At 46.0% G+C, this 144,179-nt stretch overlaps 1 protein-coding gene across 5 annotated transcripts; it reads left to right on the top strand.

Moving 5' to 3' along the window:
• Window positions 1-36,054: 36,054 nt before the first annotated feature.
• CXXC5 (CXXC finger protein 5) lies at window positions 36,055-113,193 on the top strand. 5 transcript variants are annotated; one of them, XM_035103422.2, is made up of 5 exons: window positions 36,055-37,028; window positions 79,812-79,910; window positions 96,201-96,330; window positions 101,960-102,914; window positions 112,247-113,193. In XM_035103422.2, the coding sequence occupies exons 4-5, from the start codon at window positions 102,135-102,137 to the stop codon at window positions 112,289-112,291; spliced, it is 825 nt and encodes a 274-aa protein (XP_034959313.1). In that variant the 5' UTR covers window positions 36,055-37,028; window positions 79,812-79,910; window positions 96,201-96,330; window positions 101,960-102,134; the 3' UTR covers window positions 112,292-113,193. The 5 variants fall into 5 exon arrangements, with proteins under 5 accessions (XP_034959313.1, XP_060134125.1, XP_060134124.1 ...); XM_060278141.1 differs by lacking the exon at window positions 36,055-37,028 and adding an exon at window positions 37,295-37,395; XM_060278139.1 differs by lacking the exon at window positions 36,055-37,028 and adding an exon at window positions 37,409-37,542.
• The last annotated feature ends 30,986 nt before the right edge of the window (window positions 113,194-144,179 follow it).

The raw sequence follows: 144,179 nt of genomic DNA, 5'->3' as shown, positions 1-144,179 counted from the left end.
AAACTGTTTAGAGGATTTTCTTACAATCAAGCAGTATATAAATTTGGTTAAACCTGCGAGATCACCTTATCACACACGTGTCAACTCAACTACTTTGATCAGTGGAATTGGCACTGCTACAGGGGCCACGTAATAACTGTTCCACATTTGTTAGAACTAATTGTTTAGTGCCGCAGCATCTGCACTTGGGAACTCCCTGCCTATTGAGATCAAGAAGGCACCTTCACTGTACTCTTTTCCGTGATTGCTAAAATCATTCCTGTTTCGAGAAGCTTATCCAGATGCTTAGGGAGCTGGGTATGTTTAGCCTGGAGAAGAGAAGGTTAAGGGGTGATATGATAGCCATGTTCAAATATATAAAAGGATGTCATATAGAAGAGGGAGAAAGGTTGTTTTCTGCTGCTCCAGAGAAGCGGACACGGAGCAATGGATTCAAACTACAAGAAAGAAGATTCCACCTAAACATTAGGAAGAACTTCCTGACAGTAAGAGCTGTTCGGCAGTGGAATTTGCTACCAAGGAGTGTGGTGGAGTCTCCTTCTTTGGAGGTCTTTAAGCAGAGGCTTGACAGGCCTATGTCAAGAATGCTTTGATGGTGTTTCCTGCTCGACAGGGGGTTGGACTGGATGGCCCTTGTGGTCTCTTCCAACTCTATGATTCTATGATTCTATGGTAACTTTAATCTGTTTTAGTATTTCAACTTTTGTATGTTTTAAGGGTTGTGACTTTTTCTCAATTTTATTGTTTTATCTCTTCATAAAAAACTTGAAATCGGTTTACAATCAAGCAGTGTATAATTTTTATGAAATAAATACAATAAAAATTAGATAAGAACCCTCTTCAATCAACTTATCCTACGGCTACCTACCTGTAAATAAAAATTATGTCGCCACATGGCTGATTGGAGCAACTTATCCAAGGCACCCAGAGGCCCTGCTGCAGACCCTAATATCCCATGAAGAATGTCTGGTGTTGGGATCAGTGAGACGGCATTTTGGATGGCTGTGCCTAAAGGATGGCTTTCCTTTCATTTTATTTATTACATTTCTCTTCCACCTTTCCTCCAAGGAGCTCAAAGTGGCACACATGGTTCTCCCCTTATTAACTTCGCAACAACCACCCTGTGACAGCCCTAAGGTCACCCAATGAGCTTCAGGAAGGCTTTTTGGGTCTCAAATAGTCTTTAACCCTGCGGAAAGCGCGATTGCTTTCAATGGGTGCTTTTAGTGCTGACTGCTATGTTCTAACTCTTTCACTTTCTCGTAATTGAACTTGTTTTATTTTTTTACTTTTCATGGTTTTTAATTCTCACTGGACTCTTTCTGCAGAAAGGTGAAATAGACATAGTATAAATAACCTTTCTCACAGAGGTTTGCCACTTTACGAAACTAAAAATAGCGTAAGCAAAACGTATCTTTCAGAATCAGAAACAAAACCGAGCAGACATAGGGGGTTGCACTGACTCACCACAAGGGTCAAAGGCCCATGATCACAGGAGCAGAAGGCATGGTTGCATTCTCCAGCAACCACAACTTTAAAGTGCCAGGAAATGGTGATTTCTATGCAACAAAAGGATTGTAAGTACTTGCTGGTTACATAATAATAAACTCCTCTTTAACCAGGCCTTTGATTGATTGACATCCGATGCCCCTTTAAAATGTGTTGTGGAAGGGGGGGGGGAAATTATTGGGTTGCCTTTGTTTTTATTATGTGTTTTGTGTTTTCCATATTGTAATTTTATGTTGTGAACTGTCCTGAAATCTACGGGTACAGGGTGGTATACAAATTTAATAAATAATAATAAATAATAAAACAATGGGGCTATGTTGAGGTTGGGAAGTTCTCCCAGAAGTTGTGAATAATTGTCAACTTAAATCCAAGTAACTGGTGGGATGTGGCGTGGGGGTCCCATTTTATTTTCTATTTTTTGGTTTTGTGCCACATGTTGCATGAAACACCCCAATTAATTTTTTTTTAAAAAAGCGGCCTTAGTGAGCTGCAATTTTGAGCTGTGGTGAGGGAAGGGCGATTGGCCTTTTCCATACTGGCTGGGGTTGGGTGTTGTCCCATCCCCCCCCTTAAAATCCCACCGCTGCATTTTTCCTTGTGGGAATGGCAAATGTGCACTTAAAGAGGTTTAGCACTCGCTCTAGTCTAAATCAAAGCCTTTGGAGGCTGTTTCTTTCCTTTTTTTAATGTAAGGTGATTTGACACTTGCCCTTTAGAGGAGACAAGCAGCGGACGCTTTGGTACCTGTTTGTGCCCAGTGGAAGCCAGAAGCGGAAATGTGCTTGGGGGCGGGGTGGGAAAAAAGAGAGAAAGGGATTAAAAGCAAAGAACCTCCCTGGCTTTTATTTTCACTCCCTCTTCTTATTTTCTTTTTACACTTAAAATGCATGATAATCGGTCCTTGGGTGTGGAATGCCAAGGTGGTTTCCGTGGCATTTAGAGAAAAATGTTTTGCAACCAGCCACCTACACCCCACCTCTCCTCCGGGGGCCTCTTCTGGGGGGAGGGAGGGGGGAGGAGGCCTTTTCCTTCGCCTACGCCGCGCGAGACGCCTTTTATCTGCTTTCCTCTTTGGCAATCGGTAAGCAAGGCAGCTCAGCTGACCGGCCCTGGCGGCGAAGCATCCTGCGAAGCAAGCGCTGAATTAAGGAGCAATCAGGCAAGGATTATGGCAGAGCCCCACTAATAAAGCGAGCGGCGTCTTTCCGCTCCTGCCACAACAACAAGCGCAGCAGTGTCAATCAACGGGCCCAGAAGCCGCCCCGACAGCGCGTCCCTGGCGAGGCTGCGGCAGCCGAGCCTCGACAGCTAATGCGCCGCTTCCCCACCCCCCCTCCTGCGCCGTCGCGAATGGCTCTGTGGGTTTAGGGGGCCAAAAAGCGAGCCTAGAGGATCGCGTCTCTTTTTAAAGGGCAGGTCGCAAAAAAGGGGAAACGCGCCCCGGCATCCGCGCCAAGGCATTTCCTCGGAAGCAAAGCCGTCTGAATTCAAGGGGACCTCTTCCCGAGTTCGCATGTTTAGGATCGCAGCACGAGCTTTAACAAAAGTGTGTAGCTCGAACTTCCTAACGGTGCTTACTCTCAAGGAAGCGCCCCGCCCCCCGGCTATCCTCTAATACCACCGTGCGCTGCAGAGAACCGCCTTACTCGAAAGGAAGCCCCTCTCTGCGTTTCAGCAAGGGGCAGCATCTGCTCGCGCGGGTGCCCCGACGCCCTGCTCGGCTCATTGCCTCCTTCGGCGCGAGGAAAGCCGAGCAGAGCCGTCGAGAGCGCAGCTGCCGCCCCAAGCACAGCCGGAGGCCGATGCCTTCGGAAGCGTCGCCACTTATACCCGAGGAAACGCATACCGGGCTGCTTGTCTTGATATTCTCCCCCACCCCACCCCCTCCAGTTTGAGGAGCCAGTCAGTCAGAGCCTGCCAGCGGCCAGCCGCCTTCCTGCTTTCCATCCCGGTGACCTCCTTCCCCGTCGGGTGGAGTTCCGCCCGCCCGACTTGGGAGCAGCTCTCCAGCCCGGCCCTCCCCGACCTTCCTGGCCAGAGGGAGCAACTCCTTCGCACGCACTGGGACGCTAGACCGCGACGGCAGCGCCCGGCGGCAGAGAGCGCCTCCGTCTGCGCCAACGCTCCGACCCGCGGCTCTTTTGGGGTCGGATGGTGGCCTTAGACGCGGCGCCTCTCAATGCACGTGCTTTTGAGAACGTGAACCAAAATTACATCCCAGCCCCCTCCGCACCCGCCCATCGGAAGCGAAGGGGCGGGCAGCGTGCACGTGTGAGTGCGCCACAGCTGCAAAGTCCACTCGGGTTTCCGCGTGTTTTAAGCTCTCCTGAACGGCCTCCATTATGAGAGTAGCACGGAAGAGGGAAGGGAAGGGCCGTCTTTGCGCCCCCTCATCGCCGCCCTCTAACTTTTCGCGGCTTCCAGCAGCGCCCGGGGGAGGCTGAAGTATTATTTCCAAGAAGCCAAGCGCGAGTAGAGGAAGGGATGCGGGGGAAAGACTGAAACAGGAGGAGATTAGATTAAAATCTCTCCATGTGCGTGTGTGTGACTGCTTGCTGGTGTTGCTGCGTTATTTCCCCAGCCCTGAGCCTAGTCTGAGCAGCTCGATCGATTCTCATTGATTGTCCCTGACGAGCTGCTCCACTTTCCAGCCAATGTCAGCCTGTCTGCATTCGGGAAAGAGAGAAATTAAGGAAAATCTCTGCCGCCCTGGCGGTGTCGTTTCCACACACTTCAGCTGGCAGGCTGCCAGGTGCTAGGCTGCAGCCAAGAGCTGGACCGAACTCTCCTGAGCCGGGGATCCGGATTCGCAGGGGATGGGGAGGGGGAATCATGAGAGAGAGAAGCAGCAGAAGTCAGCGAGGAGTTTCCCTGGGGTGGCTCCTCTTTCGGCAGGGCCACGAGGAGAAAAGAGCACACAGCACGCTGCTTTAGGCTGGACGCTGACAATATAGAGGTTTTATTTCCAATAAGAAGGGGTGCAGATTTTACTGAATGCAAAATAAGTAGTAAATAAAGGCTAGAGCTGACCTGCAGGGGGCAGTGTGCACACCTATCCCACTTATCTCTTGAGAAACAAGGAGGTGGGGTGTTACTTCAAAATTCCCCCAAACCTGCTCCATCAGAGGTGATCGTGGAACAGAGGAAACACTTATGTTCTGTAGCAGAGGAAGCCACAGCAAAACCTCTCATTGTTCTTTGCATGCCTCCCAGATTTAGAGATAGTTTTTGCAAAATGTGAGCGCAGGTGATATTTCTGAAAGTGATCTCTCTTGACAAGATGTTAGATGTCGCTGAACAAATTCAGGCCATTGACCATGCGAGAGGGTCTCCATTCAAGTGCCTTGAGAGAGTGCAGTAGAGACAGCACAAGGCTGTACAGCCAGTTCAGTTTGTATGGAGACCTCTGCAGTGATGCTTTTGAAGGCAGCAGCGACTCCTGTTTGCTGAATGTATGGGAGCTGCCTCCTCTGTACATGGGTCTGCCATATACTGAGCATCTGCCTCTGCGTTTCCTATGCTGGCTGGTTTTAGACAGAGGACATTCCCTACCTGGAGTTCTGACCACAGAACTGCAGCCCTTCCCGTGGGAAGACTATAAAGGGCCATTGTTCCAGCGGCCTACTCCTTGACCACAAGATTTCCATGGTATGTCAGGCACACAGAAACAAGTGCAACCTGAATTCCCACAGATTTATTGGCGTGATTCCAGAGGCAAACTGGTATCTCCCTTTCTCAGAGCTTTGGACTCTGATAAATATATCAGCTATCTATAATTGGTTTGTGTCACACAATGACCTGTTGACTCCGTGCAAAGCATCATCGCAGCCCCCCAGGGCTACCCTGACTGTAGTATCTCACCTGATCCCTCCCACAAGGCCAGACAGTTTGCAATCCAATTATGTTAGCTCACTCCCCTTTCAAGCCAGCTGCCCTTTGTCTGAAGAGTACTCAACTGGCTCCCCAGCTATGTAAAACCACTGTGACCATTTTTTGATGAAGTGTCTGAAGACACTGTGTACTGAGTCAGGGCACAGGCAGGCCCATCTTGGCCAGAACCATCTACAGTACACCAACTTGCAGCAGCTCTCTGAGGTTATTGGTACATTTTTCAAAGTATAGCACAAGTCAATAGATCACTCTTATTTGAGCAAACTAATGTTTAACATAAGGACCCAGGTGGCGCTGTGGGTTAAACCACAGAGTCTAGGGCTTGCTGATCAGAAGGTCACCGGTTCAAATCCCTGCAACGGGGTGAGCTCCCGTTGCTCGGTCCCAGCTCCTGCCCACCTAGCAGTTTGAAAGCACATAAAAGTGCAAGTAGATAAATAGGGACCGCTCCGGCGGGAAGGTAAACGGCGTTTCCGTGCGCTGCTCTGGTACGCCAGAAGCAGCTTTGTCATGCTGGCCACATGACCCGGAAGCTGTCTGCGGACAAACGCCAGCTCCCTCGGCCTGAAAGCGAGATGAGCACCGCAACCCCAGAGTCGGACACGACTGGACCTGATGGTCAGGGGCCCCTTTACCTTTAATGTTTAACATATCAGAAACCTCACCATCTAATTATGTTGAAGTCGTGTTTGGGTGCAGCTATTTGAAATTGCGACAACATACAGGTGACAATTGAGCTCCAGGCTGAAGGAATTTGTTCCACTTAGGAAGTGGCAGAAAAGATGCTGGCCAGGTTCAAGCCGGAGCCCTCACCCTTTTAATAACTCTCAGGTAGAGGCCTGCTGCTGAATGTCAGAATAGACAAATATTGAGCTGTGTGGATCAACTGTCTTGACTCCGCGCAAAGCAGCTCTCTGTATTCATAGAAACGGATGGTCCTGCTGATGGCACATTGCATGTGAACAGCCAAGTGGTCTTCAAACAAAGAGCAGCAGGCTTGAAAGGGGAACAGGCTAACCTAATTGGACTGCAAAGTGTCTGGCCTCCTGGGAGGTTCATGTTACACCTCTCTGAGCAAGGAGCTCAACATTTTAGCAGGAAAATAGGGGGGAATCACAGCACAAGCCAAGATGATCCAGTCAAGGTTGCTTTTCAGGCTTTAGCTTGAGCTGAGAGAGAGCATGATTGTTAGAGCTATAATGGGGATTCCGGAATTATGAGAAGGAAAGGGCAAGAAGACAAATGAGAATACATTTTGGGAGGAGTGGGTGTGAGTTTTACAGCATTTTCCCAAATTGTTCATGGTATTCCTATACTTGGAATAGTCTTTACAAGAACCTTGCATTGGCTCCAAAATTAGAAACAACAAGCAAAACTGATAGTTGGTAAGCCAAGAACAAATCTTGGCTTCAGATCTTATGGTTTGTTTTAGCAAAACAAACCATGACCCTCAATTCAGATGCAACACTAAGTCAACCCTTGCTGTTTATTGCCTCCCCCCTTGCTTGTGAGGAGCTTGCCCCATAGTAGAAGCAGTCTGAGCATTCATGGTAAACCATTAGCCATGACTTGCCATGAAATGTGAATACAGCTGAGTTCATGGCTAAACTGAGAACACCCTAGTTCACAGCTCATGGAATTAACTGCCATGGTACAGTACTGCTTCTCTTTGTGAAGATGTGTGTGGTTTTTCACAAGATTGTAGTCCAAATTAGAAAATATTTGAAAAACTTGAAAACAAGCTGTCTTTATCCTGTGCTGTTTTTCAAAGCTGTTAAAATATATAAATGTTTTTTGTAACTATGCACCCCTTTCCTGGTGCCATTAGGACTTGCTCGTCAGGCTCGTTGTGTTAAGGTATCTTTATGTGTGTGCTATTTTATATTTTTATGTTATAAACTGCCCTGTGGTCTTTGGGTGAAGGGTGATATCAAAATTTAATAGATAATAATAAGAAATAAATAATCTGCTGGGGGGTCTCCACTCTACATCTCAGCAGTTCATGAAACCTGGCTAGCCTGGCTGTGAACCACTTTGAAGGCAATGCTTACAGAAAGTGGTAGACAAATAATAATAATAATAATAATAATAATAATAATAATAATAAATTTATACCCCACCCATCTGGCTGAGTTTCCCCAGCCACTCTGGGCAGCTCCCAATCGCATATTAAAACAATACAGCATTAAATATTAAAAACTTCCCTAAACAGGGCTGCCTTCAGATGTCTTTAAAAATGGGATAGTTGCTTATTTCCTTGACATCTGATGGGAGGATGTTCCACAGGACGGGTGCCACTACCGAGAAGACTCCTGTCTGGTTCCCTGTAACCTCACTCCTTGCAATGAGGGAACCGCCAGAAGGCCCTTGGCGCTGGACCTCAGTGTCCGGGCAGAACGATGGGGGTGGAGACACTCCTTCAGGTATACTGGGCCAAGGCCATTTAGGGCTTTAAAGGTCAGCACCAACGCTTTGAATTGTGCTCAGAAATGTACTGGGAGCCAATGCAGTTCACTCAAGACTGGTGTTATGTGGTCCTGGCAGCCACTCCCAGTCACCAATCTAGCTGCCGCATTCTGGATTAATTGCCGTTTCTGGGTCACCTTCAGAGGTAGCCCCACGTAGAGCGCATTGCAGTACTCCAAGTGGGAGATAACTAGAGCATGCACCCGTGAGACAGTCTGCAGGCAGGTAGGGTCTCAGCCTGCGTTCCAGATGGAGCTGATAAACAGCTGCCCTGGACACAGAATTAACCTGCACCTCCAAGGACAGCTGTGAGTCCAAAATGACTCCCAGGCTGCACACCTGGTCCTTCAGGGGCACAGTCAGTCCATTCAGGACCAGGGAGTCCTCCACACCTGCCCACCTCCTGTCCCCGAAAAACAGTACTTCTGTCTTATCAGGATTCAACCTCAATCTGTTAGCCGCCATCCATCCTCCAACCGCCTCCAGGACCTTCACTGCCTTCACTGGTTCTGATTTAAAAGAGAGGTAGAGCTGGGTATCATCTGCATACTGATGAACACCCAGCCAACAACCCCAGATGATCTCTCCCAGTGGCTTCATATACTGTAGCTATTAAAAAGCATGGGGGAGAGGACGGAACCTTGAGGCACCCTACAAGTGAGAGCCCAGGGGTCTGAACACTCATCCCCAAGCACCACTTTCTGGACACGGCCCCGGAGAAAGGAGTGGAACCACTGTATAACTTCCCCCAGCTCCTAGCCCCTCTAAATGGTCCAGAAGGATGTTATGGTCAATGGTGTCAAAGGCCACTGAGAGATCCAGCAGAACTAGGAAACAGCTCTCACCTTTGTCCATAGCCCACCGGAGATCATCGACCAGTGTGACCAAGGCAGTTTCAGTCCCATGGTGAGGCCTGAATCCCGATTGGAAGGGATCCAAATGGTTCCCATCCTCCAGGCGTGCTTGGAGTTGTTCAGCAACCACCCACTCAATCACCTTGCCCAAGAATAGGAGATTTGAGACTGGGCGATAGTTGGCCATATTGGCCGCATCTAAAGATTTGTTTTAAGAAGCAGTTTAATGACCGCCTCTTTCAGTGGGCCTGGGAAGGCTCCCTCACAGAGGGAAGCATTTACCACCCCACAGAGCCCATCGCCAAGCCCTTCCCGGTTTGCTTTTATAAGCCAGGATGGGCAAGGGTCAAGGAGACAGGTGGTCTGTTTCACTCGTCCAAGCAGCCTGTCCACATCCTCGGAGGTAACAGTTTGAAATTTATCCCATGTAACATGACTAGACAGGACTCTATCACTCTTCCGCCCTGGCCCTGCTCCCATGGTGAAATCTACCCTCTTCCGAATCTGAGCGACTTTATCTGCAAAAAAACTTTGCAAAAGCATTGCAGGAGATCTTGGGGTCCCTACCAGGCCCCAGTGATGAAGGTGGTTCTGATAGGTTGCGAACCACCTGAAAGAGTGACTATGACTACGTGATGAAATCTAGAACCTCTTCCTTTGAAAAGCTCATTTGGCCACATCTCTCTCTCTCTGCTACCTGCTGTTTGATGAAGACATTTTTATTCTCCCAGGCATCTGATCTCTTGGACTGGTGTTTTAATTGACTGACCTATTGCTTTTCAATTGCTTACATGCTGTATCTGGCTCAGTTTCATTGCATTGTTTATTTTTATTATTTATTTGTAGTTTTTATTTATTTCTTACATTACTGTACTACCCATCAACCATTTACTAAGCCCTTGGGCCACCCACAAACTTACTTAAACATAAAAAAGGTAAAGGTAAAGGACCCATGACAATTAAGTCCAGTCACAGACGACTCTGAGCATGCCTAAGCCACTTCCGGGGCAACGGAACACCAAAACCAGAGCAGCGCACGGAAACACTGTACTTAAACATACGCACATACAAATACAACCCAGAAATAAAAAACCATTAAAAATCAACCACACACGGTACAAACAGGCAGAGAAATCATTTTGAAATTGTGGTCAATCAGCTTGAGCATAGTAACCTACTGTGGCAGGGCAAGATAATTATTTTCTTAACTAATAAATAAAATGATAAGAGATGGCTGTGTCTTGCCTTGCTATAGGTTCATTTAGCCCAGCGTTCCATCAGTGGCGCAGCCTAGTGCCTCTTGAAGCTCATAAGCAGAGAGCATAAGGTCCCAACATGGTCATGGTGAGCTGGTTCAGAGGTCTGGTTGTAGGGGATGTTTTCTTGACTCAGATCACTTCCTTTTGAGGTTTAGCTTGATGGTGGTAAGCAGAGATGGCGAACTTGATAGAAGCTAATCAGGGGGCTTTGTGAGAACTCTTTGAGAATAATAATAAAGTTCCTTCCAGTAGCACCTTAGAGACCAACCAGGTTTCTGTATCTGAAGTATCTGAAGAAGTGTGCATGCACACGGAAGCTCATACCTATGATAAACTTAGTTGGTCCCTAAGGTGCTACTGGAAGGATTTTTTAAATGTTGTTTTGACTACGCAAGACCAACACGGCTTGTTGTTTAGTCGTTTAGTCGTGTCCAACTCTTCGTGACCCCATGGACCAGAGCACTCCAGGCACTCCTGTCTTGCACTGCCTCCCGCAGTTTGGTCAAACTCATGTTGGTGGCTTTGAGAACACTGTCCAACCATCTCGTCCTCTTTCGCCCCCTTCTCCTAGTGCCCTCAATCTTTCCCAACATCAGGGTCTTTCCCAACACGGCTACCTACCTGTAACTAGAACCTTTGAGAATATTTTCAGATGGTTGTTGGAAAAGTATAATGTGAGGTGTACCCTACCCCCCATATGCTTAACCTTTGACCCTTGTGGCTCACAACATCAAGCAGGACTGATTGACCACCTAGGTCCAGGAGACAGGGAATGTCTCTTTACAAGATGAAACTGTCCTGAAAGGAGGTGGCTGTGGAACTGCTCTGAAAAAGTTCACTGTGGACCTGCAGACCCGCAACAGGAGTCGGGCAGTCACAAATATTCTTTCTTTGTGAGGTTTCTCAGGTGTGTGGTGGTTGCTGTCTAACTCTAAGCATTCTGGGGTTAGGCTGATCATTCAGTTCAGCCTCAGGTGATTCCAGACTACAACCCGTCCGTGCTGCTACTGTGAACAACTGTCCTTGCTCTGTGGGCTCTTCAAGTTGAAACCAGGACAGGACAGAAGGTCCCGCAGGGGAGAACGTGGCCTCCCTGAGTGATGTCTCCTTTTCCTCTGGCTCTCCTCCAAGCTTGAGGGTGTGGTGGTAAAGGCATGAAAACATGGCACAAAACAACCTTTTAAACAGAATAGCTGAACAATTTCAATCGTTGTGGATCATTCTAAGAAATGCAACTTTAAAAATGGTGCAAGCAGAGCTTGCTTTCCTCGTTCCTGTCTCTCTCCCTTCCCCTTTTCCTTGTGTGCCATATCTTCTGTATTATAAGCCTGAGAGCCATAGGCACCAATTCTATAGGGCTGGTGTGTTTTCAGCCCATAGCTGCCAAGTCTCCCATTTTTCGCAGGAAACCCCCATATTTAAACCCATTTCCCGCTGTTATCCTGAATTGAAAAAAATCCTGTAAATCGCCTGGATTTAGAAAGCAGCTCCTACCGGCCAATTTCCGGTGCCGCTCTGCCCATGTCTGGGCACCGGAAATCGGGCAGCGCCGGCACCGGAAGTCGCTTCTATGCATGTCTGGACATGCGTAGAAGTGACTTCCGGTGCTGCACCGCTGCTGATCCCTTATTTTTTAATCTGGGAGTTGACGGCTATGCTTCAGCCCCCCCACCCCAGACTGTTGCAATGGGGCTAAGCATCCCCAAACCTGAGGAGCCGGGCCTCACAATGCACATCACAACACATGTGACATCACACCTGCATGTCAAGCATGTGACATCACACACGCGACACCCCCCCCATGTTGGGTGGGACTCGGCACCTCTGCTGAGAGCAGGGTCCTGCCTACTACTGATTTTTGTAAAATGATCTGAGAGTCTTTTCAGCTAAAGAGGATGAAATGCTTCAAAAAATTTAAAGCTTTTCAAAATTTATATGAATAAAGTGAAAAAGAAGGGAGAGAAAGTGGAGATTTAGCAGTTTGCCAACTCGGTTATAATATTGTACCAATCAAGGTCTCTCTGTTGACCTCTATTCTATTAGTTTTTAATAGGGAAATTGACTTAAATATGGTTTTTCGGGGTTTAGCAATTATCACACAAAGGGGATATTGTGTGGAAGCAAAAAAAAAAGAACAAAAAAAATCAAATATTTTCATTATTTCCACCTAAGAGATTTTATTTTTAAACATTTTTTTAACATATTTAGGAAATGGGGAACTGATGGCAAGATTTGACTAGATTTGACCCAACGAAATTTCCAGCTGTGTCTTTGTAAAGGTAAAGGGGCCCCTGACCGTTAGGTCCATTCACGGACGACTCTGGGGTTGCGCGCTCATCTCGCGTTATTGGCCAAGGGAGCTGGCGTACAGCTTCCGGGTCATGTGGCCAGCATGGCAAAGCCGCTTCTGGCGAACCAGAGCAGCACATGGAAACACCATTTATTTATTTACTTGCACTTTGACGTGCTTTTGAACTGCTAGGTGGGCAGGAGCTGGGACCGAACAACGGGAGCTCACCCTGTCGCGGGGATTCGATCCACTGACCTTCTGATTGGCAAGCCCTAGGCTCAGTGGCTTAGATCACAGCGCCACCCACGCCCATGTCTGTACCTTGACCTTAAAAAGCATAACCACAAAGTAATATAGTTAGTACCTTGCCCAATGTAGACAGAACCGAATTCAAAAAATGGTCACAATTAGCACTGGCATTATAACAAAGCAAGAGTTGAGGCACAAAACTCCCTCACAGTAGAGGGATTTTGGAAGAAAAGGTCTGTCTAGAATCCTATTTTTCCACAGTGCCAGCCAGATGCTTCTGTAGGTCATTCATTGCGAGAAGAAGGCAATAAATTGCCATTGCTTGCTCTTTAAAAAAAAAATTGTTCAAGAAATTTTATATACCACTTGATTTTGGTAAATCTTCTAAGCAGTTTATAAGAAAAAATAACATCATAAATAAGAAAGAGGTAAAGACAATGAAGAGTATTTAAAGATAATAAAAATTTACAGTAAAATATATTAAAACACATCAACATCTCCTTTTTGTCTCCTAGTGATTGGTATCAGTAAGCTGGCATCGTGAGTTATAGCTGCATATAGACCAGTGGTTCCCAACAGGTGGTCCGCGGACCCCCAGGGGTCCGCGAGCTATGCCAGAGGGGTCCACAAGATGCTATTAGAATAAAAAATATATTAAATATATTTTGTATGATAACAGATTTTTTGTTTTGGCCGCTTCCTGCATGAGCAGAGTCTAGCGCAGAGTCTGTTTTGCAAAGAGGCAGCGCGCGCATTCTACTAATGCTCACCTCCCCAAGATGCTTTGCGCGTGTTGGCTTCATTTGTGCGCTACTGCGCAGGTACCCTGTCTTCTCCATTCCCCTCCCTCCTCCCTGGCGCGCGCTGCCTCTTTGCAAAACAGTAGTGTTTGTAAACAAAGCAAGCATTTTCTTCCATGTGTTTCATGAAAAACAAATATAGGAATCGGCTCGACATGCGGTCGGATTTCAGAGTGAAAGTTTAAAGTTTGGAACCTAATATTTCAGAAATAATGGACTCAAAGGACAGATTTAACTCATCTCATTAAGAACTGAAAATTAAAACTAACTGTATACTGATGGAGTACTCTGTTGTAACTGTAAAAAACGTATAAATATAAAATATAAAAAGACTCTTAATTTGGCTCTCACTTTTTAATTTTAGGATTAAGAATTAATGGGGGTCCTTGTCACAATAGCGGCTCGATGAGGGGTCCTCGAGAAAATTTTGTTGGGAACCCCTGATATAGACCATCCCTATGGATATGTCTAATTCTCTCTTTCTTTTCTTGGAAGAAAACTTTATTGATCATCTTAATAACAACATAACTTTACGGCCAGGGTCTCTCCTTTTTGGCTTTGTACAAGGCTGACAGAGAAACATTTGCTACTTTGACAACCTTGAAACAAACTCCTGGAATGTCACCAACAGCATGCATGACCTTTCTAACCAAAGGCAGCAACCAGAACTTCAGCGTTCTCCTCAATGAAGTTCAAACAACCATCATTAGGAACCAATGCTGTTTTTTTTGTTTTGTTTTTTTTTGCCATTCTTGGTCAGCTGAACTCGGACATTCTTCCTGATGGCAGAATTTGGCTGCTTAGCCTCCATGCCAACTTTTCCCAGGACAATTCATTTGGCATGGGAAGCTCCCCCCAAAGGGTTGGCTTTCAAAACAGTGCCCAGGTGGGACTTCTTGTATTGTTTGTCTTGCCACTTCTGATCACGATGGTGACTGTGCAACACTTGCCCAATGTGCTGTGCGAGGATCCCAGGGAGGAAAGAACGTCTTCTGATCTTGATCATTATCACATCCTGTGGCAGTGAATTCCATGCTTAGTTATGCTTTTTTTTTTGTCTGTCCAGAATCTGCTGCCAATCAGTGTCATTGGGTGACCCAAGTTCGAGTAGGAGGGGACAAAACTCTCTCCACACCAGGAGTTGCCAACCTACTTCTGTCCCACTACCTAATCTTAAAGGTAAAGGTAAAGGGACCCCTGACCATTAGGTCCAGTCGTGACCAACTCTGGGGTTGCGCGCTCATCTTGCATTATTGGCCGAGGGAGCCGGCATATAGCTTCCAGGTCATGTAGCCAGCATGACAAAGCAGCTTCTGGCAAACCAGAGCAGCACATGGAAACGCCGTTTACCTTCCCGCTATAGCGGTTCCTATTTATCTACTTGCATTTTTTATGTGCTTTCGAACTGCTAGGTTGGCAGGAGCTGGGACCAAGCCACGGGAGCTCACCCCGTCACAGGGATTCGAACCGCCGACCTTCTGATCAGCAAGCCCTAGGCTCAGTGGTTTAGCCCACAGCGCCACCTGGGTCCCTAATCTTATGTGGCCCATAACACAGTTCCCTCACTGTGAGAAGTGAAATTACAGTGGTACCTCGGTTTATGAACACAATTGGTTCTGGAAGTCTGTTCATAAACTGAAGCGCTCATAAACTGAAGCGAACTTTCCCATTGAAAGTAATGGAAAGTGGATTAATCTGTTCCAGATGGGTCCGCGGAGTACTCAACCTGAAGCGTACTTAACCCGAAGCATGGGTGTAATTGGTTCCAGAAGTCTGTTCATAAACTGAAGCATTCAATAAACTGAAGCAAACTTTCCAATTGAAAGCAATGGAAAGTGAATGAATCCGTTCCAGATGGGTCCGCGGCGTTCGTAAACTGAAAATTTGTAAACCGAGGTGTTCATAAACCAAGGTTCCACTGTACAGGGAACCAGGCAGAGGGCCTTCTTGGCAGTGAAATGCCCTCCCACCAGATGTTAAGGAGATAAAGAACTACATAACTTTTAGAAGACATCTGGAGGCAGCCTTGTATTGGGAGGTTTTTAATGTTTGATGTTTTATTATGTTTTTATATGTGTTGGAAGTCACCCAGCAACAGGAGCAGAGTATAAATAATAAATTTATTATTATTATTATTAGGGCACATTGCAATCCCAGCGTCCCCACACTGCAACGACAAGGCAGGAGCCAGAAAATGGATTGGACCTACTTCCTTTCTTTGCTACAAGTGAAGGTGATATGCAGCCTTCATCTCCTTGAGATTTTTGCCGCTTTTGGCTTTCCACGTGAAATAGATATTTAGTCCTGGGAAGCAGTGATGGAGCGGATCTAAATAGTGTCTGCGTTGCGTGTGCAGAGCACAGATGGAGCTTGCTGCGGCACCGACGCAAGGGCGCACTCACATGTCCCAGTCCAGGAGAGAGGGCGTCAGCATTGCCCCCCATTCTCCTCTCTCTGCTGGAGCTGCTGTGAGGAAGGAGGAGCTTCCTCGCACCCCACAGCCTCTCTACTCCCCTGGGTCAGGCTTGACCTGGGGACGGAGAAGCCACGGGTGAGCGCACTGCAGCCACTCTCCTTCTTGACCTGGTTCGCGGCCCCCAGATTGTGCATGCGGGGCCACAGCCCCCGTGGTCCCCCCCCTACTACGCCACTGCTGGGCAGGCAGACATGACTGTGTATCTTACAAACATGCTTTCTAGTGAACGGTGGCGTTCAGAATGTTGACCTTACAACGTGTTCTCTCATAGAGGCTGCACATGTCCCTCTTCCAACATGGGTAAAACCTTGTGGCACCAATCTCTTCATTTGACACAGTGAGCTCCCCAGTGCTGATATTGTTGAGGCGTGTGTTTGAGGTTGGGCTTTATAAGTCTTTGGGTTTAAGATGGGCCAGCCTATGAAAATACGGTAGCTCATGCTCAGAGTTACAGCCCCTTTTTCGGCACATGAGGAGGCTCCATGCGGATAGCGTGCCAGTCCCAATGAAGCCAAGCTCTTTATGAATGGGATCTGACACCTTCTCAAAATCTCTGTTAGGGAATCTTGTCATATTATATTATATTACTGAGCTGTGGTCCAGGAAGGGTCCATAGCTCAGTGGTACAGTATATGCAGATGATCCAGGGTTCAAACTGGCATTTCCAGTCTGCAGATGGTGTAAAGACCTCAGTGTGAGATCCTGCACAACCACTGCCAGTCAGAGTTGACAGTATGGGACTAGATAGGCAAATAACCTTGACCCAATATAAGGCAGCTTCTCATGTGCTCTGATCCTGGAATAGAGGACAGGATGCAGAATAACTTGGACACTGTTCAGTGCTCCTTCTCTGCCTCTCTATAGCCCACAAAGGCCTTGGGCTCCATTAATCTCTAGCTCTGTGCGCAGATTTTGTTTGTTTGATTTGTATGCCGCCTTTCATCTGAAGATTGCAGGGCAGTTCAGAACATAAAAATACATAATAAAACAAAACCAAAAGCATTATTATTTAATAACAATAAAGGCCACCATCACAGTGCTCTCCAGCTCAGGCAGTCCTCGACAGAGGATAGGATCTCAGCCAAAAGGACATTCAGGCTGATAGATCATGATTAGAAGGGAAAAGCTGACAAGCACCCAAACAAGGAATGGACCAGATGTCCAGTGTCTGCTTTATGTAATGATTAGGAAAAACTAAGCTAAGCTAAGCTAAGCTGATTGTGTAGTGCCAGGTTTGGTGACTGCTCCCTCTGCAAGGGGATCGCCCACAAAAATGAAGGGGAGGCTCCACACAGTCATGACGTCATACTTGTGTCGTTTGCTGGTGTTTTCCAAAGCAGAGAACCTTCTCCCATCTGAACCAGTGTAAAGCAGGGAAGGGCATGTAGGGAGGCTGAGATAGAATCATAGAATCATAGAGTTGGAAGAGACCACAAGGGCCATCCAGTCCAACCCCCTGCCAAGCAGGAAACACCATCAAAGCATTCTTGACATATGCCTGTCAAGCCTCTGCTTAAAGACCTCCAAAGAAGGAGACTCCACCACACTCCTTGGTAGCAAATTCCACTGCCGAACAGCTCTTACTGTCAGGAAGTTCTTCCTAATGTTTAGGTGGAATCTTCTTTCTTGTAGCTTGAATCCATTGCTCCATGTCTGCTTCTCTGGAGGAGCAGAAAACAACCTTTCTCCCTCCTCTATATGGCATCCTTTTATATATTTGAACATGGCTGTCATATCACCCCTTAACCTTCTCTTCTCCAGGCTAAACATACCCAGCTCCCTAAGCCGTTCCTCGGATCTTCCTGCTCCTGCTCCGGCAGCCCCATCCTTGCTCCTTCACCTTTTTCCCCTGCTGGAGTTTGCATCTGGTTTGCATCTGCAATTAATCCAGAATGCGGCAGCTAGACTGGTGACTGGGAGTGGCCGCCGGGACCACATAACACTGGTCCTGAGAGATCTACATTGGCTCCTGGTATGTTTCCGAGCACAATTCAAAGTGTTGGTACTGACCTTTAAAGCCCTAAATGGCGTCGGCCCAGTATACCTGAAGGAGCGTCTCCACCCCCATCGTTCAGCCCGGACACTGAGATCCAGTGCCAGGGGCCTTCTGGGAGTTCCCTCATTGCGAGAAGTGAGGTTTCAGGGAACCAGACAGAGGGCCTTCTCAGTAGGGGCACCTGCCCATTGGAACACCCTTCCAACAGATGTCAAGGAAATAAGCAGCTATCCTATTTTTAAAAGACATCTGAAGGCAGCCCTGATTAGGGAAGTTGCTTTATATTTGCTCAGGGATGCCCTGTGGTCTAAATCGCAATCTGATGTCATCACAGCTTTTAGAGACTAATATGATGACATTGGATTTCCACCTAAAATATAGATTCAGTATGCCAAGGTGAAAAAAGGTAGCATTGTGCTTCTGGGCCTAGAAAAACCGTGTTCCTCAAAAAAACCCCACGGTGGCTTATTTTCAGGGGATGTATTATTTTTTAATTACATGTCCAGCCTTGTCTCTTCCTTGAGATCCAGTGCCAGGGGCCTTCTGGGAGTTCCCTCATTGCGAGAAGTGAGGTTTCAGGGAACCAGACAGAGGGCCTTCTCAGTAGGGGCACCTGCCCATTGGAACACCCTTCCAACAGATGTCAAGGAAATAAGCAGCTATCCTATTTTTAAAAGACATCTGAAGGCAGCCCTGATTAGGGAAGTTGCTTTATATTTGCTCAGGGATGCCCTGTGGTCTAAATCGCAATCTGATGTCATCACAGCTTTTAGAGACTAATATGATGACATTGGATTTCCACCTAAAATATAGATTCAGTATGCCAAGGTGAAAAAAGGTAGCATTGTGCTTCTGGGCCTAGAAAAACCGTGTTCCTCAAAAAAAACCCACGGTGGCTTATTTTCAGGGGATGTATTATTTTTTAATTACATGTCCAGCCTTGTCTCTTCCTTGGCGCCCTCCAGAACTGCGCCTATCACTACGTCTTATTTTCGGGGAATGGCTTATATTGCGCAAATGCTTAGAAATCCTGCTACAGCTTATTTTATGGGTATGTCTTATTTTCGGAGAAACAGGGAAGTTGCAGTAGAGGGCTTTTGCCAATTCCAGCTCTAGTTTATACTTGGGTCATTTAATCCTGATTAGCTCCTCTTCCATTGCCCTCCTCTTCCCCTCCTCTGATTTGTCTTTCTTTCTTTTTAAAATTAGATTGTGAGTGAGCAGAGATTAACGGTCCTTCCTTTTATTTGATGAAAAGTGTTCGGATTTTAGAACTGTTGTAATGATGATGACGATAATTTCAAAATGATTTTTGCAATCATTTTAAAAAATGAGATGGATATGAACTCTCCTGGCCAAATATCATTTTCCATTCTGTAATAAGTACGCCAAAGAATTGATGCTTTTGAATTATGGTGCTGGAGGAGACTCTTGAGAGTCCCATGGACTGCAAGAAGATCAAACCTATCCATTCTGAAGGAAATCAGCCCTGAGTGCTCACTGGAAGGACAGATCGTGAAGCTGAGGCTCCAATACTTTGGCCACCTCATGAGAAGAGAAGACTCCCTGGAAAAGACCCTGATGTTGGGAAAGATTGAGGGCACTAGGAGAAGGCGATGGCAGAGGACGAGATGGTTGAACAGTGTTCTTGAAGCTACGAACATGAGTCTGACCAAACTGCGGGAGGCAGTGGAAGACAGGAGTGCCTGGCGTGCTCTGGTCCATGGGGTCACGAAGAGTCGGACACGACTAATTTTATGAGGGCTGATGAACCTGACATAATCGTTTGTAGTGGAATTTGCTTTGCAGAATCAACCCTACCGTTCAGGCTGTAGGTCTTCGCAGGAGCACTCCTGCCCTTGATGGTGGCACAGCTGGGGCTCAATCGCCCAGATTGTGGGACTAGGAGAAGCCCAAATCACCACAGGTTTTGGCCCACCTGGTTGGGGCAGGTATAAACGATGCAGAGAGCCTGGAACATAGTTGCCAAGTTTACCCTTTTCTCGCGAGGAAGCCTATTCAGCATAAGAGCCCTCATAAAATTGACGTGTGTTAACACACATGGGGGAGACAGTGGGAAGAGATTCTGAAGGCCAAATCTTGGTATGAACCAACTCTTTCTGCGCTAAGCTCTTTCTTCCTGAGAAATACCAATGAGATCTTCCTACAGTTTGGTTTTGGAAACCATATATGGTTCAATTATGCCCATGTTACTATTGAACCCTTCTTTGCAGTGATGGAAGAGGTGTTTGGTGGTTTTGCTTAAGTATTTAAGACACTAGTCCTTTGTACTGCCGACTTTATTTCATTCCTTAGTTTCAAACTTCCCTTCTGAGAAACTGTGGTAACCGAGCAGCCCTGGAGGTATTTGATGATCACAAAACTCACTAGAACATTCCAATCCACTTCAGGCTGCAGAACCAGCATTGACTTAGGTGATGGATTGTCCTCAGATAATGGCAGTGGGGGTGGGCAGACAGTTTTCTGTGCTGGCAAGATTAGATCTATCAGCCATTCCAATAACATTGATCCCCAGCACAGCTGATTCAGCTCCTTGTAATTTGGATGTGTGCGATAGTTACTGTACCAATAGCTACTATTGGTCTCAACCAACTCAGTGTCTCTCAGGTATGTGTTATAGGAAGTTGACTAAGTATGATGAACTCTGATGTGGAGGATGCTTATAGATGGATTCCTGGTCCACAGACAGATCCATTTTTCTACTATTAATTCCTTAAATTAAATGAACCAGTTCCCAGCATTTCATCACACTCTAATGTCTCATGTTACCATAACCAAGAGACCAAGACACTGAATCTAGGTTGACTGACGGACTGAATTTACTTATATGCCACCTTTCCACAATAAAATTTCTGGTACTGGCCTTGCTGCATTCCAAGGAGCCTGGCTTAAATATATTTCAGATGATAGGGCTAGATGACATACAGCTGGCTTCTACACCTCTCCTCCAAAGGATGCTGATAGCAGCAAAAGGCAACGTTGGAGAGGTCAATGATAGTAAGCCTCTTCTCTAGCCTCCTGGAAATACCAGCTGCTGCTGCTGCTGCTGCAGCAGCAGGTCTTAATGCTTATTGTTGACTAGTATCATTAAGCCCGTTAAATAAATGGGCGCTAGAACATATGTGGTGAAACATTTGTAAGAACAGACTTGTTATAGTGCATAAAAAAGTGGACAACCATGCAGTTGATTTGTATCTTATCGTATTTATTTTTTAGAATTGTTAAAGAAGAATAATTTGAAGATTTTTTTTGATGTAATAAAAACAATTAAGGTACGGTAAATGTTGCTTAAGTGCAAACCTTTTCAAACAATTGTAAATAAGCAAAATCAGTAGTTTTTTAAATTTTTGTTTTTGTTTTTTTGGGGGGTGGGGGGTTATGTTGAATTTCTATAATGGCATATTTTAATTTGAATTATAAGATGTAGAAATGTGGCTGTTTAAATGAAGTGGGTTGATAGGTCCTTATTTATATGTTTTTAGTGCTGTGAACTTCATTGGTGCTCTGAAGTAGCCACCTGACTGTTTTTGCACCATTTCACCGATACCCTTTCTTCTTTCTAAGTTGGTTTAGACATCCATCTGAGTTGCTTGACAATTTTTGAGGTGGATATAACAAATTGTGATGCTAGTGGAAATTGGCAGGAAGCTTGTTTTCCCTCTTCTGACTTCCTCTTTAACCCCTCCCCCGCATCCAACATTCTCTCGTGAGTTCCATTGACGGAATCAGACATTCCAAAATCAGTGGAGGTTGTAAGTGGAAAATTGTCTCTGCCAAGCTGACCTTCACCCCCAACAATGCAATTGTCTGCTTACTGAGCTCTCAGTATGTACCTTTTTAGCAGCTTACCTGGTGTCTAAAAGGTAAAGGTAAATAGACCCCTGACCATTAGGTCCAGTCGTGACCGACTCTGGGGTTGCGACGCTCATCTTGCATTATTGGCCAAGGGAGCCGGCGTACAGCTTCCGGGTCATGTGGCCAGCATCACTAAGCCGCTTCTGGTGAACCAGAGCAGCACACGGAAACGCCGTTTACCTTCCCTCTGTAGTGGTACCTATTTATCTACTTGCACTTTGATGTGCTTTCGAACTGCTAGGTTGGCAGGAGCTGGGACCGAGCAGGGTAGTCTCGAGCAGGTCGGGCGCCTTGGCGCAGAGATCGCTCCGGCCCCCCCGCCCTTGCAGTGCGCAGCATGGCTTCTGTGCGGCTTCACCGCGCAGCGCCCTACCTGCCAGCCCGGTGCCCTGGCGCCCTGCGCCCCGGGACTATACCTAGAGCCGGCCCTGGGACCGAGCAACGGGAGCTCACCCCGTCACGGGGATCTGAACCACCGACCTTCTGATCGGCAACCCCTAGGCTCTGTGGTTTAACCCACAGCGCCACCCGCATCCCCCTGGTGTCTGGTATGTCCCTTATTGCCGTATTATAGTTTATTATCTATCATAGGGAGTGGGTTAACATGCTCCTCTCAAAATTAATGTTGATGTTTGTGCTCAGTGGTTCAAAGCCACATCTTTGGCAAGCAACCATATAAACAGTCACACAGACACACCAGTGCCCTATCTCTTCTGACGCAGCTATCACAATATGTAATTGTGCAGTGTGAATTTTCTCACTTGAACAGTAGTTTGGAATGTGGGTTGTGAAACTCAGGAGGGAAATTCACATTACATAGTGAATTTGACTAGCTGTTACAGGAAAGACATGGGTGTACCATTTTCAAAAGGCGCCTTGGTTCATCTGGTTCAATCTTCATTCTTCAAATCTGGATTCTTGTCAACATTAGTTTTGTTATGTTGGTACTTGCTCCAGGATTTGATCACTGCACCTGTTATTTATATTGTGGGTTCCTGATCTGGCAGGGGCAACAAGGCATGTAAATAATAAAATTGTTGTTGTTGTTGTTGTTGTTGTTGTTGTTGTTATCATTATCATCATCTCAAGTCTTTCCATCTCAGTTTTTGCTATCCAATTGAACATGTGTGGGTGTAATTATTTCAAGCTGTCAGGTGTCATTCACATTGTCATTGGAAGCTTTGGTTTGGTGCTTGGCTGAATACCTGATTTACACCGTTACCTTCCCAGCTACAACTTACATTTGCAATGTGATCCTTCAAGTCAAGTCAAGTCAATGTTTATTACAGCAAACAGCCAGCATATTAAACCAGAAATTCTGCATAATTCTCTACATGAACAATAAAAGCAACTGATATGGGGTTTTAACGATCAGTATACAATACTTAAAATACAGGTCCTTCAAAGGCTGCTCATTGCCTTCCAAGTTGTACTCCCATGTTGCAGTCTCCATGCAAAATAATTGATGGGTTGCAGGACATCCTACAGGCTCCTTTGATCAGGCCTGGGGAAACCCTGCCAATTCTGCCTTTGACAATGTTGCTTTCTGAAATTAACTATGGCATTACAAAAAGTACAAGATATATTGGTGTTTTTGTATTTTGGTCAATGGGCATTGAGCTTTTCATTCATGTTGCCATTTGTTCATTTCATTATTCATTAGAATGTTTTAAAATCTTCACAAGTCAATCACCAATGCAATTCTGGGCTGCATCAATAGGAGTATAGCATCTAGATCAAGGGAAGTAATAGTACCACTGTATTCTGCTCTGGTCAGACCTCACCTGGAGTACTGTGTCCAGTTCTGGGCACCACAGTTCAAGAAGGATACAGACAAGCTGGAATGTGTCCAGAAGAGGCAACCAAAATGGTCAAAGGCCTGGAAACGATGCCTTATGAGGAACGGCTTAGGGAGCTGGGTATGTTTAGCCTGGAGAAGAGAAGGTTAAGGGGTGATATGATAGCCATGTTCAAATATATAAAAGGATGTCATATAGAGGAGGGAGAAAGATTGTTTTCTGCTGCTCCAGAGAAGCAGACACGGAGCAATGGATGGATTCAAACTACAAGAAAGAAGATTCCACCTAAACATTAGGAAGAACTTCCTGACAGTAAGAGCTGTTCGGCAGTGGAATTTGCTGCCAAGGAGTGTGGTGGAGTCTCCTTCTTTGGAGGTCTTTAAGCGGAGGGTTGACAGGCATATGTCAAGAATGCTTTGATGGTGTTTCCTGCTTGGCAGGGGGGTGGACTGGATGGCCCTTGTGGTCTCTTCCAACTCTATGATTCTATGGTTAACTAGTAACACTATAAAGCAGTGTTTCTCAACCAGTGTGCCTCCAGATGTTTTGGGACTACAACTCCCATCATTCCTGACCACTGGTCTTGCTAGCTAGGGATGATGGGAGTTGTAGTCCCAAAACATCTGGAGGCACACTGGTTGAGAAACACTGCTATAAATGATCAATGAACAGTCAGACACTGGTATTTGTGTGAGAGCCAATTTTCCTTATGTTGAGGCAAAGGAAAATTATTTACTGTGAGCTTGACATGAAGTTAAACAACTGGGGAGGATGAATAAAGTTCTAGGATCCATCCCACTATCCTAACTCTCTATCTTCTTAGCAAGACAGACCCTGGAGTAAATATAATGTTGAAGAACCTGAGCTTATATCTCAAGGTGAAGTCAGTGAGACAAGAAATTACACAGCATCCCTAGTTCTGTCAGATGTCAGCAGCCTGTGGAGGGGGAACGAGGGGGAACCTGGCTGGCCAGCAACTGGCCACTCAGCAGCGATTGCTCAGCATCTCACCTGAGACACAGCCATTGCCCCGACTTTCCTCTTTTTGCCCTCAGTAAGTGCAAAGGCCTGTCCTGCTGAAAAGACAGCATAAAAGTAAAATAATAATAATTTCCTGCGCAGTCCATGCTGTGCAAAAGGGAGGATGAACATAGTCGCCTCTCAGGTGTGTATGATTGAACATTCAGCCCCTGGTATCCTCAGCATATAAATATGTTGTAGTCCTGCAAGAAGGATGAATTTATTGGAGCGCCGAGTCACAGCTGTATTCCTCCACCCTCTCAATGATTTACAGGAAAGGAGAGCTGGTTTCAGGGGAAGCTGCTATTTGACCTTTGTGTGTACCCAATCAGTCTAGCCAGAAGGCGCTGCAGCAGTTTCTCCTCTTTAAGTTGGGGACAGACAGCTGGGGTTAAAAATTAACAATGTCTGATGCACATTTCTTGCAGGATAGAACTATGTTGAAGGATATACAAATTTAGAGTTTGGGCCAGATTCTGATGTAAACTTTGGACGGTATGAGAATGTTACTTCAGCACCATGTCCTAATGTTGCTGGCATAGTTAATATATATTAAAAACGGGATGAGCAAGTCCAGATTTATAATCTTTCAGTTCAATTCTTCCCATGTGAAAGAGTATTGGCGCAATTAGGTAAAGCTGACTTAGTTGGGACCAGCTACCAGGTTCCATTACACTAGAGTAAGTGGAAAACTCACAAAGCTACATAAAGCTCATAGGTAAAGGTAAAGGGACCCCTGACCATTAGGTCCAGTCGTGACCGACTCTGGGGTTGCGCGCTCATCTCGCATTATTGGCCGAGGGAGCCGGCGTACAGCTTCCAGGTCATGTGGCCAGCATAACAAAGCCGCTTCTGGCAAACCAGAGCAGCACATGGAAACGCCGTTTACCTTCCCGCTGTAGCGGTTCTTATTTATCTACTGTACTTGCATTTTGACGTGCTTTCGAACTGCTAGGTTGGCAGGAGCTGGGACCAAGCAACGGGAGCTCACCCCGTCACAGGGATTCGAACCGCCGACCTTCTGATCAGCAAGCCCTAGGCTCAGTGGTTTAACCACAGCGCCACCTGGGTCCCTACATAAAGCTCATTAGGTTACATAAAAGCAAGTTTTGGTTTCACGTTAGCCGCATTCAGCTGCTTACCCATGTTCCTGTATACTGTACTTTCCTACTTTAAAAGGTAAAGGTAAAGGGACCCCTGACCATTAGGTCCAGTCGTGACCGACTCTGGGGTTGCGCGCTCATCTCGCATTATTGGCCGAGGGAGCTGGCGTAAAGCTTCCAGGTCATGTGGCCAGCATGACAAAGCCGCTTCTGGTGAACCAGAGCAGCACACGGAAACGCCATTACCTTCCCGCTGTAGCTGTACCCATTTATCTACTTGCACTTTGACGTGCTTTCAAACTGCTAGGTTGGCAGGAGCTGGGACCGAGCAACGGGAGCTCACCCCATCGCGGGGATTCAAACCGCCGACCTTCTGATCGGCAAGCCCTAGGCTCTGTGGTTTAACCCACAGCGCCACCTGCGCCCTTTCCTACTTTATACAACTCTAAATATAAAAAAGCAAATGACGTACTACAGCATCCTTTAATCAAAAACGAAAAGGTTGAGGAGATATATTATGTAAGGGCCCCCTAGGACAGAGGAGGAGGGTGGGGGAGAAGAGGTGTTTGCTTAACCCTTTCCCTCCTTGATTCCTTTCCACACTGAAAGGTGAACGTTCTTTCTCCCCTCCCAAATTCCAAACACATTTGGAGAGACAAATGTGCATTTGGAAGTATTTTGTTGGAGGAATATTGCATTTTGTTGGAGGAACTTGCTTTTCCCCAGGAGAAACAACTCCTGGTCTTTTGCTATATGCCATATACAGTGGTACCTTGGTTTACAAACTGAATCCGTTCTGGAAGTCCGTTCTTAAACCAAAGCATTCTTAAACCAAAGGCGTACTTTCCCATAGCAGCGGGAGCCTCAATTTCTAAATGGAACACACTCAACATGTTCTGCTTCCAAGGCAAAGTTCACAAACCAAAACACCTACTTCCGGTTTTGCAGCGTTCTTAATCCAAGTTGTTCATAAACTAAGCTGTTATTAAACCAAGGTACCACTCCCAGAAAGAGCCTCCGGCCAGCTGCTCCCAGCCGCCTCTGCCCGCTGGCACCGGAAGGACGCCACCCGCGCCCCAAGGCGTCCTGGGAGTAAAATATTTAGTATAGCGTTTGTTGGTTTGACGTTCAACAGATGGCGCTGTTTTAAAGTTTTTATCTGTCACAGGTGTGAAATTTATATAATATAGGTATATAAAAACACGTGCGTATTTGAATGCAATGTTGCATCAAAATTTCAAAGCAATTGGTGAAGAACTGGTGGAGATTTAAGATTTAGAACAAATGAACATTTACATTTTTATATAGATAGATAAATCAATCAATCAATCAATCAATCAACGTTTATTACGGCAAACAACCAACATATTTAAACCAGAAGTTCTGCATAATTCTCTACATAAACAATAAAACCAATTGATCTGAGGTTTAAAACATTTAAAGCATTTGCCATAATACCATTATCACACAACAGCACATATATCTTCCATATAGAAGATTCATTCTTTTTAAAATATTTGAAATTTTACAAACATTTTTGTGGGCAAAGAGACAGATCTGTTATCTTGCATTGGATTAATATCTAAATTCCAATCGGTATCACTTACTATTTTTTCCTGTAAAAAAAAGTCAAATATCTTAATTATTTAATTTTATAATGGAGTGATTAATATTTGGTGCATAAATAAGTACTCCTTACTGTTTAAACAAAAAGTAACTACCAAAACCAAAACCTTTACTGAAAATATACCACCAATAGTATTAGTAAATCAATTTTTCTTTTCTATTAACTCTAAGGTGATGAAGATAGGGATGCGGTTGGCGCTGTGGTCTAAACCACAGAGCCTAGGGCTTGCCGATCAGAAGGTTGGCGGTTTGAATCCCCGTGACGGGGTGAGCTCCTGTTGTCCTGCCCACCTAGCAGTTCGAAAGTAGATAAATAGGTACCGCTCAGGTGGGAAGGTAAACGACGTTTCTGTGCGCTGCTCTGGTTCGCCAGAAGCGGTTTAGTCATGCTGGCCACATGACTGCAGACAAACGCCGTCTCCCATGGCCTATAGAGCGAGATGAGTGCCGCAACCCCAGAGTCATCCGTGACTGGACCTAATGGTCAGGGCTACCTTTACCTTTAAGGTGATGAAAATCTTTAATTTCCATTGTAGGAGCCAACTCCTAGGGGCCCCACAATAAAATATTTGAGGGCCCCCCACAAAGTTGATGGGCATTCCCATTCAAATAGTGTGTGTGCACTGCATCATGTGATCAATGATGTGAGCTTACCTGGGCCCCCACAATATTTTATTCAAGTTGGCACCCCTGGTTTCATTAATGCACATACAGAACACATTTCTGTACGGTGGACAGTTGTTATAACCTCAGTCAATGTGTTTGCCTCACATATGACTCCAAACCGGGACCCAGGTGGCGCTGTGGGTTAAACCACAGAGCCTAGGGCTTGCTGATCAGAAGGTTGGTGGTTCGAATCCCTGCAATGGGGTGAGCTCCCGTTGCTCAGTCCCAGCTCCTGCCCACCTAGCAGTTGGAAAGCACATCAAAGTGCAAGTAGATAAATAGGGACCGCTCGGGCAGGAAGGTAAACGGCGTTTCCGTGCGCTGCTCTGGTTCGCCAGAAGCAGCTTTGTCATGCTGGCCACATGACCCGGAAGCTGTCTGCGGACAAACGCTGGCTCCCTCGGCCAACAGAGCGAGATGAGCGCCGCAACCCCAGAGTTGGACACGGCTGGACCTGATGGTCGGGGGCCCCTTTACCTTTACCTTTATGACTCCAAACCACCAACTCTTGCTTGCCTCTAATGGTCTCCACCCTGAACTGATTTTGCAAACATGTTCTAGACATGTTTCAGTGTGAGCTCTGAGCAGGGCATAGTTCAAAAGCTGGGAAGTGGAGAACATACTTTTGATTCATTTCAGTCTTGATACCTCTGCTTGCCCATTACATTTGTATAAGGAAACTCACATGCTGGTTATTCCGTTCACTTTAGCATTTGTACTGTACAGCAACTATGTGAAACAGCCCAAAGACCAAGTGGTGTGGAAAGGAATGAGAAGTGAAGCCTGCCCTGGGTCATCGTCTTCCCAAGCACCCGAGGCCTGCTTCAAACACAATGCTTTTTCAATGTCAAAACTGTGTGTTGATCCGGCTGGGTGGTCACTCACATATTTGTTTCATTGCAGATACCGGTACATGTACGTGATGGGAAGATTCCCACAAATATGAGGATGACCGTTTTAAAGACCAAAGGAAGCAATTGCCTCCATAGCATCACCACCACACCCAGGGCCACCCCAATACATTTTTGGCACCTGAGGCGAACCACCAAATGGCTCTCCCATCCCCACCAAGAAAGAAGGGGTGAGTGGCGATCCATTATCGGGAACACAGCAGGGAATAAAGATTTGCATGGGGATCTGTTGCCTGAGACAGTCGTCTCACTTTACCTCACCACACCAGCACAAAATAACATTTCAAAATGAAAGTGTTTAAAATACAGTGGAACCTTGGTTTACGAATTTTCGGTTTACGAACGCCGCGGACCCATCTGGAACGGATTAATTCACTTTCCCTTACTTTCATGGGGAAAGTTCGCTTCAGTTTATGAACGCTTCAGTTTATGAACAGACTTCCGGAACCAATTACACCCATGCTTCGGGTTAAGTACGCTTCAGGTTGAGTACTCCGTGGACCTGTCTGGAACGGATTAATCCACTTTGCATTACTTTCAATGGGAAAGTTCGCTTCAGGTTAAGTAGGCTTCAGTTTAAGTACTCCACGGACCATCTGGAACAGATTAATCCACTTTCCATTACTTTCAATGGGAAAGTTCGCTTCAGTTTATGAACGCTTCAGTTTATGAACAGACTTCCGGAACCAATTGTGTTCATAAACCGAGGTACCACTGTACTCCAAAACATCAGAGCCTAAGGGTTTCTTAAAGAGGTGCTTATGACAATCACACGGCTACGTTACCCACAACCACTAAATAACAATGGTGGTCCTAATGGCAGAGAGAATAGATTTTAACAGCAGTCTCCAAATACAGAGTGTTTGTGTGTTGAGTTCTCTGCAATGGTATCAACAATACTAGCACTAAAAGGTGTCAACAGTACTAGCACTACTCACTATGGCTAAAGTGCAGCAAGAAAAATGCCATCTTCTCTCAAAGAATGAAATGGCAGTTTAACACTTAATTCTAAACCTTTACTTAGTGGCACATGTCAAGCGCAATCATTTCATATCTATCCATCACAGAGTGTGCTGTTTTAATCATTCCTGAGGTTAAGGACATTTGAAAGTTTGCGCAAGGTCACCTTAAACATTATCGAGGCGCAACAACTGATTTGAATCTGAAAACTTAATTGTGTGTTGCTGATTTGCCATTTGTATGGCCTTTTTTATCTGAAGACCTAGTAAAGTGGTGAAGATGTAGCAGGATGACTCCACTAGCACTGTGAATTGGTAGATACCCAACAAAACTGAACAGCTATACCAACTAAATACTACGATTGGAGACTAGTTAATTGGTCACTCAAAGAATGCCAGTTGCCTGCTGATTATTTGACCAGAGTCAGATATTGTCAAATAGTCAGGGGAGCCAAGAATATCCGTATGCAGGTAGTGGCTCTGTGCCAAAGTTTTAACTGTCATTTTCGTGAAGGAACAAAGCCTTTATCTTCATATAGTCATAGAGATGGTGATGCAAAGCTGAGGCCAGGAAAATAAAGGTGAGAAGGAAAGAATATTGATGGAGTGTAATTGCGGAGACCTTTTAAGTGGCCAAGCATCTCACAGAAACGGCAGGCATACTTCCAGGTGCAGGGACTCCTTCCTTTTTAAAAGTTGCAAAGGATCCTCATCTGCACCTGCTTATTGGGGAGCGTGAATCCTGCCAAATTTCAGGTGGATAACTGCAGTAAGCTCCCACAAGTGTAGCTGATACAGTGGGCAATAAAAAGAGAGAGGAAATAATCACTTAATTTTCTCTTTGGAGGGGCAATTGGTCTCTAAAATGCAATACATGAGAGATACCCTTGGGTAAGAAACCTGCCAAATAGCAGACAAGAGTGCCCAGGAGCTTTTGTACTATGTATCTTTAAAGCTCTTTCATTACTCCTAAATTCATCATATTGGTAAATGGTCACAGGTCTAGATATTTCTATTTTTTCAAACGGAACTAGACAAGGGTGTCCCCACAAGCTGGAAACGTCTAATTAACTGTTAATGTTGTAAGGGGCCACTGCTGAATGAGACTTGCTTCTGGAGGAAACATTAGAGAAGAATCTTGGTTGCAGGGAAGGGCGTCACTGAATAGGATACCTGAAGGAGCGTCTCCACCCCCATCGTCCAGCCCGGACGCCTGAGGTCCAGCTCCGAGGGCCTTCTGGCGGTTCCCTCACTGCGAGAAGCGAGGCTACAGGGAACCAGGCAGAGGGTCTTCTCGGTAGTGGCGCCTGCCCTGTGGAACGCCCTCCCATCAGGTGTCAAAGAAATATAAGCAACTATCTGACGTTTAGAAGACATCTGAAGGCAGCCCTGTTTAGGGAAATGTATTTTCAGTCTTTTGTTGGAAGCCGCCCAGAGTGGCTGGGGAAACCAGATGGGGTGGGATATAAATAATACAGTGGAACCTCGGTTTATGAACACCTCGGTTTACGAATTTTCGGTTTACGTACGCCGCGGACCCATCTGGAACGGATTAATTCACTTTCCATTACTTTCAATGGGAAAGTTCGCTTCAGTTTATGAACGCTTCAGTTTATGAACAGACTTCCGGAACCAATTACACCCATGCCTCGGGTTAAGTACGCTTCAGGTTGAGTACTCCGCGGACCCGTCTGGAACGGATTTACAGTGGTGCCTCGCTAGACGAAATTAATTCGTTCCACGGGTCTTTTCTTATAGCGAAAAAATTCGTCTAGCGAATCCCATAGGAATGCATTAGGGTTTTTTTGAATCTTTTTTTGCCCATAGGAACGCATTAATTGAATTTCAATGCATTCCTATGGGAAACCGCGATTCGCTAGACGAATTTTTCGTAAAACGCATTCGTCTAGCGAGGCAAGCTCCGCTCGAAAAATCCTTTTGTTAAGCGGAAATTTTGTTAAGCAGGGCACCACTGTATCCACTTTCCATTACTTTCAATGGAAAAGTTCGCTTCAGTTTATGAACGCTTCAGTTTATGAACAGACTTCCGGAACCAATTGTGTTCATAAACTGAGGTACCACTGTAATTTGTTGTTGTTGTTGTTGTTGTTGTTGTTGTTGTTGTTGTTGTTTGTTGTTGTTGTTGTATGGTGTTATGTCAAGCGTTGTGTGGAATCTCCTTTTTAATACCGCTTCTAGCTAATAAAGAAAACCCAAATCTCAGCAGTGCTAAAGCCTGCTCTGGTGTAGAAGTAGCCCCTTTAAGATGAAGGCGATGAACTAATGGGCAACAAGAATGTCTTGGGTCCAGGGGCAGCATGTCCTGTTTCGCTGCTTGAGGCAACACAAGAAGCGCTCCCCTGCCCTGACCCCTCACCAGCGCCACCAGACCTGTCGTCCGCACCACTCTCCCTGCCACATCCACCACTGGAAGAGAAGCAACTCCAGCATCAAAACTGGGGAGATTTTGCCCAGAATTGGTGCCGATGCCAGCCCTGCTTCTCGGTCACTGGTGGAGAAGCAAGCAGGGTGCCTGCGGGGGTACAGTATGGGGAGCTTCCACTGCCTAGTCGCAGTGATGGCGAACCTATGACACACGTGTCAGACGTGACATGCAGAGCCCTCACTGCTGGCACGTGCCCCATCGGCCCATTTGCACTGCTGTTGTTGTCCCCCCCCCCAATTTGTTCTCCCGCTCCTCCTACAGCATGCCTCTGCTAGAGCTTGTCTCTGCTGTTAAAACCTGGATCCTTTTTTGCTGTTGTTGTTGCTGGTAGCCAGAGATTTTTTTTAAAAAACCCGTTCTGTGCTGGTTTTTTTGGCGCCTTGGCAGACTATGTCAGTGCTGTGTGTTAGTTCCAGCGAAGGTATTATTCGTCATTTATTTCTGTTCTCTCTCCCCCCCCCAAAGCGCAGCAGCTTTGGGGCATCCCCCCCAAAAGCAAAGCAACTTTTACACCCCCCCCAAAATACCCTCCCAAACTTTGGTCAGCAGCTCCCTCCAAAAAGCTCAACAACTCTGGGCACCTTGTGATAAATACGGGTTTTTTGGTTTGGTTTGGTTAAATAATTAGTTTTTGGTTTATTGAATACAGTTATATATTACAATCATACATTTTTGTTATTTAAACTATAAATATTGCGAAATTATGGTTTTTTTCTCGAAGTGACACACCAGCCGAGTTATGCTCGGTTTTTTGGCGAATTTTGACACACCACGCTCAAAAGGTTGCCCATCATTGGCCTAGTGGCTGGGCTGGCCCTGCTTTGCTCTGAGAAAGGCACCTGAAAAAGATGGATGTGAATTCCTTTAAACTAATCATATTGAAACGGCACAGGGCCCAAGACTATACAAACATTCAATAAAATCGCCACATAAATTACCACAACAAGGATATTCAAAATATTAAATATTTTATATTTTATCCTTTGGGGCAGTAGAATGTAAATAACCAAATGAATAAATACAGGTGAAACTCGGAAAATCAGAATATCGTCGAAAAGTGCATTTATTTCAGTAATGCAACTTAAAAGGTGAAACCAATATAGGAGATAGATGCATGACATGCAAAGCAAGATATGTCAAGCCTTTATTTGTTGTCATTGTAATTATTTGTCTTTAGGCGGGTCAATTATAAATGGAATGTAATTAATGAAATTTAATAGCAATGTTTATTTTTGTATTATTGTAATTATTTGTTTTATTTCTGTGGAATTTCCAAAAGAAAGCATTTGTAAAAAATAAAATAAAAAAATAAGTTGCATTACTGAAATAAATGCACTTTTTGACAATATTCTAATTTTCTGAGTTTCACCTGTAAAGAAATAAAATCTCTGCAGTTCTCAGTAATGTTAGATATCTGAATTAAAAACCAACAGCTTCACATTGAAGTTCTTATCTTCACTTTGTTTTGTCAGTTACTTCTGAAATGACTTCCATTGCCAGCTTTTATTGACACAGGTAAAGGTAAAGGTAAAGGGACCCCTGACCATTAGGTCCAGTCGTGACCGACTCTGGGATTGCGCGCTCATCTCGCATTATTGGCTGAGGGAGCCGGCGTATAGCTTCCAGGTCATGTGGCCAGCATGACAAAGCCACTTCTGGCAAACCAGAGCAGCACATGGAAACGCCGTTTACCTTCCCGCTGTAGCGGTTCCTATTTATCTACTTGCATTTTGATGTGCTTTCGAACTGCTAGGTTGGCAGGAGCTGGGACCAAGCAACGGGAGCTCACCCCGTTGCGGGGATTTGAACCACCGACCTTCTGATCAGCAAGCCCTAGGCTCAGTGGTTTAACCACAGCGCCACCTGGGTCTTTAGGTTTATTCCAGAAAACGAAACCTAGAACCTAGTTCAGACATGGGTATCAAGTCGACCCAACATGTTCATCAGCAATTTCCATCTTTTCCTTCAACAGATTTTTTCTTCTTCTTTACACATGTCATCTAATGGGCTGTATCTGCCTTCCAGTTTTTCATGCACATTTTGTATTAGATTTTATCAGTTCTTTTTTCTGGGGAGAACCAGGGGTACATATACCCCTAAACTTTTTGTGAATCTTTGTACTTTTGTCCATTTACTGTATTTATTTTTCCTGATTTGAACTATAAAATGGTGAATTTCTTGAGTCAAAATGAGAGTATCCCTAATTTTTTTATTTTTAGAAAAAAAGCACTGGATTTTATATCTTTTTAGCTTTTAAAATTCATTCCAGGCTTATTTATGATTGGCTTGCTAGGATTTATGCTTCTCATTTGGCTAAGACTTTCTGCCATGGGGAATGTGTGTGTGTGTGTGTGTGTGTGTGTGTGTGTGTGTGTGTGTGTGTGTTTTATCTATATATCCTACATGGACTCATGAAAGAGTTCACATCTGACCATGAGCTCCTCTCACTGCCTCCTACAGAAGACATTCTGTTGCTCCCATAAGAGACAACTCCGAGAGGGAGAAGCTCATATGTCCTGAAAAGAATTTCACCCAGTTGTTTTTTTTTACCCAAGTCAATAACTTCTGGCACCAGGAATTATCGACTGGCCTCACGTTTGCTTGGAGGAGGTCATATGACCTTTTGACCCTAAAACTAGAGAGGACGGAGACTAAAATGCAAACAGCACTGAAGGATCGTGAGTCGAAACACTAGAACTCAGGATCACCCAATGAATTTACCTACGGTCCTGGAAGGGTCAGAACAGAGAAGAGAAAGCGCTTTGCACAACGTTAGCTTATGCAAGCCCCTTTTTAAAGGACTTTTAGAGACTTTTGAAATATTAAGGACTTTGTAGGTGCTTTTAAAATAAGAACACGAAAGTTCATACCAATGACAAACTTACTTAGTTGGTCTCTAAGGTGTTACTAGAAGGAATTTTTATATTTTGTTTCGACTACCTAACTCGGGCTTTTTTTTTTTTTGCGTGACTGTCACTCTGTGCCTCAGCTAGAGCTTAGCAGTGTCTTCCAGGCATCTGTCACCCTGGGCACAATGCTCGGACTGGATCCTGCCGTTGCCCACTCTCCTCCCCGCACAAACACAGGCGCGCTCAAAGCCTGTGGGCAAGTACTGAAGAGCCGGCTAGACCGGAAGGATTCCGCTCTCTGCTTTTAGTCCCTCTGAGAGCCCCCCCCCACACGCTCCACGCTCCGTGGGAGGAGCTGCGCTCTTGGCCGCTTCCCGTGCACCCAGCGCAGGAGGAAGGACAGGGCGCAACTCTTCGCAGTGGAGGAAAGAGAAAATGGAGGCCCCTCTCCAATAGCTCGACGCATCGGTTTCCTCTTGGGTCTTGGAATCGAGAAAGATCAGGGTAGATTCAGGGATCTGACCTTGCCGATCTCATGGCAGCCGAGGGGAGTCCCCGGTGGCTTTAATCTCTAGATTCTTGTGCCACATCTTATCGAGGCGGTTTTTTTTAACGAGCTAAACCTGTGCGAGTGTGTGTAATAAATACAGTAGCCTATTAAAGATCACCCTTCAGTTATCAAAAGTTACTTTCCTCTTAGCATGCACCAGTGCCAATGGTTACGGCGCACACTTGCGCTGCATTTTGGGCGGGGGTTGTTGACAGCGCCCTGTCCTGTTCGTAGCCGAAGTCCAGTTTTTCAGCAAGAAGTTGCACGCCCGCCGCAGGCTGCGTTTACACGTTTATCTAAGTACAGTATCAAGAAACGGGTATGTTTGGAGGCGCGGCGCAGGCTCAGATCGCTCCTGCAACTAGCATCGCTTCAAAGTTTTGCATCCTACTTTGGCTTGTTTGTGTGTGTGTTTGTGTGTGTGTGCGCGCGCGCGCGTATTTCTGTGTGTGTGCATATGTGTGTGCATGTGCTTAAAGGGGAAGCCACTGCAATAGACAACATGATTGTTGGAATGCCCTCCGAGCGCCGGAGGGGTGGAGAGAGGAGCCACAAAGGAAGCCGGCGAAGAGTGCGCGCGGCCAAAAGGCGAACTGGTGAGAAGGGGGCAGGATTGGGCTGGACCTGGCGGCGCTGCTACAGCGGCTCGTACGCGTTGAGCAGAGGCAGTGGGGGAGACCCATGGGCCGAGGCAAGCGACTCCCGCGGAATTAACCTCGGTTTGTGGCTTCGGGGAGGCAGAGGGAAGCCCACCATGGAAGCCCCAGAGACCAGGCCAGCAAGAGCGCGACCTGTAGGAAAAGCGGAGGACGACGACGACAAGCAGCAAAACGGACAGCTACCAGGGCGCTGCGCCTGAACTCCGGTCCGGGTTTTGCCTCCAGCCCCGGAAAGCGGCGATAGCGGCAGCAGCGGCAGCAAGAGCAAGAGCAAGCGGCCGCCCTTTGCAATGTGGTCCGCCCGCGTCGGTGCTCGCCGAGCGAGGCTGTAGAGGAGGTGGGTTGGCCGAGAAGCGGCTCTTGGCGAGGGCTCCAGCCGAGAACGAGCGGGCGAACGTGCGAGGGCTGCCTCCGCCCACGGCCGCCAGCCTTTCCCAACTTGCCCGCAATCCCGACTTGGCCAGCCCCGACCTGCTCTCCCCTTGCATGCCGGCCACCCTCTGCATCGGGCTGGGCAGCCCCCCCGGCTGAGGTGCGAGGCGGCGAGTCGGACGCAGCTGGGCCGGGCGACCTCGGGGGCAGGTGCTAAGAAGACCGAAGACCTCGCCGGGGCGGCGCGCGCTCCGGATCGGGACCTGTAATCCGGAGGGCGGCAGCGCGCGCGCAACGCGCACACCCGGACTGCCCGGAGCGGCTGCTGCTGCTGCTGCTCCGCTTCCTCCTTTTTCCTCGCTCCCGCTGCTCCTGTTTTGGCTCCGGATCTCTCGGCTTAGGGTAGGTGCAAGAGTCCAGGGCGGGGGGGGGAAGGCCCCCTCCTCCTCTGTTTGGCTGCATCCGCGAATGCGGGGCGGAGGCAGGAAAGTACCGCGGAAAAGTTTGCGGCGGGGAAATGATCGCCTTTTCCCGCGGGGGCTGCCGGCGGAGCGGCGCAGGTCCTCTGGCCCCCGTCCACCTTCTCCGTCGCCTCCCTCCGTCCCCTCCCTCTCTCCCTGCCTGCCTTCCGGGGAGGTGTTGCCGCCGCCGCCGCGGCTCCTGCAGCAGCAGCCACGCCGGTCTCAGATCAGTGGCTCCAGACAAAAAGCGAACGGGGATTTCGGGTGGGGGCCGCGCGCGGTTCTCAGCAGCGCCGGCGGCACAGGAGGTGTGTCCCCCCCCCGCCGTCGAAGCAGGCGGGCTCCCCCCCCCGCGAAGTCGGGTCTCTCCCACCCCCCACGCCCAAACCAATCCGGGGCAGAGACCTGAGCGTCTTTCCGGACGAGGCCGCTGGATGTGGGCTCTTTCGTATCCCGTAAGTGGCGCCCCCTCGGCCGCTCTTCGGGGTGCTGGGTGCTCTTTCGGGGGGTGCGGGGAGCGCGCGCTGCGGAGCAAAGTTTTGTTGGCAAGCTTCAATCTCCTCCCCCCTCCCCGTCTCTCCGCATCCTTATCTTGAGGTGGACAGATGCCAGGTTCTGGGGCGCAGGATTTATTGCACGCTCGCCTTCCCTCCCCGCCTCTCCGGTCACTGCGCTGGAGAGCGGGAGCCCCCCCTCCCGCCCCCCGGGCCGCCTAATCGGTGCTTCGTTTCCCAGGTTACAGCCGCGGTGTCTGCAGCCAGCCAGGCGTTGGAGGCGGCGGCTGGGTCTGGCTGACCCTCCACGTCGCGCCGGCTCTCGCTCGGCGGGGCGGGGGGCGGATTAGAGCGGCGCCCGGCCCGCCAGGAGCGCCACTGCAGGGGCTGTCAGCCGCCTCGGCGCTGCCTTTCCCCGCGAGGGGCCGCCGAACCGGGACTGTCCGTCGGGACGGGTAGGGGGGGGAGATGCCGGGATTGCTGTCCCCGCCACTGATCTTAACCGAAGAACGTGGAGGCCGGGGGAAAGGAAAGGAAACCCCCTTCCTTTTCTAGTTGTTTTTTTTAATGGGAAAGGGATGCAGTTCAGCTTTACCCCATGGGTCTGGACTGCTTAGGGGGCTGCAAACCAGAGGAGCTCGCGACCCCCAGCGCTTCCCTGCACTTTGAGACTATTTTGCAAACTAGCAGAACCGCTTGCGTCGGTTCTACTGCTTGCCTGTTGCCTTTCGCCCATGTGGCGGCGGCACTTCCCCCCTTTCCAGTTTGGTAGTTAGCCGTCGGTTTCCAGACTTTCTGGTCGTATGCCATTCCACAGAGTTGTGTGTGTGTGTGTGTTTGTGTGTACTGGTGCCTGCGAGGGAGCCCTATGGGGCAAGCCATGCCTTTCTGGCAAAGTGGCTTTCTCCTCCTCCTCCTCCAGGGTCAGCCCTTTCCCAGTGCCTGATGGGAGGGGCACCCCCTGCCTGGGAGCCTCATCTGACACCCCTCCCCCCCAGTCCTCTGAAGCTGCCTTCTCTGGAGACTGCTTCCAAGATGGCATGAGACACACAGGAGACACAGAAATCTGTGTCACTGCAGGCCCAAGGGCAACTTGGCGCTTCCCCTCAACCAGCGCAAAGAGTCTGAAGTGAGTGAAGTTGGGGATATGGAGAGCACTTTTGCAACCCCTAAACTGACCCCCTGTTCACCTCCCAAGTCAGGGCCTTCTTGATGGGGGGAGGGGGTCTTAAACCCATTTTACCTGTGGTTTCATGAAATGGGATTTGGTTGTTTTGTGTTCCACTGCTTATTATTGTGATGGATGGCAAATGCCAAATATGTGCCCAATGTATACTACATCCTCCTATGGATGGACACTGCATTGGCAATCCAGAACCACTGAGCATCTTAAACGTAACCACACTGCTATTTAGAAGGCAGGAAGTAATAGTAGGCAGTCATGATTTGAGTAGGACAAATACTGTACACGAGCAAAGTGCCCCTTCATAACACGGACAGAGCCCTGCGGGATCCGGCCTGTGGCCCATCTAGTCTAGCATCCTCTTCTCACAGTGGCCAACAAGATGCCCATGGGAGGCCATGAGCAGAACCTGAATGCAGCTATGGTCTCCCCCCCCCCTGGCAATTCCCAGCAGCCGGTGCTCAGAGACATACTGCCTCCAACCATAATGACTGAGAGCCATTGATAGCCTTAGCCTCCGGATTTGTCTAATCCTCTTTTCAAAGCCCTCAAAATCATTAGCCACCACTACAGCATGTGGTGGTTGGCTTTGGGGTGGGAACTTGGTGAGTGGGGAAAGTGCAGTAGTAGATCTCTACAGACTGTGCACACGGATACTTTTAGCAACCAATGAGAACCAGTAGGCCCTCTGGTGTCGGCAGTAGAGGACATGCTTTGACCTCATCGCTAGCGTCCCCCAGTGCAGCATCTTACATTCTCCCATAGAATCGAATGGCTTTATCCACTCTTAGGAGAGTAAAGGGAACAATATTAAGGTGATCTCAACCTTTGGGAATCCATATTCATCTGCATTCACTCTTGTTTCTTTATCACTTGGTGCGATGGAATTTTTTGGGACAGACAATATGCCATCTTCAATCCTTGCCAGACATAGTAGTTTATCCAGTCACAGTCCCTTTAAGACTGGCCTTGGAGATTACTTTCCCACTCTTTCTGGTTTATTTGGCTTCTTAATACATTTTCCCTTTGCTCAGGTGATCAGTTCTTTAAAGTGTGGCTCCTACTATGGCCCATAACTACCAACAAAATTGTATAGAAAGAGAGATTGTGATCAGAAGTCCAATGTGCTCAAGGCTCTGCTTGCTCAGACCACTCCTGATATCTTTTTGCAAGTGATGGTTGGAGTTCCTGGGATTCAGCCTAGTTGTGGGAGCAAAGAACTGTAAGATTCAGAATGTTTGGGAACCAGCTGTCAGTGATCCATTGTCAGCAATGGATTCAAACTACAAGAAAGAAGATTCCACCTAAACATTAGGAAGAACTTCCTGACAGTAAGAGCTGTTCGGCAGTGGAAATTGCTGCCAAGAAGTGTGGTGGAGTCTCCTTCTTTGGAGGTCTTTAAGCAGAGGCTTGACAGACATATGTCAAGAATGCTTTGATGGTGTTTCCTGCTTGGCAGGGGGTTGGACTGGATGGCCCTTGTGGTCTCTTCCAACTCTATGATTCTATGATGGAGGGTCTGGGCTCTCCTCCACCAAAGTGAATCTTAGACACCTGTTGCTAAGTAAAGGCTATTATGATCAGATTTCTTTAAGGCGTTGTTCCTGCTCAGTCTTGTGGCATCAGGAGGAAGTCTGAAATGACCTGCTGCTGCTGCTGCAGCCTGGCCTTTAACAGGCATGAGATGAATTCTCTAGGCTTCTTGGTCTCAGTCAAGGTGACATTGCCACGACTCAGTGGCTGCCCTTTTAAACAAAGTAGGATAGCATGATATCATTTGTCTGGCTGGCCTGCGGAGATCTAAGCTTGCCAGCTCTCGGGAGCTGTGGTGTCTTCTGCTGTAGTCTATGGAATCTAGTAGTTCTGAAATGATAATGTCAGAGATTTTAGGTAAGAGATCTGAGGGACACCGGTGTTCTGGCCGTTTCAGAGGTTTTGATAGACAAGCGTGATACTTGGTGGAGCAAAAAAGTAAATCCAGATGGACTTGCTTGCAGACAGGTGCCATAGCCCTGGTAACTGCATTACCGTTTTGGGGCAGTCCACATACCTGGCCTGCCTTCCTACAGTGGTTGTGATGATGACGTCCCAGCAGAAACAATGACTTCACTTTTTGGGAGGTACCTCTGGTAACAGGATGCTGTGATGAAGCGGTAACACAGGGCGCTGCCAATTGCACGAGTCCTAGGAAGTGCAGGTGGGGGTGGCTCAGGATACTTGATTTTGCCATATGCAACATAAGTAAGAAATGGATAGAATTTTCATGACTTGGGTCAACTTTATATTATTTTTAAAATAGAAAATGTGTACACAGTATATTAGTTATGAAAGTTGTATGTGTGAATAAGTTATGGTATTTCCCTTCAACATATATTTATGCCAAGGTATGCTTGCTTGCATGTGCACACACAAAATATCCTTCCCCACTACAAAGTTATGCATCTCTCAGTTAACTACAAATATGGAAGGAGAGCAGTTAGCTGCTGTTTCCTCAGTTTGCTTCTGCTTGAATACTTTTTGCTCCCAGAAACCTGCCTCATGGATGGTTTTGGGAGCAAAATATGGCTGAAAGTAATTGTGTAAAGCCTGTCTTAGTCACCGAAGCCAAGAAAATTAGAGCCGAAAGGGCAATTCCTGCTGTTTTTTCCTTTTGTGCTTCGAGAAGTCTTCAAACACTAGACACGATTTTTTAAATTTTTGCTTTGAAATATCAAGACCCTACCAAACATGAAAGGGAATCACAAGAAATCATCTGCACCTGTTTTTTGAATGGCGAACAACCTTCATCAGGACCACAGAAAGCAATCTCCCAGGAACCTTGCTTTTCCCAGTCTTAATGTGAGAACACTGCTGTTAGAGGAAATAATTCGCTGCATAAAAATATAAATATGGGCCACATGTAGCCTCTTACCCTTCACTACAAGTACTTTTTAAAGGGATATTTATTAAACAAGAATAATCAATAATAAAAAAAAGACTGCTGGTGTTCCATGAAAATTAAGAAACGTGAACAAAATCTGATCTCATGGGACATCGAATTTCTCTAGGATTAAATAAGATCTCATGACAATTTCAAGGGAACGATGCCCACTTACCCCATACTTGATGTCATAAGTCAGGGGTGGCCAACTCCGAAGAGACTGCAATCTACTCACAGAGTTAAAAAATGGCAGTGATCTACCCCCTCTTGGGGGGTTCAGGTCAAAGTTGTTGAGTTTTTTTAGGAAGGAGGAAGACCCATTTTTAGGGGTTCAGGTCAGAGTTGTTGAGCTTTTCTGAGGCGGGAGGAAAGCCCTGCTTTTGGGGGGGTGAATGGCTAAAATGTTGAGCATTTTTTAGGGGAGCCAAAGTTGTTGAGCTTCTTTGAGGGGAGCCAGTGATCTACCAGGGATCTACCACAGACGTCCAGTGATCTACCGGTAGATCACGATCTACCTGTTGGACGTTCCTGCCATAAGTGATATTCAGTGTGGGGTAGGCAGAGACGTGGCTGTCAGTGCACAGTCCTGAGCCTTAAAGTGTGTTTCTTCTTGTGCACTGGGCTACGGAAAGGAGGTTTTGGCCCTACTTCCCACCAGCTGAATGCGTGGGAGAGCCACAGCCTGCCATTTTGCTCAGGGTTTTCCAAGTGCCCGATAGCTGGCTGTTGTGTGGGAACCCACCTGTCAATCCTGTGGTGTCATGATGATGTGTGATTGACAGGTGGCTCTGTGGGTTAAACCACAGAGCCTAGGGCTTGCTGATCAGAAGGTCAGCGGTTCGAATCCCTGTGGCGGGGTGAGCTCCCGTTGCTCGGTCCCAGCTCCTGCCAACCTAGCAGTTTGAAAGCACATCAAAATGCAAGTAGATAAATAGGAACCGCTATAGCGGGAAGGTAAACGGCGTTTCCGTGTGCTGCTCTGGTTCGCCAGAAGTGGCTTTGTCATGCTGGCCACATGATCTGGAAACTATACGCCGGCTCCCTCGGCCAATAATGCGAGATGAGCGCGCAACCCCAGAGTCGGTCACGACTGGACCTAATGGTCAGGGGTCCCTTTACCTTTACCTTACCTGTCCTACACTCAGAGTTGGCTCAGAGTTGGTGGTACCAGATAAGGATCTGGCCTGTGGAGCCAAAAGGTTTTCTCACCTCTATTCTAGGAAGATTGATAGCTTAACCCAGTGGTCTATTATTCTGCGGGAAACCTGACTATTATCCTTTTGTCAGGGAAAACTACTGCTGAACTCTACTTACTCTCCATATATTTCAGGTTCTAGGCAATCTGCTTCTTCTGTACATTAAAGTTAGCACTGTACGTTATGAGAAAATGACAGTTCAAAGTACTGGATGAATGAAATCAATGTAGTAAATGGGAAGAATGATTTAAATGTAGCTTCTAGTTATGTGAATGAAAACCACTCTTTGAATGAATGAACTTGTCTGGGAGTGTTGTTGATGTGCTGTAAATGCTGTAAAGCACACATTACAGAATTGAAGTCTCCAAACGAGGATAGGTCAGATGGCGACGTTTTGTTTGCATTGAGCCAAAATACACATTTTATGTTTGCAAATAGTACTGATAGTAAAAAGACCTCCACTATACGGAATATTTTATGTATGTGTTCCCCTTCCACCAATGAATTTAAAAAGAAGACACCCCTGCCCTGGTACTTGGAGATTACTGCTGCTTGGGTGGATTGTCAGTGAGCTGGTTTGGACATTAAGATAAACTATCATGATGGGAATGAGCCACAGCGAACCTCTGTCTGGCTTATGTGGGCACCCCCCTTCCCCCCCTCCAGTGCAGTCATTAGGAGAAGACTGGAAGTGTTTGCTTTTTTTGATTATTATGTGCAGTCTCCTTTACTTCAGAACCCTGAATTGTGGTTAAACTTCAATTATGAGTCATTGAAACAAATGAGCTTCCATAACGAATGGTTTGAAGTTTGCTTGTTTCAAACAAACAAACCATGGTTAAGGTTAACCATGGTTTGTCTAGGTACAGATGAAATGACAAGGTGTGTTTGCCATTAAAATGGAAGCTAAGTCCCTGCTCCCCTCCTCACAGCTACACCAGAGGAGGAGGAGGAGGCGGCGGCGGCGGCGGAGGCACACAAGTATGAGGATCACTGGCTCATTCCCATCATGATAAACCATGGTTTAACACAATGGCTGAACTGCGTTTATATGTACCAGTTGTTTATGAACATAGGAAGTTATGTACAGTACTGGGTCAAACCGTTTGTCTGTCTAATCCAGTGCTTCTCATCTAAGGTAAAGGTAAAGGGACCCCTGACCATTAGGTCCAGTCGTGACCGACTCTGGGGTTGCACGCTCATCTCGCATTATTGGCCGAGGGAGCCAGCGCACAACTTCCAGGTCATGTGGCCAGCATGACAAAGCCGCTTCTGGTAAACCAGAGCAGCACATGGAAACGCCGTTTACCTTCCCGCTGTAGCGGTACCTATTTATCTACTTGCACTTTGATGTGCTTTCGAACTGCTAGGTGGGCAGGAGCTGGGACCGAGCAACGGGAGCTCACCCCGTCGCAGGGATTCGAACCGCCGACCTTCTGATCAGCAAGCCCTAGGCTCAGTGGTTTAGCCCACAGCACCACCTGGGTCCCACTTCTCATCTAACTGGAAGTGATTCCTAAGGCCTTGGGCAAAAGTTTTTCCCCAGGCCTGCTCTCCTCTTCACTGGCCATGTTGTGGGTTCTCCATGCATAGCATGCTCTTTACCATTGAACTATGGCCCCCTCCCTTCATGCTAACATGCGCTGCTAAGGTTGTTGTTGTTGTTTAGTCGTTTAGTCGTGTCCGACTCTTCGTGACCCCATGGACCAGAGCACGCCAGGCACTCCTGTCTTCCACTGCCTCCCGTAGTTTGGTCAAACTCATGTTCGTAGCTTCGAGAACACTGTCCAACCATCTTGTCCTCTGTCGTCCCCTTCTCCTAGTGCCCTCAATCTTTCCCAACATCAGGGTCTTTTCCAAGGATTCTTCTCTTCTCATGAGGTGGCCAAAGTATTGGAGCCTCAGCTTCACGATCTGTCCTTCCAGGGAGCACTCAGGGCTGATTTCCTTAAGAATGGATAGGTTTGATCTTCTAGCAGTCCATGGGACTCTCAAGAGTCTCCTCCAGCACCATAATTCAAAAGCATCAATTCTTCGGCGATCAGCCTTCTTTATGGTCCAGCTCTCACTTCCATACATCACTACTGGGAAAACCATAGCTTTAACTATACGGACCTTTGTCGGCAAGGTGATGTCTCTGCTTTTTAAGATGCTGTCTAGGTTTGTCATTGCTTTTCTCCCAAGAAGCAGGCGTCTTTTAATTTCGTGACTGCTGTCACCATCTGCAGTGATCAAGGAGCCCAAGAAAGTAAAATCTCTCACTGCCTCCATTTCTTCCCCTTCTATTTGCCAGGAGGTGATGGGACCAGTGGCCATGATCTTGGTTTTTTTGATGTTGAGCTTCAGACCATATTTTGCGCTCTCCTCTTTCACCCTCATTAAAAGGTTCTTTAATTCCTCCTCACTTTCTGCCATCAAGGTTGTGTCATCTGCATATCTGAGGTTGTTGATATTTCTTCCGGCAATCTTAATTCCTGCTTGGGATTCATCTAGTCCAGCCTTTCGCATGATGAATTCTGCATATAAGTTAAATAAGCAGGGAGACAATATACAACCTTGTCGTACTCCTTTCCCAATTTTGAACCAATCCGTTGTTCCATATCCAGTTCTAACTGTAGCTTCTTGTCCCACATAGAGATTTCTCAGGAGACAGATGAGGTGATCAGGCACTCCCATTTCTTTAAGAACTTGCCATAGTTTGCTGTGGTCGACACAGTCAAAGGCTTTTGCATAGTCAATGAAGCAGAAGTAGACGTTTTTCTGGAACTCTCTAGCTTTCTCCATAATCCAGCGCATGTTTGCTATTTGGTCTCTGGTTCCTCTGCCCTTTCGAAATCCAGCTTGCACTTCTGGGAGTTCTCGGTCCACATACTGCCTAAGCCTGCCTTGTAGAATTTTAAGCATAACCTTGCTAGCGTGTGAAATGAGGGCAATTGTGCGGTAGTTGGAGCATTCTTTGGCACTGCCCTTCTTTGGAATTGGGATGTAGACTGATCTTCTCCAATCCTCTGGCCATTGCTGAGTTTTCCAAACTTGCTGGCATATTGGGTGTAGCACCTTAACAGCATCATCTTTTAAAATTTTAAATAGTTCAGCTGGAATATCATCACTTCCACTGGCCTTGTTATTAGCAGTGCTTTCTAAGGCCCATTTGACTTCACTCTCCAAGATGTCTGGCTCAAGGTCAGCAACCACACTACCTGGGGTGTACGAGACCTCCATATCTTTCTGGTATAATTCCTCTGTGTATTCTTGCCACCTCTTCTTGATGTCTTCTGCTTCTGTTAGGTCCTTACCACTTTTGTCCTTGATTATGGTAATCTTTGTACGAAATGTTCCTTTCATATCTCCAATTTTCTTGAACAGATCTCTGGTTTTCCCCATTCTATTGTTTTCCTCTATTTCTTTGCATTGCTCATTTAAGAAGACCCTCTTGTCTCTCCTTGCTGTTTTTTGGAAATCTGCATTCAGTTTCCTGTATCTTTCCCTATCTCCCTTGCATTTTGCTTGCCTCCTCTCCTCCGCTATTTGTAAGGCCTCGTTGGACAGCCATTTTGCTTTCTTGCATTTCCTTTTCCTTGGGATGGTTTTCGTTGCTGCCTCCTGTATAATGTTACGAGCCTCCATCCATAGTTCTTCAGGCACTCTGTCCACCAAATCTAAATCCTTAAACCTGTTCCTCACTTCCACTGTGTATTCATAAGGGATTTGATTCAGATTGTATCTTACTGGCCCAGTGGTTTTTCCTACTTTCTTCAGTTTAAGCTGGAATTTTGCTATAAGAAGCTGATGATCTGAGTTACAGTCAGCTCCAGGTCTTGTTTTTGCTGACTGTATAGAGCTTCTCCATCTTTGGCTGCAGAGAATATAATCAATCTGATTTCGATGCTGCCCATTTGGTGATATCCATGTGTAGAGTCGTCTCTTGTGTTGTTGGAAGAGAGTGTTTGTGATGACCAGCTTGTTCTCTTGACAGAACTCTATTAGCCTTTGCCTTGCTTCATTTTGAACTCCAAGGCCAAACTTGCCAGTTGTTCCTTTTATCTCTTGATTCCCTACTTTAGCATTCCAATCCCCTGTAATGAGAAGAACATCCTTCTTTGGTGTCATTTCTAGAAGGTGTTGTAGGTCTTCATAGAATTGGTCAATTTCACTTTCTTCAGCACCGGTAGTTGGTGCATAAACTTGGATTACTGTGATGTTAAAAGGTCTGCCTTGGATTCGTATCGAGATCATTCTGTCATTTCGCTGCTAAGGTAGACGTCATCATATATGATAAACTTTCCCATGTTAGCCCTCTTCACAATGTCTGCAACAAGCATTGTGAATGTCCCTCATTGAACTGGGCCTTCTTTCCTGTGACAATGTTTTAGATTTCCCCCCCAGAAAAATGCATCTGATTGCATACTGATGCCTAGCCTAGCAGCTGAAATGTAATTCTTTGTTCATCCCCACCCCCTGAGCTTTGCATGGCACCAGCTGTGTTTCTGACCTTGGGCTTCCCTAGCTTCCCGTGTTTTTTTGCACACTCCAGCAGTTATTGGTGTCTGTGTATATGGGTGCACAGCTGTCTTGTCTGCATAGCCTACAATATTATTGCCATTATTTTTTGAAAAAGAGATCAGCTCACTGTCCAGAGAGGAGGAGAGCGAGCACAGCTGGGCAGGAAGTCGTGAAGAGGAGCAGCGAAGGAAAATGGGAGATAAACCTGGACGAGACAAAACGACGAGCAATTGTGACAGGAGGAGGGATGCAGCGTTGTGAAATGTGGAATTAGTTCTGAGGCTGTGGCGCTAGAGCAGTCGCTAAGCTAGCTTGGCACTCTGCACGATAAGCTTTGTTGATCCAGGTGCAGTTGGGCCTGCATATGCTCATTCCAGAATTTGGCTAGCAAGAAACTGCTGCAGCCTGACAATGACTGAAGCCCCAGGACTGGTCCAGCTGCAGAAGCAGCAGCTTGGCAAGCAGACTTGTGAAATTAGCAGGCTGAGGAAGCATCGGGAGATGTTTGCTTCCAAGAATCTGCTTTCAGCCTTGGTCAACAGATATGGTTGTTTTGGCTATGGCAGGGGAACAGTGGTGGAAATACCAAAAGCGTGGATGCCTTTTTTCTTTTTGTCACCCGTCCTGAATCAGAATAAGTTTTACGTTGTGCATCCTGGAAAAGCTTCTTTCTGTATTCCGAAGGACCCAAGGCTTATGCAGATTTTTCAGGTTTGTGGTACAGTAATCTGTTCTGGATTGTTCTAGTTCACCTGAGGGGGTGGTCTTTGTAATGTATTTATTGTGGTTCAGGTCCTAAAAATACTCGTTAACAGCAAACTTTAGTCCCTAATGAAAATCAAAATTTAGTGCAGTCCCTAGAGTCTTCAGTATGAAGATCTTTGGGCTCCAAATATTATAGAAAATCCTGTAAATCTTTAAATATCAGGATTTTATCTCTGAGGCCATTCAGTGGCCAAAGGCTTTGTCTTCTCTAGGATAATCTTTTTCACCTTGTTTGCTGAGAAGTAAGTCCCATTGTGTTCACCTGGTCTTGCTCCCTACTTTATTTAGGATTGCAGCCTTAGTGGGGCACTTAAAGATACTGACACAAAGTGCTGGTTTGTGGTTCTTCCAAGCCACAGTATGGATGATGCCCTATATTACTTTTGTGATTTAATAGACAAGAGGAACTGATGCCTTTTCATTTTGAAAGGATTTTCAGAGCTCCCTTGTTTGAAAATGGGGCGAGTTTGTGGAATATCTGAAAGTTGATGTAGAGAGATTTGGATTGTAGCTTGTAATATCTCCGTGTGTAAAGTTTAGGATACTAGATTGCTTTTGCAAAATATGCTATATTTAAAAAGTCCACAGAAACTTTGAGAGTTTGAGATACGGAAAATGTTACTTGTAGGTTTAGCCATTTAGTCCTATTTCATTGGGGAAATTGAAGTAGATTGTTAGGAAATGCAGACGACATCAGAGTATCTCTAGGGATGTTAATAGGAGTCAGTTTTATTTAGACAGCATGATAGGCATGGAATTTTGGCTTTGGCAAAGTTAAGGCTGGTGGTTCATATGGATGGGTTTTTTGCAGTACTTCTTAAAGGGTGCGCCATGTGATATTGATGTCTAATTAATGCATTTTATTTAATTATTTGTTAAAATGGTATACTGCCCTTCATCTGAAGATCTCCAGGAGGTTTACCATTTACAGCATAAAAATGCAATATAAAAACACAAAGTACATAATACAAACAAGAACAAAACAAACTTAATAACCCTCCTCCCATAAACACATTTAAAAGGATATAGGATGTCAATTTTTGTGATGTTTTGGCAAGGTGGGCTTGGGCAGGTGCGATACTATGTGTGTGGTTTGCCTTCTGGGGCTACTGTGGTCAGTGTGGTTGTGATGTGCCTGAGGTGTGAGGGTGTGTATGTGTGTGGCACTGTATATCGGAACACACTTGTGAATGGGTGGAGAGATTGTCTTCTCAGTTACAGGTCAGTCACCACTGAGCTCAGCCCACTCTCCAGTGATATAACTTATATCACCAGCATCTTTCCTAACCATCACTGTTGCTATGGTTGATAAAGAGGAGATGCCCTCCAGGGCTTGGGAGTAAAACCCCCATGTACCTGGCAGGTAGAGCTCCAGAGGCATCATCAACTCCACACCTGGAACTGAGCTCTGCTCCTCACCCAGTTGAGCCAACAAAAAGGCATTTAGCAGATGCCTGTCTGCAAAAGGCACTCTTGGATGTGGTCCATGGTATGTTGCAGTGTTGTGGCATTGTAAAAAAAGAGATTTTACATTGACAAGTTACGTTGTCAGTTTCATTTGGCTCCTTTTGTCTCTCAAACCGTTCAGTAGCCTGAAATTGATTCGGTTGCACTTTAGGGTTTTTAACCATGTGGGGAGCCTCCATGTGTATAGGAGACCCCCTGCTGCAGACAGCAATGGAGGGGGGGATGTTTGTGTTTCCTTAATGCCCCTCATGCATTTACTTCATCACTAACTCTGACCAAAGAGTTATTACAGCATAGCTGAAAGCATGTGCAGTATTTCTGAGGTGGCAATGATGGCCAGCTCTCTTGAAAGCTGCCATGTTAGGGGGGAAATATTAGACTTAATCATTAGAATTGATGTTGTTTGCAGGAGAGGATGCTGGAAAAAGCAGTTTAGCTTGCTGTGCTTATAGTACCACATGCACATACTATTTCTGGTACTATAGGAAATTATTAGTTTGGGGATTATTTTGAAGTGAAATTTGCACAATAAATTTGCTCTACAAATTCTGAAATTCGGTGTCATAGGAATGTCCTGTGAATGTCTGCAACCTTATATATTTAGGCAAGCTCTTGCTGTTCTGTATATGTTTAAAAAGTGGGAGAAAGATTATTTTTGAGAATTTTTTTTGGCATTCTCAGCTTTCACATGTGAACATAGACATTTGCAAAATTTCAGATAAGCTTCGTAAAATAATAGAGTTGGGAACAATTTTGGGAGTCAATCCTAGGTAGCAGAAGCTTTCAGTGTGTAACAGGGATTGTAAAAAAAGAATGATGAGACTTGAAATCCACAGAACCTCAAAAAAGAAGGGATGTTGCTTTTCTGTCAATACGTTCAGCATACATGGACGGCTTTATTTGGTCTTCATGCATATTGCTTGTAAAATTGTTTCAGAGCCTTAGCAGGAGGCCAAAGAAAAATTGGTGATGTTACAGGAATCTCTGGGGAAATGTTTTTTAGGTGTACAGTCATATTTCACAGGATGCTATGTAGGCCAGAAGCAATGCGAAAGGCCTGTCTTGCGTGCTGCTGCTGAATAGCCAGCACCTGACATGAACCGAAAGGGTGCCCCAGATTATTCAGTCACATGAAGGAGAATTCATGGGTGCACACTTGGAACCACTTTTCAGTTTGCAATGGGCAGCAGCCAGACTGGAAGTGGTGTGAGAGTCACAATTCATTACAGTGGAACCTCGGGTTGTGAACCTGATCTGTGTGGGAGGCACACTGCAGTGCCAAAACCCGGAAGTAACCCGTTCTGGTACTTCCGGGTTCGGCGTGTCTGTAACCCGAAAACGCAACCTGAGGTATGACTGTATTTGCTTATGAGGAACGGCTTAGGGAGCTGGGTATGTTTAGCTTGGAGAAGAGAAGGTTAAGGGCTGATATGATAGCCATGTTCAAATATATAAAAGGATGTCATATGGAGGAGGGAGAAAGATTGTTTTCTGCTGCTCCGGAGAAGTGGACACGGGGCAATGGATTCAAGCTACAAGAAAGAAGATTCCACCTAAACATTAGGAAGAACTTCCTGACAGTAAGAGCTGTTCGGCAGTGGAATTTGCTACCAAGGAGTGTGGTGGAGTCTCCTTCTTTGGAGGTCTTTAAGCAGAGGCTCGACAGCCATCTGTCAGGAATGCTTTGATGGTGTTTCCTGCTTGGCAGGGGGTTGGACTGGATGGCCCTTGTGGTCTCTTCCAACTCTGATTCTATGATTCTATGGTAGCTTAAAACCAAAGGTCATCACATGACTCATGGATTGGTTCTGATGTGGCTGAGTGACAACCAAGCAGGAGCCGACTACATGCCAGAGTTCTCTGTGGCACCACAGGTTATTCTGGGGTACATTGTCAACCCATGACCTCTGTACTCGTATGTCGGTGAGCTACCTTGCAAGGGTGGAAGGCCGGCCACTGATGGCAAATCTTCATTTCCTTTCTCTGTGTGAAATTGTACATGCAATCTGGCCTTTACGCTCATCTCGCCATGCACAGTGTGCTTTCTCCTTCTGGCAAATATGACAAGCTCCAGCCGCCTTCCTCAGCTCCACGGTTGGGAGTTGGAAGAAGATGGGGGGTGGTTTGGTTTTTGCATTGCCCAAGTACTCTGGGTCCCTTGGCCGCCCAGCAAACTCATTGGCACCCTTTCCAGTACTGAACATGCAAAAGTGCATCAGAAGCTGAGCAGCCAGGCAGGGACAGGGTCCTCTTGGCCAGAATTTTTTGCTTGGCTGTCAGAAGTTTTGGACCCTTGCTGGTCATCACAGGACAGAACTAGTGGTTTGGCATCAAACCTGGGATTGGGAATTCTACGCTTGCTTCTACGGTTAGCATTAAAAGTGAAGGGGGCTTTTGCAGCGCAGAAGCGCAGGCAGGAAAAGGAAAGGGCTGTTTAGCCTTTATCCCACTGAGCTGCTCCTTCCGGGTTGGTCTTTCTCTCCAGCCTGGTCCGGAGATCAGATTTTGCCAGACAGGAAAAGCAGCAGGGGGAGGATTAAGCCCCCTTGCAGATGCCCCCTCCTTGTCCTCACTTTGTGCTTTGAGATCACAGGGAGGGTGGCAAATCCTGCATTTGCCCATCAGCAGTGAGTTCCCTTCTGTTCCAGTTTCTGTAGCCCGCCTTTCTATTCCACATTGTTACAGAACCGTGTTTGAAAAATGCTAACTGTCCTGGAATCCACACACAGCCGCTCCGTTTTCTATTTAGTTTTGCAGGAAAATCTCTCAGTGCTGAACTGTCCAACTGCTTTTGAAACTTGAGAGTATTAAAAAAAGAAAGTTTGTGGTTCAGTGGTAGGAGTCCTTGTAGGGAAAGTGGTGAATCCCACGTCTCTTGTGCTGTTGATTCCTCTGGGTCTCTGCCATTATCTGCAAACAGCTCCAGTGTTTGTCCTTTGCCCATGCTCACCTCTTTCTTGCTGTTGCCTGACCAGCAAATGGACCTTGGCATCATAGTGAATTGCTCCATGAAAACGTAAGCACAGTGTGAAATAGTGTGCCAATCCAAAAAATAATAATTGGGGTGTGTGTGGTGGAATTCCATGCAATGCGTCATTAGGAAGGGGACCAAAAATAAAGCTGCCAATATCATCAGGCCTCCATGCACACCTGTGGTGCAACATGGAACACTCTGCACAGGTCTAGTGGCTTCGCCTAACAAAAAAAGGTATTGCAGAGCTGGAAAGTGGGCAGAAAAGGAGCAAGCGAAATGATTGAGGGGGCTGGAGCAACTCCCCTATGAGAGAGGGTGGTGACAATGTTTGCGGCTTTTTGAATATGAGGAGACATGACAGAGATATGTATAAAATTATGCATGTTGGGGAGAAAGTAAGTAAAGCGAGCCTTTTCTCTTTTCACAATGCCAGAATCCAGGCTCATCTCATCCAATGAAGTTTAATGTTGGAAGATTCCAGACCGTGAAAAGGGAGGCATTTAAACCGTGGAAGTTGCTAGTGCAAGATGCAGTGATGGCCACCAGTTGGGTGGCTTTCCAAGGGGATGAGACCAATTCATGAAGGATAAGGCCATCAGTGGCTTCCTCACTCCCAGGTCTGACCCGGGGAGAGTCGGCGGCAGAAAGCTGCCACCCCTATTCTCCACTGGGCTGCATGCATGAGGGAGCTGCCAAGGCTGCTTCCTTGCGTCCGACCATAACTCCACTGCAGCTCTGCTCCTGGGTCAGGTCTGACCTGGGGGCAACAGCACTGTTGCCCCTCTCTGCTGGGCTCCCTCTGCTCCCCTTAGGGATGTGTCCTGGGCGCCCACCCTGGGCAGCAGAAGCATACACTCCCTCCCCGCCCCCAGTCTTAGTGCTGATCAAGCAGGGCTTTTTTAAAAAAATGTTCAAATCCTTTTGCATCAATTCGTGAAAAAATATACAAACTATAGTAGATTTCAGCTCAGCGTGCCTGTTACGCAAGCTCTTGCAAAGTTAGAAGATTTGCATAATTTTGGTGCAGATTAATCAAGTTTTCCCATAAGCCTTTTTTTAAAAAACGAAAACCCAAAACTTTGTACCAAGATAAATGATCCTGGATATAACTTTGCTGCAGTGCAAACTCTGGCGCTTGAGAACCAAAAGTAATTTGCATCTTAATTGCCTTTATTCAGGAGGACCTGTGGTCTCCTCCTTGACAAGCCACACTTTGGACTTAAAGATTGCCCTGTCTTTTTGCTTTTTTGGCCTCTAGAATGGATCCTCTCCAGCTTTCTCCTACGACTGCTATTCAAATGCCTTCCGTGCTGAGAAGAATCTGAATTTCCTGTCAGCAGTCATCACATGCCTTAATCGCCACATCCAGGCTTATACCGAGTAAGCTGGAGCCAGCCTCCTCCTAACTCCCAATCCCCAGGGGGCACGCCAACCACCACCTCCTTCGGAGGCTGCTGTGGTCAGTTGATCTCCTTTGTTCCTTGGCAGTTGTAGTGACCTGGTCTGGTCTGCCTGCTTCCCCTCCTTTTCCTTTGCTAATGGACGGCTTGCTTTGACAAACCTTTGAATCAGAAGCAGTTCCAGGATTGCCTGCATACACACACATGCAAAGACCACAATCTGTTCTGGAAATGCACCCCCGCCCCCAAGCTCTCCTACCTTCAGGCGAGTTGTTCCTATTTCTATTCAGGACTGAGTTCAGGGGAAACTGGTTCGCCTCCCCCCTCCAGCCATTGGCCGCACACTGTGCTAATCGGATGGGGGCTGCGATGTCACAAATGCACCCCCAACTTTGGACAGTGTTACAGTTTTTACCCAGTGGATTGGGATTTTTTTAAAAAATAGTTTTTTTGCTGTATCAGTGTTTTAAAAAACACCACCAAATAGGCTATCTGCAGCACCGAGGAGGAAGGGTGAGGAATTGGTCACCAATCGATGTTGGAATTCGTGTCAGATATCGATCTCTCTAAAAGATAGCGGTGGTGGGAGTAAACCAGCCTTATCCCGCGAGTGGAAAAAACGTGACTGAGTTTTCTTTTGATGTACGTATGTACACACCCTAAGTTCATCAATAGTTAAAACTTTCAGCTCATAGCTTAAACTCACCAGACCACGAAAAGCCTCCATTAGTTACTCATGCTCTGTTGCTCAGCTAGAATATAATGCTGAAGGCTTTCTCTCTCCCCGCCTCTGCTTCAACTTCGGAGGGTTTTTTTTGGGGGGGGGGACTTAACTCCTGGAAAGTGGCTCAGATGGCTGGGTGCTTCTGGCGCTCTTCCCCTTTAGGTCTGTCTTCACCTTATTTCTCCCTGGAAAAATGCGATTCTTGATTATGTGGGTGGAAAGTTAATATCTTTCTCAGCCAAATGAAACTCTTTTTTCCTCTCGCCGCTTTCAGGTTCTTTGCATCACAATGTTTTGTGTTATGTTAGCACAGTAGCACTACAGGTGTTACATGCTTGTAGGAATATTGCACTGATGGGTGGATTCACAAATACAAGCACAGTGGTACCTCTACTTACGAATGGAGCTCCGTCCCCCATCTTCGATGCGGTTTAGATAGGATTTTTTCTACTTACGATTTTTTTTCTCCCAATGCATTCCTATGGGATTCGACTTACAAATTTGCATTCGGAACGCATTAAATTCGTAAGTAGAGGTACCACTGTATCATGATAGAACAGTTGAAGGCCTCTCCTCGCAACCCCCTCACTGCAAGGAATAAAAAAAATGTTTTTTGGTAGAGGTCGATATGTGACTACTTCATGTTATGACATCACTATGCTCTATGCTTCCCTGCCAGCCAATCATCTGGAGTGGGAAATCATTTGATGTCATAATGTAAGGCCAATTTCATTAGGCATTGCAGACCGAGAACTAGATCAGGGCCTACCATACAGTCACATTTAGTTTGTCTCTGTGCTGTAAACCCCTTTTTCATTTGGGGTGCATTTTGGAACCCTATAGGAATACGGCATGAATTGAAATCTCTGCATCATTCAAATTGTAAACATCTGCTTGTCAAGTAAAAATTGACATCAGTTTTCATCCTATCCTGAAAAGGAACATGCTACACAGCTTGGGAGAGAAATGATGCTCTCTTTCTTTTATTTCTTTGATGTAACCAAAATAAATATGTGTGTGGTCAGATATTCTGAAAAAGTGATGGGGAAACAGGATAATTGTATTTTAATAAAAACAACAACATGTGGGACATCACCTATAAACAGTAACAATATTTTTTCAGAAACCCCCCCCCACACACCTGTCCTTGATTGCTAGACTAAGAGGGCTGGGGTGATAGCAAGGATGGAGGCATTTCATGGCAAAGCTGGGCATCATACAGTCTGATATGCCAGCCCTATATCAGCATCACAAGCAAACTAGTCCTGGTGATGATAGGATTCTGGGGTGAAGGAGCCACCACTTTCTAAGCTCTGCTGGGTGGAAGGATGGGGTGGGGAACATGGTTTCCACTCCATTTTTAAACACCTAGCCCTCCCATTCACACTAAAGGGAGATAAAATCAGTATACCAGCTCCAGGGCTGACGGAAATTTGATTGTGGATTTTTTTTGCTCTTTTCGGGGTGGGGGAATCTCCCCTGCTCCTTCTTGTTTCTGGCCCCAGTACCCATGGAAAATCAACAGTGGCAGAACCTGCTGCTTTATTGCTATTATAAGAACATAAAAAGAGCCTGTCTGTTGGATCAGTCCAAAGGCACATCTATTCTATTTTTTTTTTTTTAAATATTTTTATTAATTTTCCAATTAAAACCAATTATATCACATTCAATATTTCAAATTATACACATATATATATCAATCAGACCGAATGTTATGCCAAATCATCTAAAGAATTTTTTATTTGGGTTCCCATGCTTCAAGAAATTGGGAATTCCTCGCAACTGTCCACTGCCGTCTTTTTTCTAAAGTTCAAATCGTCCTTCAAGTTCATAATAATCCAGATCTTCCCCTTACAGTCACAAAGATGTTTTCCACTTTCACGATTGTTTCCCAGCTGCTGATATAAATATCAAACAAAGTCTCACAGATGTTCTTTCTCCTGTGTGAGTTAATCAGTCCAGCCTCCCCATAAATCTTCTTAATGGAGCTCCTGTTGCGTTGAAGCAATTCGAAGTAGCGCCATCTTAAAAAGCTCAAATCACTTTCGCTTTCCTCTCATGGGCATGAAAATTTACGATCATTATAGAATTTACAGCTTTTCCAGGCAGGAGACCCAAACATCAAACCATAGACTCTTGGTAAATTAATGGATCTCCTTGCCCTATAGCTGAACTTAGCTTCAGGTCGCTGCTCCAATTTAAAGTGCGTCACAGCTCATAAATCCTCCGAACGCATTCAGAACTCCTTCCGTCCGACTAGGGGGGGGCTTTTCTCATCGGCAACTCCACATCTTTAAAAAAAATATGCTCAGTAACAACAGTTATAAGGTTCAACTCACACAGTCTTTTGCTTCTCTTTCACTCCAAACAAGCCAGGACATCGCGTCCGGGAAGGTACGAGGCAACAATATGAAGAAAAAAAAATAAAAACTCACTCCCCTTATCGCTCCGTCCCCATCAATCCTTCTTCCAGATGCAGTACAATCTTTGACTCCTCTCACTCGGCAGCATAAATTTCTCAGCAGTAAACAGCGCTTCTTTCCCTCCTTCTGAAGTATGTCCATAGATTTAAGCCTAATTATCTTCTTTAACCATGGAAATCCCCGCCATGCAGATTAGCGTCCGGGAGTCCTGGCCCTTGTAAGTGCTCAGCCCAAGCTCCCCCCACTCCAAAAACAGTCGGAGTGGGTCTGGGGGCATCGCGGGCCAGCGGCCCCTCTCCGTAACCCCCGGAGAGGGTAGGGGGTTGCCATTTACTCCCCTAGCAACCGCCAAATTCCTTACAAAGGTCAGAGAGATGGAAAACAGGTCCGCCATTCCTGCAGGCGGAAACCGGAACCCCTAAAAGGCACATCTATTCTAGGCTCCTGCTCTTCACCATATGCGCATGGGAAGCCTGCAAAGAGCACCTGAGTGCAAAAACACTCTTGTGATTCCCAGCGCCTGGTATTTGGAAGCAGACCTCTTCCGACAGCCCATCAGTGAACAGGATCCAGTCAAAATGAAGGGAATGCTTAACTTTCTCATGCTTTGCACACAAGTGTCCACTACATTGATTTCCCTTCCTTCAAGGAACTCACGCTGTCACATGGGGTTGTCGTCCACAAAGCCCTGCTCAGAGTAGATGCGCTGAAATGAGTCATGTTTATTAACTTCAGTGGGTGAATTCCGAGTAGGATTAGCACAGCATACCACCCGTGGTTGTTATCTCATTTTAGCCTTACAATAAATTTATGAGGCAGGTTAGTGGAAAGTGTGTGGCTGGCCTAAAAGGTAAAGGGGTCCCTGGCCATCAGGTCCAGACGTGCCCGACTCTGGGGTTGCGGCGCTCATCTCACTCTATAGACCGAGGGAGCTGGTGTTTGTCCTCAGACAGCTTCCGGGTCATGTGGCCAGCATGACTAAGCTGCTTCTGGCGAACCAGAGCAGTGCACATAAACACTGTTTACCTTCCCGCCGGAGCGGTACCTATTTATCTACTTGCACTTTGACGTGCTTTCGAACTGCTAGGTTGGCAGGAGCTGGGACCAAGCAATGGGAGCTCACCCCGTTGCAGGGATTCGAACCGCCGACCTTCTGATCAGCAAGCTCTAGACTCTGTGGTTTAACCCACAGCGCCACCTGGGTCCCGTGGCTGGCCTAAGACCACCCAAATAGCTTTGGCATCTTATGCACTGAGACGGGCAGAATTAACACCCACCCAGCCCTTCCTCTTCAAGGTGGGGATTCAAACGCATGTTTTATATTACAAGAAAATAAGTTTAGAAAGGGGGGAAGCCACTAGAGCAGGCATGTCCAAAGTCCGTTTCTGGGGCCCCCGTGGAAGTTTATTTCCTGGGGTAAAAAGCTCAACAACTTTGGGGTAAAATCTCAAAAGAAGCTCAACAACTTCAATCCTAAAAAAAAGAAAGGTCAACAACTTTGGTCAGCCCTTCAGTCGACCCTCAAGCATGTCCACTTCATCAAATATGGCCCTCTTTGACAACTTAGAGTGGGAACACTGCGAATGGAGTACCTACTGTGAATGCCTTTTCCTTTTCTCAGTTGCCGACTCCTGAGGTTGAAGGCTTAGGTGACCAGGAAGAAACACATACAGAGTTCAGCTGTTTTCACTTGTGTACTCTGGGGAAGGGACGTTCCCAGTCACTTATCACCCTTTCCCCACACTCTGCCCCAACTGGTTCTGCAATGCTGAACTTGATTTTCCTGTTCCTGTAGGAACAGGGCATTGAAATAGGCTGACCCACAGACAAAGATACGGGAATTCTACATTATTGAGGATATAGCACTTATAGGGGTTCATTTACAAAGATTAAAAGGGATTACAAAATAGCCTGGCAAAGACTTGGTGCCTTCCAAGAAGTGTGGAAAATGAAGAAATTTTGTGGTGTGTGTGTAAAATTAGTTGGTTTGAGCAGATGGCAGCTGCGTCCTGGGTCTTAGAATTCGCGTTGGGAGAGACTCACCCCAAGGTGTTCATTCAGGTCTTTCATTCTCTTCCCCCCCCTCCAGGTTATTATAAACTTTTAAGATATCTGGGCTCGTCCACAAACATCAGCCTTGTGCAATTCCTTCCAGTAGCACCTTAGAGACCAACTAAGTTTGTCATTGGTATGAGCTTTCGTGTGCATGCACACTTCTTCAGATACCTTCAGATGCACACGAAAGCTCATACCAATAACAAAGTTGGTCTCTAAGGTGCTAGTGGAAGGAATTTTTCTTTTTTCTTTTTATTTTGTTTTGACGGCAGACCAACCTACCTGTATCCTGCTAGCGCCTTGTTGCTAAGGAATTTCCCATTGTTTTATCCCTCCTGCAGTTTTTGTTCTAATTAGATCAGGCTTTTCCAACTTGGTGCCCTCCCAATGTTTTCTGGGCTATGCTGACAACGTGGTTTTGAGGGTGAATTTAAGACTAGGTGAGTCAGAAGAGTTGTAGTTTGGTTGATAGTTTGTTTTGTTGGAGGTCTGGGGAGAAATTGAGTTTTACATCTTGAACAACAACGATGACGACAAGAGAGCTTCCAGAAAGGGTTCAAACTGTTTCTGACATGCCATTTATGCCTCAACTGTGAATTCATCTTCCTGCCCTTTTTAAAAACACCTTTTCATTTTGAGAGTGGGACTTCATTTAAAAGCACAATAGTTGCCTTTTGCAAGCGAGAAGAATTATCTTCTGAATGCCGCCCCTCCCCCACCTGATACTTGCTGGAAATGGCTCTTTTTCTCCCATGCATGTGGACAGTTGTTATGCAAATAAAAGGATTTTGAGGCCAGAAGCCAGGCGCCATGGCAAACACTTGCATTTCATGGAAATGTTTGGAGTAGCTGGTATTAACAGAGTTAGCTGGCTTGCGACAATGCTCTGAAGAGAAACTTAACAGAGGATTGAGTTTGATCCACAGTGTGGAATTGTCATCTTTCAGGTTATTCATTGGGGACCAATTTCCCTGTTCTACAAGCCATTCCCTTGTTTAAAATGGCAATATGGGAATAGCTGCATTAAGTGGGTACTCACATAAAAGTCACAGGTATACCGAGAATGGAATTTCAGCCAGAGTTTCTACTGTATTTGTTGACAAAGGGCCTGTGCCTTTAGGCAGAAGTGAAACTATCTTTCCCCAACATGCAGGTAGGGAAAGTCAAATCTACCGAATTTCTGCCTGTTATAATGGGTGTTAATAATGTCATAGTACCTCTGTCATGAAAGAGTGAACCAGCATTGACTGATACATCACGGCCAAATACCTGAAACCAGATCTTACCTGCAGCAGAACTGAGGGACGCTTCTGATCGTATGATTTTAGGAAAACTTGTTTGGAACAAACAGGTATTCTGTGGTACTTACGCTGTAAGGATGGGGCTATAAGTCACATGAGTCATTTCTATTTCTGAAACAACAGCATGAGAAGTCCAGGCTTGTTTGCTTGCAAAATGGATTTTCTGTGTCACATGGTTCATTAAGTCATTTCCACCTCATACACCCCCCCCCAAATATTTCACACAACCCCTTTAATTCAATTTAGCTACTTATGAATCCAGAGAGCAAAAATAATAATAATCAGAAACAATCCATGTGCATCCATGGAAAAACTTAAGCAAGCAAACAAAGCCCAAATCAATATTCTGAGCCTGGGTCCATCCAGTTTTCCTATTGCTTAATAGTTAGGAAGACTTGCTCCTGCCGTGGCATAGAACTCTCTGCATGGAGCTTCCAGCCTGGCAACTAGATCGACTGTTTGACAATATTTGTTTGCATTTTATAATCGATGTCACTTGACAGTATTTGACTGGTCAATTGACAGGCATTCCAACTCTCTTCATATATAAACTTTTCCAGGCAAGAGCATCTGCCTAGGCGTTCATAGGCAAGGCAGGGCAGGATTGCTGTGGGATTTTCAGCAGTGCAAAGTCCCTAGCAGCCATTGCCATGTCACAACCCCTGCTAAGAGGCCACAACTAGTTTTTGACAACTCCATCCTTTCCCTCTTGCTAGAGATGTGTCTATTGCCCTCCAGGCCAGTTTGATGATACAGTAAACATTTTGTGAACTGCTGACTCTCTCTCTTCAACAAGTATGCAAGAAAGTTGAATTTCTGTATTGCTGAGAATCGGTGGCTTGTTCTGCCTTTGAAGAGTTCCATATACAGCAAAAACCTGCACAATATAAGTTAAAAACATACCCTCACTTTTTGTCTCTGAAAATGGCAGTGCACTGCTCATTCCATCCCTCTGCTCATTCTGATCCTCAAGTTTGTAACCAGAATTCCCAGATTTTCCTGTTAGAACAATTATGGGAATAGGTTGACTAACATAAATACTTGGGATATAATTAGAGATGTAAAATTTCCAGAAATTTTGAAGAGTAAAAAAAATAAAGAAGTGTAGAAGTGTATGCCCAAAATGACTGGAGTATTATTCCAATTTTTAAAAAATACATAAACCACTGTTTATGGGTGATACTGTACTAAGTCATACTCAGAGGTTCAATGATTTCAGCAGAATTTCTCTCTGTGTTGGATATTGGATCTCACCAAATCACTTTTAATTAAGGGGAGAGAAAAAATTAAAGATGTGTTTACTTCCACATGGAAGTAAATTGGACTTAAAATAGCCAGGGGTGTAGAGTTCGGCTCATTTATGGCATGCATTGCAGCCCTCTTGGAGAAGGATGTTGGGGTTCGTTTCAGAATCTAGTTGACTTTTCCAACCCTGAAGAATGGCCAGCCAATGGAAAAGCCCATAAATTTGAGTCATTTAAGGTCCCCAGCATCTTCTGACACATTAATTCTGTGACAGCGGCCAGCATCTGTCACAGTGCAGGTCTTTTGGGATTCAATAGGGACGCCTGCTGCACTGCCGCAGTGCTTATCTCTTAGCAGACAAGGTGTGTGTGTGTGTGTTTAGACAAGCTCAAGAGCTCCCTCCTTTCATTCCCCGTACAGATTCCCAAAGGAAATTAATGGGTGGAGCAAGGAACCCTTTAAAATGGTTTTATAGCATTTAAATTTTTTTTAAAAGCTGCCTTGGTGGTCCCTTAGGACCAAAACTGTGGAGTGTTCAATGGCTGACTGGCTGGCTCACTCAGAAGTATTTGTTGAAGGGTAGGTGGCAAGTCCTACTGGTTCTTTTTGCTGCACAGGTAAAGCACCTGTTAGAAATACTGGAAGTTCATCATGCTAATAATTAAGGAAGCAATCCTAACTGGGGCTGGGGTGATGTGGAGCAGCAGATTTTCCACTGCAGCCCTGTAATCTCTTCCAGCATTTTAGGCGTGTGTGTGTGTGTGTGGCGCACACCAATTCCAGGGAGTGTAATGCTCTGTTTTGGGGCTTTAGGTTAACTAGACTTTCAGTGGGTGCAACAGCACCTGAGTGAAGGTCCACACCACCAGCGGAGCCCCTAGAGCAGGGATGGCCAAACCTGGCCCTCCAGCTGTTTTGGGACTACAATTCCCATCATCCCTGACCACTGGTCCTGTTAGCTAGGGATGATGGGAGTTGTAGTCCCAAAACAGCTGGAGGGCCAAGTTTGGCCACGCCTGCCTTAGAGGGACATTCCTCAGCATCCTATCCCTGCACCACAGAGCGGGGGTTAGGTTTGCTCTGCCCAGGTGTCTGCTTCATAAATCCACAATTTTGCATATCCATAACACTGTTTATAAGACAACTTGTGCTCCCCAAATTTGGTAGGCCTAGATACAGCAACTGTAAAGTATGATTTCATTTCTTTTGAGCAGACTTCTGATGGGATATTGGCAGACTTTTGTTTCCTGCTGAAGGTGCGTACGGTATATTATTTACAGTTTAGATAGTCAACTTTAAATTATGCCTCTGGCTTGAATCTTTCCAGAGAGACAGATCAGAGCAAGCTTCAGAAAGGGAAAATTTCCCCGAGCAGTTGCTGAAGAAAGGTGGTAGAATGAGGGCAGTAAAAATGATGGATGCATCTGGCTGGTTCTGTTAGGTAGTCACATGGTGTAATTTGTAGGTCATGGGTTTTAATCGGCCCGCCTTCCCTTACTGCTGTGCTATAAGTCATAGACTGTATGACTATCAGTGAGTGCGAATGTGGACTGGGTTGTGACATTTGCACGTCGATGACCCGTCACCCGCGTGGAGTAAATAAGACACAAGGACATGTGATTTTAGGTTAATGGGTAAATAAAGGCCACAACTTTATTGGTTATAGAAGGTGAGTGGTATTGGTTTAGGCATTGAACGGGAACACAACACGTGTCTCCACCCTACCAGTGTGGAGACACTTAAAGGTTAACGAACAGTGGGAGGAGCTTGTTGATGCAAATACTACTGGAAGCTTCCTCTGATGTCACCGGGGGTCGTTTCATGGAATCAGTAGTGTGTTGACTTGAGATGCTAATAATTACATGGATTCTCCCAGATAGTGTGTTTAGCCAAAGGTGAATAACTTGTATCCTAACTGTAGGAAAGTAATTTTTTGTTCTTCCCTCAGTCAGCTAAAAAAGCCAATGTGATTCTGGGCTGCATCAATAGGAGTATAGCATCTAGATCAGGCATCCCCAAACTTCGGCCCTCCAGATGTTTTGGACTACAATTCCCATCATCCCTGACTACTGGTCCTGTTAGCTAGGGATCACGGGAGTTGTAGGCCAAAACATCTGGAGGGCCGCAGTTTGGGGATGCCTGATCTAGATCAAGGGAAGTAATAGTACCACTGTATTCCACTCTGGTCAAGAAGGATACTGACAAGCTGGAACGTGTCCAGAGGAGGGCAACCAAAATGGTCAAAGGCCTGGAAACGATGCCTTATGAGGAACGGCTTAGGGCAGGCATCCCCAAACTTCGGCCCTCCAGATGTTTTGGACTACAATTCCCAACATCCCTGACCACTGGTCCTGTTAGCTAGGGATCATGGGAGTTGTAGGCCAAAACATCTGGAGGGCCGCAGTTTGGGGATGCCTGGCTTAGGGAGCTGGGTATGTTTAGCCTGGAGAAGAGAAGGTTAAGGGGTGATATGACAGCCATGTTCAAATATATAAAAGGATGTCATATAGAGGAGGGAGAAAGGTTGTTTTCTGCTGCTCCAGAGAAGCGAACACGGAGCAATGGATTCAAACTACAAGAAAGAAGATTCCACCTAAACATTAGGTAGAACTTCCTGACAGTAAGAGCTGTTCGGCAGTGGAATTTGCTGCCAAGGAGTGTGGTGGAATCTCCTTCTTTGGAGGTCTTTAAGCAGAGGCTCGACAGCCATCTGTCAGGAATGCTTTGATGGTGTTTCCTGCTTGGCAGGGGGTTGGACTGGATGGCCCTTGTGGTCTCTTCCAACTCTATGATTCTATGATTGTTGCCTTTCCCATTGTTGCCTTTCACCTGTGGAGGTCCAAGTAGATTCCAGCTAAGGATCCGCTGCTTGTCAGTCTTGTTCCTTGAATTGACCCAGCAGGATTGAGAGGGTTGTGTTCCAGACTCCATCTATTACTCCGAATCCACAGAGTATTGTAGAACTGGAATGGTGGGGTTTGTTTTAGGAGTGTGCTTATCCTGTTGCTGTTGTGCCTGTTCTTTTTGGAAACCTTTGACCTAGTAAGTGTCGCTTCTGTGAATGACTGCAACTACTGGCCAGGGGTATCACTCTGCTTTACTTTCTTCAGCTATAATCTGATAACCAGAAGTATGCAAAGCATTCCAAATGCAGGCTCACAGTTTGACTCCTCAGGAAAGGTTTTCTTCCCTATTGCTATTTATACAGTACTTGTTTCTCCCTGTGTTACAATTACAAAATGAGTTGTGTCTTACATTAGTCTTGCCTTTTTAAAGTGCATATTCAGTGACTTGGTGTGCAAATCAGGCAAAGCATGTGCCCTGAAGCATTTCTGATGTCAGGCATTGCAACATTATAGAGCTGCACATTTAGAAAAAAACAACAGCAGCCAACTTTCACAGTGATCTCTAAACCAGGAGTGAAAAAAATAGCTGTTTGTAGCCAGTTGCATGTTTTTTGTTTTTTGTTTTACTGTAGGTATATTTCACAAAAGCTGCTTTCTAGTTTTTCAAAGACCACAAATGACTAATGGGGTTTGTGTGCCTATGTGTAGAACAATGTTACAGACCAGTAACCTTTGTGAATTTATTTTGAAGGCACAAATAATAAACTCAGGTGGAGCCTTGTGGGCTTCCAGGGGTTGGGGTGAGAGAGTGCTATGGGTCCTGCTTGCATCTGGCTGGCTACTCTTAGAACAGGATGTGGGTCTAGATGGGTCCTTGGCCTCATCCAGCATACTCTTCATATGTTCTTATGAGTTGCATCTCAGTATCTTGGTCAACTGGGACGATTGTAGTATGTAGAGTGAGTGGAAGTTCTGCAGATCAGCCAAACACACAAACATATTTGGACCCATTATAGCAGTGATGGTGAACTTTGGCACTCCAGATGTTTTGGGACTACAACTCCCATCATCCCTGACCACTGGTCCTGTTAGCTAGGGATGATGGGAATTGTAGTTCCAAAACATCTGGAGTGCCAAGGTTCGCCATCACTGCATTATAGTGTACAGAAGAGGCATTCAGCATTGAGAAGTGTTTGGTTCTTACTGGATTTAAGTGTCGAGAATCATCAGTGTTACATTTTATAACATCTGTTCCGTTCTGCTCTCTTCATCCTTCACATTTTGGCTATCTGCAGAGTCCGAATAGCTTGAAAGTCTATTGGCTTCCATTGCCTTGTGTGCTAGCTGTTCTCTTTTTCGTTTCTCTATTGAATTAAGAATAAAGTGTGCATGCACACGAAAGCTCATACATATGACAAACTTAGTTGGTCTCTAAGGTGCTACTGGAAGGAATTTTTTTTATTTTTTGTAAAGAATAAACATGCTCACTGGGTCTTTTTTTTGCTGTACTATTTAGGAATGATCATGTTCCATACATCTACGTCCTTAGTAAACACAATCCTTACATACACTTTGCGTTTTGGTCTCCTCTCTAAACAATTAGCACTCAGATGGCTCTTAGGATTTGGGTGCACTCTGAATAACCATGCATACAAAGACATTTCTGACCACCATTTACTTGAAACCAAGTCCCAGTTTGAGTTTGACCAAACTGTGTGAGGCAGTGCAAGACAGGAGTGCCTGGCGTGCTCTGGTCCATGGGGTCACGAAGAGTCGGACACGACTAAACGACTAAACAACAACAACAAGTCCCATTGTCTTCAGTGGGGAGTACTTCTAGGTCAGTGTGGATAGGATTGTAGCCTTACTGACTTTCTATGGTGCTGCATCGAAATACTTCTCTGGTACATGCAATTCCCATTGATGAAGCTCTGATGCCATTTGGAAAAACATCTTTCTGATTTGTTAGACATGTGTGCCCTCTCAGCAGTCAATTAATACAATCACTGCTTCTGTACAGGTCTTATTTGTGATTATCCCTGGGGAGGCATATCTGGGGATTCTTGTTTGGGAGGAAACCACATGAACACAACCAAACCTCTTAAAGAAAAGAGGCAAACTGGTTGCAGATCACTGCTTTTAAAAGTTTGTTCCATTGAGAACCACTGCTTTGGCTTCTTTGTTATTTACAACCACACATTGTCTTACCCTACACCCATATAGTGGGGAAACAACTTGAACCGTTTCCCAGCAGCTTTCCATTTTGGTTCCATGCATTTGCCATCCCTCTGGTGTTTGAAGTTCTCACTGGAGCCACTTGCACTGCTGAAGAGACAAGCTACTTTTCAATTTAAAGTATTCTAAAAGCAGCATGTCTATTTTTCCTTTGTTGCTTTCATCATAGCCCACAAGTGCACCAAAGACTATGGCATAGTGTAAGACATACCCTTGATGAAGATTAAAGGAACAGTGGAGGCTGCACAAAGTCCTATTGAGCTTAAGATTTTGTTGAAGACTCTCTGCAGTTCCCACCTCTGACTTGTAAGCAGTCTTCCTGAGTGAGCTCCTTTTGACATGCAGACAGCACTTAACACACTGTGGCCAGTCTAGCCAGCCTTCTCACAAAACTCCCTGACCTGCCACAGACAAACAATTTCTCCAGAAGTTGGGCATCGCCACCAACAGATCCTCATAAGAACCTCTTCATGATAGACTGCTCATATTAGTATTTTTTTAAAAATGACAACTGGCCGGCTCTGAATTGGAAATTTAGGCATGCATGAAGTCTCATTGGGATGCTGCTGCAGTGTTGGTCATTGTAGTCCAACTGCTGTCTTCAATTACTACAGATTCTAGTTTGGCGGAAGGATGTATATACCCTGGGCTCCTTCACAGCTTGCCAGCCATTCTTAAAATCCAGGAATTTGTTCATAAAAAGTGCCACGAATGGAAAGCTCTTCAGAATCTACCAGGGTGGTTTTTATTCAGCCAAGTGCTACTACACAGAGGTGGCCCGTTGAAATTAATGAGCCTAAATTAGTAGTGCCCATTAACATCAATGGGTGTACTCTGAGTAGCCACCATATGAAAATAGCTGCACCCTTCCCATTCTGCCACATCAGCAGCAAATGGAGAAAGCTGACAATAAATCGGATAATACTGCGTCCACTAATATCAGAAAGGTATCTTGCTGGCTTCTTCAAGTTTGGACCAATAATGCAATTTTGTGTGGCTTTGTAATGTGGATGTCTGTATGGATGGAATAGTGAGCTAAGTGCTCTAAAGAGAATGCTCTGAACCATCTTAGAGAGCGCTGAGGAGGAGACTTGTCTCCTTTACTTCAGGCTAAGCCCAAGTAATTGTAATGCAGCTCTGGGCTTCTTGGGAATGCTGACATTGAACATGCTCATTGTTTTCAAAAGATCACGGTCCCTGCAGTTACTGGAGTGTATATGAGCTGTTCTCTACGACTGTTCAGTGACTAGTCTGTCGTTTTCTTGCATGTACTGTATATATTTTATGCCCAACAGCTCCCTTCCCACTTTTCTGTATCCAGTGGTACCTTGGTTTACGAACTTAATCCGTTCCATTCCGGAAGTCCGTTGAGACTCCTTCGGGTAGTGATAAAGCGGGATGTCAAATCCAAACTCCTCCTCTTCTTCTTCTTCTTCTTCTTCTTCTTCTTCTTCTTCTTCTTCTTCTTCTTCTTCTTCTTCTTCTTCTTCTTCTTCTTCTTCTTCTTCTTAAACCAAAGTGTTCTTAAACCAAGGCGTGCTTTCCCATAGCAGCGGGGGACTCAATTTACAAATGGAACACACTCAACAGGAAGTGGAACATGGTTTGCTTCCAAGCAAAGTTCACAAACCAAAACACCTATTTCCGGGTTTGCAGCGTACTTAATCCAAGTTGTTCATAAACTAAGCTGTTCTTAAACCAGGGTACCACTGTATTGAGTTACCGTCCTGTGTATTGTGCATATCGAATGCTCCCTGCTTGCTTACCTGTGTGGAATGCTAGTCCTTCCACCCAGTTTGCAGGAGTCCTGGGGACATTCTTGTTCACTTTTGTGTCTCAGGACTTCAAGATCTGTAAGCCTTGCAGAGGGGATGGTCTACTCCTCCACCCGTGGGCCAACTTTGACAGATGGACCTGTCAATCGCTTGACAGTACAATGACGCCAAGCGGCTCATTTTCCTTGACCTCATGGTTTTTACGGCAAGTGCACAACCCTTTGCAACCACTGATGATCAGGTGATCATTGGCACTTTCAACCCCCTTGCAGGAGCTTCCATGGTATGTGGAAAGCACAGGGGTTTCCAGTTGCTCACAACTGGGTGATGTTGGTGCTTGAAAGAGCTGTGCTGCTCCTCAGCTGCACTAGGGAGTTCTTGATGTGCAGCCAATTTCAGTGGAACTCACAGTTGACTCTAGGCAGCTAAGAACATGGCTTCATAATGGGGCTTGCTAACAAGCAAGCCCCGTTACGAAGCCATGTTCTTACCTGCCTCATAGCTGATATCAGCAGGTGTGGGCAGGGCCGGCCTCCCATGAGGCAAGGTGAGGCAACTGCCTCATGCGGCAGGACCCACAGGTACATCAGATCCCAGTGTGGATCTTTATTCCGTACTTGTAGATCTTCACTCATTTTGTGCTTTGCCTCAGGTGCCAAACTGCATTGGGCCGGCTCTGGGTGTGGCGCAGGTGGGTGTGGTTTGGAGAAAGCAGCTTCTTAGGACAAATTGCAACCCATGCAGGCCGTCATTGGGTCTACAGGATGGAGCTTCTCCATCCTGCCTTACAGAAAAATCAGTGTTCACAAGTGTTGGAAGAGCACATTGATCTCAAGCCAGGCTGTTTGTGCAAAGTCCCTTTTCACCAGAGTTCCCCCTTGTGCGCTCTAGGCATGAGGCCAGAGAGGTAGCCCAACACAGTCTCACTTGCTATTTTTTAACATGTTTATTTACTTATTGATTACCTGCAATTTGGTTTACCTGTCTGGGATTTATATACAGTATTGCAGGCTGAGCTGTGACCAACTACAGAGTTTGCATTAAGTAAATGGCTTTACTAGTGCTGCTTTTATTACCTGTATTTTACTAGATTTGTGTTTAATATTGTTTCAATTCTATTAAGAGTTGTATTACTTTTTGACAATTATCTTTTATATGCTTTTAGGTTTTTGTATTTGAGTACTGCTGCTTTAATTTGTGTGAGCCTCTTTGAGTCCCAACCTGGAGAAAAGGTGGGATATAAATAAATGTAATAATAATAATAATAATAATAATAATAATAATAATAATAATAATAATTTGATGAAATCTTAAGCTGCATGGAAACCGATGAAGACGTTATTTTGGGCTCTGAAGGGAAATAATTTATGTGATTCTTCTTTGCTGGAGTCACGTTATGCTCTCCCTGGGGACAGGACTGTTATGTGAGGGCACTGAGATTACCAACCTACTTCTTTCTCTGCCCACTGAGATTACCAACCTACTCCTTTCCCAGCTCTGCCCAAGTCTGGCTCCCCTGCTAATGGAGGTGTGCCAGGGTTACATTGGCATAATCCTGGTGGCACTAGTGTGGCTCCCCAATGCCAGCATATTCAAGGTACTCCAGTGCACAAGCAATTTTGTTGGCATTGCGTATTACCAGGTTTCATTTTCTTGCTCAGAGCATTGCTGCAGTTCCTAATACCCCCAGGCAGAGCTGCCTGAGGTCTGGCATGATACAGGTGGGATTGGGGGGGGGGGAGAGGGAACTTTCCTTTTCGGCCCCCTCTTAATGTTCAGGATTAGAGAGGCAGTCACGGCAGCCTAGTTTTGTGAAGAGGGATGCAATGCTGTGCCAGAAACCCACCCAGATAATTCTGTCTCCTGCTTTATCATCGCCATCCTTGCTTCATTCTTTCTTATTTTCACATCACACTAAATGTAACCGACAGATTAACACAATACTAGTAAATCATTATTCTGTAAATTACCCTAACATGAAACATGCATAATGCCCAAATCAATCACTTAATATAAAGGTCTGATAAAGTCTTTTTGAGTCCAAACCATATACTGTATATATTGAATATTTGGCCCAAAGTGAATCTGTGCGGAAACAATGGTACAGCCAAACAGAAAAGTCTGTAGTACATATAAAGGTTCATAAAGTCCAGTACCATCTAAACATAGGATATGGCAATTCCATGAGGTAACCAATCGTAGCCTGTTGATGTTACGTGGAGTTCAGTATCAATCCAAACAGAAGAAATGATAATTCCACGAAGTAGTAAAAAAGAAGGACAAGGATATCCGGATTGATCTATCCCTTTGTTTTTTTGTCATTCTTTGTTATGTCATGGTTTATTTATATGCTGCATTTTGGCCCAAAGCTTATCCCCCCAAGTGTCAAACAACTTTAGAAGAGTGGTCTCTGGCTTTCCTGTAGTTCTGGTCAAGGGGCTGAAGTAACACCCCCACTCTTGGTTGTGGAAACACAACAATGTCACAGAGTCAATTTTGCTCACTCCTTTCTGTTCTATTGAATCTGGTCTTTGGTTTGGCAGTACTTAACCTGGTGTGTTCTCAAAAAATAAATTCTGGAACAAACTTATTCTTAGGCAATTTTTTTTCTTGGAAGAGTGGGAAATGTCTGCACTGTTTCTCTTCTTCAGCTCCCTTGTCTGCAAAACAAAAGGGGTGGTTAAAATGTGTTAAAAGGTAGTTAATCTGGCATGTGTCAACAATAAACAAAAAAATTTCCCCTTCATTTTACTTGAAAGCACTGAGTACTTTTAAAGTTGCCCATGTGATAATTCATTTAAGATTACCATGAAGAGTCATTTTCAGTGTAGAAGATGTGAGGCACAAGCAAAACTCATTTTCTTTTACTGCAGTTGTTCTTATTAACGGGTTTGGTGATTAGAAAGTATTTTGACTTTTGTCTACAGATCCTCCTGTTTTTTCCTGCATTGCTTTGATGGATTTCTGAAACGTTTAATATTTGCATTCCTGAGCTGCTGACAATTTCAGGCCCAATCCTCACTAACACAGAATTTCTTGCGCTCTCAAGGGTTTTGCTCATGATGCCACTTAGTTGTTTGTCAAGTCTGCTTTCAATCTTGGGCTGCTGGTAGCAGAGGGACTCTGGAGCAGCCGTGGTTTCACCTGTGATATACTGCCAGGTGAAGCTACCATTGCTCTGCCCCTCATATCTCAGATGAAGGAGCAAGCTGTAATGAATGTTGGGCCAATACAGCTTGTTCCTCCCTCAGCTTCTTTAAACTGCTCCTGCCCCCCAGCTGAGTGATCCCCCGTGTGGTTTAAGGCTCAGCTGGGAGGCAGGATCCTTTCCAACCCCCAGCTGAGCAGAGCAAACAAGCTGCATTGTCCTGGCCTGCATTGTCTTGGTGTGAAATGGGCTACTTTCCAATCTTATGATATGAAAGCCACTGACAGGTTGCATATTTTTTGTTAGATAATCAACCACGTTACACCTGAATTCTTTCAAAATTCTCAGGAGTATATCATCCATACCTGGTTTTTTGTTTTATCAGTTTTTCTGTAGAACACCAACTCTTGTTACTTCCTTTATTCTACTGCACGGGTGTCAAACACAAGGCCTGGGGGCCAAATCCGGCCCACCAGACCTCGTCATGTGGCCCGCCGAGCGCCCCAGCCAGCGGGACCCAGCAGCGGGACCTTGCTGCTGAAGCGCCGCGCCCACAAAGCGTCGACAAACAGCTGGGGCCGGGGGGGGTGTAGAAAGGCGGCCAGAGCAGTGCTGCGTGGAGCGCCCCGAGCCACAGCAGGAGAAGGAGGAGGCAGCTTGCCAGGTCAGCGCCCGGCAGCACCGCACGGAGAGTCCCGAGCCGCTGCGATGCAGCAGTGCTCTGTAGCACTTTGAATCCTCCTCCTCCTGCCATGGCTCGGCGCCTGGAAACGGCTGCTGCTGCTGCTGCAGCAACAGCACAGACAAAGCACCCAGCAGCGCCGTGTGGAGGAGGAGGAGGATTCAAAGTGCTACAGAGCACTGCTGCGTCCCAGAGGCTCAGGACTCTCCACACGGCGCTGCCGGGCACCGACCCGGCAAGCCGCTGCCTCCTCCTCCTCTTGCCTCACCTCCTCCTCCTCTTGAACGTGAGCTCAGCAGCGGCTCAGCCTCACAAACGGCTTTACGCACTTCTCCTAAAACGGACACCCGCTGCCTCACGCTGCACGGGAAATGCTTTTTGCCCCTGGGTCCCTTTGCGCTCTTTTCTGGCGCTGAATCAAGGCAGCGACCCCCCCTTCCCTTTCTTTCTTCCTCTCTCTCGTTCTTATTCTTTCTTTCCCTCTCCTTCCTTCCTTCTTTATCTCTGTCTTCTCTCCCTCTTTCTTTTTCTTTCCTTCTTTATTCCTTCTTTCCTACTCTTCTTTCTCTCACCTCTTTCCTTCCTCTCTCCCTCCTGCTCCCTCTTTTCTTTCTTTCTTTCTTTCTTTCTTTCTTTCTTTCTTTCTTTCTTTCTTTCTTTCTTTCTTCCTTCTTTACTTCCTTCCTTTCTTCCTTCCGTCCTTCCCATCTTTCTTCCTCTCCCTCATTCTTATTCTTTCTTTCCCTCTACTTCCTTCCTTCTTTCTCCCTTTCCGTCTTCTCTCCCTCTTTCTTTTTCTTTCCTTCTTTATTCCCTTCCTTATTTCCTACTATTCTTTCTCTCCCCTCTTTCCTTCCTTCCTCTCTCCCTCCCACTCCCTCTTTTCTTCCTTCCTTCCTTCCTTCCTTCCTTCCTTCCTTCCTTCCTTCCTTCCTTCCTTCCTTCCTCCCTCCCTCCCTCCCTCCCTCCCTCCCTCCCTCCCTCCCTCCCTCCCTCCCTCTCCCTCTCCCTCTCCCTCTCCCTCTCCTCAGAAACATAGGATGCTGCTTTATACTTCTGGCCCTTAAACCCTGGAACCAGGAGAGCAGCTCCAGTGAGTCCAGCTCAGCCAGTCCCTTTGGTGAAGGGTAGTGGCTCACTGGCAGAACATCTGTCCTGCATGCAGAAGGACCCCAGCATCTCCAGGTACCAGTAGCTCTGCAAAGGTCCTGCATGAAACCCTAGCGAGCCTCCACCACCCAGTGCAGTTACCAAAAATCATTTTTCAATAAATTGTACAATAATTGTACATTTGAATATCTACTTGCCATTATTCTGACTATGTTTCTGCTTTCAGAGCTAGTTATTACTTACATTATTGCAAAAAAACAGTAATAATTGAATGCAGTGACAATAATTTATGATAATAAAGAGTGGACACATAGTCCTACAGATACAACCGGCTCTTTGAGGGTGACCAAACTGCTGATGCGGCCCCCGATGAATTTGAGTTTGACACCCCTGTTCTACTGTATATATAATTCTTCCAGTGTCCTTGTGTCAGTATGTCGCCACTATCTTTTGCTGTGAAGAATAATGCCAATAATTCATCCAGTTTCTTTGCAATCTCCCTATTTTCTTTCAATAGTTCGTTTACTCCTTTGTCATCTGGGGCTACAACAGTCTGCTTGGCTGGTTTCCTGTTCCTGATGTAGTTCTGATGTTGTTGTTGTTGTTGTAATGTTAGCAAGGACCAATACTATAGAGAGAAAATCGGGGCATCTCTGTCTAGGATGCTTTACTATATGCTGGATAGGTGATGTGCTGCTGGACCATATGGTCAGGGAGCACATCCCATAATATAGAGGTCACATCTGAAGTCGTGTGTTTCCACAACCTGTGTGCCTGACCCTCTGGTCTGGGATATGGAGCTGGCCGTTACCCATTCATCTGAGTTGAAACTGGTTGAGTAAAACAGGATGGTTTATCTTTGAATGCCTGGAAGTGTGCAATGACCATTAGCTCTATCTCCCAAAATGGAGGTCTGACAGGCCGAGAGCTGGATGTGATGTACTTTAGACTTTCTACTCCTAATCTCCTTAACCTCACCATCTGCTGCCATCACTGTTAGATGATAACAGATACAGTTTTGCCATGAGGCCCCAAACAGCACTTAAAACTGTTGCAGTCCCATAGCACTGGAAGATGCATGTGTCTAAGGTGAGATCGCATTCTGGCAAAGGACAAAGCTTTTATTTTTTATTTTTTACCGATAACTTTAAGCTAGAGTCACTGAACATCATGGATAAGTTTTTTAGCTACCAATCAGAAACATTATTTGTTAGGAAAGAAATGTAAGATCGGAGAAAGCACAATAGAATTACGTATAAAATCAAACTTAGTACAGTGGTACCTCTACTTACGAATTTAATGTGTTCTGAATGCACATTTGTAAGTCGAAAAAAATGCATTGGGAGAAAAAAATCGTAAGTAGAAGCAACCCTATCTAAAAATTCGTAAGTAGAAAAAAATCCTATCTAAACTGCATCCAAGATGGCGGACGGAACTCCATTCGTAAGTAGAAACATTCGTAAGTAGAAACATTCGTAAGTAGAGGTACCACTGTAGCCGAGTTCAAACTCCTGCCAGGGTTGTACTGTTTTTAACATAAGCTTCACCTGTAAACATTGACAAATGATAGTACTCAAATCCACTCCGTGAAAAGATCTACCTCCTGATTGAGTTACAGAGCAGGCCAGGCAAGGTTCTTTTTGATCAATTGGCAACCTTGTCTTTAACTACACTACGATGGTATTCCAGCCAAGTCTGCCTTTGGTCTTCAACCCCCAGATACATATATTCAACCTGGCATTGCTTTGCCTTTTTCTCTGCCTGGTGGGCATGACTGGTACCAAATTGTATGGGAAACTGCCCTGCTAGAAAAGTTAACCAACAAAATTAAATGAGCACAGGTACAAGTAAAAGAGGATGCCTTCACACCAGCGTGGACCCCCTTTATCACATCTACAGCTCAACAAGACAATGACCTATCCCCTCCAACAGCATACAAACAAACAAACAAACAAACAAAGGAAGGAAGGACCTACTTATGTGACCCTGACACAGAAACCACCCTGCACAGACACTATGTAATAGAATGAAAGATCAGTATCTCTCCCCTGCTCTCTCTCCCTGCCTCTTTCCCGCAACCGCATAAGATGTCTGCAACACCGAATGGAACTGAACTGTGAAAAAGACTATGAATTGAAAATGGAGATGCTATATGTACCTTTGCTATACAAGAAAATCTGTAATAAAATCCCAACGTTACACCACTGAGTTGGATTTGTGGCGCTGCAGAGGGGTTATTTTGTACTTGTTGGTGCAGCACTTTGGTTTTTTGGATGTTGAGTGATAGGCCAAGCTTTTCGTAAGCTTCTGCAAAGATATTTAGGATGGTATGGAGGTCATCCTCTGAGCGTGCCCATACTACGTTGTCATCAGCATACTGAAGCTCTATGACGGAAGTTACGGTAACCTTACTTTTTGCTTTCAGCCTGTTCAGATTGAAGAGCTTTCCATCTGTTCAATATATGATTTCTACTCCAGTGGGGAGTCTCCTGTCGACAAAGTGTAGGATTGACAAAGTGTAGGATCATGTCAATGAAAATAATGAATAGAGTTGGGGCAATAACACAACCCTGTTTAACACCTGATCCCACTGTGAATGGTTCACTTTGAGAGCCATTGTTATCTGCGATTGTTGCTGTCATATTATCATGGAGGAGCCAAATGATGTTTACAAATTTATCTGGGCAGCCAACTTTCAGAAGGACAGTCCACAGGGCATTACGATTTACAGTGTTGAAAGCCTTAGTCAGGTCAATAAACGCCATATTCAGGGGTTGGTTTTGCTCGCTGCACTTTTATTGAAGCTGCCAAGCAGTGAAAATCATGTCTACTGTCCCCCTAGAAGGCCGAAAACTGTTTTGGGATTCAGGAAGGGTCACCTCGGATATTGTTACCAGACGGTTTGCTAAGATCCTTGCAAGAATTTTGCCGGCCGCAGCTAATAGAGAGATGCCTCGATAGTTTCCACAATCAGTTCTGTCACCTTTTCTAAAAGAGGTTGATAATTTTGGCATTTCTAAAGTCTGCTGGGATTTCTTCTCTTTCCCAGATTTTTTCGATGAGCTTGTGAGGTTGTTGTGCAAGTTCAATTTTGCCCACTTTGAAGATTTTGGCAGGTATCCCATCAGGTCCACTGGCTTTGTTGTTTTTCATTTGGTTAACAGCTGTACACAACTCTCCCGGATTTGGAGATATTGCAAGCTCATCTCTAACTTGTTTTTGCGGAATTTGTGAGAGGACCTCAGCAGCTATGGGGGAGTTGTGATAAAGGAGATGTTGGTAATGTTCTTTCCAGCACAGTGCAATAGCTTCTTTATCTTTTAGAAGTTTGATACCGTTTGCTGAGCGTAGGGGTATATGCCATGATTTATTGGCCCATAGATGGTCTTTGTGGCTTTAAAGAAACTCTGTGCATCATGAGTGTCGGCTAAGTACTGGATCTCTTGAGCTTTTTTTTATCCACGAGGTGTTTTTTAGTTCTCTGGTTCTTCCTTGAACCTCAGCCTTAGTGTTGGCATAGGTTTTTTTTCTTAGTGGCAGAGTTTCTATCTCTTTGCCAGATCTGAAAGACCTTCCTTTTCTGGTCAATCATGTGTTCAGTCTCACTGTCATTCTCATCAAACCAGTCCTGGTTTTTCTTGGTTTGGTTTCCAATAGTTTTTAGCTTGGTCCAGTGTTCCTCAATGTTATCAGGGAATTCTGAAAGCAGATGGTACTTTAAGAAGCAAAGATCACCAGTGTTGAAGTAATGATTCTTCAACATGTGGATGCCTGATGATCGTCTTCCAAAGCAACTACTCTATTCTGAACTTAAAAATGGAAAGCGTAATGCTGGTGGTCAACAAAAAAGGTTTAAAGGACTGTCTCAAGGCAAATCTTTAAAAAATTAGTATAAACACTGACAAATGGGAAACACTGGCCTGCGAGCGATCCAGTTGGACACCTAAGGTGTCATGGGCTTTGAAGAAACTCGATCTCAGGACGCAAGGGAGAGACGTGCTAAGAGGAAGGCACACTTGGCAAATCCAATGTCCCCACTGTGGAAGGACGTGTGGATCCAGAATTGGCCTCCACACAGTCACTTATGGACCCATTGTTAAAACCGTGTTTATGGAAGACAATCTTACTCGGCTACGAGTGATCGCCAAAGAAGAAGAAGAAGATGCCTGGTATAAAGCATTAAAGTTACTTTCTGTAAAAAATTTTTAAATAAATCACACTGTATGGTCAAGGATATAGAATTGCTAAGAATAAGGTCACACCAAAATAGAAAAAATGCTATTACATATACAGTCATACCTTGGTTTAAGTATGCCTCGGTTTGAGTATTTTCAGTTTAAGTACTCTGTGGACCTGTCTGGAACGGATTAATCCACTTTCCATTACTTTCAATGGGAAAGTTCGCTTCAGGTTAAGTACGCTTCAGGTTAAGTACAGACTTCCGGAACCAATTGTGTTTGTAAACCGAGGTACCACTGTAGTTGAAATACATACAAATTCAATTTTTCATCAGATTAAATGAATAACATTTTTAAAACTAAAAAAAAGAAAGTTTTCTGTAGCTCACATTTCAGAACTGCCAATGGTGAATGACACAATGCCAAGTAATGTAACTGGATCAAAAAAATTCATTACTTCCACTGGCAATATCACAGTTTGACTCATTGTTTACTAGATTTTTAAATGTGGGTTGTAAAACTGGTTCTTTCATTAGAATTTACAGTTTGTAGAGAATATTTTCTGGAGAATTTTCTAGCAGAGAATATTCTTATTCTCAAGAATATTCTCATTCACAAGAATATTTTCAAATCACTAAGTGTATCTGCCACTGTTCTTAGTGTGTCCTTCCTATGCCGCTCATCTTGATCTTCGACAACTGAATGTGTGTTTTCAGGAACCCTGTGACTTACAGTTTTGAACTGTTTTTAATATTGGATTTTAATTAGTTGGTAAGCTAATCCTGGGATCCTGGGATCTAACGGAGAAGGGCAGGAAATAACAGTTGAGTAAACAATAATAATGTTATCCGCAGTACCAGCCTGCTTTGCACTAGCCTACCTGCCCGAACTGATCACCTTAATGTTGTTCCTTAAAGGCTTAGGGGCATAGTTATCCATTCCGTGAATACATTTGGTGATGTGATGCAACTTGGGGCAAATTATCATTGATTTGGATGCCATCCTGGAAGGAGTTTTCTGTGCCTGGCTCCCTGGCCCCAGGGGTGCAGACTTCTTTAAATATCTGACTCCACAAAGGCGCTCTTGCCACACCACCCGCCTGCTGTTTAGGCTTTGAAGACACTTGAACTCAGGACGCAAGGGAGAAACGTGCTAAGAGGGAGGCACGCTTGGCAAATCTACACCGTGATCAACTCCCGCCTGGAAACCAATGTCCCCACTGTAGAAGGACGTGTGGATCCAGAATTGGCCTCCACTGTCACTTACGGACCCATTGTTAAAATCGTGTTTATGGAAGACAATCTTACTCGGGTGCAAGTGATCGCCAAAGAAGAAGAAGACGTTTTAAGCTATAGTAGCATAATGTTTGTGATACTTATAAACTGGCAGTAGGTGGTGCTGTTAGTGCTGGAGCAAACAGGGGGACTTACTTGAAAATGCCCTTGCCTTCCCTGTGGTAGACAGGAAGAAGCCATTATAGTTCCTTGGATGATGTTTACATTAGAGTGGTAATGAGTTTTTCGGGGGAAATATTCTAGCAAAATCTCCTGACTTTTAATTTGCTTGCAGAAATTCAAATGCATATTCTCGTAATTTGATTTCTACCCCGACATCAGCAGTTGGGCATGCTGTGGGACTAGAATATTTTAGGAAGAAGCAAGAAGCTAGCAAGTTGATACTTAAAATATTATCTTAAAACACATTACAGTACAGTGAAAAAACAAAACAAAACCACACACATTACAGTGGTACCTTGTTTTACAAACTTAATCCACTTCGGAAGTCCGTTCTTAAACCAAGGCGTTCTTAAACCAAGGTGTGCTTTCCCATAGCAGCGGGAGCCTCAATTTACAAATGGAACACACTCAACAGGAAGCGGAACATGTTCTGCTTCCAAGGCAAAGTTCACAAGCCAAAACACCTACTTCCGGGTTTGTAGCATTCTTAATCCAAGTTGTTCATAGACTAAACTGTTCTTAAACCAAGGTACCACTCTCCTTAAAAAAGAAAGAAAGATATACCTCAAAGCCATAATTTCAGAATTCTAAAGAATTTTAAATCTGAAATGTATTAAATTTCTCATCTGTTACCTTGTTTCAGCTCTGCACTGTACAAGTAAGCAACTACAGAGAGGAGACGAGGACAAAGTGCTTGCATAAGGGGATCTTCAGTTAAGAAAGAACAGTCAACCAAAGTGTGGTAGGCAACTTTTTAAGTCTTGGTTGTTGTATGGTGGGTTACAAATCAGCAGAATGGACCTACTGGTCTCTGTGAGGCTCTGCTTGAAGCCAATGGAATGTTTGCCACTACTTTCAACAGGAGGGAGGGCGAGCGCTCAAATTCTTTTTAGCCTAACTAAGGGACACTTGGTCCGGAAATCTGATTACCATCTGCCAGCCCATCAATAACGGAGCTTAGCAAAACAGCTTCGCTCCATCTGATTACTTGGTCTAGGAATCACACAGCAGCCGCCCACCTTTCTAAGTCACCCAAGCTGGCGGGTGATGTGGAAGGAGGGGCCTGGGCTGAGGGGCCAGAAGGGGCCAGAATTTGCACGCCAAACTTCTAGCTTGTTAGTTCTCATTTCTGTAACTCAGCTTTTCCCATGGCTCTTTGTTTATTCCTTCCAAAATAAGCTACAGTGTGTGCATTTCCGCTGTGCCTTAACACTTGAGGTTTCCTAGAAGGTTTTATTTGGGTTTTAAATGCTGATTTTTTGCTTTACACTGAACCAGCATGAATGATTTTTGCCACCAAAAATGAGGAGCTGCCTACTGGCAGAGATCCTACTGGAAAGGTTTAAACACATCATCTTAATGGTTCAAACTTAGACAAAAAAGATGCTAACATAAGTTAACAGTGAATAAATGTAAAATGTGAAGATTCATACCTGAACGTCAAATCTGCAAAATTGACTTTCACTCACCATTTAAATGTTCTCATACACGTCATCCCCAAACCAGCACACAACTTTGTGCATGTCTGTGGGCTTCGGCCAGATTGGATGGCTTTAAAAGAGGATTGGACAAATTGATGAAGGATAAAGGACATCAATGGGTACTAGCCAAGACGTCCATGCTCTGCTTCCACAGTCAGGGGCAGTAATGCTGTTGCAAACTGTGTGGCAGGAGGGTAGGGCAGAGTGCCCTTGTGCTTGGCGTTTCCCATGTGTACGTCCCATTTAGCCCAGGATGCTGGACTAGACAGGCCACTGGTCTGATCCCACAGGCTCTTTTCAATTTAAGCTCACTTTTAGATATGCTGCATGTGTTTCGTCAATCTTGCTCCCAAATATTCAGGGATATCCAAGCTGGATTTATTTTGACAACTGCTTGAAAATACTGCTAACACTGGTTTGCCCAGAAAGGCTCATCAGATCATCCCTGTGCTTGTGTGGGACCTGCAAATGAAATGCACCTAGTTTCAGCTCTCATTTTTGCAAAGTAAATATGAACAAGGTTTTTCACCTGCTCCAATATGATTAATTCATTTCATGTCCACTTTTATCTTTAACTTTATTACATTATAAATGTTATAACAATCCTGCTAAGGTTTTTAAATTTCGACAGCGATCTTTAAGGTACTCTATAATTTCCCCCCATTCTTTACTAATTTTCTTCTCCTCATGGTGTCTGATCTTCATGGTCATTTTTGCCATTTTGGCATAGTCCATCATCTTGGTTATCCATTCTTCTTTGGTTGGGACTTTTCCTTCCATCCATCTCTGGGGAAAAAGCATTATTGCGGCTGTTGACGCATGCATAAACAGTCTTTTCAAATCCTTTGGTATTTCATCACCTGTTATTCCTAATAAGAAAGCCTCTGGCTTTTTGACAAAGGTTGTCTTAAAACATTTTTTCAGTTCATTATATATAATTTCCCAGAATTCTTTTGTCCACCACATGTGGTAGAATGTGTCTTCTTTTTTCTTATACTTTCAATGTAAGTTGGAAGTGTTTTTATACATTTTTGCTAATGTTATAGGAGACCCAGGTGACGCTGTGGGTTAAACCACTGAGCCTAGGGCTTGCTGATCAGAAAGTCGGTGGTTTGAATCCCCACAACGGAGTGAGCTCCCATTGCTCTGTCCCAGCTCCTGCCAACCTAGCAGTTCGAAAGCACGTCAAAATGCAAGTAGATAAATAGGAACCGCTACAGCGGGAAGGTAAACGGTGTTTCCGTGTGCTGCTCTGGTTCGCCAGAAGTGGCTTTGTCATGCTGGCCACATGACCTGGAAGCTGTACGCCGGCTCCCTCGGCCAATAATGCGAGATGAGCGCGCAACCCCAGAGTCGGTCACGACTGGACCTAATGGTCAGGGGTCCCTTTACCTTTACCTTTATAGGAGTCAAATACCAATGATACATCATTTTCATATAGTTCTCTTTCAATGTACAACAAGCCGTAATTTTTTAAATTAAATTTTTATTCAATTTTCTCATATCCATAACATTTATAATACATTCCCTCTTCCCTCCCCTCCTGGGCTTTCCCCAACTTCTGATTTGTTTTTTCCTTATTATACCCTGCTGTTTCTTAAAAGATACACAATATTATTTCTTTATCTTCTACATATTTTTGCTAACAAAGGTGTGAGTGTTTATTTAAATCCTGCCATCAAGTCAATAGTCTTCCTTTGTTTCTGCAAATATACTATACTGTAAATGGTTCCCATTCTCTTTCAAAGTCACTGTTGTCTTTTTCCCGAAGTCTGGCCTTCAATTTTGCCAGTTCTGCATAGTTCATCAGTTTTTCTTGCCATTGTTCAAATAGTTGGCATTTCTCCAGTCTTCCAATTTTGTGCTATGAAAATTCTCGCCGCAGTAGTAGCATACATGAATAGGGTCCTCTTCTCTTTTGGTAGATCTTGGCCTAAAATACCTAGCAAGAAAGCTTCTGGTTGTTTAGCAAATGTTATTTTCAGCATTTTCTTCAATTCATTTTATATCATTTCCCAGGACATTTTTACCTTTTTGCAATCCCACCACATATGATAAAACATACCTTCTGCCTCACATCTCTAACACTCTTCTTTTCATTTTTATACATTTTTGCCAATTTAACCGATGATATATACCACCTATACACCATTTTCTTATAATTCTCTCTCAATAATATACAATCTGTGAATTTCAAATTTACTTTCCAGTTTTATCCAATCTTCAAATTTTATATTGTGACCTATGTCTTGTGCCCATTTAATCATTACCGATTTTACTTCTTCATCTCTAGTTTCCCATTCCAAAAGGATATTATATGCCTTTTAATAGTTTTGAATTTTCTTCTATCACTTGTGGAATTTGGAAACTGAAAATAAAAAGCCTTGCTTATTGTCCTCTTTGAAAATATCCCTTAGCTATCTATGGTGCAACCAACTTTGGAGATGTTCTTTTATTTCTTCATATTTTTTCAGTTTTAGTTTCCCCTCTTGTTCAACCAGTAATTCTCTATATGTTGGCCATTTCCCCTCCCTCCCAAGTTTTAAGTGACAATGCTTCAATAGATGATAACCACCAGGGGGGTCTTGGGTTCTAGTAAGTCTTTATATTTTCCCCACACTCAACCTGAAGCGTACTTAACCTGAGGTATGAGTGTAATTGTTTCTGGAAGTCCGTACTTAACCTGAAGCAAACTTTCCCATTGAAAGTAATGGAAAGTGGATTAATCCGTTCCAGACGGGTCCGCGGAGTACTTAAACTGAAAGTTCTCAAACCGAAGCGTACTTAAACCGAGGTATGAGTGTAGATAAATAGGTACCACTCCAAGCGGAAGGTAAACGGCGTTTCCGTGTGCTGCTCTGGTTCGTCAGAAGCAGCTTTGTCATGCTGGCTACATGACCCGGAAGCTGTACGCTGGCTCCCTCGGCCAGTAACGCGAGATGAGCGCCGCAACCCCAGAGTCGGTCATGACTGGACCTAATGGTCAGGGGTCCCTTTATACTCCTTTGTACTCCTACCGTGTTTCCCCCTTTTTAAGACACCGTCTTATTCTTTTTTTTACTCAAAAAAACACACGGTGTCTTATTTTCAGGGGATGTCTTGTACCTTAAGGCCTCCTCGGAGGGGCCAGGCAGCTGGCTGGGGTGCTGCTGGGTGCTCTGTGCGGCGCTGCAGCAGCAGCTGGTTCCAGGCACCAAGGCAGCAGGCCGCTGGCTCAGTGCTTCGTCCGGCGCTGCGGAGCGCTCCTCTCTGCAGCTGCCGGTTCCGGTGGCAGGGCGGCAGGCAAAAAAACCCAAAACCAAAGAGGCCAGGCCGCTGCGCTCCGCCCAGCGCTGCAGGGCGCTCCGAGTGCTTGGCGCTGCGGAGTGCTCCTCTTTGCAGCTGCCGGTTCCGGTGGCGGGGCGGCAGGCAAAAAAGAAAAAAAAGAGGCCAGGCCGCTGTGCTCCGCCTGGTGCTGCGGAGCACTCCGCTCTGCAGCCGCCGGTTCCGGTGGCGGGGCGGCAGGCCGCCTCGGGCAGGCAAAAAAAGAGAGGCCAGGCTGCTGGCTCGGGCGCGCGGAGCACCCCGAGCCTCTGAGAGCCAGCAGGACGAGGAGGAGGCTTGCCGGGTCGTTGCCCAGCAGCGCGCGCGGAGCGCCCCGAGCCTCCGGCAGCCAGCAGCAGCAACAACAATCCCAGAGGCTCGCGGCGCTCCGCGCGCACTGCTGGGCGATGACCCGGCAAGCCTCCTCCTCGTCCTGCTGGCTCTCAGAGGCTCGGGGTGCTCCGCGTGTACTGCTGGATGCCGACCTGGCAAGCCGCCTCCTGCTCTTGCCGGCTCCCAGAGGCTCGGGGCACTGCACCATGCCCCAGCCCCCACAGCACTGAGCGCGCCTCCTTCGCCTTCTCTTCCCCAGCCTGCGCTCGAGGCCACGGTGCGTGCAGCCGCCTGCTGCCCAGACTTTTTGTTCTCCGCCCCTCCGTCTCGCCCACCTCGAGCCTCACATTGTTCGCCTCTTCGCCCGCAACTCCCTCCCGAGACGCGGAAAGCTGCTTCGCGCGGCAGCATCTGCTGAAAAGCAGTCGACTCTCGCGCCCCCTCGCCTCCCCCCCCTCAGGAGTCCAGCGCAAGGTCCGGCGCTGAGCTCTGCCTGCGGGGCCCCGAGGATCCGCGCACACCCTTGCCTCCCCCTCGGCAGCCCTACTTGGCGGCAGCCCACGCCGCTTGCCGGACACCCCTCTTCACTGTGACTTCTTTCTCTGCTTTACATCTTATTTCTATACTCTTGCCGCGGCCAACGTGCTGGGTCCCGCTGGCTGGCTGGGGCACTCAGCGGTCTCGCTCCTTGGAGGTATGGCTTATTTTCGGGGTATGGCTTATATTTCCTAAACGCTTAAAATCCTGCTATGGCTTATATAATGACTACGTCTTAAAATAGGGGAAACACGGTAGATACTTTACTTTTTTGTATGCTTCTATCCATCTCTATTATTTCTTTCCTTTCCAATTCTTTAAGGTTTAATAGCAATTAATTTTGCTTTTATTTAATTTAAATCCTGCCACTTGACCAAACTCTTGTATTATATTCATTACTTTTAGAAGAGAATTCATTGGATCTTCCACAGTTATTACCAAATCGTCCGTGAATGCTTTCAATTTATGCTCTTAACTTTTATTCCTACTACTTCTCTGTCTCCTCTTATCCTTCTTGTCAGAACTTCCAGTACCAGGGCGAACAACAGCGGTGACAATGGATATCCTTGTCTTGTTCCTTTTTGGATATTGCATTTATCCATTATCACCCGATTTACAATTATTTTTGCATTTTGTTCTGAATAAACAGCTTGCATTCCCCTATTAAAATTTACTCCAAACCCCATCTCCTCCATCACCTTCCTCATGAAGCTCCAAGAAACACTATCAAATGCTTTTTCTGCATCTATAAACATTAATGCTGCTTTTTTCTCATTTCTCACTTCCAGGTATTCTATAATATTCAGTACATTTCTATTTTTATCTTTAATTTGTCTGCCTGGAAGGAATCCAGATTGATCATGATGAATAAAGTCTTTTAGAATTTTTTTCAATCTGTTTGCCAAATCAAATGCAAACAATTTGTAATCATTGTTTAATAATGAAATCAGCCTATAATATTTTTTTACCAATGCCACATCTGAATCCTGTTTTAGTATCAAAGTTATATAGGCCTCTTTCCATGTTTCTGGGACTTCCCCCATTTTCAAGGCCTCATTCATAGTATCTTTTAAAGGGTTCACAAGCTGCTCACACAGGTTTTTTTGTAATAAGTCCAAACTTACATGACACTCAGTGGGAGAACCAACAGTCTCAGAAATAATGTCTCAGCAAATGAAACTGATTTGTAAAAATGTTATGAGAGACATTGCACATATCTTTGTAAACCAAGAAAGCCAATAATAATAATAATAATAATAATAATAATAATAATAATAATAATAATAATAATAAAAGAAATAATAGACAATAATTATTATTTATACTGCTTAATGCCAAAATAGCCTTCTAAGCAGTTTACAAGTTTCAAAACCAATGTCACACAAGCATTAAAATATAATTAGGGTGCACAATTAATAGCATTGTTTAAAACTTTTAAAAGATAATAACCCACAATTAAAATATGCAATAATAGGGTACTTGAATCCATAGAGAATGTTGAAGAAGAGAGGGATATCAAATGGTAGCATTGAGTAACGGAATAAAGAAGCAAGCCACACCTTGAGGCTCTTGTCTGTCCGAGCAGAAGGGATGGGTTCTGTCTACTAATCCGTAATATACGGCCTTTTCTATTTTGAACTCTTGTGATCCCTCTGGAGTGAAATTTTTTAAGGATTAGCTGGGGGCCTGGAGCTTCAGTTGAATATTCATGAGGTAAGGCCTTCTCTCCCTCCTCTTCCCACCTCCTGCTGGAGCTGAATCTCATCTCTTTATTCAGCTGAGCTGAGAGTCTCTGCAGTGCATTAGGAGAGCTGGCAAAACACTCTGTATCAGCAGGACAAGGGGAGGGCGAGGCATCAGCATTATCCGTTGGAACTTTGTCCTGGCTGCATTTGTTATTGAAAAGCATAAATGCAGAATAAGCGGCTGGGAAAGGCAAAGTCAGAATAAAGAAAGTGTCACTATTTGGGGGCTGCTTCAGACAAGGGCAGCTTTCCTAAATAGATGTCTCTTCCATGTGGACCATGAAATGGCTTGGCTCCTGAGTAAAGACCTTCCACATGCTTGTCTTTCAAAGGTATTTATTAGTGCACATTATTTACAGTGTAGTGAGCGGTCGGTTTCATGTCTCCTCATTCCGAATCAGAATCCGGCACTGCCCCCTTCTGCGATTTGGACCAACATAAAAGCTTCGGGACAGTGAATCTCCTCCCCTTTCTCCTCCTCCTCAATTCTGGAGTTGGGGGGAAGGGTCTGCGTTCTGCCTGTGTCCTCTCCTCTCTTTCCCTCTCCCTCTCTTCCTGCCTGTGGAGCAGGGGCTCTTGGATATTGCCAGAGGTCTGGCACTCCCTTTCCATCTCCTGACTTTCCTCATCCGTCCCTTCGCTTTCATGACTGCTTGGAGATGGGCTGCTTCGGATGAAAGGGGGGGGGTTCTCTATAAGCCCTTCCCCTTACAGCAGTGTTTCTCAACCAGTGTGCCTCCAGATGTTTTGGGACTACAACTCCCATCATCCCTAGCTAGCAAGACCAGTGGTCAGGAATGATGGGAGTTGTAGTCCCAAAACACCTGGAGGCACACTGGTTGAGAAACACTGCCTTACAGCATGTAATAGGAAGTCCTGGCTGGTGGTGGGGGCACACCATGTATGGTGTGGGGAAACAGACACCTCTGCATCCATCACATGTGCTTTATTGAACACACCTCCATCCTCCTACCAGTTGTGACGTGTTTGCTCCAACAAACACTGTCTTATCCACTTCCCTGATCATGTCATGAAACATCACTTGGGAATGTCCATTGTCACATCTTAGCATTTCACAAGAGGAGAGCACAACAGAGGGCTGTCTGCAGTGTCCTTTGATTCGGATGAGAGCCAAATCAAGGGCCTGGAGACTTAAATGAGTCACAGGCTAGATATTGGGTGGGTGGGTGTTTTGGTCGGAAAAGTCAGGCTGTTGGAGGAAAATCTAAGTGGAGTGTTGCTGTGAACGATAACGGGGAAGGGTGAGTAAGGATTCAGAAAGTCCGAGCGGAGCATGTTTAGTGAAAGGGCCTGAAAATGCAGGGCAATACCTTCATAGCCTAGGAATGGCAAAAAGAGCAGGCAGGAGGAGAAGGTGAAAACCGTGACTGGTGAGGGGTGGTAAGAGAAAGTCCTTCTTGCTTGCATCTCTTGGCAATGGGAGACGGGGCTGCAGATGGGAGTATCTCAGCCAGCGTGTTGCTGAATAGATAGCTGTGGAGGGCAAACGCTGCAATCAGCTGGGGTGACTCAACAACAGCACGCTTTTGCAGTGTTAGCTGTGACACCCCCACATCCACTGCTGTCTCCTGGCACTGAAAAGGAAGGGTGGGGAAGCTCCCCCCATCCAACAAGCAATTTGCCTCGTCAGTTGTTTCCGCTTCCGAACGTTGCAGGTGTATTCATATGTAATGCTGAGCCAAATCATGGCTAAGTGCAAATGTGTGGCTCCTAAGGGTGAAGACCGTGGCCACTGCACTCCTTGGGAGTAAGTAATGGTTTGGCATGGTGTGTTGTGGGAACCTAGGCTCATGGTTTGTCTGGTCTGAGGCAAATCACAAGCCTGGGTTTGTAATTCACTGCACCCTGGCTCAGCAGCAGGGCTGCGAGAGGGTGCTGTGGCTGCAGCAGTTAATGCATAGCTGCCAAGTTTTCCCTTTTCTCACGAGGAAGCCTATTCAGCATAAGGGAATTTCCCTTAAAAAAAGGGATAACTTGGCAGCTATGAGTTAATGGGAAGCCATGGTTTGGCTTCGCGTTACATGTGAACCGGGCCAAAGTGTGTTTACCATGACTCCGTGACATAGCTGCCAAGTTCCGGCCTGGGAAATAAGGGACTGCACCGGAAGTAGCAGACCGGAAGTAGCGCTGCCACCATTTTGGAACTGGGCGGAGCATGCTCAGAAGTTACTTTTGATGCTGCTCTGCCCTATTCCAAAATGGCTGCCGCACCAGAGGTCGCGCTGCAGCCATTTTGGAACTGGGCAAAGCAGCATCAAAAGTCGCTTCTGAGCATGCTCCACCCAGTTCCAAAATGGCCGCCGCGCCAGAATAAACTGGGAAAAAACAAAAAAAATCATTTTTTCGGCTGGGAAGAGCTGGAAAAACGGGGGTTTCCCGGGGAATACGGGAGACTTGGCAGCTATGCTCCCTGAGATGCCTCATTAGGTGGCTTTCCACTCTGAAGGTTGTTCCCATTGCAACTGAACAGATCACAGAAGATGTTGTCTTTCTGTTTGGTAGATCAGAGTTTCAGTTATTTCCCCCTTCCCCTCAGGCACAGTCCAGGATGCCTCCCCTACCTGCGATTCGCTTTTGGTGCAATCAGATCATATCCCACAGGATCTTGAGGGGAAGGGGAAGTTGATACAATTGACGGGGGGTAGGGCCAGTAAATGGCTTGTGGAGTAAGAGGCAGCTGTTTTTCCTGCACATTCATGAAGTCTATTGGCACTCGTTTTAGCACCCACACTCTTCCCAAAGAGACATAATGCTGACTGGCAGCTCATCACCAGCATGCTGGTCTACCAACAGTGTTCAGTTCCTGTTGCGCTCTGCTTGCCATCCCCAAATCGGACAAGCCACTGTACATTCAGGATAGCGCAAAGAGCAAGAGCTTGCGGCACAACATGCTCTCCCTGCTTCTCCAGAGCTGATGCCAAGTTGAGGGCCCTCCTTGATAGCTCCCCTGCTCTGTGGGCTCCCTTCTTTGCTGCTACTATCTGCTCACCGGCCCAGAGTGAAGCAGGCAGGCGCTTCTCTTCTTCGCTTCCATCTTCATGGCCACAGTTCTCTCAAGAGAGCTAGCAGGTGAGCCGGCCGTGGCAGTCACTGTTGCTGCTTGTTTGCCTGTGGTGAACGTTTGGTTAAGACTTGCGGAGATCTTCTTTTTAGCCTATAAGTATTTTGTTTTGGCTTGAGTCTGCTGTGTATAGCCTTCAACATGAGATACTGAGTTGAACCAGGGACCATCCGCATCCAGGGCATGGGTTCAACCACTGAGCTGTGGCCTCTCTGTTAGGGTTACAATACAGGGAAGTGTATTGTTAAACGTGGTCATTTAAGCTTGTAGAGTTTGCATGCCTTTGTTAGGAGTACGGAAGCTTCGCAAGTTCACCTTCTGTCGTGTTAGATACATTTGGACATGTGTGGCCACTGATTTATTTTTGGATACTTTGCGCCAAAGATGACATGGATCTACATATGACGCAATGCATATGCAAATTTAATGCAAATCTATGCCCTCTTGTTTTGAGTGGGTTGGAGGGACCAATCCGCATACAGTGTACAGGGCCAGAAAATCCTGTGAGCATCCTGCATAGGACGCCCCATTCTATTCTGGTGGTGGCTATCCTGTTTCACGGGGCAATGGAATAGGTCCCTTCCTGGGAGATATTCACCTTGGAACGTGGGCATTCTAATTCAGCTAGTAGCTGTTCTTTCTTCTTTACAGCTGGAGGACAAAATCCCAATTATGTACATTGGGGTAGGGAACTGTTGTGGGAATACCGTGTTTCTCATATTTTAAGGCATCCCCAAAAAATAAGCCATGACAGGATTTCCAAGGGTTGGTGAAAAATAAGGCATACCCCGAAAATAAGCTCTAGCGCAAAGCCCTGACCGAGCGAGAGGCGAAGCCGCGGGACCCAGCAGGAGCCTCGGTTTCCCCTGTGCAAAGCCCTGGGACCCCGCAAGAGCCTCAGCGCGCAGCGCGCTAACCCCCGTGACCCGGCTGGACCCGCAGCTCAAGCTGCGGCAGCTGGCAGGAGCCGCGGCAGCTGGCAGGAGCCGCGGCAAAGCCCTGGGACCCGTCAAGAGCCTCAGCACGCGCGTGCTAACCCCCCGGGAACCGGCTGGAGCCGAAGCTCAAGCCGCGACAGCTGGCAAAAGCCGCGGCGAAGCCCTGGGACCTGGCAAGAGCCTCAGCGCGTGCACACACACTAACCCCCGGGACCCAGCTGGACCCGCAGCTCAAGCCACGGCAGCTGGCAGGAGCCGCGGCGAAGCCCTGGGACCCAGCAAGAGACTCAGCGCGCGCGCGCTAACCCCCGGGACCCGGCTGGACCCGCAGCTCAAGCCGCAGCAGCTGGCAGGAGCCGCGGCGAAGCCCTGGGACCCGACCCGTCTAGAGCCTCAGCGCGCACGCGCGCTAACCCCCAGGACCCGGCTGGAGCCGTAGCTCAAGCCACGGCAGCTGGCAGGAGCCGCGGCGAAGCCCTGGGACCCAGGAACAGCCTCAGCGCGCGCGCGCGCTAACCCCCGGGAACCGGCTGGAGCCGCAGCTCAAGACAGCTGACAGGAGCCGCGGCGAAGCCCTGGGACCCGGCAACAGCCTCAGCGCACGCGCGCTAACCCCCGGGACCTGGCTGGATCCGAACTGAAGCAGCGCTAAGCCCCGGGAGCCGGCAGGAGCCGCGGCGCGTGAAGCCCGAAGCCCTGGGACCTGGCAGTACCCTTAGCACACTGTGCTTGAAGCCCTCGGACTGCAAAAGTACAGTACTTAATTAAAAAAATAAGACATCCCTTGAAAATAAGCCATGGTGTGTTTTTTTGAGGAAAAAATAAATATAAGACGTGTCTTATAATATGAGAAACACGGTATGTTCTTTCAACAAATCTTATCATCTCTGTGAGGGACAGGGGATACCGGGAGGTCCCTCCCATCTTAAGTTCCAGCCCATCCCCAAGCGCTGGGGAGAGCAGGGAGAGCTCTGCCTCCAGCGGAGAATCAGGAAGTGGTGCCCGAGGCTCAGGCAAGGTTGCGGAGCCACTGACCCAGGTGGGACAGGAAGGGGGGAGCCCGGGGGGAAGGCCAATTCCCCCGACTCCGGAATTGCGCAGAAAACGTCGGGGGAAGAGGCTGGGTCTCCCAAAGCTTCTTTGCTGGAAGAAAACACGCTAACCTCCATTCGGAGGTACTGACACCTGACCGAAAGCATGTATATAGATCGCTCTGAGCACTGTAAATAATCAGCACTTAATAAAAGTCTAAAAGGACTATGCTGCGAGGAGTCGTTACTCTAGAGTAGCCGCATCAGCGCCTCTGAAAATCTCCAAGAGTACTTCCTGGTTTTTATGCTCCGTAGCCTGAAGAATCTTCTTTCAAACTTGCTTCAATCAAAACTGCCATCCTATACGCATTTACCTGGGAGTAAGCCTCATGGAAGGGACCCAGGTGGCGCTGTGGTTAAACCACAGAGCCTATGGCTTGCTGATCAGAAGGTTGGCGGTTTGAATCCCTGTGACGGGGTGAGCTCCCGTTGCTTGGTCCCAGCTCCTGCCCACCTAGCAGTTCGAAAGCACGTCAAAATGCAAGTAGATAAATAGGAACCGCTACAGCGGGAAGGTAAACGGTGTTTCCATGTGCTGCTCTGGTTTGCCAGAAACAGCTTTGTCATGCTGGCCACATGACCTGGAAGCTATACGCCGGCTCCCTCGGCCAATAATGCGAGATGAGCGCGCAACCCCAGAGTCGGTCACGACTGGACCTAATGGTCAGGGGTCCCTTTACCTTTAAGCCTCATGGAACACAATGGGGATTACTTCTGAGTTGACTTAGGCGTGCTCTACGAGTGCCTCTCTTGCAAACACCTCACATGAACCTGGGGCAGGGGCAGCTCTGTGACATGAGAATGGCAGCACTGTGCTAGAGTAGTTCTGGCTAACCTAAGGGACCAAGTGGAACTGGCACTTTTGCAGGTACCACATAATACTGATTCTGCACTTGTAAGAAATCACTCTTTCAGCTCCTACACTTTGGAACTCGCTATCTAGGGACATTGGGCAGGAGCCTTCACTATGCCCTTTTCAAAAGCTGCTTAAAACATTTTTGTTTCAACAAGTCCATCCACACATGTAGAAGTGACATGTCTTCTGTTTCATTTTAGCTGCTGTTGATTTTAATCAACTTTTGAATATTTAAAAATACCTATTTCTAACAGGTTTTATCAATAATTTTTTAAGAGTTCTGTAAACCACATAGAGGTTTTCTTAAAATCAAGCAGTATAAATGTTTCGTTAAATACAGAATAAATGTTACATATTTATAAGGTCCTTTACCTGTAGCAGCTGCACGCCCTGAGCCTGACAGCTTTACAAACAAGATAAACATTTAAAAGCATGGTATGTGTTCAAAATATACCCTTTAACCTAATTTTGGTGGATGACAACCCTCAATGGAGTTTAGACCTAGGATGAAACTAACTTTGAAGGTGCTGCATGGAAACTGACCAGTTTCAAATTCTTTTGATTTACCGGTAAGTAAATAAACATGCTTCTTTTTTTCCAGATGGAACAAACTGAAGCCTGTGCCATAGTTGTGCAAATACTTGGCTAAATCAGTAGATTATTATTTTTTATCTTCCCATGCGTTTTGTGTGGTAATAATATCACAGCAGAAATGGATCTGTAAGTTCTTGCAGTTAGCAGAGGTGCTTCCACCATCACTGGCCATCCATAGTAACTTCAATCCTTGGAGCAGAACACTGAAAATGTAGTAGGGCTTATTTTTGACTGGAGATTGCTGTGTTGTTTCCCCCCCTGTTCCTGGCAGGGTTTATGTGTGCAGCAAATCAGAACAACTTGTGCACCTTATCTTTGAAATCCCATGTTTTGGGCTCCTTAAAGAGAAAGCAAGTGAATAAATGCAGCAGATAGTGATGGTTTCTTTGGAGCTGTTACAATCTGCCATGTACAATGAATCCATCTTAGTTTGTGGATTATCGGTCGGGTAGACTGTAGCAGCTCCGTCAGCTCCTTCTGGTATCGTGGTGAACGCTCTGGGGACTGATTTTAGAATCCAAAAAAGGGGGGATGCGACTATTATGTGGTGGTATGGTGAAATATGTTAGTTTGGCCTCAAACCTCGGAGTCCAGACAAACGCAGCAGTCATTCACTGAATACAGCTAGCAGTGGAGGGAACGGTGTGAGTGAGGTGTGTGGCTGTCTATAACTTTTTTGCACAACAGCTTCTGGGCTGACCCATGGTACAGTAGCAGAAGCAGTCTATCTGGCAGCGGGAACTGCGGAAACTGACTCATTTTTATGCTCTGAGACTTACTTGAGTCCCACTAACACGAGCTGTGACGCAACAGTGTTTTGGAATATGTAGGTGTAGAAATATGGCATCACTCAGCATATCAACTCCACTCGAAGGAGTGGGTGACATACAGAGAAGCTTGTGTTTTGTTGGAGTTATGGGGATAACCATAAATTGCTGGGACTTTTACAGGGTTCCAAGGCTTGTTGGAGTTTTCTTAAGCAACCATAACTCCTTATCTTTGGGTCCAAGTACCAGGGATGCGGGTGGTGCTGTGGGTTAAACTACAGAGCCTAGGGCTTGCCGATCAGAAGGTCAGCGGTTCGAATCCCCGCGACGGGGTGAGCTCCCATTGCTCAGTCCCAGCTCCTGCCAACCTAGCAGTTTGAAAGCATGTCAAAGTGCAAGTAGATAAAGAGGTACCGCTACAGCGGGAAGGTAAACCGTGTTTCCGTGTGCTGCTCTGGTTCGCCAGAAGCGGCTTTGTCATGCTGGCCACATGACCTGGAAGCTGTACGTCGGCTCCCTCGGCCAATAACGTGAGATGAGCGCCGCAACCCCAGAGTCGGTCACGACTGGACCTAATGGTCAGGGGTCCCTTTACCTTACCAGGCCCCTTCAGAGTATCACTCAGCTTCCAAGTGTGTAGGAGTTCCAGGTATACAGACAGAATTCTTTACTGTTGTTCTTTAAGCATAACAGTTACAACAGGATACAATCGTCTATCAGATCCCGACATCTTCACACCACAAGAGCAGCGTTCAGACTAAACATCTCTCTACATCCAGCACTGAAACAGTGCATGTGAAGGAACATTCTTTAGAGTGACCTTGCACCTGTTATAAACAAACCAGCTTCGAGCAGCTTTTGGAAACCCTTGTTTCTGGGAATGAATGACTCTCATCCCCAACATGTTTTATCAGCTGCGCTTTCTACCAAACTGCAGCCCACTTGCAACTATAGTCAACTAGACCCCAGTTGCCAAATTTGTGTGCAAAAGCATTTACAAATAACCTGAAGAGTGCAGTCCTGGGAATAAGTGGCATGTGGACTTGCTCCTGAGTAAACATGCATAGAATCTGCACTGTAAGATTGCTGCAGTTCTGCTCTCTCAGTGTATTCTTAAAGCAGGGGGGAGGAACTATTGCTTTACTTCTTTTCTTTCTTAGTATATTTTTAAAATCATTCAGCTTCTGGAGTCAGTGCTATTTGCAACAACCTCTTTAGTAATTTAAGATGAAACCTACAATTGTTGTGAGGGAAGCAAAATGGGGGAAGCTGCAGACATTTGTATAAATAAACTTTCTGCATCTAGGCCCTCTGTAAGTTTTTTCTCCCAACTGTGACATCCTAGCAGTCCAGGTAGGGTCTACTGAGGGACACAGGGCTGCTGTACATACCAGTTTAATGTCATTTGGTGTGAGACACTTCATGTGATGAGTCAGGAAACAGGCCATGTTTTGAGCAGTCATTCTATGATAAACAGTAGACTGACCTTCAGCTTACTGGTAACTCTCATCGGACTCCTTCCCTCTGCTTCTCTCTGTCCACCCTTCCTTTATGCACTCAACTCTCCATATGGCCTCTTTTGCACCCCATCCCATCCACCACAGCCATCATTCGGCTCTTTCCCGCTGTCTCCAGCTTCCTTTGAGGCAAAACACTCTTGGATGGAAAGGTAACCAGTAAGCTTTGTTTAACCTACCGCATATTTTGTCCTTCATTCAAGTTCCAGTGTCTTTGATTCAGTTTTTGCAGCACTATTTGTGGGACAAATCAAAATTTTGCCTGCTTTACTGTGGGATCTCTCTTCCTTATTTGGGGGGCACAGTAGCTGCCTTAACATGAGATGTTGAGTGATGCTCCTTCTCTTGAGTTTGAGATTATGGTACTGATTTGGAAAAAAGAATACACAATCTTACCCCCACCCCCCACCCCTGAAATACCATGGTGAGGAATGGTTTTATGGGAGTGTTGCCAACTGGCTGGAAAGAAAGATGGCCTGGTTTGCTCCTGGGTATTTAAACAAAGGTTTGATTTGCAGAAATCGTCAGGTAAAGCTTTTCATAGCATGGCAGTAAACATTATCACCTACTAACGTCTGGATACCAAGCTGCTGTGAAACAGACAACTACAGGACTTGCGTGCTTCAAAAGTTGGCAACCCTTGAGAGTGAGGCCCCTGTGAATAATAAAAACTGGGGATTGGCCCTTTGCACACTGCAGATAAGTAGCAAATGCTTCATACAAGCATTTCCTCCCCCTTCCACGATTGCTGCCATAATCATCATTTTCTTCTGTGTTCCAATTTCCAGGGACAGATCCATGGATTTGTTGATGACTTTCACGTGGATTATAATTTAGCCTGTGGCGATCTGCTGTGGTCCGTAGAAGAACAGACCATCCGCCTTTCTGCTGCTTTTCTATTCATGCTGAAATCCTAAGGTAGATTATTACTATGATCAAAGACTCAGATGAATGATTAACCTTAAATAAGGCACTGGACTAATTTCAGGCGTGTGGCCTACTGGAGGACAGAACTGGGGAGCTTTCACTTCACAAGTTTACACCACTGATTATTCTGTGTGATCAAAACCCCTTGGCTTGTGTGGATTCACACATCTAGTGGGCAGAACCAGAGGTTGGTGGATGCAGAAAGATCCAACAGCTTGGAAAAATTTATTCTGAGAGAGATCCGTGATCGTATAGCAGAAGTTTTGTCTTTAATATGCAGTGTTGGGGCCTCTGATGAGCCCCACATGGTATGCAATACTCTTTACATCATCATCAATATTACTATTACTAATTTTACCACTCTGGGCGGCTCACAGCATACACCAGAACACACTAAAACATCAAACATTAAAAAACTTCCCAATACAGGGCTGCCTTTGGGTGTCTTTTTGATGTCTTTGATGTTTGGTGTTTCCGTGCGCTGCTCTGGTTTCGCCAGAAGTGGCTTAGTCATGCTGGCCACATGACCTGGAAGCTGTCTGCGGACAAACACCAGCTCCCTCCGGACAAACACTGGCTCCCTCGGCCCATAGAGCGCGACCCCAGAGTCGTCCGTGACTGGACCTAATGGTCAGGGGTAGGGATACCTTTACCTTTAAAAGTTATAGTTAGTTGTTTATTTCCTTGACATCTGATGGGAGGTTGTTCCACAGGGGGTGTAACTACCGAGAAGGCCCTTTGCCTGGTTCCTTGTAATCTTGCTTTTTGCAGTGAGGGAACCACCAGAGGAAGACCATAGTGTCTAGGCTGGAGCAATGGGGGTGGAGATGGTTCTTCAGGTATACAGGACCGAGGCCTTTTAGGGCTTTAAAGGTCAGCACCAACATTTTGAACTGTGCTCAGAAACGCACTGGTTGTCGATGAAGATCCTTTTAGGACTGGTGTTATATGGTTCTGGCGGCCACTCCCAGTCACATGTGAAGGGGATAACACACAAGCGCTAACCAACCCTGCCCCTAGATGTTAGCATGGTGGTCTGCAAAGAAAAATCCTGTCCACAAGCAGCTATTCATGTGTAGGCTTCTTCTTTGCAGATGACCACACGAACATGCATATGTTTAAATACGGGCGAGGCAGCAGGAGAGGCGGCATAAGAGAGAAAAGGGATGATTTCAGTCAAGTCAGTTCCCCACAGGACACTGCAGACACCCTGTTCTGGGCTCATTCCCTATCCATTGTTGCCATTCTTTAAAGCCCTAAATGGCCTCGGTCCAGTATACCTGAAGGAGTGTCTCCATCCCCATCGTTCTGCCCGGACACTGAGATCCAGCGCCGAGGGCCTTCTGGCGGATCCCTCATTGCGAGAAGCCAAGTTGCAGGGAACTAGGCAGAGGGCCTTCTCGGTGGTGGCGCCTGCCCTGTGGAACGCCCTCCCATCAGATGTCAAAAAGGAAAACAGCTACCAGATTTTTAGAAGACATCTGAAGGCAGCCCTGTTTAGGGAGGCTTTTAATGTTTAATTGTTTTATTTCATTTTTCTGTTGGAAGCCGCCCAGAGTGGCTGGGGAAACCCAGCCAGATGGGCGGGGTATAAATAATAAATTATTATTATTATTATTATTGTTATTGTTGTTATTATTATTATTATTATTATTATTATTATTATTATTATTATCAAGGTGACGAATCTGCAGCCCTGAACTCTCTTGTGTACCTTGTCCCCTCTTCACGTTTAAACTCTTCCTTGGACACATTTATGCAAGAACTGACACAGGGTCCACCCTTGGAGATGACATCTTCGCTGCTTATTTAATGTTGCGGACCAAAAATGTTTCAGTTGGCACCTGGTGAAGGATGATTGGGAGCTTTGGGTAAAGGAGGAGAAAGCTGATGGAACAGGCTGTCTAGGGCAAGACAGGGAGGGAGCTCGACACTATTAGTGGAGTCCCAGGCAGGGGCAGGGCTTCCCCAAACAGGGCAGCCTGTCAGCTCAGCTACTACTGCTAGTTGGCTACTCCATATGCCACGGTGTGGGAACTCTGTGGAAATGTGTTTCCATTTCCAGGGGAACTGAATTTGGGCAGAGAGAGAGAGGAAATAGCAGCCCATTTGTTTCCTGTACAAACACATCACCGCTAAAAGTTGAAACGAGAGGCAGAGTAGCCTTTGACATTCAGTAGCCTTGGTCTCCCCAGTGGCCACATAGCTGAGTGGTGGTGCAGTTCTACTTCAGCGCTTGACCCCTGCAGCCACTGCTGGGTGTGGGCCCCTCAGGCCATCCCCTAATAATGGGGCCATTTCTCTCTGGACTGGACTGGAAAGCTGATGGGTGTTGCTTTTCGTTTTCCAGTGGGACCCTCTCTGACACCTGGCATGGCTGGGCTGCCTCCAGTTCTGGAATGACCTCTACAACAGGCGTGGCCAACTCCGAAGAGACTGTGATCTACTCACAGAGTTAAAAACTGGCAGTGATCTACCCCCTTTTGGGGTGTTCAGGTCAAAGTTGTTTAGGGAGGAGGAAAGCCCTGTTTTTTAGGGGTTCAGGTCAGAGTTGTTGAGCGGGAAGAAAGCCCTGTTTTGGGAGGGTGAAGGGCTAAAATGTTGAGCATTTTTAGGGGAGCCAAAGTTGTTGAGCTTCTTTGGGGGAAGCCAGTGATATACCAGTGATCTACCACAGACGTCCAGTGATCTACCAGTAGATCACAATCTACTTGTTGGACGTGCCTGCTCTACAACACAGGGGCACAAGGCTTTTCAGACAATTAGTTGCAGAGTGTTCATGGAGAATCTCACGGGAATAGCTGTGTGAAGTATTTCCTTATTTCCCGTCTGTCTGTTAGAAAGTGGAGTGCTAGAGCCAGAAGTGGAACCCAGGTTTGTTATCCAAAGGCTTTCTGGCTCTTGTGGCACAACATATTGACAGAATTCAGAGAGTAGAGCCCTGCAAGGATTCTTCCTTGGTATATTGAAACGTAAACACCAAGCAGCTTCTCAGCAACGCATCCAGGGCTCACACAGTTTGGATGGCCTGGGAGGAGGATTGGGGCTTGGCTGTGGGCTTGTGCTGAGCTTGACAAGCAACGTAAGGCATATTAGTCCTGCTTCACCACAAAGAAGCTTTTATCAGTGAGATTTTTCTGATTTGGACAGATTCTATGTGTATTAACTCTCCCGGTCTAGATTATCAGCAGTTGTGCTTTTTGAAGAATGAGAGGCGGTTGTGACACTTGGAGCCTCTCCTGATACCTGTAGGTTTCAATCTGACCCATGATCTGTGGACAAGACAAGTGCTGAGAAGTGTTGACTTACCCCCGTGCCTTCACCGTAGAAGCTTTTGCAGTTGCAACTAGCCAGGCTAATAGCTGTTCCTAGTTGTAACTCTAGGACATGGAGAGGAGCACAGAGAGGAGTGTTAGTAATACTCATCAGGAAGGTAGAGGAAAGCTCAAAGCTAAGCACAAAATAGCACCGCCATAGAAGCTGACCATCAGTAGCTGTCGTTGTGTCTTGGCTGTGGGATCGGCTTTAAGAGAGCAGCTCTGGTTCACTCTTCAATTAGAAAAATAGAGGAAAAATCCAAAGAAACCTAGGCCGTCAGTCATTTGTTAAGAGCAAGAGCAGAGGGCGCCAGCAGCACCAGCAATTGGCATAGGCAAGCGGTGGGCGAGTGAGCTGCATGGAGGAAGCATCTGTAGAAGCCAGCTTGCCAAGTCACCATTATCTGCATGATCACAGGACCCACACAGGCGCCAAGCAGCCTCAGAGGTTTGCTCAAATCCTCCCTCTCCCGCCTCACAACCTGTTTTATGGCCTTCTGAGTGCCTGATGGGTAGAAGGGACAGGGTGGGAGGGAGGAGACGTACCCCTGTCATTTGTCCACAGGGCAAATAAAATCTGTGAAGTGGCCATTTTACATTTCATTATCTCGGTAGCCACCCTGCCTTTGGACACCAGTTCTCCAAGTGGCTAGAGAGATAAAATGTTAAGAGAGTTTCTGCAAATAGACTTAAAATCAGTGACAAGCCTGAGCATCTAGGAGTGGGTCCCTTGCATCAAAAGGTATGTCACATGCAGCTTTTGCTCCGTGTATTCCTACTGAAGATGGAGCCCGTGAAAGGCTCTCTGCTGTCCTGAGAGCAGCTAGGACTGAACCACTGTTGTCCTGGGCATGTGTGATTGCCTTAATTGCACATCTGGCTCCCAATTCAAAGTTCAGGCAGGAGAAGAAATTAATGCAAGTCTGAATAAGGGTTGCAGAGTCTCCGCCCCAATGGATCCAGTACTTCTTTTACGAATGTTGCTTTTGTTTCAAGAGTGGAAACAAAACACCCAGATATTTGTAGATCCCTATTTGGACTGCTGTTTTGTATGCAGTGATACCCGTCAGTGCAAGAGTTTTATGCTCTTTTGGATCACACCTCTGCTTGTTTTGCCTTTCTAAGTGGGGTGTACTGCAAACATTGCAAACAGACAGCTGCTTTATACCGAGTCAGGCCACAGGTCCAGCTACCTCAGTATTGGCTACATGAAGTCTGGCTAACCCAGGCATCCCCAAACTTCGGCCCTCCAGATGTTTTGGACTACAATTCCCATCGTCCCTGATCACTGGTCCTCTTAGCTAGGGATCATGGGAGTTGTAGGCCAAAACATCTGGAGGGTCGCAGTTTGGGGATGCCTGGGCTAACCTTTTGACCCTCCAGGTGTTGGTGGACTACAGCTTCCATTACTGCTGACTCTGGAGCCATGGGAGCTGGAGTCCAAGAACATCAGATGAGCCAAGCCTGGACTACACTGACCAGGAGCATCTCTTTCCCAGCCCTATCTGGAGCTGCTGGGAATTAATATTGGGGTCCTTTTGGTGCAAACCATGTGCTCTTGGACTGAGCCTTTCTTTCCTCTTTGGCTTTTTTTAGTTTATATTTTATACTGTTGTTTTTTGTAATGCTCTAAGCCATCTGGGATAGCTTAGGAGAAAGATGAGATGTAAACATAGTAAATAAATTAGGTCCATTAATTTCAACGAGTACTTTTGAGTAAAATGTTGTTGTATTGCAGGCACGTCCAACAGGTAGATTGTGATCTACCAGTAGATCACTGGATGTCTGTGGTAGATCAGTGCTAGATCACTGGCACCCCTAAAAAAAGCTCACCCAAAATTTTCCTCCTCCCTAAAAAAGCGGAACTATGACCTGAAGCCCTAAACAAAAATGGGCCTCCCTCCCTCCTAAAAGAAGCTCAACAAGTTTGACCTAAACCCCCCAAAACAGGGCTTCCCTCCCTTAAAAAATCTCAACAGCTTTGACCTGAACCCCCCCAAAAGGGGGTAGATCACTCCCAGTTTTTAACTCTGTGAGTAGATCAGAGTCTCTTGGGAGGTGGCCACCCCTGTATAGGAAAGTATCCTTAAGCTACCTGTAGAAGTGGCACCATCCCATCCAGGGTACCTTCAGGTCAAATGGCTTAGCAGTGGTCGTAGTCTTCCACATGGTTGTGTTCATGTGAGTGATGAGGACAGAGCTGACTTTATCACAAGGGGGGGGGGGGGCTGAGTGAAAAACAACAATTGTTTCAGCAGACACCTAACTCTTCGCTAATTCCCTCTTCCCTTTTTCCCTTTCAGAGGCACCTGTTGTATATGAAACTGCAGGACGTGTTGTGATGGCCTTGAAACTGCACTAAAGACGGACCTTGCCCCCTCCCCGCCGTCATTTGGGATTGGTACTGTTACTATTGTGGTTTTCCCCCGTGAGTGGGCTTGCTGCTTTATCTGGTCTCCTCCTTGTTAAGAAAAAAAGATGTCCGAAACTGGCTCTCGTCAAGACGCCAGCACCAAGGCAGGCCTATTGGAAAAAAACAAGAACCCAGATGACTCTCAGCCCTCAGTCCATTCAGAAAGGAGGAACAAAAGTGGGATAATAAGCGAACCTTTGAACAAAAGTCTTAAGAAGTCCCGACCGCTCTCCCACTACTCCACTTTTGGTAGCACCAGCTCATTGAGTGAACATTCTGAGAAAGGGGCCCCCATAGCCAACGGCAATGAAGCTACTATGGATAAAAGCAATTCTACCTCAAAGCACAAAACCATCTCCGACATGCTGAGCAAGTCAGATCTTTCTGCAGAAGGACAGAGCATCTTGCAACAGTTTGCTCAGTCGACGGAGCTGCTCAAAAGAGTAGTCCAGGAGCACATCCCCCTGCCTAATGACCACGGGACGGGCATCTCAGACATGGAAGCTGTCTCGGCTGCAGAGACAATGAACAGCCCATCTGATTTTCCTTACCTGGGGGCTTTCCCTATCAACCCTGGCCTTTTCATCATGACCCCTGCTGGCGTGTTTCTGGCAGAGAGCGCGCTCCATATGGCCGGCTTAGCAGAGTACCCAATGCAGAACGAATTGGCATCTGCCATCAATTCAGGGAAAAAGAAACGGAAACGGTGTGGCTTGTGTCCTCCTTGCAGAAGACGGATAAATTGCGAGCAGTGCAGCAGTTGTAGGAACCGTAAAACTGGCCACCAGATTTGCAAATTCCGAAAATGTGAGGAACTTAAAAAGAAGCCTTCTGCTGCACTGGAGGTAATTGGGTTTGGTCAGGCAGCCTAATAGTTCCCCCTCAGCTGCTCTGTGTGGAACCACAATGCCAATTTATGTGGACTGGATGGGGAAATGTCTGGGGTTTGAATCTCTTAGCAGTTCTTACCTTTTCTATTCCACTTGCCTTCAGTCTTCTCACACGCAGACCGTTATCATTAATAATTGGGAAAGAAACTTGTCTCAGATTGGCCCTCATTCCTGTGATGATATGAGCCCATCTCTGAGGCCATCTGTAGACTCCTTACAAATAGCTGGTGGTGTGTTCAATCTGTTTCTGGATTCCATTATCTCAGGCTGCATCTGAGATCTCACAGGACTTAAAAACACTCCTCCATGGGGGAAAATAAAATAAAATAATCCCCGACATTGAAACTAGCATGACAGTGTGGGGGTTGTTCTAGAACCCTGACATGCTGCTTTGCATGTAATTATAATAATGTACATAATGCTTTTGATTGTTCAAAGTGTTTCCATATCTGTTATCTTCTCACCAGTGTTTTTTTCTTAAGAAAATAGGTGCCCACCCCACCCCCACTCGCTCACTCCCCTCCCCCCTTTGCCACTTCCTCCTGCTCCTCCATTGCTGCTGCTTCCCTTGGAAGGCAGAGCCTCCTGGAGATGCTTTGGCGCAACCCTTATGATCGACAAAGCGCCTTCTGGGAAGGTGATCATAAGGGTTGCGCCAAAGTGCCTCTTCTGTGGCATGCCCTTCTTACAATAACTGGGCACCTTCCCAGGAAGTAGCAAAGGTGCGGAGAAGGGAGCGAGGGGTGTGTGTGTGTGGAGCAGCAAAGGTATGCTGACCAAAAAAAGCACTACCCCTCCCAATTCTTACAACTCACAATTCTTACAACCATAAGTAGATGAGATTATTGTCTCCAAATTTCAAATGGGAGGCTGATTCAGAAATACGTAGTGGCTTGCCTAAGTGGTAGCTTGCCTGAATGACAGGGACTTCCTGATTTGTAGCTCTGGCTCCTTCACCACAACACAGCACCAGTTCTCATTTTGTACAATTCTCATTTTGTACAAATGGGTGTTCCCCTGCCCCACTTCAGTAAGGAAGCATAGACGTCAGAAGTGGTACAGGTTTAGATTTCAACTGCTGTTTGTGAGAGCCAGGCCTTAATGCCAAAGTCTTTTATACCATAGGGAGAGAACATGTCTCCTCTTCTTAACCATCAATTGACAGCAGGTGAACTTCATTTCAAAATGTTCTAACCACATTTCTAAGCTAATACTCTGAGTGACGTACAAAACAATGTGGCCTCTCCAAAACTCAGATCTTGCTGAACATGAAGGTTTCTAACAACCTCTGCTGACCAATCACAAACTCTGCCTTTATAGGCTTAGTATATAAAGCTTCTGTATACAGATCCACCTACATTGACTATTAGTCGCTTTCTAAGGTCTTGGGCAGATTTCTTTCCCAGCCCAACTACCAACTGCAAAATGCCAAGTTGAGTGGGTTTTTATTTCCTGGAAGTCCCTTCAGGAGGGGTGAGGTGTATCTTGTCACAGATGTTGGGCTGTCTTGACTTAGCCTATCAGCTGAGATTCTTGAAAACTCAATGCCTTTATGGGTGCAAACGCTTTTTGTCAATGGGATGTGACTTAGTAAAGATGGCAGACCTCTGCCTAGCAGCTCTCAGTCTCCCTTGTAAGTTGAAAGGGGGCTCTTGGTAAAAACAAAGCAAAACACAGTGAAATAACATATGACAAGCATGCCATGGAAGATGGGCAAATGAAAGAACAGGACGAGTAATCAGATGCATATGAAATACAAGCAGATCAAGGTAAGGATGCAACGCTGTAGGTAAACAAAATTATCTTAGGAAAGTTTAGTGCATCTTAAGATGCAGAATAAATTTGCTAATCGGTCAGTTTCCCAGATGTGGAAAGGTTTGGGGCTGTTCATTCCTCACACTTAGAGCAGGTTGGGGGACTGGGGATTTGAGGCAAGTGCCCCAAATCCCAAAGTTGCCAACTGTCTGCAAGCCACATTGACAAGTGGGCCAGGTTGCCCATCTGGCATAAGACATTAGGTGTGGATAGCATTCAGTGCCGAATGCAAGCAGCGCTGAATGCAAGCCAGGCAAGGTAGTGAAGCAGTAGCCTTTGGGCAGAACTGCATGTTACATGCAAATGTGTGCACCAAACCACAATGTTTGCTGCTTCTATAGGGGGAAAAGCAGGTGCTGTTGAGAAGCTTGATACTGGTAATCCAGAATGGAGGAGCAGTGGGGAGAGATGCTTAACCCTTCTGATACTTACTGTTTTCCTTCTGAAACACTCATCACCTCTTCCATGGGTGCTTGCCCACTTCTGTGGGGTTCCTGGTGCCTGTTTGCAAAATGTAAACACATATTTGGAACCTGATGGGAGAAAAAGCAGCAGAGCCTGGGAGAGGAATTGCTAGAGAAATGTAGCATGCAGGGGAAAGGGTTAAGCACCTCTGCTTAAAACTGCTCCCTTCCAAAATGCTTTTTGATAGAAGCAGCCGCCATCATTATTCATATGTAGCATGTAGCTCTGCCATTCTCTTTCATATAAACAATGCCGTCTTGATTGAGAATTGCTTTAGGTGATGGATCAATTCTACGGAGACGCCTTGCCACTCCTGAGTTGCAAAGTTGTCAGGTCACAACCGAAAGAAGGATCCTGTAGCTTTGAAAATGATGTTTTGTGGCTGATGCAGAGCTGATCTCCCCATCACCAAGCAGTGCTCAAGAAGAGAGGAAACTGAAGAGATTTGACCCACTTGGTTTGAGCCCCATATGATTGCAAGCACAAACAGAAAATATGCACTGGTGGCATTTGGGCCTAAGCTAGCTAGCTTTGGGACCCAGGTGGCGCTGTGGGTTAAACCACTGAGCCTAGGGCTTGCTGATCAGAAGGTCGGCGGTTCAAATCCCTGTGACGGGGTGAGCTCCCGTTGCTCGGTCCCAGCTCCTGCCAACCTAGCAGTTCGAAAGCACGTCAAAGTGCAAGTAGATAAATAGGTATCGCTACAGCAGGAAGGTAAACGGCATTTCCGTGTGCTGCTCTGGTTCACCAGAAGCAGCTTTGTCATGCTGGCCACATGACCTGGAAGCTATACGCCGGCTCCCTCGGCCAATAATGCGAGATGAGCGCGCAACCCCAGAGTCGGTCACGACTGGACCTAATGGTCAGGGGTCCCTTTACCTTTACCTAGCTAGCTTTATTGAATGGAGGGAAGCAAAGCATTGTGTCTCTCTTGCCATTTGACATCCCCCTTGTTCCTTATTTGGTGGTGAAGGAGGAGAGAGAAGGCATGTAGCATCCATGTTTGTACATCTCTTTGATGCAAGCCCCTTCCCCAGGTTGCGACCCTTTCTTGCTAGGCAGCTGGCTAATCTTTGAAAAGCTTCAATTTCTGGGGTGGGGTGGGGTGGGGGAACCTACCCCCTTCAGTTCCATTTAATCTATATATTGGGCAGTGGGGCAATGAGTTTTTTCCCTGGTTATGCTGCTTAGGTTATTTTCTCTGAAGTTAGTGAAGGCCATAGGCATCACGCTCTCAATGAAGACAGCAATACATTGCCCAGAGAATGTAATAACTTGCTTTCTTATTAGCCACACTCAACGTTATTCAATTAGCATCAGATAGGAATGCATACTTGGGGTGGGGGGTGGGTATCAGTCTGGGTGCTGATGATATGAGGGGCTGGTATCCTTCCCAAACTGCCATATTGCTAAATTGTATTCCTGTTCTAATTTGCTGAGTCAGTGATCTGGAAAAGGGCAAAGTCCATCTCTCCTAAAGAGACCCAAAGTGGGAAAACGGATTCCACAGTGCATATTAGGCTGCTGTGTTTTCCCTCATTCTCTTTACATTATGGGGGAAGTTAAATGACGCAGCGAACCTGTGGAAGGCTTTATAGCTTGGTTTATTTTTATTTATTTATTTGTTCCCTTGCTGACTGGGAAAAGGGAATAAATGAAACCACTTTCAAATTATATGATGGGACTTGCTCCATTTACAGCAAGTCTACTCTGATTTTGGGAGAGTTGGGAGTAGCATCTCCCATGCAGTGGCAGACATATTCTGAGCTAATAATTAATTGCTACTGGTTTATATGAGATAAATGAAAATAATGTAAGGAGAAACCTGTTCGGTCTTCGATATCTCTAATGCTGCAATCCTGTGTACAGTTTCCTGGGAGCAAGCCCCAGTGAACACAGCGGGACTGACATTGGAGAGAGCCTGCATAGGAGATAGGAGGCTGCATAAGTAGATAGAAAGTGATATATATATATATATATATATAGTTAGTGTGAATAGGAAATAAAATGTTTGACTTCTGTTTGAAGTTATTTTTGTCAGAATGCTTTTTTTAAAAAGAAAGAAAGAAAAAGAAATAATTTCAGTTATCCCGTTCGAAAATGGAACACGGTACATAGGCCAGTTGGATGCTGAGAAAGATACCATACAGATAGGTGGCAAAGCGGGCTTATATTTAAGCACTGTTGATCATCTCTGTACTCCATCGATTCATAAAATTCTAGCACTGGAAGGGACCCTGAGGGTCATCTAGTCCAACCCTCTGTAGTGCAGGGCTCTTTTGCCCAACGTGGGTCTCAAACCCATGACCCTGAGATTAAGAGTCACATGCTCTACCCACTGAGCCATGCTGGGGACAGTTTTAGGGCCGCTTATCTTGCACTTCCCTTGAGGATCTCATCTTGGTGCAGGTTGTCTCTCTCTCCCCCCCCCCCCCCATCCTCTGTGATGTAGTTTAGGCTGGGTGGTAGAAAATGACCTGTACACAGTCACAACCTGATCTGGCTGGCTGTCTCACTCAGCTCAGAGAGCTGCATTTGCAACACGAATCCTGCAACCCTAATAAGTAACATTTGTTTTAGCCAGACCAATTTAACTGGAAAGTTTGTTCTTTCAACTCTGGATTGCTGGCCAGAATTTTATCTAAAATGCCTCGCACAGCCTCTTTCCCTTTCTATAATAATCCACGGGTCTGCAAAAACTTAATGCTGCTTTGGGTTCTTGGGGGTAATCCCATTCATATCAGGGGGAGGACACGTTAAAATGAGATATTTCAGCACTTTAAGGCATAGTAGAATTGTGTCTAGACTCCTTTCGGTATTAATAATATCATCTGTGCAGGATTATGTAATCTGCAGTCACCCACAGCCCACTGCAGGATTTCCACCCTGCTTACTTAACGTGAGTGACAAACACATTCTGATGTCTCACCATCTTTCAGTCGGCGTCACCTTAGCAGACTTCCTGAGTCCCACACAACTTATCATCCTACAGGCAGCATAAATATTCTTCTCCCACTCTCGAGCTGGTGAAATTCCCCACTGCTGAACAATTTGCCCTGGAGCAATCAAAGTGATGTCAGTGGACGCTGCTCTGTGGAGTAAAGGCAATCAGCCATTGGTTTTCTGCCCTCCTTTGTGTAGAAGGAAGGGATAGAAATTAAATAACTAAAATTATGTAATGTCTCCACTTCCTGCCTCCCAGTCCCCAAAACACAGGCCCTCCCTGCTAGATCAGACCAAGGTCCATCTAATCCAGGCATCCCCAAACTGCGGCCCTCCAGATGTTTTGGCCTACAACTCCCATGATCCCTAGCTAAGAGGATCAGAGGTCAGGGGATGATGGGAATTGTAGTCCAAAACATCTGGAGGGCCGAAGTTTGGGGGTGCCTGATCTAACCCAACAGTCTGTTTTGAATAAGATGCAGGCCAGTGCCTTTGAAATACCACAAGCAGGGCGTCAAAGGTACTCAAAGCATCTGTTAACTTAGAGATACACTGCACTTGTTTGTGGAGGCTATCATTTATGCCTGTTCATGGGTGGCTATTAGCCATTTTCCAAGTAAATATTCTGTTTCAAAAGCCAACTAGCAGGGATGTTGCATGTTTCTGTACAGATCATTGATGTTAGTATGGCTAAAAGGTAAAGGGACCCCTGACCGTTAGGTCCAGTCGCGGACGACTCTGGGGTCGCGGTGCTCATCTCGCGTTATTGGCCGAGGGAGCCGGTGTGCAGCTTCCAGGTCATGTGGTCAGCATGACTAAGCCGCTTCTGGCGAACCAGAGCAGCACGCGGAAACGCCATTTACCTTCCCGCCTATTTATCTACTTCCACTTTGATGTTCTTTCGAACTGCTAGGTTGGCAGGGACCGAGCAACGGTAGCTCACCCCTTCACAGGGATTCGAACCACCGACCTTCCGATCAGCAAGTCCTCGGTTCTGTGGTTTAACCCACAGCACAATGCAAAAAGATTAAAAGTGTGCTGCCCTATGAGTTAAATTGGGCATTTGCATCTGTATCCATGCTGAAGAAGCCTAGCAGGTACCCCCACCTGTTCCTCCTGCCTCCTTTTTTAATCCTCGAGACTTGGGCTTTGGTGATGCAATTTCCACAGCTCTCCAGCTGAGCCCCCCCCCAAATATTAATATGCAAGGGCGGTTTAGGGGCAGGCTCATGGGCAGCAAGGAGGAAATCAGGACCGCTCAGCCAGTAGACCTGGGAACAGCTGCCCAGCCTATTTGCATTTGACATCTGGAGCAGCAGAAGGAGCAGGGGAGTCACCTGTGCTGAAACTCGTGAGGCAAGCCTGTGAAGGTTAAAAGGTGATTATTTCCCAGTACAATTACAATGTGTGTATATTTCAGTGATAGGTCAGGCTAACCCTGTAGGCACGGGAACAACTCATAATGGCTCATCTTAGTGAGAAATAAGCATTCTTTTCTGTCCCTTCAGGTTCATCAGCTGGTAGCAACTATTGGGGGGGGGAGGGGAGCTGTTGGTTCATAATCAGAATCATTCATAAATATCACTTGATTTTTCTCTGATGAGAGGCACCTTTAATAAGTGCAACCAAAATGTTGGCTTTTGGATAATCAGTTTCCTAAGAGGAATGTTACGCTATAGATATGAGGTTTAGGCTGTGATCCAGAACATGCTTACTTAGGAGTTTGGTCCCAGATGAATTAAGTAGAAATTCCTTCCAAGTGTAGATGCATAAGACCAGGCCACAAATTTATCAGGCCCAAATTAGCTGCTATGAAATATCTGCATGTTTTATTGCATGATCAATGATTGATTCCCTGTTGCTTTGGCACTCTTTCAGGACAGAGACAGACATGATGTGTGGCAGAAATGTTTTCAATGGCACATTTGCTACATTCTGAACATTTCTTTTCAGGACAGCAAAAGCTTGTTCAGACCATATTCACTACACGTGCTCTGACTGCCTACCATCATTTTTTTATTCTTTGAAATGACACATAAAGGCAGTGCCCACTGCTCCAAGGGGCAATTCCTGGACACCCCATTAATGGCATGTGCAAGTGGTATGTTTTACTGCTTAGAACATTCATAAAACACATTTTAAAGGTATTACTAAAGTAGTTGCTATCTTTTGAAATGATATAGACAGAGGAATGAATAAAATGCCACTTCCAAAACTATGTAATGGTTTTGGAAGTGGTATTTTATTCATTCCTCTGTCTTTATTATTTCAAAAGATAGTGTTTTTTTTATAAAGTAGAAAAGAAAGATGGTGATGATTAAAAGGGAAGGGAGCATTTTTTCTTTTCTTGAGCGTTTTTGTATGATAAGTTACTTTATTGCAAGTCGCTCTGGACTAAGGCATATTCTGAGTTCTACTGCCTAGTCTATAAGACCTTTTTACCTAATCTTCCACCCAGCAATATTAATATTAAGAAGACCTGAAGCAGCAATATGAAGCCTTTGAGAGGGACGGGTAAGTCCTTCCTTCGCCATCAGCCATGGATGAAATGGTGCTGTGTTTAAAAAGTCAACAATTAATCCCTTTATATTGTGGCTTTTTTAAAGTTCTCAGGCTGCCCAACCATCACATGGCTGGACAGGTTGGTGGCAGTTTTCTCGGCTTTCACCTCCTTTGCGTCTGAAAAACCAAAGCGAGCCAATAAAATACTAAACTGTTCTGCCAGGAGAGCTTCTTCCCACATGGTATCTGAAGAAGTGTGCATGCACACGAAAGCTCATACCAAAATAAAAACTTAGTTGGTCTTTAAGGTGCTACTGAAGGAATTTTTTTATTTCCCACATGATGCCATTCCTAGCCTATCAAAGTTTCTGTATAGCTCTAGCCTCCATAGTTTTATACCCAGAGACATAAAATGGACACATCAAAATAACATGCCAAATGGCTGGAAGGTAAATATCTCAATAACAGAAAATATTCCAGTGCTCCTGGAAGATACTCGTGCTTTGGCCAGAGAGGAGGAGTTATACTATTGTGCAACAGCCACGGATAATGCCTCCCTCCCTCCTTCGCCCATCTTTGAGATGCGTCCTAAGCAACCAATGAAACCAAACCTCAACAACAGCAACCAAGCACAATCCTGGAGGCTTCGGTAATTAAATGAGCAAAGCTTTTCATTCCAGCAGACCCCATTCTCCTGTTAGCTTTATTCAAGAAATTTTGATTTCCTTCCTTCCTTCCTTTCTTCCTTCAACCTGGCTTGGTTACAGTAGCAGGAAAGGTTCCACGCCACAGCATGGTGAAGTCAATTTTAAATGACAGGTAGTCCTGTCCTACCACTTTTCTTTCCAGATTGTGAAGTTGCAACTCTTTATTGCCCCACCTTGGAGGAGATTAATGTGCATCCCTGAAGCTCTCTGTTACGGTAATAGGGTTAAGGATGCATGTGACCGACAAAGTAACAAGCACAAGTATCTCCTGAGCATGTAACTGCCAGCCACAAGTCCCTGCATCGCAATATGCATTTGCTGTGCTATTGGAATGGTCAGTAGGGAATCATAATTTATTCTTAGTGGACTCTGCATGACACAAACCCAGTGATGAGTGAGGACTTGTTTCTGTGTTCATAGAAAGAGACTTCAAACCGCTTTCTTCCCACTCCCTGCCAAAAAGTACCATTTGAAAGTACGAAAAGAGCAGTTTGCTGCTGCTTTAGGTTGTATACAGCAAAAAAGCATTTGGCCAAAGGGCCAAAAGGTTTCTCGAGAGACTATTGGGTACCACGAATAATTGCTAATAGAGAAGATGTGAAGTTGTAAATAATGGCTTTTGCGGGAGCAGGAAGTTGGAAAAATAGATTAGATTTGGGAGGGGAGGACACCGTAATTGGAATTACAAATATGTAACGGTGTAAGGTTAGCATTGAAGAACAGCCACACTGAAGCTGAATGGCAGGGCATTTGTGTGTGGTGTAATGTTCTGGACTTTCCTTCAAAGGCGCAAAGCTTGTTCTCCTCCTCCCTGCTCATCATGTGTCCCTGTTCTGTTCTCTTCTGTCTCTGCAGAAAGTGATGCTTCCTACAGGCGCTGCATTCCGGTGGTTTCAGTAGGAACAAGAATCCCAAAGCTCTGTTGTCATCCAGTGCAATGTCACTGCTTGCTTGTGTTGTCTCAGGCAAGGCATTTTTTTGGCGGAAATGAATGGATGCGCCTGTGTCTCCTTTAGAACCAAAAAATTTTTCTCGCAGATTTCATTCCTGTTTTTTATAATTTTTTTTGGCATTTGTTTAACATCTTCGAGTACTAGTAAAAAAACAAACATTAACTGCTTTTCAAATAATTTTTTTAAAAGGATCCATAAAGTAACAAGACATAATAGAGTATGGACAATCAATTTATTTTCCTGTGTTTTGGTGTTGATGTTGTTTATGTGTGGAAGATGCAGTTTTTGTGTAGAGAATGTAAATTTACAGTAACCTTTTAAATCTAGTTACTAATAAGCACTACTGTAATTAGCACAGCTGTTTATTCATTCATATTTTTGTTTGATTAATTTCCATCATTAAAGAAAAATAGTGTGGCTAGTTTCTAGAATCGCTCAACTTCATGTTTATAAATGAGAATATGTTTAAAATAAGGTAGTTTCCCTTTCCCTAACATACACATAAGATTAAGGTTTAATCAGCAAAATGTTTGGTATGAAAAAGTGGAAATGTACTGCAAAACTGGCAAGTTTTTAAAGCAAAGCAAAATAATAATTAAGTTTAGACCAAGAAGAACTGCACACTAGAATAAACCTGGAATTAACTGCAATTATTCTCTTTTAGATTTTTTTTTTACTGGAATTCAAATTTAAAGCTATTGCAGAACCCGTGTTGGAAACATATGAGTCTTTTTCTTCTGTTCAAAGCCCTTGTTTCCCTGCTTTCTGACCATCACTAACTGAAAGGCTGTTTGTAATGTTCTAGCGATTCAGGCTGTTTTGTGAATAAAAATGAAAGCATGTTTTGTGTCATGGTCTACATTTCCATTCTGTCTGTTTTGGTTGCATGCGGGGGGGGGGGGGCTTTGTTTGTTTATGTTTTGATTGCCGTGGGGTGGGGTGGGGCAATACTAAGGCAAAAAAAAAGAGGCCTCTTTTAGATATGTTGGGTTTCTTCCCCACACACAATATTTTCCAGTGTTTGCCATTCAGGCAGTTTAAATTAAGGCAACTGATTATTTTTAAGGCTGCAGTCCTAACCTTACTTACCTGGGAGTAAACTTCATTGAATGCAGTAGGATTTACTTCCAGGCAGACATGATAGTATGCTCTCCAAGTCAAAAGGAGAGGAGAGCAGACCCATTGATTTTTAGGGGTGTGCTCTGAATAGCACTGACATTAGAGATCACACCAAGGGTTCTTGTTTGTTCGTGTTTTACTTTTTAAATAACATTACTCCCCCAAGAAATGAAACAATGAGACCTTTCCCTTTGCAAGATGCGTTATGTCATTAGCTAGCTGAACATGTAAGTTGAAAGGCCATCAATTTTCAGAACAATTAGAAATCAACATAGCATTCATGTTTCCAAATTTATAGGGATATTATCTGTCATAGGCCACCGAATCACTGTTTCCTTAAGCAAATGGCTCTAGAGCAGAGGTAGCCAACACTGCGCCCTTCAGATGTTGGACTACAATTCCCATCAGCTCCAGCCACCTTGGGCAGTGGTCAAGGATGATGAAAGTCAATGGAACTTCCATCATCTTTAGCCATGTTGGGGGGCGGTCTGATGGGAACTATAGTGCTACAACATCTGAAGGGCACCGTGTTGTCTACCTCAGCTTCAGGGGGTTATACACAATTGTTTTGCTCCATATATGGAAAGCTCGCTGACCCGTTGGAGCCTTCCATGCATTTTCACTGAATTCTCCCACAGCTCCCATGCTTTTCCAAAGTGTCTCTCTCCCCCACTCCAGAGAAGATGGGAAGGGGTGTGCCAAGGACAAAAATGTTTTTTGTCAACAAAGAGAGACAACTGGATGCAGCCCGGAAGAAACTGAATACAGTATTGGGTTTATTTAGGGCTGTCAGTTACTGCAAACCAGGGGCAGGTTCTGGAAATAGTCTTTCTCTCATAGCTGCTGCCACTGAGTTCCTTGATATTTTGGGCTTGCCTCTGTTTTGCATAAGGCAAGACAATCTCATTAACATAAAACAGTAAAAACTCTTGTCAATAAAAATAGGTAAATGCTTAAGAGAGAGATTATTTTATTTCCTAAGTGACTACACCAAGGAAGCAAACTTGTGGCGATGTTGCCATTTGGTCCCTGAAATATATTGTGAATTCATGCAATTCAAGGAAATCAAAAGTATTTGATTGGGAAACGTAAGGATGGAAGAAGGCAGACCTCTGAGCTATAGCACCACTTGCACTTTCCTCTTGCTTCACAGAAACAAGTTGTAATTTACTACATACCAGCAACACAAAATAAGCATATGCAAGGAAAACCGAATTTCAGGTGATCATGGACTAGGTTCCCCCCAACCCTGCTTGCCACAGACCACTTCGTTTGACTCAACTGGGCCTCCCACCATCCTGCGGAAGTACCTCAAAAACAAAATGTGGACTTAAAGCCACGAAAACCTGCTGGAGATTGGGCGGGGGGGGCAGCAGAAATATGTGGTGAATTTTTGGAAGTCTGTTGCTTCCTGGGGTCTGCTGGTGCCTGGATTAGCAAAAGACAGAATATGTTCTGAAGCAAAGGTATGCAGCTTTCAGAATTATCATTTTCTACCGTGTTTCCCCCTTTTTAAGACGGAGTCATAATATAAGCCATGGCAGGATTTTAAAGCCTTTGTAAAATATAAGACATACCCCGAAAATAAGCCATGCCTGCAGGGTCGGCTCCCAGCAGCGCTGGGCATGGGAGAGAGGAGACTGAGCAGCCACTGTGGCATTGCGCTGCCAGAGACTCGCAGCCACTGAGGAGCTTGCGGCGCCGGGGCTTGCAGGCGGCTCTCGCCTTGCCGCCCTTTCTCCTGCTCCCGGGGGAGACGTGGCTTCTATTCCCCATTGCCAAGGAAACAGCCCGGGGGAGAGACGCCAGAGCTGAGGCGCCCCCCGCCCGCGGATCCCACGTGCCGCCGAAAACGGCAATGCTTAGGGCCCCCCACTCCTCGCCCGAAGTGGAGTAAGGCCCCCCGAGCGGTCCAGGGCTTGCTTCCGAATGCGCAGGGACAGGACTGCGCTGTTAAACTCTTTGCAAACTCCTTGCCCAAAAGAAAGCTGTCCTGCAGAGTGCCGGATCGAGGAGCCGGTCTGCAGAGTCAGCGCCCAGCAGCGCGGCGCTGGATTGAGGAGGCGGTGCTTCGTGCGGAGCTGCTGGGCGCCGACCCGGCAGGCCGCTTCCTCGATCCGGCGGCCTCCCGGGTGGGCGCCCAGCAGCGCCGCGCGGAGCACCGGATCGAGGAAGCGGCCTGCCGGGTCGGCGCCCAGCAGCTCCGCACGAAGCACCGCCTCCTCAATCCAGCGCCGCGCTGCTGGGCGCTGACTCTACAGACCGGCGGTGCTCCGCGCGGCGCTGCTGGGCGCCAACCCGGGAGGCCGCCAGATCGAGGAAGCGGCCTGCCGGGTCGGCGCCCAGCAGCTCCGCACGAAGCACCGCCTCCTCAATCCAGCGCCGCGCTGCTGGGCGCTGACTCTGCAGACCGGCTCCTCGATCCGGCACTCTGCAGGACAGCTTTCTTTTGGGCAAGGAGTTTGCAAAGAGTTTAACAGCGCAGTCCTGTCCCTGCGCATTCGGAAGCAAGCCCTGGACTGCTCGGGGGGCCTTACTCCACTTCGGGCGAGGAGTGGGGGGCCCTAAGCATTGCCGTTTTCGGCGGCACGTGGGATCCGCGGGCGGGGGGCGCCTCAGCTCTGGCGTCTCTCCCCCGGGCTGTTTCCTTGGCAATGGGGAATAGAAGCCACGTCTCCCCCGGGAGCAGGAGAAAGGGCGGAAAGGCGAGAGCCGCCCGCAAGCCCCGGCGCCGCAAGCTCCTCAGTGGCTGCGAGTCTCTGGCAGCGCGATGCCGCAGTGGCTGCTCAGTCTCCTGCTCTCTCCAGTGTCCAGCACCGGCGCAGCTGGGCACCGACCCTGCAGGCTGCCTCCGGAACCCAGCAGCAGCAACGCTGGCTGCCGTAATTACAGTTAAAAAAAAATTAAAAAGACACCCCCCCGAAAATAAGCCATAGGCTTATTTTCTTGGGTAAAATAAATATAAGACGGTGTCTTAAAATGTGGGAAACACGGTAGACACCAAATTTGTAGTGCCTTAAGTGCATGTATTTTTAGTGCATGTAGTTTGTATTTTTTAACCACAGAAATGCACACAGCTCTGTTAGGTACAGATTGATCAGTATCGCAGACTTTAAAGGAATAAGTACTCTTTTAGAGGTCTTGCAATGCCATAGAAAATAAGCACCGTTTCTGATCACACAATGGACATCCTGGAACGCTGCAGATGAGAGAGGAGTTCTATAATCGGGAAAAGCACACCACACAGCTTTCAGACACAATGGGCAAGCAGACATCTCCGTAATCCTAGACCTGCAACTGCTTAGGATAGGCAGCCTCTGAATAAGATGGTGGTAGAATGTGGCTGGTGGCGTTAGAGAGGCAGCTGGGTGGCCAAACCTCTACCCACAGATTTCTGTTTTAATAGCAGATAAACTACAGTTTTTGAGCAGCTTTTCATGTCCCAGAGAGAACAGTTGCGTATCTGTTTGGAATGCTTGTGATGCAATGTTTGGGGTTTCCAAAGCGGACTAAAATTCAGTTCCCCATTCTGTATCCACGCCATTCTGAAAATTAATCCTCGCTCAAAAGCTATACAGGAATTCCAAATTGCATTGAGCACTTGTCACAGATAGAAGTTGCTGACCTCTCAGCAAGCTTCCGTGGAATCGGTAATGAAGAGTAGTGTATAAATCTTTACAAAATATATTTGCTGCCAATGCTCATGGTGTTCTCTGCTAAACAATTAATGTGGGAAATGTTTCCTACTCAGAAGTCAGTGCTGACAGAGTTTATACCACCACTTCTTTCCTGTCCTAGGCCTACACACTCAACTAATGCAAACTCGGCCCAAGAGCATGTTTCAATTTATTACAATCATCATTTAAATTTGTGTTTAAATTCTTGTCTGATGCTACCACACTGGAAACCTGCTATACACCAGTTCAGACTATTTGGTCATCTAACTGCTCCAGGGTTTCATGTCACAGCCTACCTGAATCTTTTAAGTGGTAACCTTAGATCAGTGTTTCCCAAAGTGGGTGATACTGCCCCCTGGGGGGCTCTGGAGCGATCGGGGGGGGGGGCAGCAGTAACCTCATGTGCAGTGGCGGGGGGGGGGGCGAAGAAAAAAATCGAAAAAACATTCATACACGTTCACCTGTTGTATAATGATGTTAACTGCACGACGGTGACAAGCCCTCCCCTGGATCCGATGGCCCTGTTGGAGGCGAGGGGTTTTCCCGGGCTTGGGTAAACCCTGTGTGTGATGCAAATGCTACTATGGTTGATTTTAATAAATAAGTTTAAAATTCAAAGCTTCAAGGTGTCATATTTACAACAACATTTTCTTTATTATGTTGTAGGATGTAGGTAGAAATATAGACACATAAAAGAATGCAAATTTGTGACAGCATCTTTCTGTTTGTTCGCTTAAAGAAGGTAGCTTTGTAGGGGGTGCAAAGGGGGGGGAATCGGAAAAGGGGGCAGTATGCCAAATAAGTTTGGGAACCTCTGCCCTAGAGAATGAACCTAGGACTTTCTGCATGAAAAGCAGCAGCTGTAACATTGAGCTGTGGCCTCTAGTCACTACTCAAAGCCTGGATGCATGTTAACATCCTGGCAAAAAAAAAAAAGTGGCGCTTGATGTGGCACCTTTCATCTTGGGATAACCAACAGCAGGGCTGGGTTTTCAACTGGGTGCTTATTGCTGTTGCTGCTTTGTTATTATTTTTTTAGGCTCTGGAATGATTGACAGGCATGGCTGCCATTTAGTGAATTCATTGATTCATTTAATGTAACTTAATGCCTACGCAGTCTGTCCAGCCAGCTGGGATTCTGAAATGACAAGACACCCATACAAGCCCCACTAAAATCACAAATGTATTTGGTGTTCTATGGCTATGATGCTTACTTAGGGACTTTGCTTGACTCAAGCACTTGAGGAATCCCGGCAACAAAGCGTTCAGTTCCTGCTTGAAAGAGAGGTTGGCTATGGGATTCTGCAAGCAAGTCCTGCTGTGCCACACAGAGCAATAAACACATGGAGACAACAAGTGGCGCCATTTGTATGGAAGGTGCAGAGTGAGTCTCTTGTTGCATAATCCATGGAAATCAGAGCAGTATCTTCTTCTGTAACAAAAATAAAAATATGCCATGCCCCTACTAGGATATAGGGAGTGGCTTGCCATGATGGGAGCAGTGGCTATTTCCCCATAGTCCCTGAAAGTGTAATGTACTCTCAGCAATTCTGGGATGGAATGCAATACTGTATGTGCTCAAGTGTTGACATCTCCAGAGGTGACATTCCAAAGCCAAGCCAATTTTCATGGGTGCTCTTATCTCTCAAACAGCTCAAACCGGCCTAGCCAAGAGAGTAAAAATTTGCCATATTGGGGAAGGGATTTCTCGCAGGGGCTATCCACTTCTGCTCCTCACATACCTTCAACTGTGCATAGATATACATGTCATTTTCAATGCTATACATGTCATACAAGTCACATTTAAAGAATTTTTTTACTCCCAGCCGGAAACCGTCCTATCAGAGACACCTAAGGAGGATAAAATTATCCTCCTGGGTGATTTTAATGCAAGAGTTGGGTGAGATTTCGATCTGTGACCTGGGACTGTTGGGAGAGAAGGAACTGGCAACAGCAACCAGAACAGAATCTTACTTTTGACGATACGTGCAGCGCACAACCTTGTTATTACCAACACACTCTTTTGACAGAAAAATAATTTTAAAAATTCATGGAGGCATCCTCGATCAAACCACTGGCACCTCTTAGACTATGTTATTGTCCGTGCTAAAGATCGCTGTGATGTGCTTCTTACCAGAGCTATGACGAGTGCCAACGACTGCTTTCCAGGGAGTCTTCTCTTCTCATGAGGTGGCCAAAGTATTGGAGCCTCCGCTTCAGGATCTGTCCTTCCAGTGAGCGCTCAGGGCTGATTTCCTTCAGAATGGATAGGTTTGATCTTCTTTCAGTCCATGGGACTTTCAATAGTCTCCTCCAGCACCATAATTCAAAAAAGAAACAGATTAAAGGTAAAGGGACCCCTGACCATTAGGTCCAGTCGTGACCGACTCTGGGTTTGCGCGCTCATCTCGCGTTATTGGCCGAGGGAGCCGGCGTATAGCTTCCAGGTCATGTGGCCAGCATGACAAATCCGCTTCTGGCGAACCAGAGCAGCACATGGAAACACTGTTTACCTTCCCGCTGTCTGTAGCGGTTCCTATTTATCTACTTGCACTTTGATGTGCTTTCGAACTGCTAGGTTGGCAGGAGCTGGGACCAAGCAACCGGAGCTCACCCCGTCACGGGGGTGACTATCAAAAACTGCTACTGCCGCTGCCACCTCCTCCAAAGGAAACAGACCATTCTGGATGGTTTTATTTGATGTTTTAATGTAGGTTGTAAACCGCTTTGAGATTTCCCCCCTTAAAAATATAAAGTGGTATACAAATGAAATGAATCATAATCATAACATAATGGCTGCTTCTACCACTCAGAAAAGAGGTAAAAGCACTAAACTGGTTAAAGGGGCAAGGAAATGTTCCCAATGAGCAGCAAACCTGTGACATTACGATACCTGGTTTTTTCTTGTATGCAAAGGAGTCTTCCCTACAATCATAAAAATAAAATGTTGTCCTGTCTGCTTGGAGAAAGGCACTAAGGCTCCAGCTTACTCAGTTCAACAAGCAGCAAGAGGATTCATTCTAATTAATATGGATTTAATTACTTCCCCTCCTGTATGCAGATTTCCCTGTTGCATTGGGCTTTCCATACGCACGATCTTTGCAAATGTTACATCCGCCACATGGACACCTGACAGCCTGGGACAGGCACATGTGGCAGGCCTGGTGAGCAGGTGCCATCTTGCTTCCCCAACATGCTAAAACTCTGACACATAACCAGAGCTCATGCAAAGTTGCTCGGTGATGAGTATCCGACTGAAAATGATACAGATCAAGCTGCATTCATGATGTGACTTAAAATGGCTGGTAAAAAGGAGCCATTTTCCTCCCTAGAATATCTGGACCACTACTCAGCCCAGTTTGCAGTTTCATATTTAATTCTCTCTTATTGTGACTTTACTTGTGGTTTTTTTCATCCGTTTACTTAGACATGCATATGCCCATTTCCCCTGGAGTTTCTAACTAGCACCTGAATCTTCTAAGTGTTAAAGCAGAATAGACTGTCACCTGCTATTTGCATGATCTTGCAGCTCCAAATGGCAAATTCCAAATCAGGCTGACTTATGAATCATAGAATCATAGAATCATAGAGTTGGAAAAGACCACAAGGGCCATCCAGTCCAACCCCCTGCCAAGCAGGAAACACCATCAAAGCATTCTTGACATATGCCTGTCAAGCCTCTGCTTAAAGACCTCCAAAGAAGGAGACTCCACCAGACTCCTTGGCAGCAAATTCCACTGCCGAGCAGTTCTTACTGTCAGGAAGTTCTTCCTAATGTTTAGGTGGAATCTTCTTTTTTGTAGTTTGAATCCATTGCTCCGTGTCCGCTTCTCTGGAGCAGCAGAAAACAATCTTTCTCCCTCCTCCATATGACATCCTTTCATATATTTGAACATGGCTATCATATCACCCCTTAACCTTCTCTTCTCCAGGCAAAACATACCCAGCTCCCTAAGTCATTCCTCATGAGGCATCGTTTCCAGGCCTTTGACCATTTTGGTTGCCCTCTTCTGGACACGTTCCAGCTTGTCAGTATCCTTCTTGAACTGTGGTGCCCAGAACTGGACACAGTACTCCAGGTGAGGTCTGACCAGAGCGGAATACAGTGGTACTATTACTTCCCTTGATCTAGATGCTATACTCCTATTGATGCAGCCCAGAATTGCATTGGCTTTTTTAGCTGCTGCATCACACTGCTGACTCATGTCAAGTTTGTGGTCTACCAAGACTCCTAGATCCTTTTCACATGTACTGCTCTCAAGCCAGGTGTCACCCATCCTGTATTTGTGCCTTTCATTTTTTTTGCCCAAGTGTAGTACCTTACATTTCTCCTTGTTAAAATTCATCTTGTTTGCTTTGGCCCAGTTGTCTAATCTGTTAAGGTCATTTATGCTTTGAGTTTGGTTGAGTTTCAAGGCTCTGTTTAGCATTTCCAGAGTGTTAATTATTTCTGGATTATTGTTGCTTTTGCTGCTGTTTTGTAGGGGGCAGCCCATCCGAGCCGGTGCCTGAATAATATGAAGGGGAAAGAGAAACAATTCCTCAAGATAATCCCTGCTCAAGATAACACTACCCATTACTTTCACAGAGGAGCCAAGCGTTTCTCAGGAAACTGCTATTGTCATGCAGGATGAGGGCTGCCATGTTCCCTCCTCCTCCTCCTCCTCCTCCTCCTCCTCCTCCCCCTTTGCCTGCCCACTTCCCTCTGGCTTCATCATCTGCTCATGAGGTCTGCAGCAGATGCTTCAGCATCCTCCGGGCTCCTTCTTTGCTCCCAGACTCTTCCTTGATGATCATGGGGAGAGAAAAAGTGTGACTGGCACAAATTCCTGATAAGCCCAATGGCTTCTAGGAAGAAGCCATTTCCCCTCTCCTCATTAATATTCCGATTACGTGGGATGCATGAAAACCTCGATTCTTCAACGTGCACCCTGCAGTTATCCAAGTGTCAGAGGTAGAATGTAGCATATACATAAATTGCCAACTCGAGTCCCAAACTCATCAAAGGAAGCCTTCTGCACAGTCAGTAAAAACGGCTCTCTTCGGAAAAGGGCAGTGGGTGAAAGTAAGGATTTAATAATGGTTTGTGATATCCATATATATATTAAAGGCCTCCCATGCCCGCAACTCCTGGTAGGGGCTGTTCATTCCAACCCTTTCCTTATATTTGTGATCAGTAATATTGGTTGGCCTCTTTTCTTTTGTTGGGTCTAATATGCACTTTGTGGCATTGACTTTGTAAAAACAAACTGCTTTACATTTGCTTTAAAGGTAAAGGGACCCCTGACCATTAAGTCCAGTCATGACTGACTCTGGGGTTGCGGCGCTCATCTCACGTTATTGGCCGAGGGAGCCGGCGTACAGCTTCCAGGTCATGTGGCCAGCATGACAAAGCCGCTTCTGGCAAACCAGAGCAGCACACGAAAATGCCGTTTACCTTCCCGCTGTAGCGGTTCCTATTTATCTACTTGCATTTTGACGTGCTTTCGAACTGCTAGGTTGGCAGGAGCTGGGACCGAGCAACGGGAGCTCACCCCGTCACAGAGATTCGAACCGCCGACCTTCTGATCAGCAAGCCCTAGGCTCAGTGGTTTAACCACAGCACCACCTGGGTCCCTTATTTGCTTTGAGAGTCCGTAATTGAGGTTGTCAAAGAATATTTGCCAGAGTAGCATGACAAATGGATTCATATGTAATCTGCATGTGAAGAGGGGAGCAAGAGATGAATTAATGTATGCTTACACTTTTAGACATGATTGCAAGCGGTAGAATACATGCTTTGTGTCCCAGGTTCAAGCCCAAGCATTGTGAATTAAAAGATGCAAAAGGGCTGAGAGAGCCTGGAGAGCTGCCACCGTGTTGTGGGCTAGGGGCAGAAGAGGATTTAGGGGAGTGCAACCGCTTCTGCCTCGGGTGCCACAGGTGATGCCACAACTATGCTTTAGAACGTGAGTGTGGGAGGCAGAGGGCCAAATTTTGGCACTGCACAAGGCGTCACTGAAATTTGAGTCCCCAAAGGCCACCACTGCTGAAGGGATCTCTGCTCTGGGTCCGCGTCAGGCAGCTTCACATAGTCAGTGCGGTGAGAAAAGAGCCATCTTTTGAGGGAAGGACCTGTAGCTCAGAGGCAGCACACAGTTGTAATGAAGAATGTCCCAAATTAAATCCCTGATATCTCCAGGGGAAAAGAGCTGGCATTCAATGCAATTTTAACTCAGAGCAAACTCACTGAAATTAATTGACCTAATTGCAATGGATCTACTCTGGGTCATGGGCATAGCCAAGGGGACGGGGAGTCAGTTCTGCCCCCCACAAAAGTCCTGCCCCCCCCAAATCCTGGTTATGCCCATGTTCTGAGTAAAGCTTAGTTGAATACCACTCAGGGTTAGGAAAGATCACTGCCTGGAGAAGTGGTGCCAGTCAGAGTTGGCAGACCAATGGTCTGAGACAGTTAGGCCTCCCATACATCCAGGATTTTAAAGGCGGAATTGACGTCCAGGGGGAATTTCCAAAATGTGGAGCTTTCTCCTGAATCTTAGGCAAGTCCATTGAAAAATCAATTACTGTATGGGGGTTTCCTTAAAACAATATCAGTGGGTTCCTAAAAACAAAAAAGCTCAACAGCTTTCGGGGTGTCCTGGTTTTTACTTTTTGAAATATGACAAGTGTAGAGACAGTACGAGCCTCTGTTTTTTGTCCCCACATTCTGGAAATCAGAGATATTGAACATGAAGGTTCCCTTTAACTATACTAATTAACTAATGATAACTGCTTTACTGGAGCTGATTTTACATAGATAAAGCACTCGCATTTTAAAATATGGAAAACAGGCTGATTTAACCTCGAGGCAGGTGTCAACTTGTTCAGGTTGTTGTTGTTGTTGTTGTTGTTGTTGTTGTTGTTGTTGTTGTAAGAATCAAAACCAAAACAGGAGCAGCCACGCCAGCAACCATGCATGAGCTTTCTACAGATGTTTCTGGCACTCCTGCCTTCCTCTCTTGGCATTATGTACCAGAAATCTTACTAGACAACAGACTTACCAGCCAGCTACAGACCTTACACATCCTCAGAAGAGTTGGGAGGGATGTTGTGAATAAGAGCATGAACTCACTCTCCCCACCCCCACAGGTCCCAACATATATATTTGCAATACAAAGGCTGGCCACCTGGTTCTTCTTTGCTGGCCTCTTTAGTGGCAACTCGCCTCTCAGTAAGACACCACAGTGGCTGTTTCCCTGCTGTCACTCAAAAGGACTGGGCTGTTATTTAAATGCCAACAAGGTGGAGCTATCACTTTACATAATAAGAACTTGGATTCTGCAGCAGAGGCATAATCTGATTTAAAAGAATGGTGTCCTGGTGGGGGCCATTAGAATAACAGGGCAGGAAAACTGTCGCCCTAGAAGCTTTATGGTTAATCTGCCCCATTTGATGGTCTCATTTGAAAATGTTAATTTATGTAAATGCTGGTCCATGGGGTCAGGAAGAGTTGGGCAGGACTAAACAACAACAACAACAAATGCATAGTAACAACTGCCCTTCAACAAGCATTTAGGGTGAACTTTCTCACAGCCCAGATGATATTTTTAAAAAATATGCCAGTTTTGGATGGTTCAAATCCAGTACGGATGAACTCTAGCTGGAGGCACTTAATTTGGGTTCACCCAGGTGGCGCTGTGGGTTAAACCACTGAGCCTAGGGCTTGCTGATCAGAAGGTCGGCGGTTCGAATCCCTGTGACGGGGTGAGCTCCCGTTGCTTGGTCCCAGCTCCTGCCAACCTAGCAGTTCGAAAGCACGTCAAAATGCAAGTAGATAAATAGGAACCGCTACAGCGGGAAGGTAAACGGTGTTTCCATGTGCTGCTCTGGTTTGCCAGAAGCGGCTTTGTCATGCTGGCCACATGACCTGGAAGCTGTACACCGGCTCCCTCGGCCAATAACGTGAGATGAGCGCCGCAACCCCAGAGTCGGTCACGACTGGACCTAATGGTCAGGGGTCCCTTTACCTTACTATTTGGGGCTTCATGAGATAAAACATGTTTCTGGACAAGCGCCCTGTGGTCCATTAGCCAGAGGAAGGGTGGAATGCATTGTGTGTCTAGGGTGTAAAAGAAAAACTATCAACACGTGGCTGTAGGCCTCTAGAGTATACTTCTTGTAGGATTGCACATTAAGTAAACGTGAAAAGGATGCAAATTCAAAAATCAAATAGAGAACAGAACTCAATCTCAGGTAGTTATGAGAGAGTTACCAGTTCTCATATTTGTCTTGCTCCACCATGTCTTAGCAGGTCTTCTTGGGGTCCCTTTCATGGACCCCTGACCTTCAGCTTCCCTGACCTAAAGCCAGACTTCATCAAAGTTTGGCTTTAAAGAAAAAGCAACCCTTAGCAGGGGGAGAGCAGGAGGGGCCTTGAAGTTCAATGGTTAGCACCTGGGCAGCAGGCTGACAAGGCAAACACAGGTCACCTGGCCCAAGTGTCCCCCACTGAGGTGAGCTGGACTGTATTCCTATATAAATTTACAGTCATTATTTGTATGTGCCCATCCATACATAAAAATTAGCGCACATTTTTCAAAATGAAAATCTGCCTCTTCTTTTGTTCTCTGTTTGATGATGCATGTCCTCTTTTTGGTGATGCAAAAGTGGCCACCTTTGGGAAATGAAACATTCTTGAAGGCTTCCATTAGCCAGATTTAGATGCTCACCATCTCCCATAGGTCTTGGAGGTCCCCCTCCACGAAGAATTAAAAATAAAATTAAAGAAACAAGAGAAATGGAATATATCTCCTAATTCAGGGATCTCTAGGACATGTAGGCAGGGGACCTTCCTAGCTTCTTCTGGTTATTCTAATCAGCTTTTACTGATACAAACTTAGTTTATTTGAGCAAACAAAGAGATCTGCTAGACTAGAAAGCAAGTTTACAGTATGTGTGAAAACAACAGCTTAGTTAATCTAGTGCAGCCTTCCTCACTTTGGGTTCCCAGATGATACTGGACTACCACTCCTGTCATCCACGGCCAGCAGGAGCAGCAGTCATGAATGATGGGAACTCAAAGTTGAAAAAGCTTGGTCTAACATCTCTGACTGCTATATCCAAGAGAAAATCTTGATCAGTCCAGCCTATATATCTATGTGAAGTTAAATAGAAGTGTCCTGAACTTAAAGAGGCTCCAGGTGAAAGAAGACAGCGGCATAGACATAGTAGCAATCCCTGGTGGTGCCTGGGACAGACTAGTTGTTGAGCTTTTCCTGGGAAGTCAAAGTTGGTGATTTCGCCCACCTGCTGCCAAGAATCCCAAGCCCTATTTTGGGAAATGATATATAATGAACTGAAAAAGATTTTAAAATATACCTTTCCCAAAAAACCAGAGGCATTCTTATTAGGAATTATTGGACAAGAGATTGCAAAGGAGGACTATATAATATTTTTGTATGCGACAACCGCGGCTAGGACTTTGTTAGCCCAAAAATGGAAAACTCAGGATTTACCGACGATTGAAGAGTGGCAGACAAAAATGATAGGCTTTGCAGAATTAGCAAGACTGACTAGCAGGATCCGGAACCAGGGGGAAACAAGGTTCCAAAAAGACTGGAGTAAATTTGTAGACTATATGGAAAAGAACTGTAGAAGTTTAAAGACACTTGCAGGATTGAATTAAATCCTATGAATTGATTTTAAATGGATGGAATAAAGGAACTGCGAGATAAGAACTGAATAGAAAACCAAATGAGGGGAGGGAGGGAAGTCAAGCTCGGCAGAGCATTGAGAAGGAGAAATTTGGAAAGAATTGTTAAAAAGATTGTTGTGTGTGTTGTATTTGTTTTTGAATGTTTGTTTGTTTTGTTTATTGTTTTAAATGTGTTTAATTGGAAAATTTAATAAAATGCTTAAAAAAAGAAAGAATCCCAAGCCCTGACGCAGAGCAGCCGCCATGCTGCCATACAGGCCTGTCCCCCATTCCAGTGTGGAGCGCCCCCCACCCCACCCCAGACTAGCTACACTACTACCCTGCAATGGACTCTTTACAGCACAGAATCCCTAAAGAATACCAGTGATGATGGTAGCCAAGGTGACATAGTCAAGTTCTGTGAAGAAGAACGGAGGCTGGGGTTGGTTTTGGTTTTGGTCTTGCTCCAGTCCAAGCAGATGAGACAGGAAATGCTTTTACCCTCCACTTTCTTCCCTCCAGATGTTTCTGAGTGAAAAGCAGAATGAGAGGAGGCAAGAAGTCCATGGTCACCCAGCAGATTGACAGCGAGGCTCAATGCCAGAAACTACTGGGGTTCGGATACACGAGAAACAGCTAGTAAAGTAGCCAGTATGTGCCACTGGGAATGGAGCTGTCCTCACCATGCACTGAGCAGTCTTTATCCTGGGACTTTTGTGGATTAGCTTTGTGCAAATCCAGATGGGAGGTTTTCCTTTAATTTGCTTGGCTTACAGCACTAAAGGCTGCCCTGAAGATTTTCCTTCTAGCACTCAAGGCTGCCATGCCGCTGCCCACTTCCTGCCAGGGTTTCGTCCATTTGCTGTTGCCTCTCACACAAGGCCATTGCTGCTCTTCCTGATTTGGGGGGGGGGGGAGTAACTAGCCTGGGCAGTGGGAAAGCCCAGGGAAATGCAGTTTAAAAGAAACACACTTCCTTCCTGACACCATATTTGAAAGGTTCCTTGTGAGAGTGGCTTTACCATATGCTGATAATTGTCCAGATGGGTGCTGTGGACACACAAAAATGTCTAAGAGGAGCAACTGGGTTACAGGGTACTTTATGTGGGTCACTTCCCTGCTCTGTATTATTAGATCCCTCCTCTTCAGAGAGGGGGGAATTTGCGGGTGGGACCCGCTCTACGCTGCGAGCAGGGGGCGTGTCCGCCCCCCTGCTCCACCTTTACCTGCCACGCTCAAGGCTGGCCAATAGGGCCAGCTGGGGGAGGGGCTACCGGGTTTCAAAAGAGCGTGGCAGACTCCCGATCGCCCCTTTTCGCCCCTGCACCTCATCAGATCTCCCGCCCACCCTCCCTTTAGGTTTCCCCTTAGGGTGTTCGCTTTGACCTTGCTATGGACTTCGGTTGGTCGCCTTGGTTGCCCAAGGGGCCTGGTAGGAGTTTTTTATCCAATTGGCTAATTGGCACCGGCCTCTTGGTTTTTTCGCCTGCCTCGTAGCAATTCGTCACAACTTCTTCGGTATTGGCGGTAGGCATTGGAATATGGAGTTGTCTGGTGTGTTCGAGGACTGGTTGTGGCCATCATCCAACCCTCCTCTTATAGGGGTATCCCCTTAAGGGATCCGGCGGTCGTGGATCCCGTCCTACACCCTGCTGGTGGCTAGGGCCATGGCACGACCCCAGTGGCACCAGGGGGAGCTTTCAGTTGTATTTGCATCAACAGGCTCCTCCCTTGGGGTGTTAACCTGGTGGAGTCACGCTTGCTAGCGAGTCCAATGCCTAAGCCAATACCTCTCACTTGCTTTAACCAATAAAGTTGTGGCCTTATTCTACCCATTAACTCTAATACCATGTGTCACTGTGTCTTTATTTATCGCAGGGGTGGGTCCTCGAACCGCAATTCCCTTCCTCTGTAGGATCCCTGTCTTGCAAAAAGGCCAAACTAGCTTTTATAGAGTGGAAGTCAAGTGCAATAGTCTCACTCTCTTTTAACAAAAATGAATTGCAGCCACAGGAGCCTGGGGTCTGAGGAGTAAGAGAGAAGGTTTAGCCCTTATCTTGTAGGCTGCCTTCCCAAATAATCACTGGATGGAAAAGCAGCCCCTTAGGGGATATTTTCTTTCAGGGGGCAAGGGTTATGTCAAGAGGAGGAAATTATCTTTTTTAAATTTTAAAAATAGGTCAATTAGTGATCCTCTTAGATGAATCTCCTGTGTGATGCGTAGTCTGGCCCTGGTTATGCGAATGAATAAGTGGAACAAGCGAAGTGTAGATGAGTCCTACGTACTGACAGATTTTATGGTGCTTACAATGGGACTGTTCTGAATTTCACAAAGCTCTTCATAGGATCATAAAATCATGGAATTGGAAGGGACCATAAGGGCCATCTAGTCCAACCCTCTGCAATGCAGGAATCTTTTGCCCACGACCCTGAGATTGAGAGTCTCACAAGAATGAATTCAATAGCTTATCAATTCAGAAAGCATCATAATAGCAGGATTATAGAAAGGGAAGGACGAGGAAGATGTTTGGAAGCTGGGCACCCAGAATGTTGTGAGGGAAATGTCACCTTTATCAAAACCTAACAAAGCATTTCAAGGGAACCTCATCTGCATCCTGCATTTATTCCTGCATTGCGGGGGGGTTGGACCAGATGACCCTCGGGGTACCTTCCAGCTCTGCAGTTCTATGATTCTGTCTCTGCAAGCTTACATAGACTGGGCCCATACAGGCTATTTTCTCTGTGAAGCATCCGAGGTGGCTGAGCACTGCATCATAGTCCTTAATGAGATGGCAGCTTTCCTGCAAGAGATCTCGGTCCCCATGCTTCAGGCTGACTTCCAATACTATCCCTGATGGTGCTTACATATAAGGAAGTGTGCCAAGACACCATTTTGAAGGCAAAATAAAATTGGCTCACCACTTGTCCTCCCCATGACATCGGGGGGGGGGGGGGGAAGGAATGATAGAGAAAAAAGGAAGGAATATGAAACAATCTAACCCCACCCCTCCCAACACACCCTGCAAGATCATACATAAGTCTTGGTTGGTACGTGATGCATTTTATTATAAACAATAGAATGGCAAAATCCGCAAAAGTCCTCCCATTAATTTCAGGAGCCAGGAGGGAATTGTCAAAGGCTAAGGAGAGTGTATTGCAGGATTAGCCACACTGGGTCAACACACCCATCAAGAGACCCACAAACCATTTATTTTAATATAGATGAGAGTGCAGGCTGGAAACATAGTTGGCATGTGAGATATAGTCAGAGACTTGAGCTCGCAAATATACTTCAAGAATCAGAGGACAGCTCTCAAAGCTGTAGAAATGTAGGTGATACGAGAAAGATCAGTCAGGGTGGATCTGTAGGAACGTTTATAATAGACTTTAGTTTAGTCGCAGAGTCAAACGTTTCCTTTCTGAGGTCTGCACAGCAGCAAAACGGCTCGCTGAGTCTTTCTTAGTTGCAAATCCCTTTTATCCCTCTTAAAAACAATACACATGAATCTGTGTTACAATAAAACAAACTAGGTTACTGTCAGATTCATACTTAGGTTGCAAAATAAACTATATGTTACATATTAGTGAGTCTTAACAACTCCTTCTTAACATCTATCAGCAACAGCAGCTTAACTGTTCAACGGTCCAAACAAACAGACACAGACCTGACAGCCGGTCCTTCTTGGAATGTTGGAGTTGACTGACACATCCCACAGGATCCACACCATACATTTAAAGAACACCAGTGTGCATTTAAAGCACATGACACCCTCCAAGCCATAGTTTCCCCTCACAGACTTCCAATTCCTAACACGCTATGGTTCCCAGGATATTTGGGGGGGGGGTCACATGGGTGCGCTTTAATTCTACAGTATGGATTTGCAGGGCAATATACCCAGGTGGCGCTGTGGTTAAACCACTGAGCCTAGGGCTTGCTGATCAGAAGGTCGGCGGTTCGAATCCCTGTGACGGGGTGAGCTCCCGTTGCTTGGTCCCAGCTCCTGCCAACCTAGCAGTTCGAAAGCACGTCAAAGTGCAAGTAGATAAATAGGAACCGCTACAGTGGGAAGGTAAACGGCGTTTCCATGTGCTGCTCTGGTTTGCCAGAAGCGGCTTTGTCATGCTGGCCACATGACCTGGAAGCTGTACGCCGGCTCCCTCGGCCAATAATGCGAGATGAGCGCGCAACCCCAGAGTCGGTCGCGACTGGACCTAATGGTCAGGGGTCCCCTTTACCTTTATACTAGAAAGAGAAACAGAGACTCTAAGTAACAGTTTCATCTTTTGACTTTAGCGGTTCAGAGCATTTTGAGGGACGTAGTTTCACTTCAGTAACAGAGATTTAGCACTGAAGTCAGACATATGCCAGGGAATCAAACATCACACCTGACAAATGATTACTAGCTTTCTCAAAGCATCTGGCTATTTCAGAACAAAGTATGTTGCATCTGGCTCTGAGGGAACTGGTGTGTATTTATTTGTAAACAGGGATATGGGAAGCCTTAGCAAATCTCATTGCACTCCGAAAAGAATTCCAGACCGTGTCATATGTATAATAAAAGATGTGCCATTTAGCTGTCCCTAAATTTCTGGATGAAAAAGATCACCACCGCAACAGAAGGAAATTCTGAGCCAACCATGGCCTCACAAACTAGGATGGATGTTAGCAGTCTTCACACTGCATATTAGAAAAGTTCTTCCAGACAGCTACTAGAGGATACAATGGAGTGTCTCAACCATCACATGATAGGTGCAATTATATGTTCTAAGGCAGAGCTTTTCAAACTGTGAGTTGCGACACTTTGGTGTGTTGGCTGCAGTGTGCAGGTGTGCCGCATGGACACTCCCCCCTCTCCTCCTGGGACTGGAAAGGGGTTAATTTAACCTCCAGTTTGCTAGTAAAACTTAGTTACTGTGTTGCAAAATGTCATCCACCCCCACCCCCCCCCCCAATATCTCACACTTTCTGAAATTCCAGCGGATGTTGAGGGCTCTACAACATTGGAGATTTTGCCACGCACTGCCACCTGCCTCACCTCAGGTGGTGGGGGCACCTGGAGAAGGATCTTTAAAGATGATCTCAGTGCACAGGGAGGTTGACGCATGAGAAGATCATCTTTCAGGTACCCAGGTCCCAAGCCAAATAGTGTTTTAAAGGTAAGCATCAGCACCTTGAACTCAACTCAGATTCAATTTATTCATTCTTATTTTGATGGTGCACCGCAGCCTGCCCAGCCAAGGAGGGATGCCACCACCAGAGCCAACAGCAGAAGAGCAGAACATTCAGTGCTCCAGCACCAGTTGCCAAGGCAACCAGCTCCAGACAGCAGGATGCTAAGGGCAGCGGCCAAGAGGAGTGGAGTGGCTTGACTGCCAAGGACGCTGCCACTCAAAGAAGAGCCTCCAGATAGCTTGAGACATTTTGGAACTCAGGCCTGCCATACTTTTCCTGGCCAAGGTTCCCATCAGAGTGGCAGAAGGGTCTATATCCTACACCAGAGAACCTAATGGCAACCCTCCCTCTCCCATGATGGGATGACCCTTGCATATCCAGCCACATGTTCTTGGTAACAGTCCATCTCAAGTGTGCAAGTGCAAGGAGGAAATACATGAGCTGATTCATAGCCATCTTCACCCATTCCAAGTCTGAGGTCCAAGAAGGTGATGGGCTGTATCATGGGCATAGCCAGGATTTTTGTTGGGGGGGGTTAGGACTTTTGCTGGGGGGGGGGCAGAACCGATGTGATTGGTCAGTTAGTTAAGTATTTCTAGAGGGGGCAACTGCCCCCCTGCCCATGCCCCCAACGTCACTTGAGGTCGCCCCCAAATCCTCATGCAATTGTATGTTGTTGTTTAGTCGTTTAGTCGTGTCCGACTCTTCGGGACCCCATGGACCAGAGCATGCCAGGCACTCCTGTCTTCCACTGCCTCCCGCAGTTTGGTCAAACTCATGTTCATAGCTTCGAGAACACTGTCCAACCATCTCGTCCTCTGTCGTCCCCTTCTCCTTGTGCCCTCCATCTTTCCCAACATCAGGGTCTTTTCCAGGGAGTCTTCTCTTCTCATGAGGTGGCCAAAGTATTGGAGCCTCAGCTTCACGATCTGTCCTTCCAGTGAGCATGCAATTGTATACAGAAATATATTATATACAGAAGCCCTGTGAGCAACTTGCACAGCATGTAAAGAGTTGGTGCAAAGACTAGACAAATTGGACAAGTCTTGCTACATATTCAACACATATCTTTGGTAGAAAATTATGTCTATAATAGGAGGAAAAAATCTACAAAGCTCATAATGTGAACAGTAGCGGATTTAAGGCAGTGCAGGTGGTTGCCCTGCCCAGACTGCCAAGCTGAAGAGGGCAGAATTGAGAGGATCCATTTGGGGTGCCAAAATTTGCCCCCACACAGGGCACCATAATTACAAAAGGAAAAAAAATTCCTTCCAGTCACCTTAGAGACCAACTAAGTTTGCCATTGGTATGAGCTTTCGTGTGCATGCGCAAAAGATTACTGAAGTCTGCCCCTGATGTGATTAACATTTTCCAACCAGACTTCAGGCTATATATACAGAATCAAGACAGCAAGAGGATAGCAACCACCCCACCCCACCCCCGCTACTTCCAATCCAGCTAAAGGTAAAGGTAAAGGGGCCGCTGACCATCAGGTCCAGTCGTGACTGACTCTGGGGTTGCGCGCTCATCTCGCATTATTGGTCGAGGGAACCGGCGTACAGCTTCCGGGTCATGTGGCCAGCATGACAAAGCCACTTCTGGTGAACCAGAGCAGCGCACGGAAACGCCGTTTACCTTCCCGCCGGAGGGGTCCCTATTTATCTACTTGCACTTTGATGTGCTTTCGAACTGCTAGGTTGGCAGGAGCTGGGACCGGGCAACGGGAGCTCACTCCGTTGCAGGGATTCGAACCGCCGACCTTCTGATAAGCAAGCCCTAGACCAGGGGTCAGCAAACTTTTTCAGCAGGGGGCCGGTCCCCTGTCCCTCAGACCTTGTGGGGGGCCGGACTATATTTTGAAAAAATATATGAATGAATTCATATGCCCCACAAATAACCCAGAGATGCATTTTAAATAAAAGGACACATTCTACTAATGTAAAGACATGCTGATTCCCGGGCCGTCCGTGGGCCGGATTTAGAAGGTGATTGGGCCGCATCCGGCCCCCGGGCCTTAGTTTGGGGACCCCTGCTCTAGACTCTGTAGTTTAACCCACAGCGCCACCTGGGTCACTCCAATCCAGCTAAGTCCTGCTAAAAACTCATTTTCTTTCCCTCTTTCTGCAACAAATAATTAAGGGCTCAAATGTATTTACTGTATTTGTTCCTCCCTCTATCTGAATGGTATCCCCCTCTCAAAGGATTGCAGAGAGATTCCAGAACATTAAGGGAAATTTCCACAGCCATTAGCTCAACTTCTCCCTTTTAGCAAGAGATGGGCTTAACGCAAAAGATGGTTGCCCAACAATATGGAGTGATGATGCATAACAAAGGCATAGAACTTTGTTTAAAGGGCTCCATGCCGGCCTTTCTTTCCACATCACCAGCACTCTGGTTTTGGGTGAAGGCTGTGTTGCCGCTTAAGAGCTGAAGCAAATGTCTTTCCTGTAGGGAAATGCAGCTGTTGAGGATGCAGAAGGCACAGATTAGGAGGATGCTACAGGCAAGATCATCAGGATAAGATGCTGGCTCCTGCACTGATGGCCTCCAGAGATGGAAGGGCTATACTGTGAAGCCATGGAAACAGCAGAGCTGAGTACTAAGCACTAATTGGGCCACTTCTTCACACAGTGCAGCTGATGAGGAAGGGATGCCTCCTTCTTGCTGTGTGGTTCCAAAATACGAAGCTACAGAGAGAGTTGGTGGCAAACCAGCAGCAATTCTTAGATTGTATGCTGGCAACATTTCAGAGACTTGGAAGCAGTTTGTAGAGAATCCACAGAAAGAAGCTGCCTTATACAGTCCCAGTCTATCCTAAAAATTCTTTCCAGTAGCATGCACACGAAAGCTCATATCAATGGCAAACTTAGTTGGTCTCTAAGGTGCTACTGGAAGGATTTTTTAAAATTTTGTTTCAACTACGCCAGACCAACACGGCTACCTACCTGTAAGCAGTCTAGCCTGTTAGCCTATTAGCCCATCTAACCCAGTATTGTCTGCTGCGACCAGCACTGAATCTCCTGGGTCTTTCACATTGCCTGCTGCCTGTTCCTTTCGTAACTGGAGATGCCACAGGTTGAACCTGGGGCCTTTGTATGCAAGGCATGGGAGCCAACTCCTAGGGGCCAAGGTCCCTTCGTCTCCCGCCCAATAAGATATTTGAGGGCCCCCCGCAAGTTGATGGGCATTACCATTCAAATGGTGCACGTGTCATGTGATTGATTATGTGGGGCGGGGCTTACCTGCCCCTCCTCCAGCATTTTATTCAAGTTAGTGTGCGCTCTACCACTGAGTCAAAGGAATGCCTGTAAGGCCATTGCCTGCCTTACGGGCACTCCTTTGTTTATGTCCTGCCTCGGATTCTGATGAAACAGCTTTGGGAGGTTTTCACAGTGCTTAGATAGATAGCCTAGGCTTAGATAGGCTTAGTAGATAGCCCTGAAAAGTGTGGCAAAAAGTGGTATGTCTTTCTTCTTCTTCTTTGGCGATCCCTCACAACTGAGTAAGATTGTCTTCCATGAACATGGTCTTAACAGCGAGTCCGTAAGTGACTGTGGAGGCCATTTCTGGATCCACACGTCCTTCCACAGTGGGGACATAGGTTTCTGGGCAGGAGTTGATCAAAGTGAGGGCTTGCCAAATGTGCCTTCCTCTTAGCACGTTTCTCCCTTTCGTTCTGAGTTTGAGCATCTTCAAAGTCCATGGCACCTTTGGTAAAGGCTGTTCTCCAACTGGAGTGCTTGCAGGCCAGTGTTTCCCAGTTGTCGGTGTTTATCCTACTTTTTTTTTTTTAATTGCATTGAGAGAGTCTTTAAACCTCTTTTGTTGACCACCAGCATTATGCTTTCCATTTTAAAGTTCAGAATAGAGTAGTTGCTTTGGCAGAAGATAATCAGACATCCAAATAACATGACCAGTCCAACAAAGTTGATGTTGAAGAATCATTGGTGATTTTGCTTTTTGCAGTACACTGGCATTAGTTCTCCTGTCTTCCCAAGTCATATGTAAAAATTTTTAGAGACACTGAAAATTGATGGAATCTTTCAAGGAATTGGAGGTGGTGTTTATAAGTGGTCAATGTTTCACAAGCATACAGGAAGGTTGGTAGTACAGTGGTGCCTCGCAAGACGAATTTAAGTCATTCCACGAGTCAATTCGTTTTGCGAAAAAATTGTCTTGCGAATCGTGGTTTCCCATAGGAATGCATTGAAATTTCTTTTTTTGCCCATAGGAACGCATTAATTAAATTTCAATGCATTCCTATGGGAAACCGCGATTCGCAAGACAATTTTTTCGCAAAACGAATTCGTCTTGCAAGTCACCATCAGATCACAAGACGCATTTGTCTTGCGAAAAATTCATCTTGTAGGGCATTCGTCTTGCGAGGTACCACTGTACAACCAATTTCTATCTCTTTGCCAGATCTGAAAGGGCTTCCTTTTCTTGTCAATACTGCGTTCAATCTCACAATCATTCTCATCAAACCAATCCTGGTGTTTCTTGGTTTGGTATCCAATTGTTTGTTCACAGGCTGCAGTAATGGATAGTTTTAGCTTGGTCCAGTATTCCCCGATGTTATCAGGGAACTCCAATAGCAGATGGTCCTTAAGAGTCGTTTGGAAGCAATCCCACTTAATAGGATCTTGAAGGGCTTGAGTATTCATTTTGTGCCTTGGTTTCCTCCCTTGAAGTCTACGTTGAGGTATAATCTCGATAGCCATCGTGGAGCATATTAATCAATTATCTGTCCAGCATTCATCGGCACTTGTCATAGCTCTGGTAAGGAGCACACCACAGCAATCTTCAGCTCAGACAATTACATAGTCTAAGAGGTGCCAGTGGTTCAACCAAGGGTACCTCCATGATGTTTTAAATTTTTTTTTGTCAAAAGGGTGTGTTGGAAATAACAAGGTTGTGCGCTGCACATATAGTCAAAAGTAAGATTCTGTTCTGGTTGCTGTTGCCAATTCCTTCTTTCCCAATAGTCCTAGGCCACAGATAAAAATATTGCCCAACTCTTGCATTAAAATCACCCAGGGGGGTAATTTTATCCTTCTTAGGCGTCTCTGATAGGATGGCATCCAGCTGAAAATAAAATTTTTCTTTAATGCCTTCATCGGCATCCAGCACTGGTGCAAAAGTGCTTAAAATAGTAGACTAGACTAGACTAGACTAGACTAGACTAGTAATTTATTCACCAAGTACTTACATACTTGGAATTTGCTTTGGCTAATTTTACAATGTAAACGTACTTTATACAAAATATCTGTTAAATATCTGTGTGAGGATCGAAGTGTGCAGAACACTATTTCAAGCAAAGAGGAGCCACTCCGACTGCGCCTGGAGCTTTTGCCTTCTGTCCCTGTAGTGACTTCAGAACAGGTTGAGGTGGTTGTTGGTGCCTCTGGCGCCGAGTGAATTGATCTAGTTGATAATGCTTGACTTTGCTATAAAACTGATTCAGGTCGTTTGCCAATTTTTGACTCTCCGGAGCAGAAGAATATGTTCTCTTATACTGTATTCAGTAAAAGAAGATGTTCTCTTATATTCAGAAATGTTCTGTAAATTCTTCTGAAGAGTAGCTGGGACATGTTTAAGAATTGAGTCCGAATCATAGGTTCATTTTGCCACTATAATCTCCTTCGTCAGTGCGCTCCTAGCTTGGTTGTACAAATTTCTGTCTCCTTTCCTCAAAGGCTCCTCTTTAGCATATCAGAGTTTCCTTGAGTAGCCTGGTTTTTGGCGAGTTTTACTTGAAGGGTTGAAAGTCACTCATTAATGCTGGTAGGGACTTCTGACAAGAGCTTCACAATATTGTTTTTGATAGCAAAGCCTACTCCATGTATTCGATGTTCTTGTTCAGGTAGAACTTTCCGGAAGAATGTGTAGCCTCCTTTTTCTTCCTTCAGTTGGTCCTTTCCCACTCTTTGAGTTTCTTGAAGTGCTGCAATATTGATGTTAAAATGTTGCAACTCTCTTGCTATGATGGCAGTCCTGCCTTCGGGACACTCATTACCTGGGTTATCCAACAAAGTCCATATATTCCATGTTCCAAAGTTAAATTGTCTTTTACATCTTTTACGACCACTGGGTGGTGACCCCACTGGGCATGGTAATCCACTCAGGGTTACCTTTAGGGCAGTGTTTCTCAACCTTTTTTGGGCCAAGGCACACTTGTTCCATGAAAAAAATCACGAGGCACACCACCATTAAAAAAGTTAAAAAAATTAACTCTGTGCCGCCCTATATTGACTATATAATTATGACTGTAAGAAACACTTGCCAATTGCTGTGTTGGTTGCAATCTCCTGTAATAAGGCTTCACAAGCCGCTGATTTCTCTGCCAGCACAATCCTTTGCTCAGCAAGTTTCAGGTTGAGCTCATCCAGCCAGCTTCTTTAAGTTTGTCTAAAACCACCCTCCCGTGGTGGTGGCTGTTGAGAGCTGCGCTCGCCCCGCGTCGTGACCCGGCCGGCTTCCTTTCCGCCGGGTCAGTGTCGGTTATTGGCGGCCGCCAGGCACGTGACAATGCAAATCGCCCTTCTCGTCGCCGCACGTCGCGGCACACCAGTCAGCGTATCGCGGCACACTAGTGTGCCGCGGAACAGCGGTTGAGAAACGCTGCTTTAGGGCACCTTTTCTAGCCCCTCCGCCTTTTGGGGGTGAGCAGAGTGGATCCTAAATAGGACTGCTCAGTCATGGATACAGCTGCCAAGTTGAGTCAGAATGAATGGATCTGCATCTGCTGTCCATATTTCACGGTCCTGCTCCTGTTACCATTTGCCGATTGTCATGGGACTTTTTAGGGTTTGGGGTGCATTTTTGGAAGACTCCTATGCGTGAATTTGTTTTATGATCAGTGCATGTTGACCAACGCACAGTCTTCGCAGTAAGGCTCTATCCCAATGGCATGAGTATCAAGACAACCGGTAGATTCTTATCGGCTGCAGCCTTCATCCGCCTTCACAGCTGTTGTAACATACTGCTTGTTATCTTCTGCCTGTTCTTCTGTTGAGGACTTCTTGGGTCATTCTTTGCCTAGCTCCTCTCCTTTGACCTTACTGTCTTCGGTGACCCTGCTGCGAGTACAAGACTCCCGGTGGCTTTGATCACAAGTGTCATAGGAACATGCAAGCCCACTCACCACAATGGGTGGTGACACTAGGGTCAGCAGTTAGTAGATAGTGCCAATGATATGAGACACACTTCTGTCTCCCTGCCCCTCTCTAATGCACAGAGAAGAACAGTTTTAAAAGTCATTTTTCTAAATTAGTAAAGCTAAAGGGACCCCTGACCATTAAGTCCAGTCGTGACCGAGTCTGGGGTTGCGGCGCTCATCTCGCATTATTGGCCGAGGGAGCCGGTGTATAGCTTCCAGGTCATGTGGCCAGCATGACAAAGCCACTTCTGGCGAACCAGAGCAGCGCACGGAAACGCCATTTACCTTCCCGCTGTAGCGGTTCCTATTTATCTACTTGCACTTTGACGTGCTTTCGAACTGCTAGGTTGGCAGGAGCTGGGACCGAGCAACGGGAGCTCACCCCGTTGCAAGGATTCGAACTGCCGACCTTCTGATCGGCAAGCCCTAGGCTCAGTGGTTTAACCCACAGCGCCACCTGGGTCCATGCTTTTTCTAAATTAAGTGACCCTTTTTATCTGAAAAGGATGGTTGCTTCCCCCTTAGCCATGCCAGTGTTGGGGTGAGCCAAAATAGCCACCCTCAATTTGCCACATCATTCACAGATGTTGTACTGGGAGTAGCTGTTTCAGTTTCATTTTTAAAAGAAATGTATTCCCACTTTTAAAAGTTGTCGGCAAAGCAGCAGATCCCTGCTGCCATTCTTTCTTCTCAGATTGCCTCCCCCAGCATCCTTCACGAAGCACTCTAGGAAAAGTGAATGGCCACAGTGGCTGGCAGCGCAATATTGCTGCTGAGCTAAGAAGCCCCCACCCCCCATTGCAGTTGTAAAGGTGAATCATCCCTTCAAGAATGGGAGCGTCCATGAAGAAGCAATGGGATGCTCCCTCACATTGTCATCCATCCATTGTCATCGCTTGGGACAAGTACCAGGTCATCCTCCCAGGGGCGAATGAAGGCTAACCAACACCCAGGGCGGGGCATATCGCTGGCTGCGCATGCGTTGTACGGCTATGTACAACGCATGCATGGCGTCACTACGTAGGGCACATGTGCAACGTTGCTACATACCGGTACAGTGCATGCGTGCGACACCACACATGTGTTGTAAGTAGCGGTTTGTCGCCAGCGCCGCCCGAGTGCCGTATGGACGGTGGCAGGAAACTCTGCTCGCGGCTACAGCCATGTACAGAGGATCCTTCACATGCGACTGTGGTGGGGCGAGCACCCCGTCGGTGCCATGTCTTGTCACCCCCCAGACATGGCAACCAGGGCGCACCCCCCTATGTGATGCCACTGCATTCTCCTCCCCGAGCTCAGAAGAGCTGGCAGGAGAAATAGGGACATTCCAGGGTCAAATCAGAAGCTGGGATAGCTTTTGTAATTCCGGGACTGTCCCTGGAAAATACACTTGGAGTGTATCAGAATTAGACATAGCCTGTTCAAGAGGAGGGGGAAAGAAGGAAGTGTTTAAGAGGCTACACATTCTCTCCTTCCCCCACCTTGTAAGAAATAGGCTCAAATAACCTGCTAATGTTTGCATGGAAGTGGAAGGCCATTGCAGTGTCAAGATATGTAGTAGAATCAGGCTCCCAGAGTCAGTTTCTCACCATTTGGAACATTTAACACATTTTTGTGTGCTAACACTGTTTGGACTCTGTTGTTTTGCTCAAATATCTGACTGGGATTTTTTGAGTTTATACTCCTGAAATATCAAACCCAAAGCGTGCTCAACAGTGACACAGACCCACTCGGGAGTCTCCAAGGGGCAAGCCTGTCAAGGAATGGGATTTTGTTCCTATAAATACGTTGGTATTATTAATTCTAAACATTTGGATAAATCATAATAGGAGAGACATCTGCTGTTAAAATGTGCAAACTGCATTCAAAAGATAACTAAGCAGCAACAGTCATGCTTAAGGGAGTGTTGCTGGTATTGAGGGAACCCTTTCAAAGAGAGAAGAGGAATTATATGAAAACAGCCACCCCCCAAGTTGTGAATTAAGTCCAAGTGTGCCATCTCTTTGCTCACTGCCAATATACCCCTCAGTGTCACTTTTGTGATCCGAAGCGCTGCCATTTCCACCCAAAAGCTCTTTTTCATGTTCCCAAGGTAAAGGAGGAACAAGCCTGCATTTGTGTATTTTGTTGATACACCCAGGCAGCTTTTCCAACAGGCGAACAAGCTGTTGTCAGCGTGTGTGCACTTCTCATTGCCGAGGGTGCCCCTCAAACGTGCCTCCTTCATTTGTTCCTCCTCAGAATTAATATCTTTCTAAGCCTGATGGCATTTGAAAGCTCCCAAAGCTGAGATTAACTCCTTGGAGCTGGATCCGGTAGTGTGTCTCATTGCCAGTGACTGGCTTGTGGCTCTGGGTCCCTCTGACTCATAGCACAAGATTAATTGCCAAGCGTTCCGAGAGGTTTATCATTGCCACCCTCAGCTCCACCGATTTCACCTTTCCCTGGTGCTCTCCTTGCTAAAATTTCCTACGAGAGCGCCTGAGATTGGTGCATAATCACTTACCAGCAAATTCTGCCCTTCTGTGGAAGGCTGTGCATAGCGTGACATTTCTGCAGCCATCTGTGCTGTGTACTGGGGCGTGTGTGTGAGAGAGAGAGAGAGCGTGTGTGCATGCGGTGTCTGCTTTGGGGGTAAACAACACCAACTAAAACAACTTACAAGCGTGGGGGGGAATAGCAGCAGAAGCAAGGTCAGTTTGTGGAAGCTGCTCAGACGAGAGAATGGGCAACCAGAAGGGGGGAAAAGGAAATCAGATTTGCAAATTCTTCTGTTCTTTTCCAGGCAGCCACTCACATTACCCTCAAATGCCTCTTCCCTTTTGGAATAGAGTAATGGGGAGGAATAATTTTTGTGGTTAAGGAAGCCCTTTGGTGAAAAATAGCCACTCTCTCTCTGAGGCTATAAGCACATTAGCGGCTTAAAGTGCAGTGGGACCCCCCACCCCACCCCATTTGAGGGGGCAGGAATCTCTCCACCTGATGCACATTGCCTGCTTGGTTCTCCTGCTTCTGCAGCCCATTGAACTCCTATTCACGAAGCTGCCATCTGTGCATGCGCAATGTCCGTCTCAAGTGTAAACACACCTTAACTGTGAAGTGAATGTGGCTTAAGTTTTCTTTTCAGACTGAAGCTGGTTTGAGGGGGAAATGCATCAAACAGCAGGATTTCTCAAGAAACTACAGGATATCTCTGCACCATTGGTAAAACCAATGATTCAGAGCCAATGTTGGGGGTGCCCTGGAGCTACAACCAACAGTGATGCAACAGCCCTGGTCATTACCTCTATTTTCAGGAGAGGGGTGGGAAAAGATGAGAGGAACAGGCACTGAGGGCCAAACTACACATTACATTAAATGCGTCTTCACATGTGTGTGTGTGTGTGTGTGTGTGTGTGTGTACATTTTAAAAATAGTTGTCATGTTGTTTAGTCGTTTAGTCGTGCCCGACTCTTCGTGACCCCATGGACCATAGCACGCCAGGCACTCCTGTCTTCCACTGCCCCCCGCAGTTTGGTCAAACTCATGTTCGTAGCTTCGAGAACACTGTCCAACCATCTTGTCCTCTGTCGTCCTCTTCTCCTAGTTGTCATAGGTCCCCAAGACTGGAGGTGAAGGTGGTTTGACTTCTCCCACAATGTATTCTCAATGAAAACCACACACATTCCAATGAATGTTGCTATCTACCCTCTGAGAGAAGTTCTTGTATGATTTGTATGATAGTGTGTGTGGGGAACATGGTTAAACCCTCACCCCCTTGTCACCATCCTAATTCAGATGGGGGAGGTGGCTTGCAGCTGCTATTTAAGCGTACACACACACACACACACACACACACACACACACACACACACAAGTAATATGTAGTTCGGCTTTAGTTCCTCCATGTTTATTTTCCACAGGTGGGAAGGGAAATGTGGACACTCTCACCAAGTAATGAGGGGAGGGAAAATGGCAGCTGCATTAACAGTATTATTTTTTACTGTTTCTAGAGTGCCTTTCAGTCATAGCAGATCCTGAGATGGTTTACAATAGACTTAAATTACACAATTAAACAATTCTAGTCTAAAAATAAAACTAGTTCGCAATCCTGCACACCATTAGTCCGCTTAATTCTTACTGACTTGAGTGGGGTTTAAGCAGTCTCTCTGTGTATAGGATTGCAGCCTTGGTCGCCCCTATTAATCAATTACAGCCTTAAAAAAAAGTCAGGAGGTTTTTAATTAGTCCACTCTCTCTGAAACAATCAATATTTTCAAGCTTTAAACAGATCACAAGGACAGGAAATTATTTGTGCCACATAAGTATGAGGAACAGACAATGAAATTATTCTAAATTATAATATACAGTCATATGTTTTGATAAAACTGGACACATGCACCCCAAGACCCATGATACTGAGAATGGTCAGGACTGAGTTCATGTTGTATATAAACAGATGGACACACACCATGCATTTACACAGGGGATAATAGATATTACATGTAGGTAACTTTTTAAAAATCAATATCAACCATAGAAGGCTGCCAGTTTCCACAAGGGCCTGCTCAACCCCTTTCCCCCTGGCCATTTTTTCCCCACTCAAAATTGCATTCGCCCCCCCATTTTTGGGGTGGGTGCGGAGATAGCCGTGCATATATTCTGCTGGATCAACTGCAAGGTTTGAGAGTGCTGTTGCTCAGTTTCTGCCTCACAGATAGTGCCATAAAGTCAGGCCCGTCCTAGCCATAGAGGCTAGTGGCGTGGAGAACCACGGCGCCGGGCGCTGGAGGGCGCTGGAAGGGCGCCAAGTGAGCGCTGGGTTCCAGCGATCTGGCCAGGACTGTGCTCCTTCTCCAAGAACTCCGCGCTGCGCCTCCTTCTTGTTTCCCCAGCGCTGGGTTCCGCTCAGTCGAGCTTCGCCACCAGCGCACACACAGCGCCCAAGCAGCTCTTGCTGGTCCCGCGGTGCGCGCACTGGTGGCGAAGCTTGACTGAGCAGAACCCAGCGCTGGGGAAACAGGAAGGAGGTGCAGCGCGGAGTCCTCAGAGGTG

The sequence above is a fragment of the Zootoca vivipara genome, chromosome 8 (assembly GCF_963506605.1).
Source record: "Zootoca vivipara chromosome 8, rZooViv1.1, whole genome shotgun sequence".
In the NCBI taxonomy this organism is placed as follows: Eukaryota; Metazoa; Chordata; class Lepidosauria; order Squamata; family Lacertidae; genus Zootoca; species Zootoca vivipara.
The sequence above is the reverse complement of the archived record's forward strand: the minus strand, read 5'-3'. Positions and strand labels throughout refer to the sequence as shown.

Coding starts and splice junctions, on each gene's coding strand:
- CXXC5 (XM_060278142.1), top strand. CDS start 102,135: ATGTCCGAAACTGGCTCTCGTCAAGACGCCAGCACCAAGGCAGGCCTA. Junction 102,915..112,246: donor AGCCTTCTGCTGCACTGGAG/GTAATTGGGTTT, acceptor CTGTCTCTGCAG/AAAGTGATGCTTCCTACAGG.